Consider the following 144,179-nt stretch of genomic DNA (forward strand, 5'->3'; position numbering starts at 1 on the left):
AGTATTCACAGGCAGCCCCTGCATCTTCTCCTGCTTCTGTTTTATGATCTGTCTACATGTGAGCATCTTCTTTGTGGTTTCTTCAGACTGTTAGACAAAATAAATCCTTCTTCCCTGAAGTTGCTTTTTTTTGAAGGTATTTTATTATAGTGACAAGAACTGTAATTAAAACAGCACATTGGTATCAAGACTAGGAGAATTGTGCAGTAAACTGTATGATTTATAGGCCTTATGGGATGATTTCCTGGAGGAATGTGGAAGAGTTTGGAAATGTTGGCTAAAGAGCCTTAGATTTCCCTAAGCAGAATGTAATGGGCCATTCTGGTGGAACTGTGGAAGACCAGAGTGCCAAGAGAAATTCTGACAGTAGAGGTTTCAAAGGAGAATGAGGACTCTGTTGGGAATTGAAAGAAGGACATTTGTGTTACATTCTGGAAATAATCTGTTCTGTGAAAGTCTTAAAATCTTCAGTAATACTGAATTGACAAGTAATGGACTAAGTTGTTTGGTGGAGGAAATTTCAATATAGTGTAGCATTGAGGAGGTGACTTAGTTACCATTCACTTCTCTTAGCCACGCCTACAGTGAACAAAATCACCAAGCAGAGCAGGAACACAAGTAAACTGTGCATTTATAAAGGAAAAAAGGCATGAATAAGCCTGAAGCTGCAGCCACGGTTATGTAGACAACGTCTGTAGTTCTTACAGCAATTAACCCATTAAAGGGAACTGATGTGCTTGGCACTGGGGCTCTAGGAAAGGTACCCTAAGTGCAACTGGAGGGGAGCCTTGAGCCCTTTGCCTGGCTCTGCTTCTTGCTTCATCTCTGCTCGCATTCATCTTGAAATGCGTGGATGTGAGCAAGACCCTGCCACCATGCCCTCCACCAGGATGGGATGTCTTCTTTAGAGCTGTGAGGCAAACTCATCATTGCTATTTTAAGTGCCTTCTTTCAGGTTTATTGAAAGTACCCACTAAACTCTGAATGACTTTTCTGCTTCCCCTTCCTTTAACCTATCTTAGAACCCCTTTCTTTTCCTATTTTTCTTTAGTTGAAAGGAGATGTTTTCCCCCACACAATATATTCTGAATATGGTTTCCCCTCTCCAAATGCCTACAAGACCCTTCCCACCTGAATCCACACCCTTTCTGTCTCTCGTTGGAATCTAACTAGCATCTAAAGGACAACACTAAAATAAAATAAAATAAGACAAAAAACAAATGAACTGGGATAGGAAAAACAAATAAAAAACAGAGGAAAAAAGAGCCAAAGGAAAAAACACACATAGATACAGAGACACAAAAGAAAAGTAGAAAAACAGAACCAACAAATACTACACTTTTTTCATTTCCTTGTTACTTTCCCTTTCTATTCAGAATATCGTTTCCCCTTTTCACCCAGACTCTTCACATTTTTCAGAGTCACACAGAGTAACATTCTAATCTACACTATGCCAACACTCCTGTTCATTTTTTAAGGTAGTACATATAGATTTCCTAGTGCAGTGGGGTCAGTGACCCTGACATTGTTGTCTGAGTGTCAACTGTACATCCTTTATGCAGACTATAACCTCTGACCAATCAACTCCTGGAGCCCTCCCTTCCTCTGAAAGCTTTCCAGTCCTAGGATGCTTTGAGTCCTCTGCCAACTGCAGGGGACCATGGCTAACATCCTTGGTACATCACGCTTGAAACAATCTTTAGCCTCTGGGACATTTGGATCTGGACCCTTCTCCTTACAGGAAAATTCTTTTTCCTTAGATTCTGTAATTACTTCTGTGCCCATCTTTCTAAGTGGTGTAAGTTGAACAAGAATGATATTAGTCAGACTTTTATTGCTATAACAAATACCTGAAACATTTTAAAACATGGAAGGATTTGTAAAGGTAAGACAGAGGAACATGGCAGAGGGAGGCATCATGGTGCAGAATTTCTCACCCAATGGCAGCTGGGAAGGAGAAAGGAATAGTAGAAAGGCTCTAGAGATAAAATAAGCCCTTCAGAGATATGCCTCATTGACTTCCATCTAAGAGCCATCTTTCCAAGTTCCACTATTTCAAATTTTGAATTCACCAATGACTCAAAACATTGATTAGCTCATCACTAAATGAATAGAAATTATATATATGTACAATAGATCCTATACATATATGGATTTATTAGATTGTCTTACATGATAGGGGCTGGATAGTCCAACAACAGCTGTATGTTTTCAGAGAGGCTGATACCTAATAGATGCTTAGCCCAAGAGGTTAGATGCCTCATGAGTCCTAACTTAAAGCTTGGGGGAATCCTGCAGAGTCACTGCTATTGAGTCCATGTTAGAAGACCATATTGAAAACACTGTCTTGAAACAGAAGTCTTGGTCCTTTGGCTCTTACAGCGGTTCTTCCTCATTCCTGTGATGTTCCCAGAACCTTAGGATCTTTCCTCCTTAAACTTTGACCTTGAACATTCTCAGGAATGCATTTGTGCTGCCTAATTTTATATCAACTTGACACAAGCTACAGTCATTTGGGAAGAGGGACCTCAATTGAGAAAATGTCTCTGTAAGATTTGCCTGTTTAAAAAAAAAAGATTTGCCTGTAAGCAAGTCTGTAGAGGATTTACTTAGTGATTGAGGTTAGAAGGTCTGACCTATAGTGGGTGATGCCATACCTGTTCATGTGGTCCTGGTGATATAAAAACACTCTGAGCAAGCCAGTAAGTGGTACTCCTCCATGGCCTCTGCCTCAGTTTCTACCTTCAGGTCCAGTCCTAAATTCCTGCTCTGGCCTTGCTCAGTTATGGACTTGTATAAGGTAAAATACACCCTTTCCTCTGTAAGTTGCTTTTAGTGATGGTGTTTTATCATAGGTTTTTAACAGAGAAATGCTAAGACACACTCCCATGTGGGCATACTCAGCAATGTGCTTGCCCCTACTTTTCTATATGTGTATGTTTAGACACCCCAAATGAAACCCCCAAGCTTCCTTTGTTTGGAGAGGACATTTTTTAAAAAAGATTTATTTATTTAGTATGTATACAGTGTTCTTCCCTGCATGTACTCCTGCACACCAGAAGAGGAAACCAGATCTCAATATAGATAGTTGTGAGCCACCATGTGGTTGCTGGGAATTGAACTCAGGACGTCTGGAAGAGCTCTTAACCTCTGAGCCATCTCTCAAGCCCAAGGACATGCTTTTAAAATAACTCCTATGTGGAGGCATACACAGGCAGATTGCTGTGAATTCAAGGCCAGCCTGGTCTACAAAGTGAGTCCAGGACAGCCACTGCTACACAGAGAAACCCTGTTTTGAAAAAAAAAAAACAAAACAAAAGAAATCTCCTGTGCTCTTATTCCCTGGTGCAGATAATAAGCCATCCTCCACTCTCTAATGTCTAGGTTGTGCTGGTTTTGGCTTTATACTCACCAAGATGCAAACCACCAGTCTGTTACAGGATCGTCCTATCTTAGAGGAAATTGCAAGCGTGCTACCACGAAGAAGGTTCTCATATTTCTGGTGTACTCTTAACACCCAAGGCAGATTCACTGAGTTACTATTACCCAACGTGGTGGCCAACCCGGTCCATTCCTGTGCCCCCAGCTCTTTCTCCTTACTTTGAATACTATCACCTCACCCAAATATTTCTCTAGTGAACATGCCACAAAGGTTGTAGGTACTGCAAGTGGCCCACCAATTTTTTTTTCTATCTTGTGGCCTGAGCCCTTAGCTGTAAAACAGGTCTATGATGCTGACCTGTTGTCATCCTTGAATGAATTCTGGCAAACCAGAACTCAGGGCAGAAAACAGAATTTATTATAGAATAATAGGAGATGCTTTCAAGGGTGGGATGCAGGTGAAGAGGCTCAACTCTGTCTCAAGACAACAACTGATGCTGGCTCAGTCCTGTCTCCCTTCTAACCTTGTGATCCCTGGTGCAGCCCAATGACAGTGCTGAGTGGGACACACACTCCTCAGCCAGCCAGCTTACCTTTGAGAGCTTGTGAGCCTGTCTCCTCACATTCTGCCTAGCAGTGTCACATCTGTTAACCTGTCACTGCTGTTCCATCAAAGAAAGAAGCCTTTGGATTACCACCTTAGTAGTAGGTGTTGCTCCATTACATTCACTGGGGGAAAAGGTGGGGAAGGTGGCAATCTTTAATTATAGGAATAGATGGGGGTTGGGTATCATTTTGGGTGATGTTAATTTGTTAGTTGTTGTAAGGAACAACAACTTGTGAATTCTATACAGCATAAACTTGCAGGTCACCAGGCAGGATATGCTATGCCTCATTTCAGGCTTGCTAGGATGCATCTCTGGAGATTTGGAGCACTAACCAAAGCTGCACTAGTCAGAGGTGAGTACTTAATTTAGGTGGCCGGTGGGTGGTACTCTATGACACCTGCAGATATTTCCGAGTACACAACTCCTAAAATGCGAGGAATTTCCGAAGTGCTAGGTATCTTTTTGTTATGCTAGTAAGTCAGTTGATCTAGCAGTCTCAGCACACCTTGAGGGTGGAGTCTGATACAAGCCAGGATGAGAATCTGACATCAGCCTCTCAGCCTCCAGGCAGAGCGGGAGGCTGGAGGTTGAGCCAATGACCAATGGCTATTGATTTATTCTATCACACCTGCATGGTAATGCCTCTGTAGGAAGGGAGCATCATTAAGGATTGGGTTCAGGGAGCATCTTGATGGTAGAACATCTGAGAGTTCTTGGACTCTCACACTCCTCCCGAGGGCAAAGAGCTCTGCTCTCCCCAAATTCCTGGGCATCTCTTCCATCTGGTATTCACCAGAATCCTCTGCCATGTCCTTTAAATAAACCAATAGGCATGTTTCCCCCAGTTCTTGGAGCCATCATTCCAAATCAATTCAAGCCAGGAGGAGGAGGTGCACGCAAGGACAGGAAGCCGGGCTCTACCAGGTGGCAGTGAAGTGACCGGCAAGGTGTTTTGACTGGAAGTGGAGCGGTGTGAGCCTGGGTGATCTCTAGGGTGACAGTGTCAAAATGAACTAGATTTGAGGACACCCAGGTGGTATCCACTGTACAACTGTTCCCCTACAGTTCTTGGTGACTAGAAGTAAAAACAGAACAAAACAAACAAGCCAACCATCTGTAGAGATTGTTAAATAGAGAAGAGACAAAGAAAGGACCGCTCTGGTTCCTCCATATTGTTAGAATATCACTCTGGAAAACTCTGGAAGCAAGAGTGTTTCTCACGTCTGCTTGTTCCCACTCTGTAGTGAGCTGCACTCACCTGTCACAAAGACTGGAGCCAGAAGAGGCACCATACAAATCGAGGGCCATGCTCTTCAGAAGGTCATATGCCTGTCAGCTTTACAAGGTTGTGGTTTCGACTAAACTCCTGAGGGAGCCCCAGAGGCCAGTAGAGGCATCTTGAGCCCTAGCTTTGAGTAGGAAGATAGGAAGAGTCTGCCAGTTCCCTCTTAGTAAATCCCTGACACTTTCCAAAGGATATTTGGTACCAGGTGGTGTCAAATATATAATCATGCAAATCACAGTGAAAGTGCTTGTCACGGTAAAGACAAGCTGGTTTTGCACTAAGTCGGTATTGGTGGGAAACGTTTAAAGACACAGTTGAGTTTATATCCAGTTCCACAATGTAATAAAACAAGAGCCTACAGAGGTAAGATATGCTAGTACTAAGCCCCAAGAGTGATTTCAACACCTCCAGGTACATTGTGTCCAACTTGCACCGTCTCTGGCCTTAAGTATGTTTTACTTAATGCCTATTTTCGGGGTGGACTGAAGCATTTACTTGCCCCCAAGCTACAGTCCTTACATTTGCTAAAAACCTGCTTTCTTTTGTGTTTCTCCATTAGAACATGCCAACTTCCACACCATGTGACAAACATACACATGTGACAGAGCTGTCATCACCAAAGAACTTATGCTACCTTTTATCAAGAGCTACCCTACCTTGGCCACCTGAACCAAAGATTCCCATAAATTAAAAGACAACTGGATGTAAGGTTCCTTCTTTCTAAAGCAAACCTAAGGCCCCAACATGCTGGTACTAAGACTGAGGCCCAGCATGTTATTAAGCAAGTAAAACCTGGTGGGAGCGTCACACTTCTAGGTCTGATCTATTATTACCTCCTTTCTTCAAGACACCAAGAAGACCAGAAGAGGAGTTCACTTCCAATTTCTACCTAAGGGTCCCTTGAGAGTGTTTTTTTTCTTTCAGGAGAAAAATGTCCATCCCCATATCCAGGGTCCCATTTCTCCTGCACCTCTTAATCTTAGAAGGTGACCCTGGCTTTCTCCTGCTGCCAGATGGCTCCTTCTAGTTCTCTCCTTTATTTGAAGATGGAGACAAGAAGGACAAGATACAATCTGACTGATCATACCTGCTTTTTGATGCATTGCAGAGATGACTGACTGGGGACAAGTCCCCAGGGGACAAGCTGGAGGCTACCAGGAGCAGTGTACAACAGGCTCAGTTTGCCACACACAGCAGTGGCGGGGCAGCAGATGTGAGGCACATTTAGGACGTGTGCATTGAGAATTGAGTGTGGGAGAGGGTAGTACATGGCCTGTGGTGTTGGACCTTTCAGAGGAGTGGAATGGGTCCCACTGCTACAGGGGAGCTGGAGTTCCTCTCTCTCCCCTCCCCCTTTTTTCTTTTCCTTTTTTGAGATAAGGTTGGTTTTGACTTGTAATCCTCCTACCTTAGCTTTTCTGGTCCTGGGATTGTAGATCTGTCCCATTAAACCTGGTACGGTAAGGACTTGAAGTTAAAATAATGAGGCTTGTAGTTGAGTTCAGCAGAGGAAGAACATGCCAAGAAATGAAAAGTATGGATTTCCAATCTCTAGTGCAGACACTGGCACAGGAGGTAGGCAGTGAATATGTGTTGAGTGATGAAGAACAGGCAGACTCCGTGAGCACTGGCATTCACCACAAAAGAGTGTCCCGGGCTTTAGGAAGAGAGTTCCCATAGTGGTTACAGATGAAGAATGGGTCCAAGAATAGGAAGACTAAAGTCACTTGGATTCAACCCCTGGGAAATCAGTGGGGACCAAGTTTCTGCAGTGTAGCGGCATTGAGGAGGCAACGGATGAGGTTGAGGAGTCAAGGGCAGGTGAAGGGAGGGGACAGAGACGTCAAGAAATGGGAAGAAATGAGATGAGACATTTGTGAGTATCTCAGTTTGCAGGAAGGGCGGCTGGAAGGCTGTGGTCAACTTTTCATTTCACCCACAGATTCTCTAGGGAGGTGGACAGGAGCACCATGTTCACTTGCTGCTGTAACAGCACGATCGGACCAAGTTACGGCAAATGGGATGGGGTGGCTCTATCTCTATGACGACCTGTGGCCATGTAGGAAATAAAAGCAGATATGGTTCAGTGTCATCGGCCCAACATTGGACACACTTAAAAACGGACGTGGCCACTTACTGAGTAGAGGAGAACGGAAGGCAGAGTGAAAATGGTGCAGCTGAGGCAGGAGGAGAAGGGTTTCAGACAGGGCAGAGCAAACATGGTGCACACCACCTGGGTAGAATCTAGACCTGAGGTGATGGTGGTTGATGGGAGCCTACATCTTGGTTTAGTTTAATGGACGGATACATGACCTTCTGTGGAAAGGGAGAGTGGATGAGGGTAGGAGTCATCAGAATGCAAAATCTAGGAGACAGGCCTGTAAAAGGACTGCAAAGCATTTTAAAAGGTGTTTCTATTTGCCCTCTCCAAAACTTCCTGCTGAGCCTCGGGCTGTATCTACAGCAGACAGGCTTTCTGTAAGGAGGGGCTTGGTGTCTCCATGGATGGAGACTCAGAAAACACTGTGAAAGCTCCTTCTCCATGAACAACCCAATTTGAGAAATATTCTATTATTATGCAAATACATGCAATTAACCCTCATCTCACACAATGTAGTATGGGATGTATAACTTTAAAGTGAAAACTCTCAAAAGGTGTGACACAAATTTTCTTAAGAAGAATTGATGAGTCAGGAGATCCTATCCTGTTGGCTCACCAAGATATGTCAATCACAAGAACACTGGTCCAAGTTACTAGAGTTTAAGCCCTATCCTCCAATGGCAAGACAGTATCCTCAGAGCTGGCTTCTTATTGGTTTGTAGTTATGGGCGGGGCTACCCACTTGGCTGCCACTGGCTCCACCCCCATTCCATGCAAAAGAAGTCAGAGCTTGGTGGGGCAATGTGATTGGTCACGTGGGAGGTGACGGACTCGCCCCACCCTTCCAATGACATCACCACCAACTCAAACTCTCACGAGAGCTTGCCCAGAGGTGGCAGGCAGTCCACTAGACCCAGAGGGTCCAGGGGAGGGGGTTGCGGCAGGCCCCACCCCCTCCAGAGCCTCGAGGCCCGCGGGGTCCAGGGGCCTGGAGGGGCCCGTGCAAAGAGCCCAGGGGGTCCCCAGGCACACTCTACACCCATTGGCTGGCCTCGCCGGCATGCAAATAAGGCAACGTCACTTCCTGAGGCAGCTGAGCGCCATCTTCTCTTTCTGGAGCGCGGGAGGAGGGACGGGCGCGGGGCGGGGGTCCCGCCGCGTAGGCGGAGGACGCGGCGGTGTTGCGACGGCGGCGGGACGCGGCGCTCCTCGCGCCCCGCGGTAGGTACGGCCACAGCCCGGCCTGCACCACCCTCGGCCCTCCCCGTGGCCCACCCGCCGTCCACTCCTGGGTCCGCCCCGACGTCCCCACCGCTGTCCGCTGCGCTGTCCCCTCCGTGGCCTGTCGCGCCGTCGCTACCTCGGTGCCTTCGGAATCCCGGACATTGTAGTGCGCGACTCGGGTCCCCGACGCGCCCGCTCTCGGGTCACGTGGGAGCGGGGCCGTTCTGGGGAGGGGGAGGGGCGGGAACAGGGGACGGGGAGGACGGCGGAGTGGACTGGGCAGGGAAGGGGACCTGCGGAGCCGCGGCACCGGGGACAGAGGCCGGGCATGGATGGGGAGAGGGGGCGGGGCAGGGACGGGCCGCCGGGCGTGGCAAGTGAGAGTGGTTGGGAGGGAAGGGAAGGTGGGAGAGGACGCCGCGGGGAGGCGCGGGGGGTAAGGGGTGGGGGGTGGAGACACGGCGCGGTAGCCGGCAGGGCGCCCCTCTGCGGCGACCCGGGAATCGAGCTGAAGCCTGAGGATCGGCCGGGTTGGCGAGGATGGCGGGATGCAGGGCACGATTGTGGCCACATCTGAAGCGCCGAAGGAGAGGCCGGCTTAAGGCGCTGCGGAGGGCAAATCTCTGTCTCTTCCTCCAAGATACTGCCGCATTGGTGACTGACAGGCAGATGACGGTGTAAAATTTCACGTCTGCCATTTTAGAATGATTGAGATAGATTTTGTTAGCACAATTTTTACAAAGATTTTCCTCAAAAATATAAACAAGGAAAGTGTAGGTTGAAAGTAAAACAACACATACTTTTTGTAAATATGCGTGAATTTGAGTGTAGTGCTTAAAGTTCACGCGACTAGGATGGGTGATCACTCCCATACAGGTAGCCTACAGTATAAACTGGTACCGATGGAACCTTTGCCTGTAGGTTTTTATTTGTTGGGGGCTTGGACTGGTCTAGTCTCATGTGGGAGTAGGGGACAACATGTGTACAAAGTAGTTAAGAAAAGTGCAATGTTAAGCTCTGGTTGGAAATTACCCATATTGTCCAGAGATACCACAGGTAGTGGTGGTGTTGGCCACATACCAATGCTTTGGCCCTGCTCAGAAGACAGCATTGATCCATGGGGTCCTTAGGTAGAGGTCCTTAAGCATAGAACTGTGCTTAGAAAGGATAGGCAGGAAGTGAAGTCATTTCAGGCTATTTTAGGCATCTGGTTGAGAAATGGGAGGAAGAGAGGTCTGGATCATTGGCTTTAGGGGATAACAGTTAAGGCAGTTTTTAGCTAGAAGTTCTCTTGGGATTTTGAGGATACTTAATTTGAAATCAAGTTTGCAATGTCCTGTGGCTGCGTTGTTGGTTCCCTATATTCTGGGAGAACAGAGCTTAGCTTTTCCACACTGCACCCAAATCTTTTGGCTCTTGCTGACCTGCTATTTAGAGAAAGCAGATTGATGAAGGTCAGGTGGCTAGAAAAGGTTTTTCTGCGGGTTGAGGCGGACTTTCTGAATTAATGTTTGGAAGTTCCTAGAAGAAAGTCCTGTGTCCTGATAGTTGGGGCATTTCACTTAGTTTTTGATTATCGTAGACTCCTGATGATTATGTGTAAAGTGCTTTTCCGGTGACCTCATCTTGACAGCTGCTCATGAAATAAATTCCTGGCGTAGTTTCACAGGTGCAGGCAACTGAGGCCCAGACAGATTGGGTGATTGCCTGGGTTCACCCAGATATAAGGTGCTTGAGCTGGGTTCACCCAGGAATGAGCTCCAGAACCTGTGCTGTGACCAACCCTTCCTGTGTTGCCATTCTAGCTAAACCATTTTAAAAACCAGATGCCATAGGAACTGAGATGTTCTGTGTCTTGAAAGGACCAGTTAAATTTTTTTAAAAAAATTATGTGTGTGCTGTGTGTTGGTTTGTGCACATGAGTGTAGTTGTTTGTAGAGGGGTGAAGGCAGCGTTGGAAGCCCTGGAGACAGTGGTTGTGAACCAACAGACATGGGTGCTTGGGTTCTCCTAGAGCAGAACATGCATGGAAGCCTGGAGCCACCACTGCAGCCCGGTACGTTTCTTTTGGGCTGCCTGAACACAGACTGAACAAGGACAGCCATAGACATAGTAAAACGTGTGGGGGAGTGAGGCATCTGCACAGAGAACTACAGTACTAAGGAATGCTGAGAGTGAGAGAGTCTTTCCCAGGAAGGAGCACACTGACTGAGTACCAGGTACCAGATGGTCAGTCCTGAAAATGTTCATCAACTAACAGACACACTGAGCAAGTTGTATTTAGGAATGTATATTACATATACATATGTATGTAACAACAATTTATGAAAAAAAACAATTTATGGAAAAAACTTTGACTTTGGAAGGGCAAGGAGTGCAATATGGGAAGGCTTGGGAGAGGAAAGGGAAAGGGGAACTATGTAATTATAATATTAAAAATAAAAGGACTAATAAAGTACATGTTTTTCAGAATTACCCTTCATGGGCATGTTTCCAAAAGCAGTAAAAGAATCTCCTTAGGAGATGTTCTTCTATGTAGGAGTTGGGTATCTTGAAGTATTTCAGTTCCTGTGAACAGTGGATAGGGAAAAGCAGTTAACTGCCCAGGAGGGGGATATGCAGATGTGAAATGGCACCGTTCCTCCCTTGATAACCCAGTGGGTATTCTGTGTGGAGTCTTGTGTCTTAGAGTGGATAGGACCTGTGGAGAGAGGCGCCCTCCCTAAAGTCATTGTCCACAGTAGACCAGGGATGTTGGAAGGGCTGTTTGCTTCTGTAATGGCCTACTTTGTTTCTTGTTCCCTCAGTTTGTTTTCCTAAAGCAGCTGGTTATCAAAATAAAACAAAACCCTTTTAAAATAGGGTATCAGTGTGCCTATTTATTTATTTATTTATTTTGGGAAGGCACAGTAACAAGGGATGGGGGCCACTTATAGTTGAGAATGAAAAGTTCTTGAAAATTAAAGAAGAAAACCTGACAGTTCTTGGCCCTGTTCCCAAGCTGTGAACAAGTATCTGCAGAACCTGCTTAGAACTTGCTGGGTCACGCACAGACTCACTCTGCGCCCCTGTGTGTGCTTCAGAGAGCCACCTAGTCTCCAAATGCTTTCCTTCTGAAAGTATGTCAGGACCTGGGTCCTTGCTTCCCATATCCCAAATGAAGACTTAGGTCTTGCTGTGTGACTTGACACTGTTGCTTGCAAACTGTCAAGTTAGCATTTTTGTTTGGGCTGAGTGGATGGCGGTAGAACCATCAGCACTTGGAAAATGAAAAGCCCTCAAAGATAGTAATGGAGCTTGAAAGAGGAAATAGGCACTCACTTGAGAGAGCAGGTGAACATAATTGACCAAAGTTTTCTTCTGTCTTGCTTTGATTGCTGTGGCCAGTCTGTTCTGCATAGTGATTGTGGGGATGTTTTGAAATGCATCATTGAGGTCCCCAACAAATCTTCTGATAGTGTAATTTTTGAAATTGCATTTTATTTAAAATTTTTATTTTTATTTTTACTTTTTAGGGTCCTGTGTTTTGCCCTGCTAATGGTCCGTAGAGCTCTGAGACAGTCTTTCCTAGGTAAATGGTCTGACAAGAAATTTACTTTAAATTGGCCTACTCCAAAAACAGTTTTTCCTTGTTATCTCTAAAAATTATCTTCCTGTTAACCATCTGCCTCCTCCTTCCCTGATTTGATTCTTTCAGCTTTCAGTTTTAATTTAACAGTTGTTAAGTAGATTGGGGCATTCTCCTTTACTTGACTGGTGGTGTTGATGCGATCTGTTTGTCTGGAATGTGTTTGACCACAGTCTGTATCCAGCCACAGCCTTTTCCTCTTTAACACAAAGGCCTGTGTGGTACTTTGGGTCTGTATGTAGTTATGACGCTTTTAAAAGTTTGTGGTTTTTGTTTACTTAGCATTTGTGGTGTACTGTGACATCCCTTCCTTGTAGGAAGTTCAGTCCCTTAGGGAAACAGGCAACATAGTGTGGGGAGCTGCTGCAGGAGGTGTCCCTGTACTCCTGCTGAGACTCGTCTGATAACTTGTCCTTGGATAGGGGTTACAAAGGCTGCAGGAGGATTGATGACCCAGAAGCTACTGTGAGTCTTTTAAGATAGTACCAGATTGCTTTTAAATAGACAAATATTTACCACTCTAGTAAAATTATCAGTCTTAAAAATATGTGAGGAAAAAAGTTAGCTATTTTATATGGCCTTTCTTTAGTTGTGAAGTTAATAACGAAAACATTTCACCACTTGAATTTGACTAATACTTTCTAGAGTTTTTATAGTGTGCACAATTAAAAATAGCTAAAAGTTATGTTTATTTGTGTGTGTCACTTGCATAGTAGAGGTTAGAGAGTGACTTAGGGAAGTCCATTCCTCCTTATGTGGCCCTGGGTCTGTCTGGTGTGACAGCAAGCGCCTTTACTCACGGAGATGCTCACTGGCCCTAAAGATACCTCTTGAAATAGTTAACAGATTTACAGAAGAGTCACATACACAGTACAAGGAGCTTCCCCTAGTCATTTGAGAGGAAGTTGTAAAACAAGATATGATAACCATCTCCAAAAATGTTCATACAAACAGGAGCATCCTATGCACCTGTAAGTAACAAAGTCATGAAAACCAAGAAGGCAGTATAGTATACTGTTTAACCTCAGATTCCTTTGAAAACTTGTGAGTCGATCTGGTATGTCATCTGTAGAAAAACGATTTAGGTTAGGTTTGTATTGTTAGTCATCTTTAGGCTCCTTTATTCTGGAATAGTTCCCTTAGTTTTTCCCTTTTCATGATTCTATATTTTTTTCAATCACAATAATTTTGTGTTTGTGTGTTTGTATAATTACACACCTGTGTTAGTGTGGAAGTTAGAGAACAACTTGCAGGAGTTGGTTGTCTTCTACAGGCATGGAACACAGGTGTCTTGCCCTCATTATAAAAGTCGGATGATTACTGCTCTCTGTTTGGACAGCACACTTTATATTTCAACCAAAAGACAGAGATTGCAGTTTCACTCAGAGGTGCAACCATTAAATGCAGAAAGTGATGACATTGCTCAGGGCCTTATTTCTACGCAGAATAAGGGTGCGCACACGTCTCTTTCTGTGTGGTCACAGGGTGTGTCCTGTTCTCCCCCCTCCGCACAAGCCCCAGTTTCAACGTGCTCCCCTGTGCGAGCCTCAAGCTTCTCGTCCTTTTGAGTTTGTTGTGGCAATGGTAGACTGGCCTCATGATAGTTCTTAAGATGCGAAATTTGTTGGTCTGTAAAGAAAATTGACATGTGCAACTCTCTGCAGTCTAATACTAGAACATTTCCAGCATCACTAAAAGTCAGTCTGTTTACTTACTGGCCTCTAACAGCCCTGACTGACCCATTCCCCTCTATAGCCTTGTTTTCTACATACATTTCATGCATAGTGAGACGACAGAAGGACTCTGCACCTAAGGCCTTTCCTCAGAGCATGATGGTTTTGCACCAGCTCCCTTTTATTGTCAGTCAGCCAGTCAGCATTACTTTTTTTGTACGTAGCACATTTGCTTATCTGTGCACCATTTGATGGGCACTGAATTGTGTCTCTGTTTCTGAAGTTAGCTGCTCCTCCTGCTATCTAACCCCCAACCACCATCATCCTGGACTCTGCTTCATTTATTTGTTTATTCTTTTGGACACGGGACCTCACTATATAGTTAAAGTTGGCATTGAACTATGATCTTGTTTTAGCATCCTGGGATTGTGCCTGTACTATGATGCCATACTTACTAAAAATGAAGACTTACTGTTAAAAGGCATCTATGTCCCATTCTTTATTACGTTTTTAGTTTATATTGGTATGGACTTGACTTTATATTCTTTGGGGCTGTATTGTGTTACAACAGACCACCTCAAGAGCACTTGTGAAGCAGATGTTTTATTACAGATTCACTAGTCTTGAATTAGGCATTGATGTGGACTGAGGAGGTAGTTCATCCTCTGCTGCACGAGGAGACTGAGAACCAGTGTTGATTTGGAAGCTGGGACCAGAACTTTCATGTTAAAAAAAACTCAGAAGTGTCTTTACTCTGTGTTGAGGGATGTGAAATTCCCATATGGTCTCTTCCGTTTGTGTGTACAAATGTAGCTGGATTCCACAAGAGTTCTTAAGAAGGAAATGTGCCTTTTAAACCATCCATTTTCCAAGTTCATTTGTATGGCATTGTTCCTGCCTTACTTGATTGGTTTGGCCACAAAGTTCTGATTAGCGTTCTGGTAGGTATTTCAGGTTCTGTCATAAGAGGAACTTCTGTGAGTTCTGTGTCATAAATTTTGTGAAAACTGCTATAGGTTATAGTCTGTTGCTGTCATTTGCTTGATGCCTCAATTGTCTTGGCTTTGGCCTGTGGGACTGAACAACTGTCTTTCTCTGCATCTTGTCTTTACCTTGCTCTAGCTGTAGAATTACTGTATTTTTCAGACTATAAGACGCACCTGGCTGTAAGACGTACCCAGTTTTTAGAGCAGTAAAACAAGAAAAAGAGTAAAAACAGCAATTGGACCATAAAGTGCACCCTCATTCCCCATCCTCCCCCCTTTTTGCGGGGGGAATGCGTTTTATGATCTAAAAAATACGGTAATTCTTTCTCCAAGGCATTCTGTTTCTTTTTCTCTTTTCTTTCCATTCCTTACTTTTGTCCTCTTTTTGAGACAGGGTCTCACAAAGTACAGCTTGCCCTTGAGTTTGCTATGTAGATGAAATGATCGTGAACTCTTTTTTTTTTTTTTTTTTTTTTTTGGTTTTTCGAGACAGGGTTTCTCTGTGTAGCCTTGGCTGTCCTGGACTCTCTTTGTAGACCAGGCTGGCTTCGAACTCACAGCAATCCACCTGCTTCTGCCTCCTGAGTGCTGGGATTAAAGGCGTGCGCCACCACGCCCGGCTGATCGTGAACTCTTGATTCTTGCCTCTACTACCAAAGTGCTGGGATGCTAGGCATTTGCTTGGTTTTATGCTATGCTATGCAGGGTGCCAGGCATGTTGGGGTGGGCACTCAAGCAGCTGAAGTATACCCCTAGACCCTGTTCCCTCTTTTTTGTTGGGTTTTGTTTTGTTTTGAGGTACGGTTTCTCTGTAGCCTTGGCTATCCTGGAACTGATTGTGTAGATCAGGCTGGCCTCTAACTCAGAGATTGGCCTGCCTCTTACCCCCCCAGTGCTGGGATTAAAGACCTTTGCCAGCACTGTACAACTCTTTTTATTCTTAGTAGAAGGTGGTAGTTAGAAATTAAGATTAGGGGCTCGTGTATGTCTGCTGCTGGCTAAGTGTGTGACTGCTACCAAGCTTTCATGGGCAGAGAGATGAGGGCTGTAAACATATATGCATTTTTTGTTTCTTTGTTTTGCTTTTTTGAGACAAGGTTTCTCTATGTAGCTTTGGTTGTCCTAGAACTTAGTCTGTAGACCAGGCTGGCCTCAGAGATCCACATGTCTCTGCCTCCCAAAGTGTAGGACTTAAAAGGTGTATGCCACCACCATCTGCCTAGATGAATATTTTTGTCCATGATACATCAGCATATATGTTGAAAACAGTAATGTTACATTAGTGCCTCCTAGTTAGTTAAGAGCTACAGGGCTTATCTTAATTTATATCTTTTCCAGATATTTTAAAATTGGTTTTATTGAGATGCAGTGCATGTACTGTGAAGTTTACCATTGAAAAGATGAACTTTAGTGGCTGTTGGCATGTTCACAGAGTTGAGAATACTTCTCTAAGTTAGATTTTGTTTTTTCTATTTTTGAGGCAGAGTTTTGTTAAATAATTTAAACTACCTTCCAATTTGTGACCCTCCTGCCTCATCCTCCCAAGTTTTGAGATTACAGACATGCATCATTACCCTATTTCTAGATGATAGTTGAAGGTTGTCATTATCTCTTTCACCAAAGCAAAAACAAACCCAAACCCCTTAACTGTCATCAACCAGCTCTCTCTGGCTGAAGGCAACCACTGTTATCTCTAGATAGGTCTGTTATGTCACTTTATGTATAGGTGGAAGCATAATCATGTATATATTTGGTCCATTGTGTCTGGCCTCTCAGCAGAATGATTCCAAGGCTATAGCATGGATTGGTACTTCTCTCTATGGTCCAAGATACGGCTGTAGACAACATTTCTTAATGTGGTGGACATCTGTGAAGTCCTCTCCCAACTTCTTCTCTTGGGAGGAGTTGCTACACCCTTGAGGATTCAGGCTTCCTTGAGAATCGGTGACCTGTGTACTTTGCGGTTCGTTGGCAGTGCATGTGAGCTCCGGTTTCCCTAAGCCCTGCTTTTTAAAGTAAGATTTGCAGCATCCTTTCCTCTGCTTTGCAAAATATGTTTAGATGTTACTTAAATTGAGTTGTATTTTGGTTTTAAAGATTCATTTTACTTTATGTGTGTGAGTGTTTTGTCCACATGTGTTTGTGTACTACATATGTGCAGAGCAGACAGCTGCCATGAGTTCTGAGAACTGACCCTGGGTCCTCTGCAGGAGCAACAAGTGAACCATCTCTTCAGTACTATTGAGTGAATTCTTTATTCTAGATATATCAGAACTGTGATTGAAAAATATTCCCCTTCTTTCTTCGGGACATTTCCCCTTTTTTTGACAGTGCCCTGGAAACATTATTTTGTTAAAGTCTGGCTAATACATTTTTTTCTTTTGTTGTGAGTGCTTTTGGTGCCATATGCGAGACTCTTGCCAAATTCGAAGCCATCAATTTATGCCTAGGTTTTCATCTAAGAGTCTGTAGTTTAGCATGTGTTTTTATTTATTTTTTTAGCTTATGTTTTAATGCTAGGGTTATGATGCTGTAAGGGCAGGTCAGTGTCATTCTTTGGTATGGTTGTTGTATAGTTCCCACAGCACCCCTTGCTGCGAATAGTACTGCTAGTGTGTGTTACTAGCCCTGTTAAAGTTATATTTGTGTGTGTACATGTTAGTGACAGTTCTTTCTTCTTTTAAAAGGAGAATATCAAAAATGTTTCAAATTCCTGTGCAGAATCTTGACAACATTAGAAAGGTGCGGAAGAGGGTGAAAGGCATCCTTGTGGATATTGGACTTGACAGTTGCAAGGAGCTGTTGAAGGTAAGTGCGCACAAGTAATGATGACGTCAGTGATGTTGGAGACTTGAGAATGGATAAAATTCCATAAAAACCAGGATTTCCTAATGCTTCAGATACCTGCATGAAGCCTCCTTTGGTACTTACCTGTGTCTTTGTAAGTTAGGTCTGTAAGCTATTGAAGCTATCCCCTAGCTCAGCCTCCTGAATGATGCCTCCTAATTTAGGAAGGGAATTTTATACTGTTTAGTTATTCTTTTGGTTTTTTGAGACAGGGTTTCTCTGTGTAGTGTTGGCTGTCCTAGAACTCCCTCTGTGGACCAGGCTGGCCTTAAAAACTCAGTTTTCTTGCTCCAGTTTGTCTTTTAGATTTTTCTTGAATATAAATCTTTTTAGTAAACTGTTTTCTTTTTGTGTGTGTGTGTGTGTGTTTTTTATTTTTTTATTACTTTATTCATATTACATCTCAATGGTTATCCCATCCCTTGTATCCTCCCATTCCTCCCTCCCTCCCATTTTCCCCTTACTCCCCTCCCCTATGACTGTTCCTGAGGGGAACTTCCTCCCCCTTTATATGCTTATAGGGTATCAAGTCTCTTCTTGATTGTTTTTGGTTTTTTGAGACAGGTTTCTCTGTATCCTTGGCTATCCTAGATTCACTTTGTAGACCCTGCTAGCCTCAAACTCACAGTGATCCGCCTTCCTCTTCCTCCCGTGTGCTGAGATTAAAGGCGTGCGCCATCATGCCTAGCTTGTTTTTTAGGTTTTTAAGTTATACTTTGTGTTGGAGTTTTTGCCTTTGTGTATATATGTATACTGTGTGTGTGTGCCTGATGCCTGCAGAGATCAGAAGGGGGCATTGGATTCCCTGGAACTGAGGCTATCATATGAATGCTGGGAATCAAACTCTGGCCCTTTGTAAGAGCAACAACTGTTCTTAGCCACTGAGCCATTTCTTTTGCACCCCCTCTTTTTTTAATTTAAATTTTATCTTACATGTATGAGTATTTTGCATGTCTGTCTGTCTACCATTTGTGTGCCTGACGTCCGTGGAGGTCAGAAGCGTGTGTTGGGTATGTTGGTCCTGGAGTTCTAGGCAGTTGTTAGCTGTCTTTGCTGAGAGCTGAAGCTGGGCTCTTTGGAAGAGCAGCAAGAGCTCTTAGGCATGGGACCATCTCTCCAGCCTCTCTCCTTCCGCCTTGATCTGCTGAGCCATCTTCCTGGCCCATATGTTTGTGTTACCTGTCATTGCTTGTGCTCCTGGTTTGGGGTAGGAGTCACTCCTGCTGGGTAGCTGAAAGGTTTGGGTTGGACACTGAACATGATGAGTTTTAGGATTGCTGGATTTTATGTTCTCCTGTCGTCCTGGCTAGGTGTATGTCAGCTTGACATAAGCTAGAATCCTCTGAAAGGAGGGAACCTCAGTTGAGAGTGCCTCCATAAAATCCAGCAGTAAGGTATTTTCTTAATTAGTGATTGGTAGGGAGGGCGGTGCCATCCCTGGGCTGGTGGTCCTGGCTACTATAAGACAGCAGGCTGAGCAAGCCACAGGCAGGGTACTAGCATTGGTGTAGGTGACGGCAGTGTATCCATTATCATTGGTCTGACTTAGCTAATTCCTTCTTGGTTTTTAAAGGCAAGCCTTACAAGGACAGCACTGTAAACTGTAAATGTTTGCGCCGGGTGGTAACTTCTTGTTGACTTTTTGTTTCTCTTTGTCTGGCCCTGAGTATGTACTGTACTAACTGGCCCACATTCAGGGGTTGGGAGTGTTGCTGATGACAGGCTCATTTCGTGCTGTCATTTACCTAGCCGTGCCTTCCTCAGTGACCACAGAGTCCCTTCATCCTTTTGAAGTGTCACCTTTGTCAGTAGTCAGTACTCTTTCCAGATGGTGAGTCACAATGCTGTTTTTCTTTAGGCCTTTCTGAGCCCTACATTGGCCTTGCATTTGTAGTATATTTATGTTCTCTGTTTTGATGCCAAAAGGTTACAGCATGCATATGGTTCTGTTGGTGCTGTTGTGAACCCTGCTAGGCCCAGGGTACTGTGATGACGGCCTGTCCTTGAAATGTTTCCTATGGGCCTTGTTCTGGCTTCTGTGGATTGACTCTGAGGGCAGTGCATACCTTGAAGTTCTATCTGCTTCATGACACACTCTGAAGTGTTTTGTGAATGAGCTATGCTGCCAAGGTGGAAAGCGTGTCACTTTGCATGTACAGATTATAGATAATATTTTCTTTTGGGAGATCTCCATTTATTTTTTATAAAATTGTAGTTTGAGACAGGGTTTCTCTGTGTAACAGCCCTGACTGTCCTGGAACTATCTTTGTAGACCAGACAGACTTCAAACTCAAAGAGATTTCCTTGCCTCTGCCTCTAGAGTGCTGGGATTAAAGGCGTGTACCACCATGCCTAGCCTATAAATTTGTAGTTTTAATGTGGATCACTCATACTTTAAATGTCAAAATTTGTTAATGACTGTACTTCTATTTTTCTTCGCATATATAGATTTATTAGGTGCCAGATTGTTCGATCATGGATTTAGTTTTGGTAGGAGGAGATTATATTTTGGGCACAGACACAGGCAAATGCTCTACCATGGAGCCTCATTGTTAAAACCCTTTTTAACCTTTTTATTTTTAAGCAAGGTGTTGTTAAGTTGCCCAGGCTGGCTTTGAACTTGGGGCTCCTCCTGCTTCAGCCTCCTGAGTAGCTGGAATTAAAGGCATGCACCATCACTTCTAGCTTTAAATACTTCTGCAACTCATAAATTGTCACATAATGTTTGTTTTTCTTCTAATTCTTTTTTTCTTTTTCCCCTTTTCTTTTCATAAGGATCTTAAAGGCTTTGATCCAGGAGAGAAGTACTTCTATAACACGTCATGGGGAGATGTTGCTCTTTGGGAACCTTCTGGAAAGAAAGCAGTATGTATCTTCATAATTTGTTTTCATTAGGGGCGAGTGAACTAAGGATGAGGCACATCATGACTACCAGGGCTGCTAATTGGGAAGATCTGTTCATGAGGAAGCAGAGCTCAGAGTTACTGTTCATTGAAAGACTGTTGGTGCTGACAGATTTCCACATGCACAGTGTGAGGATGTAGCCAGACTTTGTGATTAGAAGTGACCGTATAAGAAGAACCTTTGTCCAGTAATTCTTGAATACGTTTTGTAATATTAAATGCCTTGCTCACGTATCATTAGTGACATCCTAGTCAGTGGGAGACCGCATGCACAAAGGTGATTGTTTGCGATTATAATGAAACTGAAAATAGCTGATGTAGGACAGTGTGATATATTGCAATTTTTTGTGGTAATGCTATTTTTAAAAAATGCTATTTTTAAAAAAAATTATTATTTTTTTTTGTTTTTTCGAGACTTGATAATTAAAACTGTTACTGTTTTAGGGAGGCATGCATTGCTACAGGATGGGGATGTGTTCTTAGAAATGTGTCCTCAGGTGATACTGTTGTTGTTCAGATAAGCCACCTACCCAGATGTACACAGCACAGCCTACATATATCCCATCTATAGATGTATAGAGCATGCTGCTCTAGGGAGCACTGGGGCAGCTGGTGACATAGTGGTCATTATTTGAACACATCTGCTGAGAGAAGTGGCCCTGTGAAAACACTATGTATATAAAGGTTTTAAAAGCTCATGTTTCTGCAGGCACTGAGCTTGCAGCTCTCTTCCAAGTTGTTCTGGGTGAGGCAGTAGAGTTAGTTCTTGACTGCTGCCAGCTTTCTGAATATTGTACATTTAGGCTATACTACATTAAAAATCCTTAACAATTAAATTGAATAATTTCACTTTATAAATTTGACTTTTTAAACTTTTTGACTTTTGTAAAAAAAAAAAAGAATTAGCTTCATATACAAATATTACACATTTATATGAAAATATTCTCTCCTTATACCTTTATTTCATATGCTTTACCTACTTTTAATTTTCTATGTATGCATGTGTGCATGCAGACTCTCTCCCTTTCTCTCTCTCTCCTTCTCTCACTCTCATACTCTTCAACCTAGGCCTGTTAAGATTGGGATCAGGATTGACACTTCTATTTCACATCCCAGTGTCCCAGAGGAGCTGTCATCCTTCCTGATATGGCAGAGTGACCGTCTGGCTTAGCAGTTTCTTTTATTATACATAGAACATAGATCTTTGTGGGGTTTTTTTTTTGTTTTTTGTTTTTGTTTTTTAAAGCTAAAATACTAACTTAACAGGGCAGCAGCAGAACCAGGTTCTTAGAGAACTGTACAGGATCTCATTGATTAGGACTAAAGCCGCCCAGAGAGAGCAGTGTTCTCTGGCTGCCTGAAGGGCATGCAGGTTAATATGATCTGGAGGTGGCCTCCACAAAGAAGGAAAGTGTGGAGTGTTGTGTACAATCACATATCTGAGGACTGTAGCACCCTGGGCTGTGGATTTGGTTTGCAAATCTGATCTACATGGGCTTTTGCTGATAAAGCACGGGGCTCGTTTTGCAGGGCGATCACATCTTAGGAACAGTGTTTGTTGAAACCAGAGCTTTGTGTGTCCAAGAGAGTGTGCATCTCGTACTCCATCTTTGGGCAGCCTAGACAGATAGAAGTACTGTGGTGCCTTCCAGAAAGTGATCAGCGCTTGACCACAGAAAACCAGCAAGGGTTTGACTAGATCAGAAAATAGATTTCTGAAAATTAAAAAGTATTTCCTAAGACTTAACTCTTGAGAGTTGTGTTCTTGCTTTTAACCTGTATTTGTCTGTATGTGTGGGGCACACATTTGATGTGGAGGTCGGGGACAGCTTGTGGAGATCAGCTCTCTCCTTTGACCATGTGATTCCAAGGAATGAACTGTGGTTGCCAGGCCTAGCAGGCCAGCATCTCTGCCCACCGGGCAGTCTGGCGGGCCTGAGAGTTGTCTGTGTGAAACGGCCTCTCGCAGGTGTTGGCTGAAGAGCTGCAAGTTAGTACTGTTAGAGGACTAGAAATGATTGGGTTCCAGTGCGCACTTTAAAGGTTAGTACAGTAGTGCTTCACTTCAATGGGGTTCTTTAAACACTGTTTAAACACTGTTCTCATAGTGAACAGTGAAACCCTGTCTCAGAAAATTCATCAAGCAGCAACAGCAGCAGCAGCAACAACAACAAAGGAAAGAAAGATTTCTCTTATGGAAACATGTCTGAATGGACTTTCAGTGGTAGTTGGCCAAGTGCCAAGCTCAAAGTGTTTGCGGACTCAGGCTAGGGAGATGGCTTAGTGGTCGAGTGTTTGCTATGAAAGCAAGAAGACCCAAGTTTGCATCCTTCCTCCTGACATAGTATTCAGGCTGTGTACAGGTTTATAACCCCAGTGCTATGGAAGGACAGTGACAAGACAAAAGGGTCGCTGGACTTGCTGACTTCCAGTCTGGCTTCAAGTTCACCGAGACAGAGAAGGACAGGACAGGACACCTGTACATAGAGCACCTACATACAGAGTTTGAGGGCAAAGCTGTCTTGGGAGCAACAGTACAGAGTACAACTTAGGTACACTTGATCCGGCGCTGAGAGACCCAGGGCTTTCCAGTGTATGAGAACCACAGTGCCAGAAGACTACAGGTACAGTGAGAAGGAAGGTCAGCCCAACTCCTTTTCTAAGATACAGTGCCTTCTTAAATTGCTGGGCCAGCAAATGGAGTAGTACATTTTGAAAAAGAACATACTTTTTTCCAATTTAGCTTACTTACAATGCTTGCTGACATCCTTATTTTAATAATCTTCATCCCAATATTTTTCCATCTCCCTGTCTTTCCGCTTTTCTCTCACATATGTACACAGAAACAAACGCGCGCGCGCGCGCACACACACAAACAAATAATGAAAATCTTAAAAAAAAAAAAAAAAGAAACATTTCTAGAAGTTTGAAACCTTGCTAGTTATATAAACAAGATCCTTGAGACTACTCTGATTTATTTCGCACAGACTAGCTTGTGGCTTCCAGTATGTTATTTTTAGGGGTGAGGTCCTGGAGTTTGGAGTTTCAAAGCCCCACTAAATTTTCTAACTCAAAAAAAAGTTGAATATCCTCTTATTTGTAGCATGCATTGTATGTTGCAGAAAATTAAAAGATCAAGGCTCGTGATGTTATTATTAAAAGCCTATAAGTATTATGGTGGCATTATTTAACACACTATCAAATCAATAAAAGACACAGACACCTGGTAGATTTTAGAATAAACCTTATTTTACCTGGAGCTGGGCAGATGCTTTCACCTACACTATCTCCTTCTCTCTCAGCCCCCATTCCATAGCATCTGCTTTAATCGTTTCTATCTGGGTGAGATCCACGCATAGTCCATAAACACGTGCACACGTTCCTCATCTGGGCTGTTTACTTCCATCTGTGCCAATCCAGCCATGTGCTTGTCTACACACTACCCCATGCTGGCTCTCTTCCTTCCCCTCTTCCATCCCTTCCTCTCCCCTCCTCCCCTCCCCTCTTCTTCCTGTGATCTTTCTATCCCCAAAGCCTATGAACCTTAGCTCTGTCCCTCACTACTGCCCTGCCCAAGTGTAGTAGGTCTTTTATTCAGCCAGTCAGGGAGGCAAGGTTACATAGCAATACTTGGGGCATGAGTGTCTACTTGTAAAGACAGAAGCAGACCTCAGGGAGTAACATAGTTAATAATCAAATACAAAGCACCAGACCATGCTGTTATAATTCCCCTTTTCTGTCTATGTAAAAAGGCTATTTTTTAGTATAAGCTATACACAGTAAGAACAATTATAAAAAGCAATAGATAAGACATAAATATATATATATATACACACACACATATACTGTTACAGGACAGAGAAACCCTATCTTGAAAAAGATAACAACAACAACAACAATAATAATAACAACAACAACAACAACAAAATAATAAAATTAATTTATCCCAGACAGGGTTTTACCACGTTGCCGAGGCTGGCCTTGTGCATTCTACCCTGTGGCTTCTTGAGTAGCTGTGATAACAGACCTGCCTTCCAGTGCATCGTGTAGTCTAGCTTTTGATTGTCTCAGGGAATGGGGAAATAAAGGTGGTTAAGAAGGTCTAAGAAGTTGGAAGCCAGGTCATTTGTAGTTATATTCCTAGTTTTACAATTTGGAGTGAAAACCTAACGGAATAGTGAAGGGGAGAGGAGGAGGAAAATAATTTAGTTGTAGAAAATTAACTGAGTTTATTTCTGTTGATGTATTTTATTAAAGGATAGTATGGAGTACAAGATGGAGTACTGAGATTTGTGGCTTTAAGTGACAGCTTAGAGTCAGCAAACCAGGAGTTTAGGATTAAATCCAATATTTGTTTAGTCCATAGGTTAATAATAGTTGACAGTTTTCCAAATGTTAAGAAACAAATGCCTAAGAGAATGCTTTTTGGGGCATGTGAAAAGTATGTGGGATTGGACTAAGTACCATAAACAGAGTTTTGCTAGGGCACCCTTTGTCTACACAAGAGCCTTCTGGTGGAGGCCAGCGGAGGCCGAGAGTGCTGCACAGGTGGCCTCCCAGTCAGAAGCATCCACAGAGAGTGCACTGCCCTTGGAGTTACGTGGTTAGCAGTGAAGCACACAGACAGGCAGAGTGTAGAAGGGAAATCTAGTGACTTGTTGCTCTGCCTAAGACTCTTTTCTCTTTTGACAGAGATACCGAACAAAGCCATACTGCTGTAGTCTCTGTAGGTACTCAACAAAGGTGCTCACTTCCCTAAAAAATCACCTGCATCGTTATCATGAAGATGAGGCAGACCAGGAATTGATGATCCCTTGCCCCAACTGCCCATTTGCCTCACAGCCCAGGGTGGTGGGCAAGCACTTCCGGATGTTCCATGCACCTGCTCGGAAAGTGCAGAGCTACACAGTCAACATTCTGGGTGAGGCGAAGACATCGAGGAGTGATGTGATAAGCTTCACATGTTTAAAATGTAACTTCTCCAACACTTTGTACTACAGCATGAAGAAGCATGTGCTGGTGGCCCATTTCCATTACTTAATTAACTCCTACTTTGGTTTTCGAACTGAGGAAACAGGAGAGCAGCCAAAAGCAGCAAGTGAACCTGTTTCTGCGGATAAAATCCTGCCATTTGACAAATACTACTGTAAAAAATGCAACGCCATTGCCAGTAGTCAGGATGCCCTGATGTATCACATTTTGACATCAGATGCACATAGGGACTTGGAGAATAAGCTGAGGTCTGTGATTTCAGAGCATATCAAGAGGACTGGGTTTCTGAAGCAAATGCATATTGCTCCCAAACCAGTGACCCACTTGGCCTTACCACCAAACAGCAGTGCTTCGAGCATTACAGTCCCTCCACCCTGCTTCCACCTTGCTTTGTCACAGAAGAGTCAAAGCCCTGGCACTGCGCAGCCAGTGACTGCGGCCCCAGGCACTTCTGGGAGCCTTACACACTCCCCACCCACCACTGCCCAGTCTCATGTAGCTCTGGTCTCCAGCTCTTTGCCTGTGTGCCAGAGTAGCCTCACCCTGCAGCCGTCAGCTCCCCCACCTGTCTTCCTCTCACACAGTGTTCCGCTTAATCAGCCTGTGAGTACTTCTGTGCTGCCTCTGTCTCAGCCAGGTGGGCCTGTGAATAAGTCTGTTGGAGCAAGCATCCTTCCTGCGAATCAAGCCATGTGCCCCATGAATCAAACTGTCCGCCCTCGAGTTTTGCCCCTCACTCAGCCCTTGGGGCCCACAAATAGACCTGTGGGTCCCATAAATAGACCTGTTGGGCCTGGTGTCTTGCCTGTGGGTCCCTCTGTCAACTCGGGGGTTCTGCAGGCTGCATCTCCAGGGGTGATTTCTGTGGGTCGTGCAGTTCCATCGGGAGTCCTTCCTGCAGGCCAGGTGACCCCTGCTGCTGTGATCCCTGGGCAGACAGCCACTTCTGGTGTCCTGCCCGCTGGCCAAGTGGTCCAGTCATCAGTTCTTCCTGTTGGCCAGACAGCTCCATCTCGAGTTCTCCCTCCTGGCCAGACAGTGCCCTTGAGGGTTCTCCCTGCAGGCCAGGTGGTACCACCTGGGCTGCTTTCCCCAAACCAGACTGTCCCCTCAGGTGTTGTCCCTGTGAATCAGGGTGTGAGCTCTGGTGTTCTTCAGCTCAGTCAGCCCGTAACATCAGGAGTCCTTCCTGTGGGCCCACCAGCGAGGCCTGGTGTACTGCAGCTCAGTCCATCTGTCGGCACCAGCATTCTGCCTGTGGGTCAGCCAGTGAGAGCTGGAACGTCACAAAACACTACTTTCCTTACTTCAGGCTCTATTCTCAGACAGCTCATTCCAACTGGGAAACAGGTGAATGGAATTCCCACCTATACACTGGCCCCAGTGTCTGTCACTCTGCCTGTGCCCTCTGGTGGAGGCCTTGCAGCTGTTGGACCAGCACCTCAGGTGCCTGTGCAGTTCTTGCCCTCAAGCTCGGGCACACAGATGGCCAGCTCCTTGCCCAGCCTGCCTTCTCCACAGGTGCTAGTGAGCCCTGCCCCTAGTGTGTTTGTTCAGGCTACCTCACCTGTGGCAGATGCAAATCAGGCACTCAAACAGGCCAAGCAGTGGAAAACATGCCCCGTTTGCAATGAGCTCTTCCCTTCCAATGTCTACCAGGTTCACATGGAAGTGGCTCACAAGCAGAATGAGTCGCAGCTCTGCCCCGTTTGCAATGAGCTCTTCCCTGTCAATGTCTACCAGGTTCACATGGAAGTGGCTCACAAGCAGAGCGAGTCTAAGTCTGGTGAGAAACTTGAACCTGAAAAGCTTGCTGCATGTGCCCCGTTTCTGAAGTGGATGAGAGAGAAGACCGTGCGCTGCCTCTCGTGTAAGTGCCTGGTCTCACAGGAGGAGCTGATGCACCATCTGCTCATGCATGGCTTGGGGTGCCTGTTTTGCCCCTGTACTTTTCATGATGTCCGGGGCCTTGTGGAGCACAGCAGGACTAAGCACCTGGGCAAGAAGAGACTGTCCATGGATTATAGTAACAGAGGCTTCCAGCTGGACCTGGATGCTGATGGGAACCTGCTGTTCCCCCATCTCGACTTTATCACCATACTTCCACGAGAGAAACTTGGCGAGCGGGAAGTCTACCTGGCTATCCTTGCTGGGATACACTCCAAGTCACTGGTCCCTGTGTATGTTAAGGTGAGGCCCCAGCCGGAGGTTGCACCAAAGATAGCAAGCAAACAGAAGCTGACTTGCCCATTTTGCTTTGGCGCATTTCTGACTGCTGATGCCTATGAGCTGCATCTGAAGGAGAGGCACCATGTCATGCCCACAGTCCATACAATGCTCAGGTCTCCAGCCTTTAAGTGCATCTACTGCTGTGGGGTCTACACTGGAAACATGACCTCAGGAGCTATCGCTGTCCACTTGCTCCGTTGTAGAAGTGCTCCCAAGGACAGCAGCTCAGACCTGCAAGTGCAGCCAGGTTTCATTGAGAGCAGTGAACTGCTGTTGGTCAATGGGGAAGTGATCCCTGATTCCACCTTTCCTGTAAAGAGAAAGCTGCCAGAAGGCCAGCTAGGGGTGGAAGACCAGAGAGGTGGTGAAGAGCCCCAGCTCACCCTAGATACTGACGCAAGTCCAGGGCCAGAGCAAGGGCTGAGCACTGTGCCTTTGAAGAGACAGAAAAATGAGAGCAGGACAGAGGGCTCAGGGGCCAGTGATGACTCGCTGCACGTGTTAGCATTAGATCCCGCTCAGTATGGAAGTCGCTCCTATGAGGACAAAAAACAGTTTCTTAGAGATTATTTTCACAAGCGACCATACCCTAGTAGAAAAGAAGTGGAGCTGCTGTCTTCACTGCTGTGGGTGTGGAAAATTGACGTCCCTTCATTTTTTTTGAAAAGAAGGTATATTTGCATGAAAGCAATAAAAACTCAAAAGCCCTCTGTACTTCTAGGTTTTGATATGTCTGAACTTAAAAATGTCAAACACAGACTGAACTTTGAGTGTGAATCACAAAACCTGTAGGAGAGTAAGTCTGAAGTCTGGCTGACTTTGGACCGAGCCCCACCCCACCCTCTTTCGTTCTAAGTGTCTGTGGCCCTTCCAGGTGTTCCAGGTGCTCAGCAGCCTGAGACGGAAGCACACACTTCCACAGATGTACTGTTTTCTGCAGTTAGGTTTGCAGCTGTTCAAGTTTCTCCTTCTGTCATGTAAATTGAATCTTTGGTATTCCATGCACGCCTGCTTTGTTATCCCAAGAGTGTCAGTGCTGATAGTAGTAACAACCTGAAATCTACAGATACTTGTTTTTCTTTTAGGAAATTTCTGCTTGTTTGAGAATACTTGATTAATAGGAAATTAAAGCATTGCTTCCCCTCAGTTTACAGACAGCAGCTAATGACAGTATATGTTGAGAGGAGTATGTGGCTCCCTAAGGACACTCTTTTAAGCATTAACTTCTGACTGTGAATGCTGTCTGCTTAAAAGTACAAATTTGATTTACATCTTTTTAGGTTTCCCCCGACAGCTATTTTTTAAATATCATAATTCATAAAAAACCAAGTGTTTCCATTTATTAAAAATATTCTGAGCCTGAGGTTTGGTGTGTAGTGATAATCAAGTGTTACTTTATAAATAAAGTCTCTGTAGGAACAGAAATACTTTATGGTGCAAACTGTCTCTTGCTGTGATGACAAGTCATTTTTCCATTCAAAGGTAAGACAAATCTTTAGTGCCTTTAGAATAAACTGAGAACAGTGAGAATGCTTCCTTCCTAGGAAGGAAGGACCATGACACACCCACAGGGTCCCTGCTGTTGCGTGTAGACACAGCTTGAGGTGGAGTGTGGGTTTCAGGCAGAAGATGACGGGCAGACCAGGAGCTCTGTGGGTCAGATAGCTTGGGGTAGATGTATTAGAGTTGCAGAAATGGACTTTCCTCTGGCCTCGGTAGGTGTTCAGGTGAAGGGGATGTTGGACTGATGAATCTTCACAGTCTTCTGGATGCCAAATCATGTTTTTTCCCCATGATAGGAAATAATGTAAAGCACTAGAACTGGTAATGGGGACCAGCCAGCTCTGGTCAGAATCATCCCTCGGGTGATGCGCAGCAAGCAATGGGGATGGCGCACTTTCAGAGTATGAGGGTGTGACAGTCTCTGGGAAGCACTGCAGTGTTGCTGTATAACATTTTAAAATGCAGTACTTGCATGCGATTGCTCTAATGTGCATTTTATAGGCAGCTGTCTCTGATTATTGGTGTACTCTTGTAAACTCAGAGCTTGTTCGACTTATCTTTTTAATTATTTTCAGAGTGTCTATTTTTAATTAAAAGTTGTTAAACCACTGAAAACAGAACTGTTCAATTCTTGTAACATTAAAGCACTGCTGAGTCAAGCAGGGTGGCGAATACTTGTAGTCCAAGCTACTCCAGAAGGAGAGAGGCTTTGTGTGCCTGACTGATGTGTTACTGCACTATGTGTTCCCTCCCCTGTAAGCCTCACTGTATCCTTTCATGCAGATATTACTCTGCAACTTGTGTTTTACAGAGAAGAAGCCAAGGTTCATGTAAGCAATCAGTAGTCCAGTCTGTTCAGGATTTGAGTTACTTCCTGGATTTGTGCTAAAACTCGAACATCAAATGGGGACAAGTTTGTCATTCTCTTAAGCTTGGGTTAATTTGCCCAAGGTTGGACATGAAGCCACAGAAGTCTTCAGGCTTCTGTGTAGCTCCTTAAATATCAAGTATACAGAACATCCTGAGGTGAGACATCTTTCTGGGGATACGAACCATCTGGAGATCATTCTAGAATACTTACTGTGTGCTAGGCACCACTCTAAATCTAGGTACCCATAATTAATGAGCAATGAAAGGATGGCCAGTCATCACGAAGGCAGTCCCAGGCCAACTTTACTACTTAAAAGTAGAGCTCCCAGCAGTGAAATGCTGGAAATGCCCCATTGCTCCCAGCCCATGCCCACTTGACCTTCTTATTACTGGTCACTATACCTGTGATTCTCTGGCAGGACATGACTGTTGGCCTGTGCTACTCATGTTAATGCCTACCTTCACGACCAGCCTCAGAACTATTTAGTTCCTGAAAACTGCCAGTATTATTCTGTCTTTAATATTACTTAAACTACAAGATTAAACATCTACAGGTGCTAAAGGATCTAGTTTGAAAAATGAAGTGTTTTTTTAAAAAGATTTTTTATTATGTATACAGTGTGCATCAGATCAGTATAGATGGTTGTTGAGCCACCATGTAGTTGCTGGGAGTTGAACTCGGGACCTCTGGAAGGGCAGCCAGTACTCTTAATGGCTGAGCCATCTCTCCAGCTTCTTGTTTTGTTTTTCTTTTTTTAGAGAGAGTTTTTCTGTGTGTAGCTCTGACTGATCTGGAACTTACTCTATAGATCAGGCTAGCTGTGAATTCACAGAGATCTTCCTGCCTCTTGGCCCTGAGTGTTGGGATTAAAGGCATGCATCACTATTGCCCAGAGATTTTTTTTTTTTAAAAAACAAGGTCTTTCTGAATAGCCAGGCTAGCCTTAGACTCAGAGATTCTGGTGATTGCTGGAATTGTGGACTTGGACCACCACAACAGCTTATAAGAGGTCATTTTTAAAAGAAGACATTTTGCTCTGAAGATAATTTTTACCTATTTTTAAAAGCTTAAATTTATACGTTACGTTATATGTGTCTTCTCCCTCCAAGTCGTCTCCCAGTATCTGTTGTTTTGTTATTTTAACCACTCTGACTGGGGTGAGATGAGATTTTAGAGTTCTTTTAGTTTGCATCTCCCCAGTTGCTAAGGATGGTGAACACATTTTGAGGTGTTTTCCTAGCCATTTTAATTTCTTCTGTTTAGAATTCTGTTTGGATCCATGGCCCCCCCTCTTTTTTTTTTTTTTTTTTTTTTTTGGTTCAAGACAGGGTTTCTCTGTGTAGCCCTGGCTTTCTTGGAGCTCAGCTCTGTAGACCACGTTGGCTTTCAACTCACAGATCTGCCTGCTTCTGCTTCCCAAGTTCTGGGATTAAAGGTGTGTGCCACTGTCACCTGGTCCATAAACCATTTGTTAATTGGGTTATTTGTTTTATTGACTCTGTGTGTGTGTGTGTGTGTGTGTGTATTCTGGGTATTAATCATCTGGCAGATGTACAGCTGCCAAAGACTTCTTTCCTACTCTGTGGGTTTCTTCTTCAATAAATAGATAATTTCCTTAGCTGTACAGAAACCCACTTGTCAATTGCTGGTTGTAATTCCTGGGCATAATGGAGCCGTATTAAAAAATCCTCTTCTATACCTATATTTTGTAGTTGCTGCCTTTGTTTTCTAGCAGTTTAGCATCTCAGGTTTAAAGTTGAAGCCTTTGATCCACTTGGAGTTAATTTTTGTGCAAGATGACATGGATCTAATCACATATATATGAATATATGTATGTGTAGATATATAAATAAATGTAATATAATTATATGGATATATATGTGGATATATACATATATATGAATGTGTGTATAAATGTGCATTATTGACAAATACCAGATGAGTACATATACTCATGTTTTGGCATTTTATTTTATCTCATTGGTGTCATGTCTGTTCTTGTGCCATTATCATACTGTTTTTATTACTACAGCTCTAATATATGTTGAAATCTGGAATGGGAATCTCTCCAGCATTGTTTTTGCTCAGGATTGCTTTGGCTGTCTGGGCTCTTTCCTGGTTTCATATGAAGTTTAGGATTCTTTTCCTATTTTTGTGAAGAAGGCTGGTGAGTATTTTGACTGGGATTTCATTAAGCCTGTTAATATAAAAATATGCCCAAAAAATCTTATCAAATTTAGAAAAACTGAAATAATTCCATGTATTTTATCAAATTGTCATGAATAAAACTTAACATTGAGAGCAAAATGTTTCTAGTAAGCACCGAAACTCAGGGAGGTTAAACAACCCATTACTAAATGATGAATGAGCCAAAGAAGAAATCAAGAAAGAAGTGAAAACTTCTAGTACTAAATGAAAATAGACACACAACAAAACCTTTGGGACAGATTAAAAGGAGTTCTAAGAGGGAGAGTTGTAGCTTGACGTGCCTATGTTAAAAGAGCAGAAAGAGCACAAATAATGTTGCAACTAAAGAAATTGGAAAACTAGGTGGATGTGGTGCCACATGTCTTTAATCCCACCACTTAAGAGGCAGAAGCAGGTGAATCCTGTTACAGAGACCAGCCAGTTATACATAGTGAGTTCCAGGAGAGCCAGGACTACATAGATCGTATCTCAAACAAAGATACAAAATTAGGAAAAACAAGAACAAACCTAAATTGAGTAGATGGAAAGAAAGAAAAGTCAGAGCAGAAATTAATGAAATAGAAGTACCAAACAAACAAAAACAAAATCATTGAATGAAAGTGCTGTTTCTTTGAGAAAATAAGTTATATAGACAGACTCTTGGCCCAGTTAGCCAAAACAAAGGCACAGTCCAAAGTAACTGACTCAGGAACAAACAAGGAAGCAGTACAGTAGACACCAAAGAAACTCAAAATATTGGAAGATAATACTTTTTTAAAATCTCCATTATATTAGAAAAATCTAAAAGAAATGGACGAATTTCTTGGTTCAAACTACCAAAGTTAAGCCAAGAAGATCAAAAAGCTAAACACACCAAAACAAAGGGATTGGAGTAGCAATTAAAAAAAAGCCTTGTAAGTAAAAGAAGCTCAGGACCAGATGGATTTACAGTAGAGTCCTGACATTTAAAGCCGGTCTATATCAAATCTTTTATTTATTTATTTATTTTGGTTTTTCGAGACAGGGTTTGTCTGTGTAGCCTTGGCTGTCCTGGCCTCACTTTGTAGACCAGGCTGGCCTCAAACTCACAGCGATCCGCCCGCCTCTGCCTCCTGAGTGCTGGGATTAAAGGCGTGCGCCACCACGCCCGGCTATATCAAATTTTTATATCACTAAGAAAGGAAGGAAGGAAGAAGCAGAACCGTCCCAAAATCATCCATAAAACCAGTGTTATTGTACTGTCAAAACCACGTAAAGACAACAAAAGAACAAAGTTACAGACTGATATCTCTGGTATACACAGATGCAAAAATTCTCAATTAAATGCTAGCAAGCTGAAATTGACATATCAGAAAGATCTTCTGTGATCAAGTTGGCATTATTAGCCCAGAAATGCAGGGATAATTAAACATGCTAAAGTCAATAAATATAATAAACCATATAAATAAACCATAAAAGACAAAAGTCATCTCAGCTAAAGTAAGACTTTAACAAGGTCCAAAATGCTCTCATGATAAAAGTCCTAGAAGAGTAGGCCTGGAGGGGCTGCACCTCAACATAATACAAGCTGTCAGGCCCACAGCTAGCATTATCCTAAATACAGAAAACATTAAGGCAATCCCATTAAAGACAGGGATGAGACAGGGCTGTCCACTATTGCCACAGTGCTCAAAAGCCTGGCTGGAGCAATATGGCCGTTAAAAAGAGGCAGATAGGGAAAGAAGGGACATGATTCCTATGTGCAGATACACATAAGAGATTTCAAAATTCTACCGGAAAACTTCCACAGAGTCCTAGCAAAGTGGCAGGATACAAAATCACCTTAGAAAAATATGTAGAAATAGCATTTTTGTGTACTAAACAAGAAATCTGCTGAGAAAGAGCCCATGAGGATACTTCAATTTTGGTTTTGACAGTAGAATAACACTGGTTTTATGGATGATTTTGGGACGGTTCTGCTTCTTCCTTCCTTCCTTTCTTAGTGATGTAAAAATTTGTGCCCCAAACAAATGGGCACACTTGCATTCACAGCATTTTCCAACACAGTAAAATGTCTTGGAATAAACCTAATGTAGGAGAGGGGAAGACCTTTACAATAGAAATACCAAGTTTCTGAAGATACAAAAAATTGAAAGCCCATGTTCACAAAACAGAATTAATGTGAAAACCATTCTCTCTCTTTTTTTTTTTTTCTTGAGACAGGGTTTCTCTGTGTAACAGCCAAGTCTCTCCTAGACTCACTCTGTAGGCCAGGCTGGCCTCAAAGTCAGAGATCTGCTTGCTGCTTGCCTCTGCCTCCCTAGTGCTGGGATTAAAGGTGCACGCCACACCCAGCATAACAGTAAATCTTAAATAGCAAACTCTACGAATGATGTCTGTGAATGGAGTGGAGATAATTGTGAGCAAGTGGTCAGGACTGTACAGTAGTCCTTAGAAGAAAGTAACTGGGCAGGGGGGCAGGCTCTATCCATTCTGATAATTGAAGTTGCAAAACTCAACAACTTCAGAGACTATCAAGTGCTGCATGGGCCTGGCAACCCATTGAGGTAGACTGCTAGCATGAGCTGCAGATGCCTGAGTGTTCCCAGGTCTGCGTTGGAAAGGTCATAGTCCGGGGTCACCATGAAGATAATTCCTGTGAAAAATACCCCTATCATTCAGAGCATATGTGTGCTTCCTCTGGGATTACTGGTGCTTGGGGCAGCATCATACTTGGGACTTGAGTAAACCATGAGCACAGAATTACAGTTTTAGTAATGTTAGGACGATGTTGGTGAAAACTGCAAATGAGGGTAAATGCTGGGCAAGTTGTGTAAGGACTAAGGAAAACTTTCCCCCAAAGACTTCATAGGAATATTCTGAATTATCTTTCAATCTGAATGTGGGTCCATTTTTTTTTCATCTGTGAAATAGTAATAGCAATACAGAGAAGTGAAACAATTCTGGCCCATGCTAGGCCTTGACAAATGCCACTTAGTCTTTCCTATGTGGTCAGGTCATTTTGTAACTGCCACCAAAACTCTGCCCTTATTCTGGACACAACTAAACTATCTGTGGAGGGATGAATGAGCCCCACAGGTTCATATATCTGAATGCTTGGTCTCAGTGGAAAAGTATGCAAAGGACTGGGAGGTGTGGCCTTGCTGGTAGTGTGTCACTGGAGGGGAGCTTTGTGCTTTCAAAAGCTCCCACCATTTCTGCCTTTGCTTGTGAGTCAGCTTTAAGTTCTCAGTTGCTGCTCCAGTGCCATGTCTGCCTGCCTGCTGCAGTGCTTTTGGCCTTGATGGTCACAGACTCACCGTCTCAAACTAGAAAAGCCCCACTTTGGTCACAGTGTCTTTTCACAGAAATAGAGTGGTAACTGAGAGGTGTATCAGTAGCACACGCTAACTCAAAAGAAAAAAAGTTTTTATTCTGATATAAAACCAAAAAATTAATATATGACAGATTTTTTTTGAAAGAAGAAATAAAACGGTAGGAGTAGAGTTCTGTTTAGAAAAATACACTCAGACGTCTGTTAAGTGCGTGTAATTCCTCACAGGCAACAGCTCACAGAGGTCAGAGGAAGCCTCTGTGTGTGTTGTGTGTGTGTGTGTTTCCCCTTGAAAAAACTGATTCACATCTGCCAACCAACTTAAGCATGGTAAGAAACGTAGCTTTCCTTCTTGGTAGCACAAACAGTGTGTTCAACACAAGACACCAGGCAGTAGAGTGGCCAAGCATCAGGCCTTTGGTTGTGTCACACACATCCCAGGCTGCTGCAGCAGCGCAGAGGCTGAGGCCCTGGGTGTCTGGATCCTCACTGAGACGTGGTGCAGCTTGCCCTTCTGGTGCCGATTGTGCTCAGCACACAACTGAGAAATGGACACAGGCCGAGGAAACCATCCTCAGCAAAAGCCACTAATGGCCAGCACACAGTTACCCAAGGGAAAAGAACTCTCTTGCTCACGCTCAGTGAATTCTGGACAAAGGACAATGCTGAGATGTGGTTTCCATTTGGCGTTCATGAAGTCAGGACAGTTTTGCCTCTGACCAGCAGGTGGCACTAGACTATAAGGGCAGCAGCTGGAACTCTCCTGGAAGGCTGGGAAGACACTAAGCCTGTTATTTACATCACTTGGTGAGTTTGTTCTCAATGTGATTGATATTCTTTCCCCATCACTGTATCCAATCAGAAAACACAATTCATGTAAAATTCAATTAGGTTAGACATCAATAAGCTTCTAAGAAGGCCAACAAAAAGTGATCTGTCAAAACTATTAAGTTCCACGTGACTTCTTGTAGCTAAAGAGAATTCCTGCACTGACTACTATTCTAGGAACGGGCACTGACATGCTCTAAACTCTTATAAATACCCAGCTGTTTTAAAGACAAAGCTGACATACAACCATCCCTGTTCTGTGGGGCTTCAGAGGGGTGGGACGCCTCTCAGTTTTACTGAAGACATCTTAAAATTGCCCTAGTCAGTCAACCCAAAGACAACACTGGCTTTCAATCCCATATGGCATCCCTGGGCCTCACCTTCTACCCAACAGAGTTGCTGGCCTCCTAAGTCCACTTTAAGAAGCTGGTAGCAGTGACTGCCTGGCCAGCAAGGCAGGGCAGCCCAGGAGTTCTTGCATATAGGCCAGTGGGCTTTCTGAGCTGGTTGTAAACAATGTGAGAACAGATTCTGTGATGGAACCCATCCTTAGAGCCCACTGTCCTGTCACAGCCATACTGGGTCAGTAGAACGCTCAGGCAGCACACAAGATACTTTTACATGAATTAGTCAAAAAAATGCAAATTTTACTACTTTAAAAAAGTTATCTATAAAGCTTCATTTTAAAAACAGGTCTTTAAATTTTTTTGTAAAATACTCTCTGTACTTTAGTGTTTTGTTTCACTTTGCAAAGGCTCTGGATATGCACTGAGGCCTGACCCAGAGTGTGTGCAGTTGTGTATAATTTTAAGTTCTGTGAAAAGTCCTATAAAAATAGTACTCTTGTTCAAAAAGATTAAATAAAGAATCAGGTTGTAGGAATGATGATGAAAAGAAAGAAAAAGATGAAGTACATGATTGTTTTTCTTATTTTAAAATTGACATAAAAGTTTAAAGTATTTCCCTTTAGAGTCACTATGCATCTACATGCTGTTCAGTATTTGCTGCTGCAGTCTGCAGTCTCAGCCTGCCTGAGTGGCTCGCGCCCTAGAGCGTGATGGCTGGCCCATGCTCTTCCACCCCTCCTTGGGGGAGGACCAGGCTGTGTCGGGGGTCTGGTTTCAGGGAGCTGAGAAATCTGTGGATACTGCCATTGCTCTCCCGTCCAGAATTGTGCAGGACCAGGTCCCTGTGCAGCTTGTGGGCAAGGCTGCTGCCATTGGCCCGCGAGAGGCTGCCTGGAAGAACAGCTTGCGTCTTGGGAATGTGTTGAGGTTCTAGAGCCCCCTCAATGACGATGTCAGCTTCCTCATCACTCTCCATCTCTTCAAGGTGGAAATTCGGCAGGACATGAGCCGACAGGCTGTGGTGACTGGTGGTGCTGTCTGTGGAGTGGACAGAGCTGCCGGATGTGCGGCTGCTGCGGACCACATTGTTCCTCTGGTTGGCAGGCTTGACGGTGACAATGAGGTTGTGGCTGTTGGCGATCATCATGTCTGTGACTTGATCCAGTGTCTTTCCAGCTACCTCAATCCCATTCACCTCCAGGACCTCGTCGTTCACAGCCAGGAGCCCTGTGCTCTCTGCAAGACCGCCCGGCACCATGCGGGAAATGAAGATGCCCGGCACTTTCTCTAGCCCATGGGGGGTCACACGCACACTGGTGCCATCTCGAATGTAGAAGCCCAGTGGCTTCTCACAGCCATGTCTGTAGAGCCTTACTCGGCGGTGTGTCTCAGGGAGGATGTCCACGTCAATGATGGATGACACTGGGCGGAAGTCATGCGGCATGCCGATGTTGAGGTGGGTACGCCGACGCAGACCCTCATCCCTCAGGGTCACCAGCACCTTTTTCTTCCTTGACAGAGTGCCTGCTCCAAAGCTGTAATGGTCTGCCTCTTCTGAAACAGTCCAGAGAGAGTAAAGTGAGAGGTGTACATCACACACAGGCAGACAAGAGCACTGGTATCTTTGCAGGGTCAGGAAGTCTGCGTCTGCCGTCCTCAATAAAGGCCAGCTCTTTCTGCTACCTGCCTGGCAACTGCCTCCCCAAGTCTGAATCCTGAAAGAGCTACCATACCTGGGCCTCAATGTACAGAAAACACTGGGGTGACTTGGAATTACCTCACTTCCCAGGGGGCTATCTCCAAACTGACCCACAGGTAATGGAACAAAAGGACTTAGAGCCTTAGCAAAAGAAAGAAGGGTGAAGCATCTGCGAGGCTGGCAAAATAGAAAACATTGGTTAACCCACAGCAGGGCCTGGCTATAGGAAACATCCACAGAGACAGAAGACTGGACTGGGGGACTTCTTAAGCATATGCAACCCAGTCCCTAGCTGATCCCTGCTGTCTCCTCTCCCAGCTGTTAGGGCAGAGGACTGGGTCTGTCTTGGATTAATTCCTAAAAAGACAGACTCTCCGCTCTTCTCTGTATAAGCACCATGGTGTAAGCAGCGCTCAGATCCACCAAAGCGTTTCTCAGGGAATCATTTTTGGCCAGTTTCTGGTCAGTGGCTGATGAGGTGTGACACAACACCGTGCACCAGTAGGGTGACAGGCCGCTGCTCGATCTAGCTAGACAGGCATATGCTGAGTAGCCTGGTCTAAAGCTGTTTGTAGATGATGAAAGGGAGTGGACTGCTGTTTGGGACACTAAAGAGAGCATGTTCTCAGCTTAGAAAAACAGACTGCATTTATTTTTATAATAAGCTTTAAATACGACACGCGAGGCTATACAAAAAAGCACATCTGGACTCAGGTCATAGGCCCATGGCTCGCCTCCCAATAAATAAAGTCTTGTGTTCTGCACACTGATCCTGTGGAGTCTGCACCTCATGGTTGCCTCTGCATGGACCTGCGGTGGTGTGGTGCCTTCCTTTGCCAACAAAAACCCAAGCAGAATACTTTCTCTTCCCAATCCCTGTCTGTTGAAAGGCTGACCATTGCTTAGGCCCATGCCCTTGCAAGCAGGACACTAAGAAGTGGCTCATGCTCTGCCCCTCCATGGCCTTTCAACAGCCCTTGATGCTAATGTTGGCTTCCTTCACTTGCATGACTGTAGAAGACAAAAAACTGATGGAGTAAGAAGAACCAGGCCACAGGGAGGGAAGGCTGGATAAGAGAAAAGAAAAAGAGAACCAGCTGGAAACAGTCCTGAGAGTTGGCAAGACAATTCTCTCAACACCTAGGGAAACGTCTTTCTTCCTGGAACAAGGCTGTGGGGAAGTCCAAAAGCTAAACATGAATTAGAAATGTGAAGCCAGGAAGGCTAGAGCTGAGGGCAGGGACAACGTGTAGGTTGCAAAGCTCAACAAAGAGAAGCCCCACTGCAGCTGCCTCCTTTCTGAGCCAGATAATCTACATCTGGTAGTGTGTTGATGGCCACATGCAAGAAAAAGCAGTTGCCTACTCAGTACAGGGCTGGGAGGAAAAGGCTCCTCAGCCCCACAGCGCCACCTGGCCAGGCTTTGCTCTCACACATGGAATGTGCTTTAAATGTCTCACCGGAAACCTAATTAAATGGATACGTTTTATCTGTCTTTTGAAAAAGCATTATGTGTTTGAAGGTGGGATTTTTGCCTCTCCTGTAATGTGGGGCCTGGGGCACCAATGCACCGTCCCTCTTCCATTAGAGAGCCTGTAATTATAAGAGGTAAGACGCAGTAAGCCAGGTTGCCTACCTTTTGGCTTTTATGGTGTTGGCTAGCCCCTAATGTCCAGTCCTTGCTTCTCTAGCCCTGACCCTGTATTTCCAGCTCCAATGTTTATTTAATTATGCACCAGGAGACGTGTCAGTAGAGCTAGAGGTTCTGTCTGACAAGGCAGCTTTTCCCTCATGTTGACCCACAGAATCATCTCACTTTTCAAGGTAAGACACTGGTCCACAGAAACAGTGAAAGGGAACGTATGGGGCCATGCTCCGCTGCACGACCTCTGTTGCAGTTCCTAAGACTGTGATAGCACATGTGAGGTATGTGCACCCAACGCATGTGAAGGGCTTGGGGTAGGGAGCAGCTCTGAACATAGCATCTGACGAGCTTAGGCACATCCACGGTGGTACGGCTGTAGATCATACATCTGAGGGTAGCTAGCCTGGAGCTGGTGCTCCTGACAATGTTTATGGAGTGGGCAGATGCTGTGTGGAACCCCAAGAAGGGCAATGTTTAGCTGGGTAGCAGAATGCCTCACTGCTGTCTCTAACGTCCAGGAGTCCTTGGAAGAGGCTCTGCCAAGGATAGAGCAGGTGCCACTATGGCTGCCCAGCTTGTCCACACTGACCTCCCTCAGGTCAGTTCTGGGAACAACTCCCACGGTGGATGGTGGCCTGTTTCAGATGCCCTCCTGCTGCCGCCTGTGGGGTCTGTGACTGCCGAGGATGTGTGCCTCAGCAGAACAATCACTTGTACTCCATGTGGTCCTTCCTCAGACTGCCCGGTGCACAGACCAGCCAGCAGGCCCAGAGCGCCAATCCAGGCCTAGAGCCAATGAGCGAGGAAGGGCAATGCGCCAGGTTACAGCTTCGCGCTGAGAACCAGGGATTTGGAAAGTCAGAGACTGTCACTGGCACATAGCTGTGTACGGAAAGGGCATGCTGCCTTCCAGACAGGAAGTAAAAGAGTGCAGTGTTCTGGGGGAAACAGGCAGATGCTACATGAGAGGGTATGAGTGTGTGACTCCGGCACTCTGTGAACTCTCGGGGAGATGCGTCCACTGTAGACTTAACCTGGACGGCCTTCCCCAGCGACTGCAGTGGAGGCATCCCATCCCTGCCTGCTCTAGGACACCAACTGCGGGAGCACAGTGAGCTGCAGCCCACAGACTTGCACACAGGATTTTCAGACAGCAACGTGTTTCTATCTCTTTTTAAATATAAACCACCACACATGGACTTTATTTGTAAAAAATCCCAAACTCTCCTAAAAACAAAATTTGTTCTAAAGGAATGCCCCATTCCTAAAATTCCAACCTTGCTTTCTGAAATAAATACCTTTCAAAAGAGCAAAATTGTCATAGTTTGTTCACTAAACAACATGCTAAACTTTCATTTTCTACACCCAAACAACGAAAAGATTTTTCATTTTTTGAGTAGAATATAATGTTGTCTTATTTTCCCTCATGTTTTGTTTCTTTCTTCCTTTTTTTTTTTTTTTAAAACTCCTGTTTCAAGATGTCTTCAATTAGAGGACATAAAAGGAAATGGAAGTTCGACCTTGTAAAACTCTGGCCACTACAGCTCTTCAAAAAAGTTTTTTAAAGAGACATTTTGTTACAGACAATCCCTTATAGCATACATGTATTTGGCAAAGTTAAACTGTTCCTCACCCTGAGCCAAGCCTTTTCCTGGTGAGGAGGAATCTGCCTAAATCCTTCAGAGGCCTCTGGTGCTGTGCTCCTGGGCTCTGGCAAAGGATGGAAGCAGGAAGATGCCCTATCCTCATGTGCTCTTTTCCTTTAGGGATGCAGGGGCTTGCTCTGGGACCAGGGAACCCACAGCTTGGTGTCAGGCTGGGCCTGCTGAGCTCTCTGCATAAAGACCCCTTTTAATTTTTCATTAGGCATTTTGGATGAGGATTGGAATGGGCATCGAAGTCTAATTCAAATTACTGATGTGTATCATGGCTACAGACAAAGCTCAAGGAAAGGTGACTCGCGGATGCCACGTCGAACATCGGGTGGTAGTGAGGTCCCAGCTCTGGCAGCAGGCCACCCACAACCTGCACTACGAAAGCCATTCAGCCAGTCTGTGGCAGCTTGGCAGCCCCAGGCAGCACTCTTCTGTGTGCAGCTGCTGAGGACTACAGAGCCTGGCTCCCAGGGAGACTCACCTGACCACTTCAGCCTCCACTGCCCTGGGACTCTTGGCTACAGCAGACAGAACTCTCTGGAATCACCAACCATCCTGGCCTAGGCCCTGGAGCACCTGCATGTTTGAACAGGCTGTTCCTAAGCAATGCGGAGCTTCAGGCCAGGACCCAGGCTCTGGGCCTGCTGTCTTGGCCTCACCGTGGCTGAGCAGGACCATCTGCCCCACGACCTCAGCTCTCGGCAGAGCTCCATGCTCATGGGGTCACACACTTCTGGGATGCTTTCCAGTGCTTCCTTGCTGTGGACAGTTGTATCTCTGGTATTCCCATTCCCAGAGAAAACAGAAATACAAGGAAACAGTTTCTCATCATCCACCAGAAACAACAGGCAGGCCAGGCAGGTACACTGTGATCTCTACACCCAGCCCGGGGACCTGGCCCCTGAACAGTGGATGACATCAGTTCTGCCTTGTTTATTCTAAGTCTCCCAGAGAGCAGCAGCCTGAACGTGTGTCTGCATGTCCCCTGGACTGGGAATACCAACTATCCACACAGAAGAACAAGCAAGCAAGGGGCTTTGTGTCCCTAGCTATGAGCTCTGAGCATTGATACTCATTCAAGATGACACTGCAGGTGGGGCAGAGAGAGCTACAGCCATGACATGGCTCGCACAAGTTGAGTACCTGTGAGCAGGCTAGGAGGTCCGGCTTGACACAGACTTGGATAGGGGCTTTTGCCATATGTTTGCATATAGAACTCACTCACTGACACTTTAACCAGGAGGCACCAAGGAGCAGGTGTGGGGACATCTTGGGGAATAGGGTGAGGAAACCTGTCTCACCTGTCTTGCCTGAGGTGCTTGGCCCATTCAGGCTAGCCCTATTTTGGAAGGGCTTGTATCTCCCACAACTGCTTGTCCTGTGGCAGTTGTTTTAGATGATATAATTAATTTTGGTTTAAATAAATAAATAAATAAAAACCTTGGAGGAAGGGTCTTGCTGTGTAGCCCTGGGTAGCCTTGAACTCACAGAGATTTGCCAATCTCGCCTCTGAGTGCTAAAATTAAAGGTGTGCGCCCCAAGCACTGTCAGATAAGCGAGTCACACACAAGGTCACATCACAGCACCTGACTCTTAACAATTTGGGACAAAGGCACTGATTTATGTTGGTGTTTGTGTGCATGTGGCTCACACAGTGTAGTGCTATCTCATTAACGCTTAGATGGGGGGCTATCTGTTCAGTGAATATTTCACCTGGAAACACTTTTAAGATTCCAATATATGGGAATTCCTCATTTTTTGAAGCAGGATTTCTCTGTGTAACAGCCCTGGCTGTCTTGGACTCGCTTTGTAGACCAGGCTGCCCTCGAACTCACAGTGATCCGCCTGCCTCTGCCTCTCAGAGTGCTGGGATTACAGGTGTGCACCACGGCACCTGGCTATTCTTTAACCCACCCTGTTGTCAGACACTTGGTTAAATTTCAGTTTGCCCTAACAGTGATGATGAAGCAGGGGCCACTGTCTGTGTATGTTACTGAGTGTGGCCTGAAGACCAGTCCCTGTTACAAGTCTCCTTGTGGATAGTATAAGTAACACATCTTAGCTATTTGAGGTTATGCTGGGCCCTATACAGCCTAATTCAACCATAGAAGCAAATTCAAGAGAACGTCACCAATACTAAGGGCAATCTGGAGTTATGAGTCAACCTGGTATGTGCTTGTAGCATAGCAAATGGCCTCAGCACAGCAGAGGTAGCTGGCCTGGCTCCTAAGAGGGCTGCTAGCTTAAAAGCGAATGGTTTTGAGAAATGAGAAGAAAGGAAAGCAGAATGGAGGAAACAGAAAGACAGGGCATGCCTTTTGTTCCCATAAGGACGTCAGAAGGATGAGACTTGCAAGACTTGAGTTGCTTGGCCAACATGCCTACACACGCGCGTCCCCCAGCCTCAACTTGTCTGTGGGCAGCCCGAGACCAGCCGGCTTCTCTCCCCACATAACTCAAATGTAGACATCCGGGAAACATCTAAAGGGGACACACCACCACACGCAAAACAAGCTGCTGCAAGATCTTATTTCTAGCAACAAAATGAGACATCAATGTTTTTAAAGCCTGTCACAGAAGTTGAAAAGCAAAATGTGCGCTATGTTAAGAAGGAACCGCCCAGATTTCCCGGCAGCTTTTATTTCCCCACAACTTTGCCTTCCTTCTACTTTCCATTCAATCCCTAACCCCTCAGGCATCTGAGGATAGGGGTGCAGAAAGGCACATTATGGAATTCCCTTGTGCGGGCAGCCTTGAACACCAGTCACAGGGCAGGGCTAGTGAGCACCAGCACACAGACCCTGCCATTTCAGAGCTGCATGCAGTACAATGCTCAGGCCAAGGGTTGCTTTCACATGCGTTCTGGAGTACGAAAAACAAACAGTGATGCAGGTTCACTGTTGTGGGCCAGGATGTGGACTACCCCTAGTGTCATAGACAGACAACCACCTCCAGCCCTGCTGGACTCTGCCACCAAGCTCGGGATTGTGGGAAGACATGAGTGATCTACTGCTGTGGCTGCTTTTCCAGGGCAGTGTCCAGTCAAACAGTAAGGGTTTCAAGGAGTGGCCTGCTGTGTACAGTGGTTCATACCAGTAGCCTGAACCACACCAAGAGGCTGAGACAGGATCAAGCGGTAGAGCACTTGCCTAGCAAGCTCAAGGCACTGGGTTCAGTCCTCAGCTCTGGGTTGGGGGTGACAAGCATCCAAGGCCACCTGCCTTTAAAAAGAAAACAAAACAACACAGACCAAAAAAGTGACTCAAAGCCAGGGCAGACTGGGAGGAAATGGTGGCTCTGTGGTAGAAGGTTGGTGGCTCACCAAGCTGAAAACATTGAACCAGCTGACTCAGCACCACAGGTGCCCGCTCATCCTGAGAACTGCTCTTCTGAGGAGCCTCTGGAGTAGGGCTGTCTCTCCAGGAAGACATGCCTGGGTTTTTCCTGAAGCTGGCTGGTTTTGTTCAGTGCTCCTCCACAGGATAGTGAAAACAGGAGGTCATACTCAGGGTACATGCATTTCGGTCCTCCTGTCTCCTTGGGAAGGAGGCTCATCCATGCTATACAGTGTGTGATGCTAAGTACCAGAAGACAGGCTATGGCAAGAAAGGTCTTGCCCACCTTGTGTCCTGTCACAGCAGTATGTGCTGACAAGGGTCCTTGCAGGGTTCTTTAGGGTCTGTGATGACCCCATAGTGGGGACAACACCATACTCCCTTGCACATTATACTCTGCCACTGAGCTGCAGATTAATGTTTTAAGAAGCGGGTAGACTGTTCCCCACTGTGGCTGCAACATTCTTCAAGGGGAGGGAGGGTATGCCATGGCTTCTCCGTCTTCTTGATAGTACTGGTTTTGGTCTGCCTGCTGATAGCACAGTGGGTGTGGAGTGCTTCTGGTTTGCATCTCCCTCATGACCAGTGATGCTCATCTTTCAGGAGCGTGGTGGCAATGTGTATGCTCTGTGGGCAGATGCCTGCTCACTTTCCATTGTTGTTCCTTTTTATCAGTGATATGAATAGTTTTTACATATCCTAGATACAAGTCCCCAGTGGTGGTGCACGACTTTGATCGCAGCACTCGAGGTGGAGGATTTACAAATATTTTCTTTCATTTTCTAACATGTCTTCTCTTTTTCTCAATAGTGTCCTTTGGCATATATCATGTTTTACATTCTGATGTTCAATTTAGATTTCGTGTGTGTGTGTGTGTGTGTTGTATTAAAGAAATCATCTCTAGTGAACTAGCATTCATCATTTTGCTGCCTATCTGTGGATAAAACATACCCGACCACTTCATATACCTGCTACCACAGTTAAAGCAACTGCTGTCACCATGCCTTTCCCAGCACAATGAACCACCTTCAAATCATGAACCAAGATAAACCCTTCCTCCCTTAGAAATGTAAGGGACCACCCAGACTCAAAGCTATGCTTCATCCATTGCTATGTACCAAACACGCAATTGTTGTCCTGGATTATGGAAACAAACATGCAAGCATCACTCTGTGCTTCCCCATCTGCCTTAGGGACCTGGCTCCACTCTGCCAAGTGCTAAGAGAAGTGGCGTGATGTAAAAAATGAATGGATCAGTTTCAGAGATCCAGGGCCACCATGTACACCCATCGGTGCCTCCAACTTCATAGAGACACACTGCACATCAGGAATGGTGCTGCTTTGGGCTGCTGAAAAACCATCTCCCAGGCAGGTAGGAAGATGGAAATGTGCAGAACTCCTGGGGTGGGAAGCACGGCTATGAATGTCACTAAACAACCTGTTTGGAATGGGACACAGCCATGGGGAAGGGCAGCGACATCCCAGAGATGCTCATGTGCAGAAGGGGAAGAAAGCAGAAATAGGTGGGTTATCTGCCCCCATTAAATAAGTTTCTTCAAACGACTCTTTCTTGAAAGTTGCAAAGTAAAAAGAGTACCAAGTGCTGATGATACTTTCTCTGCACAAAGGAAGCATGCCTTGGCGTGAGGGCTCTGGTGGGCTCCTGAAGCTCATGCCACTTGTAACCAGAAGTCAGTGTGCTGTCACACATCTTGAGTCTAGCCCCCACGTTCTCTGCAGATTCAAAAGTCCCAGGTGGTGAGTAAGGCCAATGCTGCATGCTCCTGCTCCTAGGCCCCAGGGGCACAAAGGCCCTCTTGCTTGGTCAAGCCAAGAGCCACTTTCTAGTGTGCTGGAGTCTGCTGGCCTTTAGGAACTGTTTGCTGTGTCCAAGCCCAGTTATCACAAGGATGACTTGAGACCAGGCTACCTATGCTGCCTCTAGCACTTCTCTCTGTACCTGGTACTTTGTGTTTTGTATGGAAGCAAGGTCATGGCCAAACCCTTCCCGGCAGAGCTCCTGACTCTTACACAGGGCGATGCAATGCTAACAGACTAGGAGAAGCTGAACAGGGCCGTGAGCACAAACTTATCTCACCCTCACTAGCCGGGTGAAGTAGGGCACACCCATACAGACGTGTGTGCACATGCCAGATAAGCAACTGCCTATAAGGAAAAGTTAGTTATTTCTTCTTCTTTTTGTTTGTTTTTTGGTTCAGTTTGACCAGACAGTCATGATTTGTCCCTTAAAAAATAATCACGTGATGGCAAGTTGAGTGAGTCTGGTCATCTGTGGAGACATGAACTGTATCTGTGTGAATCCTGGTGGTAACTCCTTTCAGGGGAAATGGGATTATTCCTCACAGCTGCATTTATTGCCATAAAAAAATCTTCCCTGGCTAGCAGTTCCAAGTTACTGGGTAGATAGGACCTGTTTGCTCAGTAATATGTCAGAGCATGGGTTCCTCTGAAGAAAGGAAAAGTTCTCCAGTGTTCTGTCCTTTGGGGGCCTGAACTTCCACAAGGAAGGTGTGAGACGTGTGTCCCTGTAGAGCCCAGGGAGCTGCAGCTGCAACCCTGCCCCCACAAACGCCCAACCCAACCTTATGGTTGTCTTTACCATGGCAATTTGTTAAGACACCTTCTATGGCCCCGGGCCTTCCTCCAGATTGCCCAAGATGAGTCAGCACATGGCCTGTGGTTCTCACAAGGATTGCGAGGGGTGGAGCCTGCCAGATGGCAGATGTTCCCTTTAGGACAGTGCCTGGAGACCTAAGGGTGTCTCCCCATGTGACACACAGTGGTCAGCTGCGTGGTGGAGACAGGTGAGGAGAGAAGGGCAAAGTTGGAACAACAAAAGGAAGTAGGTTTGGGTCTGCTTCAATCTCCTCAAATGTGTGCTCCTTTTCGTGTCCCCTTGAAGGTTGTGCCAGAGGGCCACTGCTCACTCCTCCCAGGAAGGAGGGGTGCAGGTGGCAGGGAAGCAGCATCCTATGAAGCCGTGCTAAGATAATGTGCAGGGCCAGCAGCTGAGGGCCAACCCCAAGGATGCGAGAGAGCCTTGCTGTCCTTCCCAGTCCTTCAGGAGAGCCAGCACAGCACAGCCAGACACTCAAGTGGCAGGGTTCTGAGGTAGCTGTGACAGTCGGAGCACTATTGGGACCTCCCTGGGAGAGGCCAGGAGAGCAGATAAGCTGTGCAAAAGCAAAGGCTGTTTTATAATGCCCGACAACAAAGAGGGCCCTTCAAAAGCCAAAATCTTACAGGGTCAGTCTGTGTGACAGGAAATAGCTGAGAATTAGCCTCTGCAGGTAGGAGGGGAATGCAGACACCAGAGGCTCAATCCTCAGCCAGGAGTCTGCTGGGGATACTGTTCGCACAGGGGCCCACCAGAGCTCGCTCTTCCTTGCATGTTTTCCAGTGGCCAAACTGCTCTCCTGTTCCCTCCTGCCAGAAGGTCTGAAGGCCCGGGAGGGGTCGGCTTGAGTGCCTCTGTTTTCACAGCTGGGGAAGGTGCAGGGCTGCGTGCACATGAGGAGCATCTCTTGTGCAAACTGGAAGAGCTGCCCCACAGGCACTCCACGCTGCGTCCACAGCTGCTTCTGCACAGCTGCCTGCTTCCTGCTAGGCACGAAACTGAGGTTTTGACAGCCCAGCTCCAAGGGCTGAGTGGGCTGAACGTGTCTTCCCTGTTCCCAGCCCTCGCCACTGCAGAGCCATCTGCCTTGGACCCTCTGTTCCCACCCACTGTCCCTGAGAAGCACCTAGCCCTCCTGCTGGCTCCCACTGCCTCTTCCCTTGTTCATTGACAACAGTCCCAACTCACTGATACATGGAGAGGCAGGTTCCCGAACCCTGGAATCATTTTGGGAAGTAGGTGCACTCTCATTTGCAAAAAAAAAAGACAAGAGGTTCCCCCCCTCCCCCAAGACAAGGTTTCTCTGTGTAGCCCTGGCTGTCCCGGAACTCGCTCTGTAGACCAGGCTGGCCTTGAATTCAGAGATCCACCTGCCTCTGCCTCTCAAGTGCTGGGATTAAAGGTGTGTGCCACTCCCCAGGCAAAAGAAGTTTTTAAAACAGTCTTTGCTAGTTAATGCCTGAGGAGCCAGTCTTCCCGTGTCCTGACGCCACCTGAACTCTCAGTGTGGGGCATGACAAGGGTCAGGTTTTTGCAAATAAGTGACAAGTGAGCACAGGGCAGGAAATGCCACACAGGCAGAGGAGGACCACATGTCTGTCTTTCCAACTGCTCTAAAACTGAACATCAGTCCCCTGAAAATTCCCACTGGCAGAGAAGTTTTCCTGAGGGTTCAGGCCAGCAAGGGAGGGAAGAGTGGGAGGTAAGGTGCACACGAGCCTCGGCTCACTGCAACCCACAGCAGCTTTCTCTCCAGATGCCAAGCAGGCCGGGGGTCGCTTTGTCTGCTGTCAGGTTTTCTGCGCGGGGGAATGGCCAGCTGTTTCTGCAGAGGCATTCCTTTGGCTTCAGTGCTCACTGCCTTCCAGACCACAGTTCAGCAAAACCAGTCACAATAGGCCCTTTGTTTCAAAGTGGCTGTAACAGTTTCTATAAAATTCTAATTACTAAAGAAGGGGAAATAGAAATAAGTGAAATGTTCAAGTGAAGTTTAGTCTTTTAGCTGGAGAGTAGATGTAGACAGCCCCCCACCCCCACCCTGGGCACAGAGCCTGGCACACAGGGCAAAACGCGCACACGCGTACTTGCAGATGGTGGTGCAATTATGACTTCAATGGCCACACGTGGAGGTGGGGGAGCTGAAAAGCTCCTAACTTGTGTTTCTTGTGAACTTTATAAATGTTAGTGATCAAATGCCTTCATTTTCCTTAGCCTTTTCTGTTTTTTAAACAAAATGAAGTCAGTATACCTGACATGGATGACATGGGGTGCCAGGCCTCTAACCAGAGGTGGGAGTATCTCGCCTTACCCTTCTAGTCTTAGCGTCCAAGCAAGGAAAGGAAAGAAGATGGATGCAGCGAGCAGTGAATCTCTCTGGGAGTGGGTTGTGGGCTCTACTGTGACTGACTGCCACCAAGCTTACCGGAGTGAGTGGCACAGAGCCACACAAACACTTGTGAATGCTCACAGACCGAATGCGTGCCGACCAAAGAGAACGAGCAAAGACGGCGCTCCACCCACAGCAGTGTTGCCTCAACAGAACCCTGGTGCATGCTGCAATGCGGACAAACCTTGACAAGGACGTGCTGAGTGAAGGAAGACCACGGACTGTAGGGTTCTGTTTATACACAATGTCCAGCACAGGAAAGCCTATACATCTGAAGGTAGACTAGTGGTTTTCAGGAGCCGAGGAAGAGTTAGGGTGACTGTTGATGTGGACTGTCTTTTTGTGGAGGGTGATGAAGATGTTCTAAATTTTACTGCGGCCATGGTGCGTGGCGCTGAGAAGGCACTGACAACCAGCCAGTGGGATACTCTGGACAGGCCAGTGACATGGTGTATGAACTGTGTCTCCAGAAAGCTCTTGCTGGCATGGTGTGCTCTGACCTGTTGCAGTGTCAGATGCCTTTCAGAGATTGAGAGAGCCCAACCTTCGCTTTGCTTTTAGTTCACATGCCTTCCTTTAAACACTAACAAACCGAACCTGAAAGCATCAGCTCTACCCTTCTACCTGCGAGCAGGAGTTGCACATACGCCACTTAGCCTAGGATAGCTGCCTTCCATCCAAGCAGGTCTGTGTCTGCTGTCCCCCAGCATGAGGGAGTTAGAGCGTGGCTCGTGAGCTGGCCTGAGTCCCCAAGGGGACTGCTGCCCAGGGCCTGGCTATCCTCGCTGGGAATTCTAGTCAAACTGAGTGTGGCTGTGCCTTCCTGCTGGGGGCTCTTTATTCTTTCAACTCCCAGTTGCTTCTATTTTGGTTACAATGGCCTTTTAGCAATTTGAGACTGCTGGGCCCAGCTGCACACAGTGCTGCCCAGTCAGGAGGGTGAACCCCAGGCCCTTGCCTGCCTCTGCAGTCGGAACACATGGTTAAGAGAAACAAAAGGAGCTGCTAGCCATTGTCGTGCCAATGACACCTGTGCACACAGGCGCGTTCTTGTCTGGCGCTCTCAGGAATCTGCTAACATTATTTCATTGTGCCAATCACACTCTTATCAGATATTGATGAATATAATCATATCATCTTTGTACAAGGCTTGTAAGCTACACTCTGTTAAGGTAATGCTGAAAGAGTTGGAATTCAGGGCTGGAGAGATGGCTCAGGGGTTAAGAGCACTGGCTGCTCTTCCAGGGGTCCTAAGTCCAATTCCCAGCAACCACATGATGGCTTACAACCATCTGTAATAGGATCCATTGCCTTCTTCTGGTGCACATGAAGACTGTGTACTCATATGCATAATAAATAAATTAATTTTAAAAAAGAGTTGGAATTTAAAATATCCATCCAAGATGGAAGAGATCAGCGCTTCACTCATTCTGGACCTAGCACTTCAGTGACGCCCTGGCAGCTTGGGGACCCGAAGAGTGGTGTCCACTTACCTGCTACCTACAAGGCTTCACTTCACCACATGGCCACCCTCCTCCCATGTAGGGTTTGACATGAGACCATGACACTGGCTCAAAGACTCTCGGCCCCCAATCAGCATTATGCTTAGAACTAATCAGGTGACACAGTGCAGAGGGGCTCAAGCCAAAGGGGTTTGTAGTGACAGCTGGGAAGCTGAAGCCAATGGCTGCAAGGCATGTCTCCTGAGCCATTCTCTCACGCTGTCTGGCTGGATCTGGCAGCAAGGGCCTTCAAGTGGAAGCCAGATGCACACCAAGAACAGAGGTCAGTTCAGCCCTGTGCACAGACATGTGTGAGCGAAGTTCACACCTGCTGTCAGCCTCCTGGCCCAAGTGTGATGTTCATACACGCATTCTTCCTAGCACATATGCAGAAGGGCTGAGTTTGCAGCTCACACTGCGAGTGGGTGACACTGTGCAGAGTCTAGGTTCATAGCCTGGGCATCTCCCAGTCCAAAACTGACTGTTGAGCCCTGACTGATGAGAACGGGCGAGGGCTGGAGTGCAAATGTGTGGCCTTGCTCTTAAGGATTCACCCTCAACAGCCAATTGATCTTCAGAAGTAACAGATTTTAGAGTATTGTAAAGTGATTAAAACTCACAGCACACTGGGTTCCATTGGCCTCCTCATGCAAACCTGGAGTTAAAGGTACCTGAACATCATAGCACCTTGAGGTGCAGTTATTCCAGGTACATAAGCAAACACTCCTTGGTATACACAGTGAGACATGCACGTGCACACACCTAATTCTCACACAACCTCACGCGCATTCACCGTCGGTGTGCACACACAAACCTTTACATATGTGTCTAAACAGCTGCATCTGTGCTCTTTCAGCACAGAAATGTGAGCCTATATTCTTGCATACTTGGTCAGTGTGCATACTTGGACACTAACTCTTGCTGCTGCTCTCAGTCCAGTCACCAGTCACGTGCTGGGAGGATTCTGGCTGCCCTTTGCTTCTATTCCTCCTACTGTAGAAAAAGTAGAACACAATGGTTTGTGACTGTAAGCCCAGCTCTCAGAAGATGGAGGCAGGAGGATTGTTAATTGGAGACCCTATCTTAAAACATCAGAATTAACATTTAAAAACTTACTTTTGGTCCTTGAACCTCCTCAACCAACATCTTTATCCTTCCCGCCTGTGTTGGTTAGCTTTCTGTCAGTTTGATACAAGCTACAGTCACCTGGGACGAGAGGATGCTCAACTGGAGAAATGCCTCCACCAGACTCTCCTCCAGGCCAGTCTGTGGGCCACTTTCTTGATGAATAACTGATGCAGGAGGGCCCAGCCCACTATGGGCAGTGCCACCACTGGCAAGTGGTCCTGGGTTGAATAAATGAGCAAGCTAGGTGAGGCGGTACGCAGTGCTCTCCTGCAGCATCGGCTTCAGCGCCAGCCTCTAGGCTTATACTTGAGCTCCTGCCTCAACTCCCCTTCATGGTGGGCTGTGACTGGGATGGGTCAGCCACAAAACCCCCTTTTACCCCCAAGTTGCTTTTGGTCATGGCCTTATCACAGCAATAGAAAGCAAACGAAGACCTTGGTGGTAGATGCAATCCAAGACATCAACAAGCTTCTTTGCAGAATCCCTCTACTGTCCTTGGGGCAAGTGGGCTTCTCCACAAAGACAGCAGATGGGTCACGCTCAACAATGTGTGGCCCTGCAAGGTCTACATCCTGTTCCTACTCCAGTAAGGTGAGCAGCAGCACCAGGCTCTTGCTTGTGAGGACCAGTCTGGGAGACAAGAGGCTTCACTGGCTTTTAGATTTTTGCTTCAAAATGAATGGAGCTTATGCTTTTCATGACAGAAGGCGTGAGGATGCTACATGTTGTGCAGTGAAATCCACAGGGAGTGAGTGTGAGGAAAACATAAAAATTACTTCAAAGCAGCCTTGGCCCTCCACTCTGGCAGGCTGACTGCAGTGCCAGGGGAGTGTGGAAAGCAGTATAGGCTACCCTAGTCCTTTCCAGCTCGGTGCTGAGAACCAGGTATGCCTACACCCAGCATCTCGGTGGCTGGAAGGTGCCTTCCTGTACCCACACACCTGAGTGACAGTAGCTGACACTCACGAGACCCTTGAGAGACTTCAGTCAATCTTCCCAGACCTGTAGCTAACAAATGAGGAAACTCAGGCACAAGGGAGCCGAGATGACCTGTTTAAGGCCTCGTGGCTACTGAGTGATGCCAGCACCTTTGTAGCTCTGAGGGTGTGAGTCTGGGAAACCCGAGTTGGGTGCTGTTATCAGGTAATCTGCTTAACTAACAGCATGGGGCACCAAGGCTGCAGTTTAATTAGATGTCTAATTACATGACAGGACTTGGTGGGACTGGGGAGGGCAGGGCACACACCCTTGTGCTCCCATCCTGCGGCCTGGCACCTAAGGGTCCTTACTGTGTCGAGTACTCGGGTTTGCACACTGCACCCACATGATGTCTGGGGAATGGGGAGGTGGATGCCAGATTTTGTGCTTCTTCCAACCAGAACGCTCCCAGCTCCTCTTCCTAACAGAGAGGTCAACCGGAAACACGTTACTGAGAGCGAGGTACCTCCTCATGCCAACCTGCCTCCCCAAGTTGCTCTCCTAGGAACTGAGCTACAGCAGCCCATTCTCCACCCCGCCTTTCCATGTGCAGGAAGCACTGGAGGGGTCTTCACCTTTTGACTCTCACTCTGCCTAAGAGTGGTGGCCTCCCACGGTTCCTCAAATATTTGCCACGGAGGAGAGATAAAGGAGACATGGGTCTCGCATTTCTTGTACAGATCCAAGGGAGAGGCAGGCAGGGACTTGGCTAACAGCCCTCCTAAGTTTGCTGGACCCAGCACAGCAGGTAATAGGCCCAGGAGGGGGAGGATAGAATGTATCCCGGCAGTCTGGGATGCTAGGCCATTGCATCCCCTGCAACTCTAAGTAGGAACAGGAAGTGCATGAGAAATAATTCTGTGGCCACTGTATGGCTGCTGGGACCACGCAGCCCTGGCCTGCTCGGTGGGCTGCCTGACCTGATGCTCCCGGGCTGTGGGCAGAAGACAGTCTCCAGGCCATCCACATGTCGTCTCCACCCCAGGGCTGGCTCTGCTGCTCAGCTGTGATTCAGTCTGTATTTATGAGATACTGCAGTGGTTACCAGAGAGCACAACCATAATTGAAAAAACTGAAAATAACTGTTGGCAGAAAAGCCCATATTTAGGGCAAACCTCTTTCAGTAATTCCCAGGGCTTTGTGAAGTCACCAGTCCAGACAGATTTGCAGAAGTCCCACAAAGGAATGAGGAGGATAAGGCCACCAGGCCCCGCCCATCCTCAGCCGTGAGCCTGGATCTCCTCTGATAAGGTGAGACCAAGACAGGCAGGACAGCAGGCGACACCAGCAGACTGCCCACTGTTCTTTCTGGATCCATGGGGCATAGAGGGAAGAATGTCCCTCTTTTTTTTCTCTCCTTCAGGAAGCTTGCTAACTTTTAAGGCCTTCAATCAGAAACCCCTACTGGCTGTCAATTCAGGCCACTCTTGGCTTCACAGCACTCAGGTGGTACTTTGCAACAACTCCCTGTTGGCTCATAGCCCCCTCCCACGAGAGACACTCTAGTGTGTCCTCGAAGAAGACCCTTCACTCTCAGACTCTTCTCTAATCTCTCATCAGACCAGATGTCTCCAAGGATAAGGAGAGTGAAGGAAACCTCAGTGGCCGAAAACTCAGAAATGCTGCTGACAGAGCATGTGGAAAGCGGCAGATTGTGCTATCACACAGTTACAGAACATGGCTTCGCTACCACCCTCACTTGTTAAGTTGTACAGTTCTGTGGCTTGCAGCAATTCGGAGTAGCTCAGTTACCACCACAGTCTAATTCCAGAGGGTTTTCATCACCCCTAAAAGAAACCCAGAACTAAGGGCACCCTCCCTATCCTCGGCTAACCACCCCAGGCGGGGATTTTTCCTGGTTGACAGGCTGTTGCAGAGGGTTTGTTTCTTTGTTTACACAAGTTAGAGCCGGTTTGGTTGTAGACCCAGGGTCTCCCTCCTGTCAGCAGGTAGTGTGCCTTGTGCTTGCCACTTACTATTGTAAAGACCCCAGGCTTCACTTCCTAACTAAGCCTCTTCCTGCTGTTCAAGGAGGTCTTCAGTGCAGGATGACAATCCAGGTCCAGGTGTAGGGATCCATGGGGACAGGTCCTGAGCGGCAGCCTTCAGGGAGGGGCAGCTGCGGCAGGGTTGGGCATAATTGTACGTCTATGTCTTGTGTAGACTGTCATCCAAAGGGCACTGTACAACCCACAGACATTTGGTCCAGTGAAGTTAGGTGGCCTCATTTGCACACATGTCTAGTAGTCTACAATTTGTCAGCCCAGCATCGAGAGGATGTGGAAGGAATGAAGACCCCAGAGCCAGACTCGGGAACGATCCTGGCTAATCACCTGATGCTGTGTGTCTCTAGAAAGTCCCATGGCCTCTCTGGAACTCAGTTTTGTCCTGTGTAAAAGGAGCAACTCCGCTTCTAAGAAAGACTACTTTCTTAGTGGGGGAACCCTGTACTCAAGGAGAATGTAGGTGGGGCTGGCATTGCCAGGAATGTGTCTGAGCCTGCAGGGAGGGGTCCTGGCACCTCTTGAGGAAAGGAGCCCTTGGTACTCTTCGAGTCTGACTCCAACAGAACTCGTCCATGTGCAAGAGGCAGAGCTCATTCCCATCCCTCGGCCCTTGTGCCCAGGACAACAGTCGGTAGCCGTGTGCCCGTTCGCATGAGACAGGATCGCTGAAGCACCGCCACCTATGGGCCTCCCGTGTGTCCAGAGGTTTTATCCCCCCTGTCTTATGCTGGAAAACAACCACACACTATGGGGGTGAGAAATGGCCTTGAAGCATTGCCTGGATAGACATCGAACAACTAAACAGAGTAAAGCCCATGTAGTTTTAGTGTGAGACCTGCCTTGCTGCAGGAAAGAAGGTCTATGAAAGCTTATTCCAAGGATTTCTTTGGCAAACTCAGAGGACCGAGAATAGTAACAAATCTGTTCCCTCCTTGTGCTGCACTGGCCTCCTCCCTAGGACTTACAAAGAAGCTGCGGGGCATGGGACCCTAGCTGGAGCCTGTCAGAGGAAACAGCATCCTCCTGGAAGTGCTGGGGACAGGCACAGGGAGAGCTTCCTTTGTAACCAGCCTGGATGACAGAATGACTCTTTTGCCTAGTGCTCCTGCTGCATGCATCCCTGCAAGTGGGCGACGGACTAAGACCCCTGTCACCACCATGTCTCTTTTTCTCACCTTAGCATAGTCCAAGAGGTGGCCCTGTTGAGCACTTTACGCTTGAACTTGCTTCCATGATGGTATTTCATGTTTGCTTTCCCTCCCTTGTATATGGTTCTTTGAGCTTCACAGACAGAAAAACCTTGCCCAGCTGGGAAGAGGTGAGAACAAACCATTACTTCAAAGACCCAGATGCCTCCTGCACCTCACGGACAGCAGCCTCCACGAGTGTTTCTGAGGTGGTGTGAATGTGAGCATCTGCCACAGGATGAGGGTGCAGGGAGCTCCGGGGCAGGAGTCCTACTGGGTCTGTGCTCAAATAATATGCCTTAAAGATACTTAAAGCATTTCGACTCTGGTCTTTGAGAAAGCCAAATCTACAAATGCCAGTGTACAGTGTGACCACATTTGCCAGGGGACAGAAGACCATTACATAGCCTCACTAGGTCTCAGCTGCCTCCTGGAAACAAGAAAGCTGTCTTAGATAGCCTCTAGCCTCCTAGAAACCTCACAATGCTATGATTCTGACTGGCAGGAGGCTCAGTGCTTATGTGAGATCATAAGTGCAGATGTGCACAGGTATAGACACTGGACACTGAGGATAGAAGAGCCACTTGCTGTGGAAATCAATATCAGAAAGACTTGCTTTAAGTTTAGGTTTGTTTACCAGCATGTGCATCCCAGCTGTCTAAGCCTTGAGCCTAAACACTGTCATTTTTGTGTAAATGTGTGTGCCAGTGGCTATCCTGAACACCAAAGACATGTGCTTCATACCATTTTGTGCAAAGTCAGAGTAACCACACAAATGTTTCCATCTGATCTTTAAGGGATCACTGACAATCCTGACAGCTGGGGATTTGGATCAGTGGTGGAGCACCTCCTTTTATGGAGGAGCACTCCCTTTCACCGTGGAGCACTTCCTTGCATGGTAGAGCACTCCCTTGCATGATGAGGCACACCCTTACATGGGGACATACTCTCTTGCATGGTGGACCAGTCCCTTGCATGGTGGAGCACTACCTTGCATGCACCACTTGAGTTCTATCCCTATTATTGGGGGAAAACATCTGGCAAATGGAGAGATCACAATTGAGGCAGTGTGTCTTAGAGGGGCCGTGTACCACAAAGGGATCCTCTACCCATTTTCACAACTAAGGGCATTTTTGGGGGTAGTTTCCGAGCCTGCCCTCCCCACTGAAGTCATCTGGCAAGGTCCCAGCCCCAGCTACAGGAACTGGCAAGCCTGAATACAGGACACAGCTGGAGCCCTTGACCTGTGATCTGGCTGTGGTCTTCCCCTCACTCCCATCTGGGAGGGAGGAGGATGATGTAGATGATGGATTCTACAGATCTTTCTGGAACAGGGATGTTAATGCTGTCACTTCTGGACCCTGATCCTTGCAAACTCAGTGTGGAATACTCCAGAACTCATTTCCTGCTAGAGAGGATACTGTTCTGGTTCAGAAAGGCCCAGGGACATGATAGTGAGAGCGGCTAGTGCTCTGCGTGTTCTCACACGACTTTTGACTGTGAACCTTGTCAAATCACAGAGGTACTAGCACCATACTTCCTATGCCTTCCCCATGCCGTGTCTGTGCACAGGACCTGGGGATGAGACACGGTGGCCACAGTCAGTGGGCGACGGCGGGGTCTTGAGGAATTCTTTAGCATGAGACAATCATCTCTCAAATGATTTGCTTTTGAAAGATGTAATTCTAGGAGGTTTGGGTAGCTCAATTGAAAAATGCAATTCCTGTCTTTGATCCGGAGTTTCCAATAAATTATAAATGTTCTCCACTGATATATTTTTAGGGATCTGTACCTTGAGGTACAAAGCCAAGATAGTTGAGGTGGATGGTAGAGATGCCCACCTAACATCGTGGGCACACTAAATACCACTGAGACACTATCTAAATGGCCAACATGATAAATTCATAGTACATATTTTATAAAAGCAAACCAATACGTGCTAGCATTACCACTACCCTTTATAATTTCGTGATCTCCCTTTGGTCCTTCCTCACTTACATCCTTGTAGCCGGCTCCATGTGGGAATACTGAAGTGCGGCTGGACGAAGCCAGGGTGAGCACATCCCAGATCACTGCCACATAAAAACAACACTGAAGTCAACAGGTCCGAGCTCTCCAGGGGTCCCCCACCCCCAACCCCCACGCTGACTGCAGCAGCAGGGCGGGACGATGAGCGTGCACAGGTGGTGACCCCTGTGCTGAACCACTTTCCCACAGGGAGGTGGGAAGCACAGATAAGGAAAACAGGAAGAGAAAAGTGCTGCCTAAGAGGAAATCTAACTTTCCCTTATGTTTCTGGAAAAAAAGAGTTCATGGTGGAAAGTTTTATGTCCCTGGACTCTACACCAGGAGAAGGAAATCATGCCTGCTGTGAAATCCTTACCGTAATGCACAGAAATAAGGGTTCTGAAGGCTCTCAGCTTACAACCCTAAGTGTGCTGAGTCACAGAGAAGGCCTTTGCTCAGCCAGGGTGACTGAGCAACTTCTAGGGCCTTGCTGGGTCAGTGACCACAGGTGTTGGCTGGGGTCATTTGTTTCAGCACAGAGATTTTAGTAACAGGATATCTCAAAAGTCACCTTCTTGTTTTGTCCCCTTTGATCCTTCTGGGGGTGGAGGGAGGGATGCTGAATTGTCACTTATTCCTGTCAGGGTAAAGAGTTTCTGCCAAACCTCACCAACTGGAGCTCACACATTGGCCTTCTAAATGTGAAGGAGGAAGGGCCTTTCAGAGTGGGGTCTGTGGCAGGTATACTTGGGTCCCCTGAGCTGTCAGATCACGTGGTTAGCTCTGGAGCCCCAATGGACACCTCTGGACAGCACAGTCTGCATGCCCTTGTGGGGAGGTTCACTCCCAGCATGCAGGCCTGCTCCTGCCTAACGTCTCTGCTGGCCTCATGGAGGCCTAACTCAAGTATCCGTTTTGCAGGTGGCCTCCAGAGATGAGTGGCAGTATGCTTGATTTTCTTCACAACCCCCACAAGTACTGAACTCACACAGCCCATTTTAATCTAGCGTGTGGCCCCATCAGCAGGGACCTGTGCTGCAAGAGCTGACACCGTACTTGACCTGCTCACCACAGTACCCAGGAGAGACTCCCAAGCTTTTGGGGAAATGGATAAACGCTCCACTTTACACATCTGAGATAACTCACCATCAGATGAGACCCCACTGGCCTCTGAGCCCAGACGAGGTACAGGTTTACCCAGCAGCCGCTGTAGCTGGCTGAAGAATTCCTCAGATCTAAAATAGCCAATAGCTCATGTGACTGGACCCTAGCATGCTCTGAAGCTGAGGAGCACAGCCCTCTTAGATTACCTATGACATTATTTTTGTTCACAGAGATTTATGTCATAGACATCTTATCTTTGAAATAGGTCTGAAAACCAATCACTTTGGCTCCAGGTTATCACCAGCCTAAGTTTGTATTTACTGCCACCCAGTGAGCGATTCTAATGTCAGAGAGGAGAACAAGATGACAGTTTTCAGCTTTCTAATACTCTGGTCAAGTGACAGCAAATTAATTACTCCATCATGTGACTTGTTCACATGAGATGTATCCACACTGCCAGATGACATGTGACAAAAGGTCAGACTCTACAGACTGACCGAGGTGAGCCCAAGAGGAACATCTGTGGAAATAAACATCAGGAGCCAGGGGAGGCAGGATCCCAGGGTTCATGGAAGCCGAGGGACAGCCACCATCTGCGTAGTTTCAGTCATTCTGACAGGAAGGTTGGTCTTTGTCATCGTGTCTGAGAAGACAAATTTAAAGACCACAAGTTTCCATAGGACATAACTGTGTTCAAAGACGCTTCAAATTTCACACTGAGCACAGGGGCACTGGAGTCACATGCCTTGGCTAATATAATCCAATCTATTCCAGCAAGAATATTTTTAATTCTTTTATGCCAAGAGAGAAACTGACAGTTCTGTAAGTTTGCTCAACATAGCTTAGAATGAAGAGAACCCAAGAAAATCAGTTATGAAGGTGGCACCTATGTTCATCATGACATGGCGACGGTCATCTACACACAGCTGCAAAGAGACGAAAATGCAATGCCAGGCCAGAGCCATCTCCATGCCGTGGATACAATGCCTGCTTATATGATACCATATCTAAGGTCTAGGACAATTTTGCCAAATGCTAATGTTGTCTTGGAGCATGGGGATTACTCCATGTCATGTTACAATCAGAAAACGCTTTTAAAAAAAATTTTTTTTATAAAGCATTTCACGATCTGGTGTATTTTTGATGTATCACATTTAGAAAGCAAGAAACCAAATTATAAACAAACTAGGGCTGGCCATGTAAAAGCACCAGTTCAGTGAGTGCGAAATGTCACCATTTGCGCATCTGGTCCCTGCTGGGGCTGCCAGAGAACATGCTAAGCACAGACAGGCTGGATGAGGAGGACAAAAGGGCACAGGTTGAGCCTACGGGGTGGCTGTGTGTGGGCTCCCAGACAGCCACGCTCCTCTGGGTGGTGGGCGCCTCTGCTGTGTGCTTTTCACATGCTGCCTCAGCACTTTCTCTCCACGCCTACTCTGAGCCAGGGCTGCAGGCCTGATGTTCTCTCCTTGTTCCCACGGAGAGACCTTCTAGGCCTTTTTAAAAAGCAAAACAAAACAGAAACCAGCATTAAAAAAAGAAAAGAAAAGACAGAGAAAGGCAATCTCCCGACCAGGCAAGCTTCTGAGAATCCATGGAGTACAATGGTCACATGCTGTGTGGAGGGGTCCTTCCACCGGAGAGGCAAGAGCCAGCTCCTCACCTGTCCCAGCACTGGGATAAAGTGATACAGTGCGGCCAGCAGCTAAGTGTCCCCCAGAAGTAGCACTAGGTGGCCTCTGGGGAGTTAGGCCGCTCACTGAGGTGTCCTGCTAAGCGACCCTCCTACCAAGAGCCAATACATAAGCACCCAAGGGAATCACTGTGAGCAGAGTCCTCAGGCTTTGTGCTTCAGAACCCTGGGAGGGTTTGTAACCAGAGTCACGGCTGTGCCACTGACTTTGAAGGGCATTCTCTATTATTTTTAACAGCAACTCAATTAAATGAAATACAAACAAACGTAACCTCACACAATTTCTGATAAACCCAAGCATTTGCCAGTGTGCTTTGTTTATTCTGAGGACCCAAAATGCCCAGAACGGCTGAGAACCGCATGCACAGGTGTGACGTGTATGCTTATTTTAGGAACCCCTGACACCCCATCACCACCCTAATCCACCTTGCCCTGGGCACGGCCTGGAGGTAGACAAGATCATGGGCATCACTGGGGTTTGAAGGACTTATTTGATGCATTAGTGGTGATAATGTTAGTGTTTGTACTTCCTGTTTATTCTGCCAAAAATAGGAGGAGACACTATGACTATCTCTACTGGCCTCAGTCCCCTGTTCTCTCACTACCAGCAGCAGCTTCCCAAGTGCTCCCCCACCCACTAGGGAGGGCAAGAGGGAAAAGGCAGGTGAACAGAAAAACAAGCCATAGACTCACTAGGGCCGCAAGCCAGGCATGTACACATGCGCTCTGCCCTCTTTGTTCTGGGCCTGCCACTGTCCTCGATCACATGGTCAGAGCGTTAACGTGAAGAGCAGAACCCAACAGTTGCCAAAGGGGAAGGCTAGGGTTTGAAGAGTTGCCGAGGACAGAGGACAGCAGAAGCCGACAAATGTAGAAGGAAGTAGTGGGAAAGAAGCTGGTGGGTCTGGAGCCAAAGGCCTGCCATATGTCCTCCCCAACCATCCATGGACAAAAAGGCTATCGCATAGTCTTCAAGAAAACATCCCCTGACCAGAACCCAGGAAGACAAAAGGCAGGCTGTTCTTGGCTCATTGTTGGCCCCAGATGGACTGTACAAGTGGGGACCCTGGATTTGTATGTACCATATGCCCCGCCATAAAAATGCTTAAGAACACTTTCTCAGAATAATGTCAAATCTTCTACCTGGACAAGGCTCCACTTGGGACCCACCCCTTCCTACCTGGGCCTAGACCACACCAGGGTATGGCTGACACTCACCAGACAAGGCTTACACCTGTTCACACCCAGGTGTAGCTCATATCTGGGACAAGGGTCACAGCTGGGCTCGGCACACATTTGGGGTATGGCTCACACCTGGGCATGGCTCACACCCGAAGAAACACCCAGGTAATGTCTGACTATCGGGGGAAGAGATGATTTTTTAAAACTTTCAAGAAAATATGTTAATTGAAGAGTCAAATTATTCTGAGTTTTTGAATGTCTCCGTGACGCCCCACCTTGAAAAAAAAGTCAAAGTATTCACACATAGTAAAAATGGCTGAATTTTGGAAATAACGGCTGGAGAGAAACCTGGTCCCTTGCTAAAGGCTGTATCTCAGAGCAGAGAGCGCCATGACTAGCGCCATGTTAGCAGCAAATCCTGGTACCCAGCTTTGCTGGGATGTAGTGCACGAAACTGACTTATTAAAGTGCATCATTTCATATTCACAGAGATCTCTAATTATGAAACATTTTTACCACACGTAATGATGCGCATGTGTGGCTTATGTTCTTGTTAGTGTGGGTGTGTGCAGGTGCACAGGCATGTTTATGCACAGGTCAGCAGCTGACATTGTATGTCTTTCCTTGATGACTCTGGTCTTTCACAGAATCCGGCGTGCATCAGTTCTGCTAGGCTGGCTGCCATCCAGGGATCCACCTTGATATGGCTTGTTGTTTTGTTTATTTGTTTTGTCAAATTGACAAACTAGAGTTGTTTGGGATAAGGGAATCTTTGTGAGACTGGCCTGTAGGCATGCCTTGGGTTGACTAATGATTGACATGGAGGGCCCAGCCCATGGTGGGTGGTGCCATTGTTGGGCAGTGGTCTTGGGGTATATAATGAAGCAGACTGAGCAAGCCACGAGGAGCAAGGCAGTAAGCAGCACTCTCCCATGGTCTCTGCATCAGCTCCTGCCTCCCAGTTCCTGTCTGTTTGGGTTCCTGTCCTGGACTGTGCTGTGGAAGTGTAAGCTGAAAGGCCCTCCCCAGATTGCTGCTGGTCATAGTGTTTCATCACCTCAGCTGTGGCGTCATGGGCACATTGCCATACTTGGCATCTTTCATGGGTGCCAGGGCTCCAAACTGAAGACCCAATGCTTGTGCGGTAGGCGCTCCACTGGCTGACATGTCTCCCTAGGCTGAATCAACTTTCTGTCTCTATGAATGTGATCATCTTGGACTTTTCACACACAGGAGACTCTCGTTACTAAGAGTTCTTACTTTCTTTAAAGTCACTAAGGACAACGAATTAGTAAAGCCAGGGCAAGAACCACCTTGCTTCTGCGTAAAGGCACCATGTTTAGCATTTACTGAACTCTTGGCCAGTGGGCCTGAATTAAGCTTCTGCAACATAACATCTCCAGGAGGAGGCACACCGCAACCCCCTGAGCCAAGAACATTAGACAGAGCACTTCAGCCCCAGGCTCGAGGCCACTCTACAGAGTGAAGTCACCACCACCACCACCACCAACAACAACAAAAACAAGTGACAGTGGTGGCACTGGACAGAGTGCGTGGGAGGTGGATGCTGGAAGGAGCTCAGACAGCATGAAGTGCCTTGCTAGGATGTATACATCGAGTGACTCGGTTTTCCTCCACCGTACATGTTCTCCAGTGACCAAAAAACCACCGTGAGCATTGATTTAGGGTTACAAATAAATATTAGCAAACAGACAAGTTCTCAACTACAGATCCCTTGAATAATGGGACCATAAGTGGCCTCAGCATCCCGTTTTGATCTCCACTGCCACGAGGTGGTACTTAGCAGGGTAGCACTCCCTTGCATGGGTATGCACACTTGGTCATTTGTTCACTGGCAAGTGCATTCTTGGGTTTATCAGTTCTTGCACTCTTGCGTGTACAAGTCCTCATGTGGACATGTACCTACACACTTGAGCTGGGCTGGGAGTTGAAAGGGACACTCATTTGTCATTTTATTGTTATGTACTTGTGTGGCTTGAGGGAAGAAATTATCATTAAGTGACAGATTAAATGTTTAAAGCATAGTTATGGATTTACTTAAACTTTTATGAAGAATGCTTACTTTTCATTGGTGATGGTAATATAGTTTTTTTACTTAAAAAAATCTGTCAGTCAGGGATGGGAAGATGGCTCCCATTTAAGAGCATCTACTGCCTTGTAGTAGATTTGAAGTTGATCCCCAGCACCCATATCGGGCTGCTCACAACTACCTGTAACTCCAGCTCCAGGGGACTTGACACTGTCTTCTGGCATCCATGGGCAGTGCACTCACATGTACCAACCTACAAGTACACACGAGTACACACACATACACACACTTTTTAAAAAGTTGTGTCAATATGGGAATTGGCCTTGGGTGGGGCTGTGGTAGCACCCTAAGGATGGCACAATAATAACTGGCCTCTCCAGCCCAACGCCATGAACACTTGATACTCATGGTTATAGACCAGCAAGTCTGTCCTGCAGACAGAGGTGCCCAGCTGTCCACAGACACACAGTCACTCCAGTCAGAACCCCATGAGGAGGTGACAAGGAGGCGCTGAGCTATCAAAGGTGTGATAAGGGGCCAGGCTGGTACACACAGCCCAGCCAAGAGTTCGTAGATACAGGAATCCAACAAAAGTCCAGGAAGAAAATGTTACTTTCCCACCTCACAAAGGATGGTGGAGCCCTTGAGAAGTACCTGAGCTCATATTGCAGATGTGCTCACACTGGAAAAGCCAGCTTTGCAAACGCCATGTTGCTGCTCACGGCAGAGGAAAAATAATAAATAATACTGAAAGGGTGCCAGACCTTCGCAGGCTGGAGGGGGAAGCCACCACCTGAGCTGAGGTGGGTGTTGATGCAGCCCCACTGCAGGCTTAGTAGCTCCATGGTGAGGGAAGTACCTCACTCAAGCCGGCCTCTGCTGTGACTTCAGAGCTCCCACTCCACTGCCAGGAAGGATAAAAACACTAGCTTCCTTCATGATGGGTAGCAAGGCCTATCGCCTGTGTGCCAACTCCCCAGAACCTTGTGAGTGAAGCCACGAGCTGGGGTCACTGTGGTGTAGCCAAGAACTTGTAATAGGCAACATCCAGAGAAAAGAAGAGGACAGATGGGCTGAGGAAAGCACGAGCTAATTAGAGCAGACTGAAACTGGCCTTCCTGAGAAGGCAGTGTCAATAGATGGATGTTCCAGTGGTGATGGGGGGCGGTGTAGGGTTCTAGGAAGGGCTAACAGGATGCAGGTGTTTACACCAGGACCAGCTGTAGGCCACAAAGGGCTGTAGGGAAAATGAGAGTCCTGATAGTGTCTGCTGATCACTAGGAGGAAGGGACAGCTCTGCTGCTCTCTGAGCATCGTCATGCACATTCTCCTGTTACGCAGATCTTACTGTAACACACATGTCAGCGCGTTCTGATTTTGTACCAGAGAACAGGACTCTGCTGCCCCCATCACTACAAGTAAGAAGAAAGCAAATGAATGTTTACCGGCCACAGCCTGTCCTCTGGCATGTAATGTGTTACTTCATACTAACACTTGAGTAGTGCCACCATCACCCCCACTTTGCAAACGACACTAAGAGACACTCTGCAGGACACAGAAGGCCTGGCCAGCCATTATGAGCCCCAGAGCCAGCTCCACGCCTCGGCTCTTCCATTTCCTCACTAAGCACACTGCAGTGGCTTCCTCTGGTTCTTCCCACGAAGCTCGGAAAGGACTGTGCAGCTCATGAGATGGGTCTGAGCTCCGATGACGGATGTGCTCGCACTAGGAAAGCCAGCCTTGTAAGGGCCATGCCGCTACTCAGAAAAAGAAATGATACTGAGAGAGTGCTGGGGTAAAGACACCTATGGCGTGGCCCTTATCACCTGCCACGGTTTGCTACTGTGTGGCTGTACAGGGGTCTTCGCTGGTGCCTGAGTCTGCGCACACTGTACACAGTGATCCACTCCAGGAGGAAAGAGACCCTCCTCCCAACCAGTGCTCACAGCGTTCAAAGTAGGTCTGCCCAAGGAAGAAGAGGGTAATAAATTGATTACTTTTTTTTTTTTTTTTTTTGCCCTGCTTCTAAGCTTTCCCTGCATCTGGCTCTTGCCTTTAGCATAACAGCTTTGAATGACAAGGTTCTGCCAAGCTTAGATGTGAGGAAAGAAATTCTGAAATGCACTTCTGAGAGGCAGGCAGGATGGGTTCACAGGAGAGCACAACTCCCCCTGCCCCCCACCCCTTGCCCCCCACCCCTTGCCCCCCACCCCTGCCTTCAACATCTACCTACCTGTGTCAGCAACTTATTTCAGTACAAAATGGTGTTTGCTTACAACAATGCTAGGATTTTAGAGGTTAAAGTTAACCAAAGTTACTATTTAAAGCTATTATTTCCCTTGGTCTTACAAAGATGTGAAAAATGCACACTAACTAGGGCCTTCAAGTTCAATTCTTAAGATCCTGACAAAAGCCTCTTTGTTACTATTGAATTTACTTGCCTCTAGTTAAAGTACCAAAAATATCAGCATTATTTATTCTTCATAAAAGACTGACAGTATTTGTATTACTTTTTTTTTTTTTTTTTTTTTTACATTTTTAAAAGGCAGAGGTCGATGCTATTTAAGATGGAAAAGGCGGTGTGGCTACTTTTAAGACCCTTAAACAATTAATATTGATCCGACAATTAATTTGAAAGTCCACTACTACAGGCCAGAAAACTGAATATCAGAGTCCCATACCAACAGACTGTTCCCTCTTACCTCGCTTCTGGATGAAGACTCTAAGCAAGGGGTTTGCACTTGAGACCGCCTTGCAGAAGTTGTCGTCATTGTTGATAGGCAGCAGGTCCCCGTGTACATCAGCATAGCCAATGGTCACTTCGGTGTTAGCGATGTGGTGTGTGTGCACGACCAGCTGGTAGAAATCTTCAAACTTCCCAGGCTTATGACGGTCCAAGGAGAACCTTCGGAATTCGGCCCCAAACTACAAGACAAGAGACAGGTAAGTGAGTGCAGGGGAGAGTCAGAGAGAAGGTACAGTGTGCTTATGGAACAACGTGATAACTGAGTCCCCATGAGGCCATGAGCAGCCCCATGCTGTGGTCTCATGACTGAGCAACTCTAATTCTATTTAAAATATAAAGTATGTTTTAAACTTTGGTTTTAAGGTAGTAGGTTTTTAGATGGCTTAAAAAAGAAAAAAACTCCCTTTGTTTTGATTAATCCTTCCCATGTTTTCTATCCCTCCCTGGACTCACAGAATTGATTTTCAAATTACTTACGTTCGACTCTCTTCCTTTAAGTAACCCCCCCCCCAACCCCCACACAGGCCTCTTATTAGTTTCCTGGCTTCCAAGTAAACACAACAAATTAGAGATCTGAAGCTATGATCCACACATGGGGGACAAAATAAAGATGCCATGGAGGGTGCTGGGAGGAAAAGGCATTAACTGTGAATCTTACAAACTCCGACACCAACCTGCCAGACAAAATGTGCCTACTTGTGCAACAGTGGCATCTTTGCCTTCAGTTGTGTCCCCAATGGTGACCCCACCAGGCTTCAATGGACACTTCTAATCTAATGGTAGCACAGATGGTTTAAACTAAAAGGGTCACAAAACAAACCCAAAAGTCGTCAGTCAGGGAGGAGGACAGTCAAGACAGGAATGGGAGAGAGAGGTGGGGGAGGAGTTGTCAGGGTGCATGGTATACTGTATGAAACTGCAAAAACAACGCAGAAAGGAATAATAGGGGGGAAATAAAAAAGAACCGGTTTCCTTTCAAAAGAGTATAACCCTCTACTCTTGGACATCAACTGGTGGCTCCAAAAACACAAAGGCCTAGGGCCAACTTCTTTTCTGCAGAGCTAGTTGTCCATGAAGGTCACCTCTGGAGGACAACATGTGGCCCTTTTCCTGAGGGCTACAAGACTGACGGCCACAGTCAGTCTGGCCTTGAGAGTCTTAGCTCAGAACAGTCTTCAGTATAACTCAGAGGTAAACAAATGGGCTCTAAAGTACACAAGGGTTAAATGTTGACGGCTATCATATCTGGACCAATGGGCAGATCATTTCAAGGCACTGAGGCTTGTGTCAACAATCACCTACCAGTTCTCAGATTTGGGGATGTGTGCCAGGAATTCATGATTTTACTAAGTTCCCAGAAGTAACCAGTGCTAGTGTCTGGGGCCACAGAGAGCGGACCAGTGGCTTAAGGGAATCAACTTCCAGAGATCTGTGTGAAAGACCCACTTGCCTGAAAAGCAATTGCTGTTCCCACTTCATGCAGGTCACATAAAACAAAGCCAACCTCTTACCTACCCACACTGCCCAGGATACACAACAAAGGAACAATTCAAAATGCTGGCCAAACGCTGCATTCAGTGGCAGTCAGAAGTCCGATGTCCCCTCCCGCACACTGAGTAGAGAAGAAGTATAGCCCAGCATTACTGCCTGGCTAGTCACATTAACAAATGACCAACACCCTGGAAACAGCCGATGAAAGGGCTCTGTTTGTCTCTGCTGGTGTCAGAGGTGCAGATTAAACTCTTTCACCCCAGTTCCCCTTCCTCAGACAAGTCTGTCCTTTCTTCTCAGCAGCTGACAAAGGATGCCCATCAGCAGATGACAGCCAGGGTAGAGCACTCTGGCCTTCATTCATAGGGCTTGAAAAACTCTAAGATACAAGAGATAAAGCCTACAACCCAAGTTCTATATGATTTCATCCCACTTATTTACCCAATCAAACCATAAGACACTGATTTTATAAGCAGGCAGCCTTCATGTTTTCCGTCTGTGCGAGCACGCCCCTCGCTTCCCACTGAAGACATGAAAGGCTGCCATGATGAGTAATGAAACCCCGGGAGCAGTTCCCTCACGTCCAGTCCTTGTTTGGGTATCCTCAGCAGCTGGGTGACTGTACACTCACCTGGGGAACACCCTTCCTCCTTGCACACAACACCCCTCACTGCAGACTCAGCATGCAGAAGCTCACACACCGAACACCCGAGTTCCCCAACAAGGTTCCCATCTCAGTTTCACTTGGCAACCATTCTGCATGCAGCTCAATGTATTTTTCACTATTTAATGTATATTTCACTATTTTCCTAAAATGTGTACCTTCCCATAGCAATTTGGAAAGACAAAAGAATTCAGACCTTTCATGAGGTGAAGAAAGTTCGGTTTGTGTTTGACCATGTGACTGGTTGCCACTCAATCAGAGAGCCTGTTATATGTGTTTAATTGTATGTGTTTCACATCTCCAGCAGAGATGTGAAAAGGTATCTAAAAATTAAAAATTTTATTAAAAAAACATTTTATTTTCCACTTACCATCAGAGTAAACAAGGGCCCTCTGAACAAAGGTTTAGTAGGTGCAAGTCAAGGCCATAGAGTTCTTGGTAATGCAAAGAATTTTTCTACCTTCCAAAAACAAAACAAAACAAAACAAAACAACAACAACAACAACAAACCCACATGGCTCTAATGACCAGATAATAAATCTTGCATGCCAAGGGCTTTCCTGTTATTTACTTTATCATTAGAAATTGCTCACACTGAACTTGCAGCAGATAGACTAACTGGTTCTAATGGTTGACTGGCCTTTGGCATGTGACCTCAGGAGAGGTCAAAGAACCCTTTGCTCAGTGCTCACTGAGGAGCCTCTACTCTCCCTGGCTTGACTTTCACTTCCATAGCATTTGTGCTGTTTATGAAAACAAAGCTTATGCTGGTGTGTTGACATCTATAGCAGTAAACAAGACATTTTTCCTGGTCACTGAGCAATAAATACCTTTTGTTAAATAAGGATTTGTAAGATACTTATTCTGGATGACCTACAGCTATTTGTCAACATAATTTGATAAACATTATAATAACTCAATCTAGAACTTTTAAAAGGTAAATTCTATCACTCATATTTTTGTTTGAATTTTAAATTTTTAATTCTTTTATAACTTCATCCTTATATATAATTTTATTTGTACGTGTATATAATACATCTTGATCACATGCAGCCTAAATCTTCCCTCCCACCCCTCCAGCCTCCCTCCTAATACCATGCCCCTTTATGTCCTCCTCCTTTGCCACATGCACATGTGTGTGACTATTCACTGAGCACAGACAACCCATCAGCGGCCACTCTTCACATCTGCCACTGTTTTGTTTTGTTCCTATTTGTTTGGTTTTGAGACAGGGTCTTGCTAGGTAGATCAATTTGGACTCAGTTCTGAAGGAGAGATAAACATGTTTTTTGTTTAGATCACAAGTGGGGAATGAGAAAAGACTTGTGAGAGAGCAGGCACAGAAGTCGAACCACCACGTGGGAGAGATTGGTTATTAAGCAGCTGAAAAACATCCTTGAACAAATGCTGAGGGGAGGTATAAATGTGAGCCAAAAACAAGAGGCGGGGCCTTTTGGAAACTTGGGATAGTTTTGGCTGTTCATCACTCCACTTCGAGACTCTCCTAAAGAGAACTGCTTGAGGGAAGGCTTCAGGGCTCTGGCTCCTGCTGAGTTTCCTGGTTCTGGATGTTCCAGGTTCCAGCAGAAGAAATCCTGCTGATTGCGTCAGGAGAATTGTTCCTCAGAACTGATATCCTTACGGCTTCATTATTGTGTTCTTTAATCTTCTTTTCCTATTGTTTAAGTTAGTTGAGTTATAAGTGGGGTACTCTCGGTAAATAAGTTCGTAATAAAATATATTTATTAAGAAAATTGAGCCTACAGAGTTCACTTCTTTTTTTTTTTAATACATTTTTATTAATTTATACATATTACATCTCAGTTGTTAGCCCATCCCATGTATCCTCCCATTCCTCCCTTCTTCCCACTTCCCCCCTACTACTCCCCTCCCCTCCCCTAAGTCTGTGTCTGAGGGGGACCTCCTCCCCCTGAATATGCTCATACGGTATCAAGTCTCTCCTTGGTGACCTATTATCTTTCCTCTGAGTGCCACCAGGCATCTCCGTCCAAGGGACATGTTCAAATATGGGGCACCAGAGTTTGTGTGAAAGTTAGATCTCCTTCTCCACTCAACAGTGGAGAATGTCCATCGGCTAGTCCGTGTAGGGGTTCAAGGTTTTTACTGCCTATTTTTTCCTTGGCTGTCGCCACAGTTTGCAGAGGACCCCAGGGCCCAGACTCGCCTATAGTTTTCCAGGACCCACTGGATCCTTCCATTTCCTCTTTGTCCCAGGCTTCTCACACCTAAAGTTTCAATAGGATGTCCTCCCCTCTTACCCACTATTCTGGTAGGTACAGTTTTTCATGGGGACGTACACCTTGGACTAGTGTCTCGATATAAGTGAGTATATACCATTTAGCTCTTTTTGCTTCTGTGTGAACTCACTCATTATGACAATTTCTAGTTCAATCCATTTGTCCACAAATTTTGGAAATTCCTTGTTTTTAATAGCTGAGTAGTATTCCATAGTGTAAATGTACCACAGTTTCTTTATCCATTCTTCTATTGAGGGACACGTAGGTTGTTTCCAAGTTCTGGCTATTATGGAAAGCTATCTGGTGCTTTCTCAGAAAAATGGGAATAGGGCTTCCTCAAGACCCAGCTATTCCACTCCTTGGAATATACCCAGAGGATGTACTACCACACAACAGGGACATATGCTCAACCATGTTCATAGCTGCCTTATTCATAATAGCCAGAGTTCACTTCTTGATTTCCCTGCCTCAGCCTGGTGAGAGATAATTACAGAAGTATGACACCATAGCTGGCTCATTTCAGTCACATATACTATTCAGGGTGATCATTACAATGCATCTAAAATATGCCCATGTCCCTCCCCCTTACAGTGGAGTGTGTGTGTGTGTGTGTGTGTGTGTGTGTGTGTGTGTGTGTTGCCTAAGGGGGTCTTGAACTCATGGACTTAAGAAATTTTCCTACCTCAGCCTCCTGAGTGATGGGATTAAAAGTGTGTCCCAGTGGTCCTATCTCTGGAGCATGTCCCACTTTGCAAACTGAAAATAACATTAACACACACACACACACACACACACACACACACACACACACACACACGTGCATGCGTGCACAGACACACAACTCCCTCCCAAAACTGCTTTGCTGGGTCTAGCTAGGCCAGCAAGCAAGTTAGTATACACTGAAATACTGCAAGCCCCTCCTCCCAGCAGCACTCAACTCAGGCAGTGTCCTTTCCCCTGGAGGAATCCATTCTAGGCACATGGAAAGACAGTAATGAGCTGAAGGTCACCTTTCCGGAAGCGTCACTGTCAAAGAAAGGAGCAAATGGCCTGAGTAATCTCCCAGCAGCCACGGCTCATTTGTATCTTGAGCCATCTATCTACCCATGGGGGATGGGACCTTTTCTAATGTGTGTAAACTCAAGTGCTTAGAAAAACACAGATTGTTACTTTCTTTTGGAGAGTACTAGGGAATCTATTCATTATTATGAAAACTGTTAACTAAGAGAAAGAATCATGTATTACTTAAAGGAAGAGGACTTGTCACTGGGAAACACAGTGTGTAACTTCTTAGTTGTGGTTCCACCATTTTGATAGAACTAACTTCATTGGTGGCCTTTGTCTTTATTTCTGCAATAGGACAGTAAGCACTGAGAGAAGAGGACAGAGGAAGTTCTTAGACCAGAAAAGAAAAGTACACTATCCTTAGCTGGCCATGGTGGCTCATTTTCTGACCCTAGTACTCGGGAGTCTGAGGCAGGAGGATCACCACAAGATCCAGGGCAGCTTGTGCTACCCAGCAAAAACCTGTCTCAAAAAAGGTGTATTCTCCTAAAAGTGAAATGCATTTCAATTCCCTTTAACAGATATTCAACAATAACAACAACAACTTGATGATTATATAGTTAGGAAAGGAGATATACATATTAGTTGAGATACATACACTATATATATTATTTCAACTAACCTACCATCTGCCATTTATCTCGCCCATCTGATCTCTCCTCCCTCCATCTCTTGAAATGAAGAGCTTCCAGCTCAGGGAGAGGTCCTGTCTTAAGGCAATAAGCCAGAGAGTGATAAAGGTAGACATCCTCCTGCCCCAGCTCCCTCTCAACCACGCCTACACACAAACATACCACACACACATGAGTTACAAGAGAAATCCAAACACATATAGAGGTTAATGAAAATATATTAAACCAAAACTTGCAGAATGTAACTAAAGCAGGGTGCACAGGGAAACTTATAGCTCTAAAAACCTAAAAGGGAAGCCCATCAACTTAAATAAACATCTGTCACTAGAAACCAAAAACCTGCAAACCTAACCCGAGCAAGCAGAAATAAATGGACCAGAGTTTAGGGAGAAAAAAAAATAGAGAAAATAACAAAACAAAAAGTTGGGTCTTTGAAAAGATGAACAAAACCTTTAGGTAGAGGGAGAAAAGAAGACCCAAACCACTCAGGTCATGAATGAGAGGATGCTGCTGTCATTGGTTCTTAGGAATGACCCAACAGCAATGGCCACTGTAATAAGGAACCTGGATCCCCGGGAGAGCTAGGACATGGCTCAGGGAACATGGGAGATGAGCCTGGCCATTTCACAGCAACGGAAAGCCAGGAAGCAAAACAAACCCCACAAAAACAGAGCATGTTGAAGGAGACAGGAACCAACTGGGAAATGTGCCAGTGGCCAAAGCCAGGACAATCTGAGCAAGAAAATAAAATAGCACAAAATAAACACCCACGAGCCCACACTGATACAAACAGATGCCAGAGTAAACAAGTGGGCAGACAGAGCTTCCATGCAGAAGAATACCAAATACATTATCTGGGTACATCATCCTGAAGGCGGGGCAGCATGGTTCACCATCGTTTACATACAGGCAATAGGCTCCCAAGAGTACAGTATAGAAGAGGAGGGGAGTGATTTCCCAGTGGGGCATCTGGACGCACTTCTCTGTGTGCGCATGATGATTCTCATCAACAGTGGCAAGTCCCGTGGCCAGCGAGGACTCTTGGTATGAGGGGTAGAAATGGTACACTGCCATTGTGGTTTTCTGTTATTCAGTCACAATCCTAGCCTAATGATGAAAAGTACAACAAACAACAAATCGCCATCAAGGGACATCCTGTAAAACACTGCCCAGTGGTCCTCAAAAGGGAAAAAAAAAAAAGGTCATCAAAACCAAGGAAAGCCTTAGGAATTATCACAATCAAAAGGAATGCAAGGAGGCATCACAAGTAAGTGGCATGGTTTTTCCTGGATGAGATCTTGGAACATTAGGTTAGAACGAACGCTAGGGAAAAACTAAATCTGAATAAAGTACGGGGCTCAGCTAATTATGCTGTATCAGCATTGGCTTGTTCATCGCAAAAACGAACCACAATAACATTAGATGTCCCACACTGAGCGAAGGAGTCTGCTGAGAGTCCTCGGCATCCTCTCTGCGACTTTCCTGTAAATTTAAAATGGTTCTAAAACGATTTGAAGCATTCTGATGTTAGTCTACAGAGTAGCAGTCTCCTTGTGGCAGTTTCACCTTTACCTTGTGTCGGCTGATGCTCTTGCTCTTCACACCACGTCCCTTCCCCTTGCTCACACCCTTCCGCTCTCGGTGCTCAGCTTTTCATTTCCAGGCTCTATGTGTTTCGTTAACTTCCCTCCTCCCCTCCTTACACCTTACCCCTGTTTGATTTCATGGTTCCTTTTCTAAGGTCTTATGGATGGTATTGAAAATACTATATTGAGCACTCCTGGGTCAGAAGGGGAAATCCCGCATGTTCTCTCTCCTATGCAAACCTTAGCTTCTAATCTTTATATGGGTGTGAATGTGGGTATAGTTCATCATTCTAAAACAGATTTAAGAAAAGATTTTTAAAAAGAAACCCAGAGTAATTTATAACAAGGGTATTGAATTAATTTCTAAAACGCCTACCAAGATAATTTCAGGCCTAAATGCCTTCCCTCATGAATTCTACCAAATGACCACAAAATTTATAACAAGCTTTCCCAAACTCTTCAAAAAAGTATGAGGAAACACGTCCTAACTTATTTGATCAGGCCAATTTTGTCCTGATGACCTCCTCCCCCACCACACAAAAAAAGCATCAGAATAAATTTCAGCATGAAGAGGACAAAAATCTATTAAAAACAGCAGCAATCCATAGCCATTAATGTACAAAAAGAACTATACAACCAGGGCCAGCAAGGTGAACTATAAGCATGAAAAGTGGTGTTAACAGCTGAAAATAAGCTATTGTAATATACACTATTAAAGACCAAAAGCAACAAGATCATCACAGCGTGAGAAACAATCCGAACTAAACGCAACAAACCAGGACAATCCTAGCTCACCGTGTAGTTAATGGCTTAATTGCCCAGCAGTCAGAAGAAATCATGAGTATTCACTTTCACATTTGAGAACAGACAAGAAGGCGAGAAGGAGGATGTTCTAACATTCTATTCATAGACAGATTTTATCTAAAATTTCCTAGAGCTGATGAACAAGTTCAGTACAGTTTAAAGACACTCTGTCACTACCCAAAACAAATTTTATTTTTATAGGATAGCAATGAACAGTCAATCTGGAAATAAAGTTAAAAAAACAATTCCACTAATAGCATAGTAAAGGGATGCAATATTCAGAAATAAAGTACATAAAAGATGTGAAAGCTCAGAATATTGTTGACTAATTTAAGAAGATACAAATTCATGTTCATGGCTTATTGAACTTGGTTTCCTTAAAATGGAAGTGCTGTCTGAGCTGCTCCACAGAATCAAACAATCCCTATCAAAATCGGCAGCTTGAGAATGGTAAGTGGCAAGTCAGGTCCTAAAAGTGTTTGGACATGTGAAAGACACAAACTATGCAAAGGAATCAATCTTGAAAAATGGATCTGGAGGACACACACTTCCTCACTTCAGAATTTCTGGAGTGGTACTAATCCTGCGATGACTTTCAGTCAATTGTATTGGATCAAGAACCAAGGACAGTGGTTCTCAGCCCCACTAATGTTGCGACCCTTTAATACAGTTCCTCATGTTGTGGTGACCCCCCCAACCATAAAATTATTTTAATTGCTATTTCATAGCTATAATTTCTCTACTGTTATGACTTGCAATGTAAATATCTGATATGCAGGCCATCTGGTATGTGACCCCATGAAAGGGTCATTTGACCCCCCCCAAAGGGGTTGTGACCCACAAGTTGAGAACCACTGACTTAGGAGGTTACTAAAACACACTCTGGACACGTAACTAAATGGGGAAAGACCCGCCTTAGTGTGGGCGGCCCCATGCCACGAGCTGTGCTCACATTTACTGGGAGGGAAGAACCCTCTAGAACAGGCATGCACGCTCTTGTTTCTGGCCACTGTGATGTGAGCTGCCCTGCCTGCCACGTACTCTGTACTGGGGGTGGACTGAAGTGCTGCACTGAAGTAAATCTTCCTTCCTTTAGTTGCTCACGCAGGTATTTTGTCACAGAGACCCAAAGTCTGACAGGACAGAATCAAGACAAACACGTGGAACAAAACACTTGACTTGCGACCAGTTGATCTCTATTAAGAACAATCTCTTCAACAACTCGTGTTGGGACAACTGAATATCCACGTGAGAGCAATGGAGTTGGACTCCTAGTGTGTGTGGCTGATGATGGTGGCGGCAAACGCCTTTAATCCCAGAACTCAGGACACAGAAGCAAGCAGATCTTCATGAGTTTGAGGCCATCCTGGTCTATAGAGCAGTTCTAGACAACCAGGGCTATGCAGAGAAACCCTGTCTCAAAAAACCAAGAAGAAAATAGAGAAAAAGAAAAAACAAAGAAAATTGATTCAGACCATAGCACAGAGTAAACGTCAGAGGTGGTATTTTTAAAATTGTTAGAACACATAGGATCAAATGTTTATTACATGGGTTAGGCAATTATTACTTAGATATCATACCCATGGCATAAACAACGAAAGAAAAAATTAGACAAACTGGATTTCATTTAAATTTAAAACTTTCGTGCATCAAAAGAGACTATCAAGGAAATAGAAAGGTTATTCACAGAATGGGGAAAATATTTGCAAATTAGATACCTGATTAAGAGATTGCATCAAGATTATATAAAGAATGTTAAACACTCAACAACATGCTGCCAGGTATGGTGGCTTATGTCCTTGGCAGGACAGTGCATGGCAGACAGATCTCTGTGAGTTTAAGGCATCCTGGTCTACAGCGAGAGCTCCAGGCCAGGGCAACATAGAAAGACCCTGTCTCAAATAAAACAAAACAACATAACTCAGCAGCAGAAAGACGACGACAACAACAACAACAACAACAACAAAAAGGTCAACAAACTGGAATAGTTGTTTCTCCAAAGAAGGTCTACAGATGGCCAGTTACCACATGAGCAGATGGTGCTTGGCATTGCCAGTCACTGGGGAGATGTGGATGAAAAAGCCTGGGGCCGCTTTCTCAAGCCCGAGTCCTCCGGAGAGCACACGGCTGTCCTTTCTTCAACATCTCTCCCAGCTGTCTGCATTTTCACCTAGGCATGCACTGCCTCTTTACTAGTGAACTTCAACCTTGAAAAAGACTATAGGAGTCACTCCTATGGTTCCGAAGGGGGTCCTCCACAGGGCCACTGAACGGAAGGAGGTGAGGGCTGGTGAGGGCTCCTTAGTTCATTGGGGGGAGGGGGGGGGAGCGGGCGGGATCCCTTCAGGAGACCCCAGATGTTTCTTTTTGTTTTCTGGCTCATCGGGTAAGAGGTTTACCCTGACAGGTGCTCCTGCCATCAGTGCTGCTTTGCTACAGGCTCAGAGCACTATTTTGGATCAGAACTTCCAGGATCACAAGCCAAAGTGAACCCTCCTCTGAGTGATTTGCCTCAGGTATATTGTGGCGGTAGTAGAAATCCAGCTAATAAGTGACCGCTTCGAATCTATTTGGATGCTATGATTAAGAAAAAATGGTCACACCATCCTAGTGCAAACGTGGAGGAGTATGAAGCCTCATACAGTGTTGGAAGAGTTTCGTGGTTGGCAAGCAGTTTGGCAGTTCCTCAAAGTGTTGAACAGATTTGCTACATGAACGGCCATTTCCCTCCCAGGTGTATAATCAAAGAGATAAATACATGTGTCTATGCAAAAACAAAAAACAAGCTGGGCGTGGTGGCGCACGCCTTTAATCCCAGCACTCCGGAGGCAGAGGCAGGCGGATTGCTGTGAGTTCGAGGCCAGCCTGGTCTACAAAGTGAGTCCAGGACAGTCAAGGCTACACAGAGCGACCCTGTCTCGAAAAACAATAACAACAACAACAACAACAAAACAACAAAACAAAACAAACAAACAAGACAAAGCAACTTGTACACAAATGTTTATAGCAACATTGTTTTCAAAGTGAAAGCAGCATGTGTCCAGTTGTCTGACAGGGCATACATACAACGCATGTTATATGCTTATATCTAGACTTGTTCAGTGATGAACGAATGAAGCATCAATGTATGCTACAACAATCAAGGAACTTGAAAATATTAAGAAGAAAAAGCAGGAACGAAAGGCCATTTATTGCACATTGTACTTAGACATTATGTCTAGGACAGGCAAATCAGTACAGATAAAAAGTGTATTATGGAAATGATGTGGGCTGAAGGGCAAAAAAAATTAAGAGTAGGGCTCTGTCTGGGTGAAGAACGTGTTCTAAAAATAGATAGTGGTAATGACTGTACGACTCTGAGACTATATTAAAAACCACTGAATTTTACAATTTATAGGTGTGAATTTCATTCCATATTAATTATAGTGTCTATGGCTGTTATTTAGAAGAGTTCACCTTAAAGATTATGTCTGTAAAACAGCCAATTGGAAAGGCTCATTGGAAGCTATGATTAGGAACATGGGAGTCTGTAGGGAGGCGCTGGACAGGCACCCCACACAGAGGCTCTGGTTCTGATTCAGTAAACAGGAGGCCCCATGAGACTGGGGGTCTAGCACCTGTCAGCCTGTGATTAAGAAAACTTGTATTGCTGGGCGTAGTGGCACATGCCTTTAATCCCAGCACTTGGGAGGCAGAGACAGGCGGATCACTGTGAGTTCGAATCCAGCGTGGTCTACAAAGTGAGTCCAGGACAGCCAGGGGTACACAGAGAAACCCTGTCTGGAAAAAAACAAACAAAACAAAACACACACACACAAAAAAAAAAAGAAAAAAGAAAAAAGAAAAAAAGAAAAAGAAAAAGAAAAAGAAAAGAAAAGAAAGAAAGAAAAAGAAAACTTGTGCTGTTAAAAGATCAGGGAAGGCCAGGCCCTGTGACTGCTGGGCTTTGGAAGGAGGTATGGCCTGTGAGGCTTGGGCCAGCTCAGCTGGCAAGGCCAGCTTTTCCAGTCTGAATGGGTCCTAAGGTGTTGAACGGAAAGGAGGTCAGAGGACAGGTGCTCTGACAGGGTGGGGCTTGCCTTTTCCCTCACACTCCTGTCTCCACCCTGACCCCACACTGCAAATGTTCCTCTGGTCTTCTCTAATTCAGAAACTAAGTTTATACAAACGGTGTTTCTGGAGTCATAGGGCTCCGGTCATTTACGTTTATTTTCATTATTTAAGACATATCACCATTGCCACTGCAATTCCCTACTTTCCGAGTTAAAAGACACTATTGTGATTTTATTTTTCTTGATACTTCGAAGGATATGTAAATTTACTATATAGTCAAACGCAGAGTCATCTTCATATGGGTCTTACCGTCAGCAATGTGGTGTGTTCATTCTTCAAGTCTGCTCAGCTAGCTTTATTGCCTCAATTAAATTGTAAGCTTCCTGCCTCTCAGGGGAAGCCTCCAAGCCACTACAGTGATGGCTCAGAGAGCGTGAGAGACTCTACCAAGGCCACCAAGTGACTTGATTCCAGGCTGACTGGCTGGAAGTGGGGCCCTTAATTCTTGGCTCTCACTTTGTGGTTCTTTCTGAGGCATTAGCTGCGGCCACTGGTCACCGACAACGCATGTATTTCTCTCACTATAGAAAACAGTGGTTTAGAAAACAATCTAAACATGGCCCCTTAGGTTCATGAGTTAGAGGCTGAGTTGCCAATTGACAGGGTTTTTAAAGATGACTGATATAACCAGACATGAGCCTGCTTGGGGGACAGACCATTGAGAGCGTGCCTTATAACCAGACATGAGCCTGCTTGGGGGACAGACCATTGAGAGCGTGCCTTATAACCAGACATGAGCCTGCTTGGGGGACAGACCATTGAGAGCGTGCCTTATAACCAGACATGAGCCTGCTTGGGGGACAGACTATAGAGAGCATGCCTTATAACCAGACATGAGCCTGCTTGGGGGACAGACCATCGAGAGCGTGCCTTATAACCAGACATGAGCCTGCTTGGGGGACAGACCATCGAGAGCGTGCCTTATAACCAGACATGGTTTTGGGCAAACTCACAGAAACCAGTTTCATTGAAGAAACCTTCTGAAGAAGGGCACTCTGGTATCTGGTGCTGCCCCCAGGCACATCCTGGAGACCACAGGATTCATGTGTGTCTGAGCCCAGGGTGTCCCTGCTGGAGCAAAACCTCAGTCTAGGCTGGCTCTCAAGGGTTCCATTGATGCATGACTGATGGAGACCTCATATGCCATACAGAAATGCCCAATGGATATGGCCAAGGAATGCCTCTCCCAGGTGTGTCTAACAAGCACACCTCTTTAAAATTAAGATCACGTAGTATGTGGTTTGCTTTTCTTTATGGTTTCAGTAGGGACACAGGCACATAATTCTAAACTCAAAAGGGATTCAGGAGCCCCTGCCACTCATGTCCTCTTCCTCAGGCAATCAATGATTGCAGCTTTGATGTGGTCTTCAAAAGAGTGTATGCAAAGAAGGGTAAACACATGTGAACTGCATGACTTCCTTCCCTCTCCTCCCCCTAAACACTGTCTTGGTGTACAGTACTGGCTGGTCTTGAACTTGTGACTCTCTTGCACCCACCTCTGGAATCCTGGGCTTAAGGCACCAGCCATCTCACCCAGTCTTCTTTTCTAAACAATAGAGGCAAACTATCTATCCATAAGGCTGCAGCATGTGAAAACGTTTCTTTGCCCGGGGTTATGGTGTATGGAGGAGATACCCCATTACAGATGCTCTTCAACCTGAAGAGGGTTACTTTTACTTGGTTGCTGGCTTCCTACGGTGGCCACTGGGCAGGATGCCATCTGTCTCATATTGGCTGGTGAAAGTTTGCTGAAGATGTGGGTGTCAATGAACAGTCTATACCAGCCAGAACTGGCTCTGAGACAGGTGGACCTGCCAAACCCAAGCAGTCACATGTTTTAAAAAGCTAATCTATATTAGGAAGTAGCAGGAACTGCCCTAACTCACCATTGACGAGAAGCCTTTACTGAACTAATGAATTAAGTCTACTAATGAGCTTTAATCCAAAAAGTCAATATAAGCCTGTAAGCTGGCTCTGGCTTAGGAGGTCATAAAGTTGTGAAAGTTGTGAAGCAGGTCCACGTTTCTCACAGGCAATGGGTTCCACTAGCCCTGGTGGGTGCACATGAATTTCCCAAATTCTCTACCCTTCCAAAGCCACATGCCAACCAACATGCTGGCAAAACCAAAGAGGCAATGTTTCAAAGAATAACTGTAAATTCAAGAATAAGAAACGAAGCCAAGTGACTACAGCTGTACCTCCTAGCTGCCAGAAGGCACTGGGTACTCACCTGAATAAAATAAAATTTAAAAAAAAAAAAAAGGCTTTGCTTCCAAGAATTACCCAAGAAGGAAACGGTGTGAATTAATCACCGTGGCATATTCATTTGCTTTTGGCCAACTCGGGTGGCAGCCCCAGTTCACCAAGACCTGTGGCCTGTATCATACACAGGGACTCTCTCGAGAACTCTGAGGCTCTGCCACAGTTCTGGCCTTCTGAGCAGACATTAGGAAGAGAGCACCTGAGGATGCATCATCAAAGGGCAGCTCAGGAAGTACTGGGCCATAGGGCTGAAGGGAAGCCAGGACACCATCACAGAATGTCTTTTTTGGGGGGTGTGGGGACTACATTTTTCTTTATTTGAACTTCAAACAAATGTAGGAGCTTACTCACTGGACCAATTTCTTCTTGTGTTGTGCTTCAGCATCCCACAAGAAAACAGTCTCCATTTTAACCACTAAAGGATACAACAGCATCCAAAAAAGATTTACTGGATGATCAAATAAGAAATGATGCACCGCATAGCCCTGCTTTCATTCATCCAGTGAATATTCTTTGTTTTTCGAGACAGGGTTTCTCTGTGTAGATTTGACTGTCCTGGACTAACTTGGTAGACCAGGCTGGCCTCAAACTCACATCGATCCGCCTGCCTCTGCCTCCCAAGTGCTGGGATTAAAGGTGTGCGCCACCACACTCGGCTTCCAATGACTATTCTTCAGGTATATTTGTGCACAGATTCCAGCCAACACATGCAGAACATGAGAGGGCCCAGGAAATGCCTGCCCTCAGGACACCTGTACCCTACAGAAGGTGGGAGAAAATAGCCAACTCTGCAGTGAGTTAGGAGCCAGTAAGAATCATGGGAAAAACAGAAGTGGGGGAACTCTGGTTGTCAGAGTCACATGTGATAGAGCACTGTGTCAGCCCACCCCCCCCCCCTAAAGCTGGTTCTGCCTGGGATGGCTCAGGCTCCGAGTTCTCCACAGCTGCTTCTCCAGGAAGGAGTCTATACTCCCAACCTGTGGCCTGCTCTTTGGCCCTGTTTTTCCGGTAGCCTTAGCTTTGGTCTCAGCAGACTGTTCCTGTAAACCATGGCCTCATCTGTCTCTCACATCTGCGACAGGGTGTTGCTCACAATGTCCGGATTGCCCAAGACGGCTGAAATGCTGCCTGCTTGTGAACACCCTCTCTGGCTCCCTGTAGCCTGGAGTGCCACTTTCACTACCCTCCTTCCTTTCTACCTCTGAGAGTCCTAGATAGGTTTTCTCTGAATGAGATTATTCTCCTTGTATTTTTGTTCGCAGCCATGGAGCAGAAGGGATGTTGGGCTAGCTGGAATGGCTCTTGCTCACTTGGATACCCAACAGAGCATCAGACGAATAAGATGGCGGAGGTCAGCTGGTCAAGGAGGGCTCTACAGTAGACAGGTGTGGAAATGCCCATGTGTAACCTCGGCCTGGATACGTTGGGGTCGGGCCTCTTTCCTCTCCAGCATGCAGGGCCTAGAAACTAAACTCTGATTCAACCACCTAAGATCCAGAGACTTCTAGCACCTCACAGAGGGACTCCCAGCAGCCCAGCGCCTCTCAGAGGTACAGGGGCGTGCAAGGTAATTGAGAGAGGGGAAAGGGCCTGACTGTGCCACCAACTACTCTGGACTGGGTGGGAAGGGGTGGGGGAGCACCTTGAAGACCCCCCCACACCTGGAGGGACCCCTGTGGTTCTCATTCTGTCCCCCCCCTTCCCCCTCCCCCCCCCTAAGGCCAGAGCAGAGGCTGGACTCACCATCTTGAACTAGGTTTATTATAAATGAAAAGCTCTTCCATCTTTCTACACAAGAATAACCCCGTAACCAAGCAAAATCCGTCCTGCACCTCGGCAGGCTGCTCCCGCCCCAACCCTACAAGGCCTTGTCCTGCGAGGCCCCACCCTGTAGGGCTGAGCTGTACCAAGGCCCTGCTCTACAGCCCCTTCTCCCTCAGGCCTCTCTTGGCGAGACCTGCCCTCATGGGCTCCGCCTTGCACAGGTACTCTCCTACAGGGCCTGCAAATGAGCCCTGGAAATCCCCACAAAGAACACTCACCCAAAATATTCACAGCAACGAGAAATGGCATCCGTGAGTGAGCAAACACACACAGCAGACCAAAACAGCCACAGCCACAGACGGAAAGACCAGGTAAAGCCAAAGAGAAGTGATGTTTTAAAAAGGCTTTAAGAATTCAGGAACTTCTTTACAATATGTGAGAACAACGGAACTCGGTGCTGAATCTGCCCTGTGGTTCCGATTGGGTCAAAAATATTTTGACACAAAACAACAAAGGAGCGAATCTTGGCCTAAGGATCTCTGGGAGAGAAGTCCAGCACACCAGGCAAGTTGGCCTGCTGGTCCCAGGCATGGTTTTAGGGTACACTGGCTCCTGCATGGACATGACCTTGAGCACACAGCATTAGCACCCTGGTCTAAGGGGACAATGCAGCTTCACAGAGTCAAAATGAAGGTACATCTTCCTTCTTCATTCAGGATAAACGTCAGGATCGCAGGCTGGTCTTGAGTTTGCTACATAACCAAAGATGACCTTGGAGAACTAATCCTCCCTCCTCCACAGGCCAATGCTAGCACTGCAGCCGTGTGCCATGCCTGCGTTAGGTGGTGCTAAGAATCAGACCCAGGTTTCCCAGCAATGCTGTGCAATCATTCTGTCACTCCAGCTGTCCCTAGCCCTCAGCTGTCCTCTCGAGACTGACGACCAGGACCGTCAACAGTTACGGTCTACTTTTCAGTGTTTGTTCATTCGGGAATATTCCACACAATGCCTGCTAGGGCTGGGCCTGAGCTGGGGTGAGTCTACGGTGCTGAAAAGACTCACCTGCCTTCATGTGGCTGCAGGTTTGCTGACCAGCAGGAAATCAGGCAGCAGTCACACGTGCAGCGCGTAATTACACACTGAGAAATGCTAGGGGAGTGACTGAGAACCCAGGCCTTAATTTAAATTGGGTGTGGAGTAACGAAATCATCAGGTAAGGAGATAGGAGAATACACATTTCATCTGCGGTGCAAGTAGAAGGGCAGCTCGGGTCAGACACAGGGGCCCCTGCCCTGTGCAAGGTGCTGAAGGGCAAGGATAGACTAGGAAGGCAGGCACTAGCACAAGCTGAGGGCCTCTGCTGTCTCTGATGGCCCCACTATTTATGGAAATGGGTCCCATCTTCACAACACCTAAGGGCAGAGGAAGGAGCTAGGCACGGCCAATGATGCCTCCACCCAGGTTATGGCAGAGATTTGCCTTGGACTGTTAGAGACATGGTCAGAACAGGATTTGTAAAGCGAGATAGAAAACCTGGGCCAACTTGAATGGGGGTGAGATGCTGGGTGGATAGATGACAGACAGACAGACAGACAGATGCACACACACATACAGATAGAGATAGAGGCATAGATAGATAGATAGATAGATAGATAGATAGGTAGATAGATATTGATACATACAGACAGACAGACAGACAGACAGACAGACAGACAGACAGATGGGAGATAATAGATAGTATAATATAGATGATGCTCTGGATGACATCCTGGGATACAACTTAGAATCAGGCCATAAGTCTGTGAGTCAGGCAGGGTGGTGCTTGGTCTTTTCCTGTGCTCTGTCCTCCCACTGCCATCCAGGGTGATGATGGCACAACCGTCACACCTGCTTTACTGCCTGGACCAGCACCACAGGGTGCATGAGACTACCCAGGGTGACTTCTCACTGGTGTGGGCTCTGTCTGGAAGGCCATGCATCTCTGAGGCTCACACAGGTACTGTATATTGGGGACGCGGCGCAGGCAGGACTGTAGGCCAGAGACAAACGAGCATGACAGAGATGGCAAAGTGACTGCCAGGCAGCCTATGTGTACTCTTCAATCCTGACAGCCAGTCTACTCAGTTAGGTATCACTGCCCAGGCCAGTTTTGCAAGCCAGGAGGTCTCGACCCATGTCAGCTAGCCTGCATAGCAGATACTGACATTACGATCCACAACAGTGGCAAAATCACAGTTATGAAGTAACAATGAAAATAACTTTATGAATGGGAATCACCACACGTGAGAGACTGTATCAAAGGGTCGTGGCATTAGGAAGGTTGAGGACCGCTGACCTAGAGGGATTCAATGACCCGCTCAGTAATAAGCCTAGGAATGAAGAAGCCGAGGCCAAATTACAGGAAGGACTGAGACGATTGCAATGGGACCGTCTGAGACAAGGTAGACAAGGTGAGAAGAGAGCTCTGAAGCAATGGGTAGAAAGGGTCCCAGCGAGGAGGTAGGCTGCTTGGTGGCTGGGTAGATGGAGTATAAATGTAGCTGCTCATCTGTTTTCACCTCCTCGGGACTTTCCTGAACTGTAAATCTACAGGGAGAACCCTGGCTATAGAGGAAACAGTCTGGCCTACGCTTATAAAATGTGGAAGAGTCAGGCCTTTGGCGGCTGGGAGCTGCACAGGGGGAGCTGGCTGGTCCTAGTGACTCACGACACAGGTTCAGACAATAGAGTCGAGTTGGAAAGCACCACACTCAAGAGTCCATCAGCTCTCAGGCCTGCTCCCCATGCTGGCTTCATAGCCCTGGGCAGTATACTGCCATGTCTCTGTGTCTGAGGCTCCTTGATAAGCAGGCGTGAAGAACTGCTCTTTGCAGGAGCTGTGTGAGGACCCAAAAGGCTCGTGCTGTGCTCACAGTGTGGGAGGAGAGGCCAGACACCTGGAGCAGCTCAGCTCGCACTCTGCAGGCCTGAGAAGCTGAACAGCATCTCGGGGCTCTCACAGGGTTGTCACTCAGCCATCCTCGTGAGCCAAACCTGCGAACTTTGGCAGCATTCAGGACAGACCGTCTGGGGATGCTTATGCTATGGGCCGGGCAATGCTCTCCATCAGCTGAACTGAATCTCCTAACGTCTGAGGAATACCCTGGCTTATTAGGCCTGTTCCTCTGTTGCTGTAAAGTGGCTATTCTTCAGGGCCATTTTTCAAAACCAAACAACTTTTTGTTGTTGTTGTTGTTGTTAGTTTTTAAATAATACCACAAGAGACAGGAGCTTGCAGCCTTGGGTGGGTACTAGCCTTTCCTCCCAGCTGTGTGACTCAATGGGCCTCTGCTACATGACCTGACTCTGTCAGGGTCAGAGGGCCCAGTAGTACTCGCAGTAGCACTTCTGCACAGAGTCCACTGAAGTACTGCTGAAGGAAAAGGGTGATGCTCCGAGCCTGTGTTCCTGGTCTGTGCTCCCTGCATCCGCCAGACACACTGCACACAGGCCTGAAGCACCCATGCTGTGCTAACAGGCAGGATCAAAGGCTCAGGCTACCGAGGGATGGGGATCTCACAGGATACAGGAGGCCATTTAGGAAGCAGCCCAGCCCTGAGCACATGTCCGGGAGACAGCAGGGTGGGAGGTGGGTGGATACCGACCTCAGCAGGCAGGTGCTGTGTGTTTCCCAGGAAGGAGAGCCATGGCTCAGGGAACTGGCTGGTTCAGGATGATGTTGCAACTCCAATTCTGGACTTGAACACACAGGGCTTAATGGTTTTGTCATGAGTTCATGTCCTCCTTGATGAGCCTCGGGGTCCACATTGCCACAGTGGAAACACAGTACTGTGGAAGGTGTTTCGAGCGTCAACAAAACCCTGTGTGCCAAGTGCCCAGAATGAGGCCTGACACAGATGTTACCCAAGGCTAAACCACCAGACTCACTCACGCCAGTGCGAAGGTGCTACCGTACTACACTTTGCACATGCTGGTGTGTCTGTGTGACAGCTTCTCCCACAGGCTTGCTTGTGCTTCTGGAGCAGAATTTATCCACCTAAGCAACAGGTGCTCATCTTGGGCCCGGCTGTGCCTACCACCTGGACTGAGAAAGGCACCTCTGTGTCCTGCCCAGCTCCATCCAGCAGGCTCGCAAGCCTACGAAACAGCGGTAGGTCAGGCAACTGCCTGCTCAGACTCAACAGGGTCACTTTCTAGCGAACACTCCTATCTCTAACAAAGGAGCATGTATACACAGCGGTTACACAGACTGGGCACATAAGGTGGCTCCACACAGGCTCTGAGGTCCAACATCAACTTCTCAGGCTCAGCCTCAGGGAGAAACTGCATCTGCCCCTCTCTTTTCTCATCTCTGTCAGCAATGGTGCTGACAGGCCTCGGGGGTTGTCATGAGCAGGTGTACCTCCTCTGCCCTGCAGGCAAAGAGGCTTATTTGCCCCATAGCAACACCCTGCTATTTCAGAACACTGAGGGAGTCAGGCCACATTGGCTATCGGGGGTGGGGGCAGCTAGTAGCTTAGGCCCTTGAGGCATAGAGAGCAGGATACTAATATTAACTTTCGTTGCTAAATTCCTCTACAACAGCTGACCACCTAGAAAACGACAGCACACATGGCCCTCAAAGTTCTCTTTCATAATAGCACCTCTGAGCATCTTTCTATAGTGTCATATGCGCCTCTCAAAAAGGTACCTGAAGGGAGGCTTCTGGGCCTGGGTACCTTTTTTTATTAATTTTTAAATTTTTTTACATATACATTTATATTATTATACATATATACAACAAACTACCTACAGCAAGAAGAACCATGAATCAGTCAGGAATTATGTAAATGTTACATTCTTAGTGTTTTGGCTATTTATACTTGGCAGTCTTGAAGGAAACATCTTTCCTATCTTGGTGCATCTAAAATTCTGAGTGTAAATCAATATCTATCATATCTCATCATTATCAACTTAAAACATCTCTCTAGACCTAAAAACATCTTAACCCCTAAACAACTAAGCTTCATTGTAAAACTAAACTATCTGGCCTTCAACTCCATCAGAGACTTGAGAAAGAATAAAATTGATTACCTGAATATACAGGCAGTGCAGGTTAGAAGCTTCCGAAATGAGAGGATGACAGACAGTTTGCTACCTAAACAGTCACCCAGAACTCTCTATAACGTTGGAGCATCATCTTCAGCCTTCTGGCCCAATATATCTGACAGACATATTTGTGAGGACTTGCTTACCCTGTCTTGGCAGAGTTTGGGGCCTGGGTACCTTTGTCTCATTTGTTTGGTCTGAGAGGCATAGGCAGTGGCAGAGGCAAAGAGGGAGGTCTGCCATTGTGGAATGTTAAACCTAGCTTTGACAAGCATATCCATATGACAAACTGAAAAAAACAGATGTATTTACTCAACAGCCAGGACTCTGAAGAGGAGCAGAGAAATCCCATGATGCTCTGTGGACTCACAAGACATGGAGTCTCAACCCCCTCACGTGCGATTAAATGAGAAAACGCTCCACCCTGTGGTGAGGTGAAAGTGGAGTGCAAGATTTTGGCTCTATAGGTTCTGTGGCAAAGCAAGCATGAGGCTGCTATGGCGTCTTCATTCCAAACACACTACTTCCCCATACGTGACGAACAAATACCTCAGCGGTGGCCTATGATCTGCTGTGTGTGGCCCAGTCTAATCCTCAGTCATCTCAGTCACACTCAGCCACAATACCCAGCCCACCACAGGGGTCTCTGAATGACCTGGAGCCGTAAACTAATGGGAAACCAAGAAATGCAAGCGCAGGAACAACCATTCAGCCACAGCGAGGCTTTACACAGCCGCTTCACTCATACATGCGCAGTGGGTACCCCAAACTCTGAAGAAAGAGAAAGGGAGAGGGAGAGAGAGAGAGAGAGAGAAAGAGAGAGAGAGAGAGAGAGAGAGAGAGAGAGAGAGAGAGAGACTTTTCTTGATTGACTTTGATTAACCCACAAATACCTAATGAGCCCTGGTTCAGTTCTTCAGAGCAGCAGAACTGTGGCGCTTCAGACAGACAAAATCCTGAAGAGAAGTAAAACCCGCCAGCACACACACAGCACGGCCGTCTTACACATCTGGAGGACCCTAGCCTTAACCCGTGCCACACTACCTGGCACTGCCTTGGTTTGCTGGAAGATCACAGAATGGGTCAGGGTAGCAGACAAGCTACAAACTGGATGTAGGTGGTCCACACAGGAAGTCCTGCAGTCACAGTGAGACGTTACACAGTGGGTACTTTCAGATTTTGTAAGTAAATAAAGCAAGCTTTCGCCTCACCCAAGTAAAACACTATACTCCACCCTATCTCCTGACAGGGCGTTGAGGTAGGGGTGGGGTGGGACCCAACCTAACTTTCAGAGCCAAAGGCCTAAGGAGAAGTCAGGAGGAGGCAGCCACAAATCACTGCCAACACACCAGCCACAGGGAGAAGCAAGGCCCCTCTTATCTCTGAGGGGTGGGCCTGACGCAGTGGGTGGATCTGCTGGGGGCACATGGGTCTGGCTGAATCTTGGAGACCCAGTTCTACCCAAATGGAAACCTGGAGATGCCAACATCAGCAATAGCAAAGATGATTTTTTAATTTTTCAAGTTTCTTTGTTTTGTTTAGCTTCTCTTCTCGTCTTGTCCTGTCTCACTAGCATTAGTTATCTTTCCGGGTGCAGGAGAGCTGCTTTGGGCAGAAAGCTTGCTGTCAAGCACACATTTGCCACCTTCAGAAAGTGGAGAGTTTCTAACAAGCCATTGCTGAAGTCGGAGCTGTAAGGAAAATCTGTTTGTTTTCCATCGGAGTCAGTGAGCCTTTATCGCATAGTCCTATAATGCTGAATTATGATTGAGAAATGTCGTGATTTTCCGGACTGGTCTTCTAGAATGCTCAATGTGATGGGGGGTACTAAAGAACTCCAAACACGGAAAAGACCAGAGCCTAACAGCCCAGCTAGTGGATCTTCTAGAAGATACACTATTGTTTTTAAAATTATCAATATGACCTAATAATTGTTTGTTATCAGCACCACTTGTTTTTATTTTATCAATAGGGGGCTAGTTATTGTTTATTATTGTTTCTAAATTATCTGTATTATCAGTATGCCCAGCTAGCAGTCAATCAAGACACAGACATCTGTTATATTTTAAAATAGCCTTAGTTAACTTGGGGCAGGGCAGACATTAATCCTCTAAACTACTTCCTATACTGGGGCAGGTATCATATACCTAATGCCCTGCCATCTGCTTCTAATAATGTCTATCAAGATACCTCCCACCCATAATCCCAAATACTTGCTAATGTTCTTCATCTGAGCGGAATCTCCCATCCATGCCAGCCATGTGCTTTTCTTCCATCTAATCCATGGCAGCCTTCCTTCTCCTCTCTCTCCTTGGTCCTTTTTCTCAGGATCCCCTCTGTCTCTCTAAGCCAAGCCCAGGAACCTTAGCCACACCTATCTTATCTGCCCTGCCCAGGTGGGATGGCTTTTTATTAATTAACATCAAAATACACTAGACCATCCCCCAACAATACACCCTTGGTACAGGGAACCCCCACAGTTGCAAAGAACAGATAAAGGCATTTGGGGGGTGCTGACATGGTGACTGATCCTGCAGATGATAAGACAGCTGGGCTGCTGACCTCCGGCTTCACATAAATGTGACATTGTGGACTGGTGGCACGTCAAATAATAGGACGAAGGACACACACACACACACACACACACACACACACACACACACACACACACACACCACAAGACACACCATGCCCCTTCATCCAAATATTCCCTCATCTGAAAACAACAGACACATGTCTGCTTCCTTGCCTTTGTACCTCAACATGGACTCCACACCTGACACACAGTAGTTGCCCGTAAAAGAGCAAAAACCCCACAAACAAATGAATAGGTGGAGGGCAGGACCGGCATTTTATAACTAGCTACTGAACAGAGGGTTTCCCTTGACAACATGCACCAAGAACCTTCTTCCACAATGCAAGGAAAAAGGAATCTGAAAATCAAAAGACCCATTCTCAGCTGTGCCCACGAGCTCCAGACCTGGAGAACCAGGATTCTCATCCCATATTGGAAACCATAACACCATGCCAGTATCCAGGGGCTCAGGGTCTCTCGTACTAAAGGGGGAAGCTGGCATGTGGTGTCTGTGTCCTGGTCTCGGTTTCATGACTTGACAGTCCCTACGAAGAGCCATGAGCCTTCCCTACTAGTAGCCATAAGTTGCTGTGGCACTGACTGGGTTTCAGAAGCTCTGTTAGAGCCTGGGCAGGGCAAAGATGTCCCTAGGGGTTCAGTGTCCCCTTGTGTATCATTGCAGTGATAGGAGAGCCCATTTTATAGCTTATAAAGGGGATGGATGGATCCTTTCTTGCAATTTCAATGTATTTGGTACCGGGTCTGGCACATATTTCACACATGTATTGGGGATGTTAAATAACTGTTATCTGCTTTAGAATGAGAGCCTTTACATAGAGGGCAGTACCTTATCTGTTCCATGTTTACATCCCCAGTGTGTCCAGTATAGCCTCCCAACAGGGTTTGGAAGTGCGCTGGGAAGAAGTTGAGGGACTGTTAAGGAGTATAGCACCTCCACTTTGGGTCCCTGATTTAAGCCCAAAGGGAGGTGAGGAGCCAGTAGGTGTGTGGGTTTGTCTTATGAGCACAGCTGGGCAAATCCAACTGCGTGCTCTGCTGCCGTCAATTCACGCTCCCTTTGTGTTGGCCCTAAAGGACCAGGAGACCCTTGTAAGCAGGGATGCATCTCCCTTCTGTCAATCCTGATACACGTCACGGATGCTCGAGTGTCTGGGGCCTTTAGAGGTTCCATCTCGCAATTTCTGACACCATTCCCTTCTCTGAATTTAGGAAAACCCAGCCGAGTTTCTGGAATGCCCCAGTTTCCAGGCAATCTTTTGACTACTTAGCAAGATATAGTAGCCTCTGGCCACATACTCAGAAAAAAATGGAAAGCCTTCTGGAGGCAGTGACACCATCCATACTCCCCAAACTAACATGCCACCTGGGTCCCTGTCAAGTGCCTCTTCTGAACGCAACTCCTCAGATTGAGTCCCAGAACCTGTTGAAACACATACGTGCACAAATACAACAAACCAGAATCTCAAAAGGGTGTAGCTGACACACAGGTGAGTCAAACCGTGTCCAGGCAGTTCTCAACTGGCCCACAGGAGGCAAGTCCTCAGTCATCCAACAGGGAGGCCTGGCCCAGCTTCCATCCCACCCGCTGCCTCATGCCAGGTGGAAGGGTGGGTCCCCGCAGGGCTATGGCAGCCAACTCGATCAGCCAGAGATAAGATCCTGGGGATCGGAGGAGACAGGCTGACAGAAGACACTGTGTGCCCAGCTGTCCACAGCGGAGCTTTGCCAGCCAGCACATGATCAGCCAAGCCACCTAGGTGCTCCTCACACACAAGCCCTCCCAGGGGGCCCAGGTTAATGTCTGAGCTAGGCTCTACTAGTGAAAGGACACCAACTCGCCTCAGAACCTGAAAGGTCAGTCTCACCTGCCCTGCTGGGACTCTCATAGTCAACACTTCCCAAAAGTCAGCACAAAGAGAGAGGGAAGAGGATACAGGATAAAGCTAAAAAGCTAAAAAGAGATGGACACCGAGCGTGCTAGCGCAGTTCATCGGCAGCTCCAGAAATATACAAAGTAGAACAAGAGGATATTGCCCTGCTTACATAATCAGAGAAGAATGAGAAAGGGCCCAGAACTTGAAGGAGGGTGGAAAAAAGGAAAAGGGGAGGAAAATGGATGGATATCAAATAGCATGTATAAAATAGCAGAAGGATTTCACAGAACATTTCGAAAAGGTTTGGGTATGAATGACATGTGTGTGTGAGTGCATGCCATGGTGTGCATGCCATGGTGTGTGTGTGTGGCGGTCAGAGAACAACTTTGTGGACTCAGCTTTCTCCTTCCACCTTTATGTGGATTCCAAGGATTGAACTCCGGAGGTCAGGCTTGCTTGGCAAGTCCCTTCACCACAGAGCCACCTCACCTGCCTAAGCACTTACTAATTATGGATTCAAAGCCTTTAAAATGTGCACATCTTCATCTCAAGTAATTTTGACTACAGAAGTCTGTCCTGACTTAATATAACCAATAACTTTCATTTCCCTTATGTTGTATATTCTACATAAGCTTTATATAAATACTTCAGTATGGCTCACAGCACAATTTAGTATAGGAAGGGCAGGAACTCAAACAAAATATTGATTAAATTAAGTATTATTTTGACATGACATGTAATACTATATAGTCATTTTTTTAAAAGTCCTCTAAAATATTAATGGCATGAAGAAACATTTGTAACATACTGCCATATTGGAAGTAGACTACATAATAGGTCTTTGTGATTCTTATTCTAGAAACTATAATGTAATATATGCACATATGCACATGCCATCAGAAGACCAAGAGGCAGCGTTAAGAGAAGCTCATCTGCAGACAGAATCACCAGTGACATTTACCCATCCTCCGGCCCCAAGTTTTTTTTAGGGAGTCACAAACAAAAAAGAAACCTTCAGTCCCAAATAATACAGAGCAGGCCTCGTGGTTGATGCCTTAAAAATGAGTAGAAAAGGGGCCAGACAGAGTGAGCCTGCTTTGGTGTGAGAACCTTCGGGACGGCTTTGCAGAAGGGGCAACAGCCTAGAAAAAGCTCTCCAGTGGGGAAAACCACAGACTCTTGTTGAGGGGCACAGGCCAGAGCAGGTGTGGATTGACACCGCACGGTGTAGAAAAGGCCCTGGAACCATAGCTTAGTTAATTCTGGCATTGGAATGCTACTGAGGTGGGAGGACCTGTTATTCCTTTCAGGTGCTTCAAGCGGAAGATATGGCTGGGGATGTGGAAGAGGCAAGGAGGCTTCACTAGAAGCCTTGCTGAGGGAAAACTGTATCCTTTGAGATGCCCCCAGCGCACCCCCCCCCCCCCGAGAGCAGTGGCCTCTTCCTTGCTATCCTTCAAAGCGGCCTAGGCATCTGCCCTTCTTCCTTTAGTCTGAAACACCCTTTCCTACACACCTCTAGTCTCTCCCTCCTGGCTGCAGGTCGGAGAGCCAAAAAGTCAAAGTGGAATAGGAAGAGCTGGACATCATCGGAAGTGTACTTGGCTCTGGAGAGGAAGAGACCATGAGCTAGAACTAAAGATTTGAGGGACACGTAGGGGCATATGAAATGGGTGGAGCCACCAGGCCAAGAACCTGCACCCTCTACACAGGGACCTGGCCGACCAGGACGATGCCAGCTGTGGCAGCTGATTACTGATAGCAGTTCTGAGAGGATGTGTGGTACTTTTCAGGCAAGGCATCTTACAGTGCTATGAGACCCTGAATGCTGGTGCTGGATGCTTCCAACATGCCCTCACATCCGCTGCATCGTTTCTTCTCAGGAAGTGAGCGCCTCGGCTATAGACCCATGCTGCAGATGAAAAGGCTGAGATAGGGAGACAAAATGATTTGCCTCAAATCCCCCAAACGCAGAGAGGTGGCAAAACTTGGGTGCACTGAGCTCCCTAGACACCGCTTTCCCAAGCAAAACTGTAGTTATACATTCAAGTTGCATGAAGCCCTCGCTGACAGGAGGTTCTGCCTCCAGCACTGTGACGAAAGCCTTTCCCTGAAGAGATGGACTCCACAGGGACACGTATCAACTACAAAGAGGGAGGAGGGTGGGCGGGGCGTGGAAGGAAGAGCCACACGGGACACTCTGGACAAGCCAATGAGTGTGCCAAGTGCTGGGGTGGGGAGTGGAGGACAGCCGGGGCAGTGGGTCAGTGTGGGCCCTCCAAAGTCTCCCTAGCTTGAACAAACTTCAGCTTTAGCATTTACTCCACTCAAGGCAGCAGCATCTGAGCTTGAAACCTAAGGGACACGGAGGGGCATTTCTTCACTGAGCAGAGTTGGAGGAGGCAGTTGGGCTCACAGTCCAGGAAACGGAGGCAGGTGGCCCACTCTCCCCTAAGCCTGCGTGGACCACAGCCCAGAACTGCAGGATGAGGCCCGGTGAGGGCACTTCCTCCAGATCTGTCCCATGGCCTCGCTGTGAGTTTGATAATGGGCCACACACAAGGTACTGAGCACCAGAACCCAGTGTCTGGTGCTTATCAAGCTATACTCGGCCAGGAAGCATCTTTGTGACGCATGGCTGTGCCTTGACTGCGTTGGTGGTCACACACGTGAGCGTGCCTGTATGCTCACACACCCTACTACGGTCCCTTCTAGTCACACAAGAGGTCAACATGGTAGTTGGGCATGGGAAGGTGACCTCAGGTTTCTGTAATTCTCTCTCACATCTGTTTGTGGATGTACAACCATCCAAAAACAGTTTAAAGAAGTGAAGGGGCTGCCACATTACAGCGCTGAGGAAATGGGCAATTATTTCAATCTCCCACTGTAACCGAGGGCCCTGGCTTCACGGCTCCACGAGCCTGGGGATTTGGTTGCACTCCTGAACAACCGAGGGGATGGGTGTGGGGCAAGGGTCACAGTATTATTATTATTTGGAAAGAGAGTATGGTCTCATTATAAGTGAGAGATTCCCTAATGAGGAGGCTCTGCAATTCACCACAGTGGGTCTGCAACAATACCCACTGTTACTGAGGGGCAGCCTCGTCACCAAGACTCTACAGACACCCTGAAAACTCTTACACCAAAGGACTCTTTGGAGCTGGTCAGTAGTCTATCGAGGGCATCATCCACCCATCCTACCCCAGAGACCAGGCAAGTGGATCCCAGGTCTTAGGCCCATAAGAAGCGCTGGGGAGAACTCACCTTCGGTGACCTGGACCATTCAAGCGCCTCTGCCTTCTTCACCCAGAACACCCCAGAAACAAGGCTACTTATCTCTAGTTAGGAAAAGGCTGGAGGGACTTCTCCCACCCGACCCGAGGCAAGAGTAGCTCCTTCTTCATCCACATCATAGACCCTCCTAGACTAAAGCGTCTGCAGTGAAGAAGCCACCGCCCCCGCAGAGGGGAGAAGCGCCAGATCCTATCAGCCAATTATCCAGACACAAGGCTACCCGCAAGTTCGGGCACGCTCTGCCTAGGCACAAGCAGCGGGAGGGGCCTGGGCGCGCCCAGGGGGTCTGAGTCTGCGCCGGGGTCGCGCCCCGTAGCGGATTGTAGACTGGTCTGGGGGGCCGCTCGCCCAGATGAGAGTTTGTGGATCCCTGCACACTAGAGACCCGGAGGATCTAAGCTGGGGGAGCGTCTGGGAAAGATGTCTGGGTAGGAAGGGTGCTCAGGGCTGGGTCGAGGAGGACTGGACCTGGGCCAGGTGTATGATCAAGGGGTCTGGGCCTTGGGGGTAGGAGGGCGCCTAGGTCTCCGGGTCTGGTACCCAACGCCAAACTGGAGGCTGGGCCAGGGCCCTGATTTAGGAGCCGACCGCCAGTCTGCTCCTTTCAGCAAATAGGTGGCGCAGCCAGGCCCCCACTCCTGGTTCTGGCCCCCAAAGACCCCTTCACGCCCCGGATCCCAGCAGTCCTCAGCTTCAAGATCGCCCCGGAAACACAGCCCTCCCCTCCAACGTGTGGCGCGCCCGGGTCGTCTCTAGTTCGTGGAACAAAAGAGCAGCTCTCGTGGAGCGGGTTCAGAGCCTGCACTGACTGTCCCATGGCCCTCGGCAGCGGGGCTTTGTGTTCGCATAGGGAGCAGGGAGGACTGCCGGGCCCCGGAGCACATCCCACAGACATGCACAGAGGCATGCAGAGCCCAAGCTCCAAAGTTGTCGACACCGGCCGCCTCCCACACCGCTCCACTTTCCCTCCGCTGGGTGCCCCATTCATTTGCCACGGGAACCAGCTCAGTCCGCCACGGTGGGCCTCGGGCACTTACCTTGCTCTTGACTTCCACTGCGCTACAGTCATAGAAGCGTAGGGTCTGAGACTTGTGAAAACTCCGGTTCATGATTTCGGCCCCACTCAGCTTCGCTTTCGTCCTCGCCGCTCTGGGGCCACAGAAAGAGTCTCGGCGGAGACGCCCCCCGCCGTCTGCCCGGGCCCGGCGCCGGGCCCGCGCTTGCTAGGGCGCCGGGCTGCACCGTGTGAGGCGGGTCGGAGCTGGGCTGGCCGCGCGCCTCGGGGACTCCAGGGGCCGCGCGCGGGAGGAGCTACAGGACGCCTCCCCGCGCCCCGCCCACAGGGCCCCGCCTCCTGGGCCCCGCCCCAGAGCCCCGCCCCCAGAGCGCCATCAGGACCCGCCCGCGCCACGCCCCCACCTGGTGCCTTTCCAAAGGAAGCCCTGGGCCATTTTCTGAGCTCGAGGGTTTGCTTTCCCCACAGCTGTAGGCCTGGGAAAGGGGTTCTCGGTTGATTCTCTGGAAGCATGCTAATGAGAATCACCTCAGGCCTGACCGGATTGGGCTCCACCTGCCTGCCTTAGTTGCCTGGTTGCAGGTCGTTCTGCCCTTGAGGTGGTGAACTCTTAACTCCCAGTCTAGCACAGGCAGGACAAAGGCGACAGGGTAGTAAAACAATGCCAAACTGTGACAAAGTAGTTAATATTAAAATTAATATGTAGTATTAATAACAAGAACTAAAATCGTTCTTTAAAAAAGCGAGAAAAACACTTAAGGCGGGTTTGAGGAGCCGCGAGGGTTTTTCTAAGACAGCTAGTAGAAAACAGGATAGTTTTGGAGAAAGACCGAACTGATTATTAGTTATATCATAGAAACTTTGTTGATTAAGACCACTTAAAAAGAGGGGAAAAGAAAACCCAAGATAGAGCCTGACTCTTCAAGAGTTTGTAAAGAAGTTGTTAGGGCGAGACAGACAGGCTTTAAAAACTACCTTAGAACGTCTTAAGCATCTTTGTTGTTGCTGCTGTTATTGTTTGTTTGTTTGTTTGTTTGTTTTTGTAATTTGCAAGTTAACAAAGAATTCAAACTTTATCATAAGTCATCGAAAAGGAGTGGAAAATTGAGGCGAAATCATCTGAAGTGGTGCTACTCCAAGATCAGGGAACTAACCTTCGGTACCTTTCATTTCTGTTTACTTTTTGTGTACATTGTAATATTCTTTATAGAATTGTAACCGTACACTTCATCCTGTTTTGCAAGGTGTTGACGTCACCACCTGGCTTATAATGGATGCTTTCATCAGCTGTTTTTAGAGAATGTTCTGAAAGCTGCTTACTGTGTAACAGCTCAGAGCTGCTTGTGTGAATAGAGGTGTCACTTCTAACAGCTCGATTTTATTGGCTACCTTTGCATTTTATACATACTAATATAAGTGCTGAATCCCAGGCTTCCCTTATTTCTGAGGCTTTTTAAGAAATAGTGACTATTAAAATGGAACTATTAGGCCATAAAATGCACATACATCTAAAGCTTTCAATACAGATCGCCACATTGCACTCCTCAAATTTTAGTTTTTATTCTGCTGTGCATTTGTTCTGTTACAGGCAGGCTTTAATGTCAGTGCCTATGGTCACAGAGGCTTTGAGTTTTAATCGTTCTCTTAGAAGAAAGTCCAGATTGTTCAGAAGCCCCTCAGACAGGCAGCTGTGAGGTAAGCCCCCAAGACACCAAGAGATGCTCACCAGAAAGCAGCGCAGACCAGACCGAGCAAGTGCTGCCTCCTCTCAGCCCTCTTCTCTCCCAACCCCTCCCAGTCTCAGAGCGCCTCCTTTCCCCTTCTCTTTTCCTCTTTCACAGGTCTTTACATAACCCCAGCAAGTTTCAAATTAGCTACACAACTGAAGCCGACCTTAAACTTCTCATGTCCTGCCTCTACCTCCACAGTGCCGGGACGACAGGCGTGTGTACGTCCATGCCCAGTTTCATTCAGGCTGGGTATAGAACTCAGGATCTCACGATGGCTTTGTTTGAAGGGATGATTAGTCCAGTCCTATGGGCTTGTGGAGGGTCTGCAGCTTACTGTTCCCTCCCAGAGGGCTGTTCTGTGGGTGGGGGAGGCTCGGGAGCATGCTGAGGGTTGAGTAACCTGAAGGTTAATCCTGGTTGTCAACTTGACTCCATCTGGAATCAACTAAAACACAAGCCTCTTGGCACTCCTATGAGGGATATTGTAAATGTTAAACTTATTCCAAAGTGCTAAATCCACCTATGTTTTGAGGCCTTTAAAAAAAACATTGACTCTTGATTGATTATCTGAGGCAGAAAGACCCACCCTAAATGTGGACAGCAGCTTCTGGTGGGAGCATAGGTAAAAGGACAATGGAAAAAGAAACCTTTGCTCTTTGCCTGCTCGCCCTCACCCTCACTGGCATGTTCATCTATCCTGTTGCTGCAGCATACTTTGCGGGTATTAGAGCCAAGTTCTTTATGCTTCTAACGTAGACTGAAGACCAGCAGCTCTCTAGGGATCCTCCAGGCCTTCAGTGCCAGATGGGACTACTGAGAAATCCAGCCTTACTGACAGAGCAACTGCTGGTTTCTTTGCCTCTCTGGGAGACAGCCGTTGTGTGACTACCCAGACCCCATCCTATAAACCAGTCTCATAATTTTTTTGTGTGCATGCAAAGTGCATGTATGCATTCATGCATGTGTGTTTATTCATATTCACCAATTCTACCGCTTCTGGTCTTTTAGATGAGGTAGGACTAACACAACCTGTAAGCCAGACATTTCAAAAATGGATGAGTAAGATCCTGTGGAGGGGAGGGGTGAAGGGCCAAGAGCAGGTTCAGCTGGGCCGTGGTGCACACCTTACATCCCAGCACTTGGGAGACAGAGACAGGCAGATTTCTGTGAGTTCAAGGCCAGGCTGGTATAAAGAGTGGGTTCCAGGACAGCCAGGGCTACACAGAGAGACCCTGTTGGGGGTGGAGGGGTAGGTTCAGGATTCTGGGAAGAAAAGCTGAAGAAGAACCAAGCTTCAAGCAGTCCTTGGTTGGCAACTGGCCAGCCAGATGGGAGTGAGACAGTTTTGTGAATCTTTGTGTTTCACAGGGAGGGACTAAGGCCTGCGTGCTCATCTGTTCCTTCTGTAACAACCTGCCCAATCAAAACTGCATCTGAATGAGATGGCCAGGCCACTGGCGAGCACGGCGGCTTTGCAGAGGGGCTGCACTCAGGTCTTAATCACCTGTTGCCCATGGAGTGTGGCTTAAGGAGCAGGCAGTCTCAGGAGGAAGCTGCTGGTGCCTGTTTTCCCTGTGCATAGCGAGGGCATGCCTGGGAATGGTGTTTTAAGCCTTAGAATCTCAAGCCACTCTCTATAGGTCCTGGCCTGGCAGTCTGGCTTTCCGCATATCGATGGGGTCACAGGAACCTTTGAACCCTTACTGGTAGACTGGTTTTAGTTGAAGATTGATAAAGAAAATAAGGGTAGATGGGCCTAATCTTTCTCAAGCCATGGCTTCAAATAATCCATCAAATCATGCCTCGTAGGCCCAGTTTTTCAGGGGTCAAATTAGGAGGATAGCGAGCTCAAAGCCAGCCTAAGCAACACAGTGAAATGGTCACAAGCCATCCAAACAGCTTATCCACCCCTTGTAGATTCCAAATATAGACTCTAGGCTCTAGGTCAGTGTTTCTCAACTTGCGGGTCGTGACCCCTTTTGGGGAGAGGTTGAATGACCTTTTCACAGGGGTCACCTAAGGCCATCAGAAAACATAAATATTTACATTGTGATTCATAACAGGAGCAAAATGACATTGATGAGGTAGCAATGAAAATAGTTTTACAGTTGGGGGGTCCCCCACAACGTGAGTTACTCTATTAAAGGGTTGCAGCGTTAGGAAGGTTGAGAGCCACTCTCTAAGTTGTCAGTCATTGAAAGTGAAACGGCATAGAGCTTCAAAATCCCAGATTGCTAGATAGGTGGCAGCTCAGAACATTCTAGCATAAAGAAAGGAGATGGCAGCCTCGATTGCCTTTTCAGCTTTTAAAATAAACATCACCCCTAAAAGGAGCTGTTTTTAGGATCACTGATAATAGGCAGAAGCAGTGTTGAGAATCAGTTGATTATCCAGGCCGTGGGGCTCATGTTACTGCCTATACTGAAAAAGTTGATGCCAGCCAAGAGGCCTGGGTAGGAGATAGCTAAACTCTGCCTGTCGTGGAGCGGCCCACCAGAGATCTCAGGAATGCTGGTGCTGGGTACGCTCAGTGGTTCTTAAGCAAACCACCTTGCCCTGCCCATCCCCTCTGCCCTGAGAAACTTGGCAACGTCTGGAGGCATCCACTTTGAGGAAAGCAGGCTGTGCCACTGACTGCAGAGGCTAGAGGTGCCAAGAGGGGCAGCCCTTATTATAAAGGGAGATTCAACCCAACCACGATTTCAGCCAAGAACTGTTGTTTCCCCCCCCCCCCCCCCCCGTCCCTTCCCTGACACTTTTCCTTCACCTTTACCTCAGGCCCCTGTAGGAACTTTAGTTTGCAGAACTCTGCACAGCTTGAAGTGTGCACACATGTGCTGCTCTTGTTTTTGGTCTCTGAGTCTGGTGATAAAGACGGGAAAGTCAGCCTGCTGTGAAACCAATAAAAATAAATATCAGACTCTGCTCTGCTCTGGGCTCCTCGGCACTTCAAAGAAAAGCAAACGATGCAAGTCACATCTGTGTACAAAAGATGAGACACTGAAAGTCTCAGTCTAGAATTGTTCCTTTCAAATGGGTACTTTGGTGTAAGAATTCCTGAGAAAGTAAAATTATAAATACAAGGCATCCACTCAGTGGCTTAAGTCTCATTTCCTCTTAAGGCAAAGGACCCATAGTGCTCCACTCAGACCTCCACTGAGTCCAATCAGGCATCAGCATATGTAGGGAGGGCCCGGGAGGTCACAACTGAGAGGACACTGGACATCCTGGGTGCTCTGGGTTCTGGCCAAGGCTTGAGATCAGTCAAGGCCCTGGGGGTGGGGCATGGCATTTGGGTAAATCCAAGTATGCCCCGCCCCCAGCTTTGCCCAGAGCCTATTGCACTGTTATTCCAGGGAGAATGTTTCATGGGAGCGACCCGGAACAGTGGGTGCTGCTGAGCCTCCCGTTGTCTCATCATCCGGTCACTGACTCTCCTCTGGTTGTTCTCTGAGCTCATCTCCTGCCTGAGGTGTTTCCTGTCCCCCACCCTAGTCTTGATTGTCTACTTTATCTTGCTCTGTGCCTGTTGTATTTCCATGCGCTTTCATTTGTACTTAATAGAGTTTTCAAAGAAGTGATCTCTTCTGCTTTTTGTTGTTGTTGTTGTTGTTGTTGTTGTTGTTGTTGTTGTGTGTGTGTTTTAAGAAAACACCAGGAACAGCATGTTGGAGACCTGCCCTCCATTCTCCTGTTGCCTTAGCTCTATCTCCAGTGTTTCCCCAGTGTCTCTAATGTCCCCTGTGCCAACACTTGTCACACTGTATTCATTCTCCACCTATTGTGCTTCACACTAGACTGACATGCTAAGGACTGACCAGTGGCCTGGCAGGTAACTAAATACATCCTGGGCCTGTTGAACAGGGTTCTAAGATACCATGAATGGTCATCAAAGAAAGTACAGGAGACAAAGTGGATCTAGGGAGGAGGGGTCTTTCCTTGATGGGGGGCATGTTCTGTGCAAGTGGATACTGTCCAATCTCCCCACCTAAGCAGGTGATGTGTCATAGGCATCAGAGTAAGCGGCTGATTTCAAATGAAGATTCATTCTTTCTTTTCTTTTCACCTGTAACAGGTTCTAATGGTGATTTACGATGTCGCATGGCAAAGGGAAGATGCAGCAGGATTGTCCCCCAAAAGAAGCCGTTCAGAGCACAGACCCACAGATCGTACTTCTGAAGCCCATCAAGAGAAGGAGGTGGCAGAGAGAGGCAGTGAAGACTGCCGCTCGGGAGTAGACCTCTCTCCAGCTCCTGCTGCAGGCCTGAGGGGCAGAAGAAGGCCTTCCAAAGCCACTGTAGGAAACCCGTAGGTGCGCACCCCAGATCTCACTGAACTTCCCCCCACCCCCAAATGTGAAGTGTCTGTATGTGATGATTGGATCTTGAGCAATACAATTATTTAATAGCTCCATTTCTATTAATCGCTCATAGAATCTATTGTCATTGACAATTAACAAAGCGGCGGTGGCGGAGGAGGGGGGTAAGGGGGGGTCTTTTATGTTCAGGTTGTTGAGATACAGTTTCCCAGGAAATCATTCTCTAAGATACGATTTTTTTTAATTCTTCAAAAGCATTTCACAGTGCTTGAATCATGTGCGGTTGTGTACCTTGGGCATGGTGTGTGTTCCTTGGATGAGACAAGAAAATAAAAGATAACTATTGTAGTTGAAATAAGCCGGTATCATAGCAACACCATCCTTGTTTAAAGGTGCACATCTTCCCAGGTGTTGCTCTTTTTCTGCTCACAGAGGCCATTTCTGCCTTTGTGATGAAGATGATGCTTTGGCTGTGTGGACGATCTAGAGCAGCTCCTCCTGCAGACATCGCTCTCAGCCACAAAAGAATAAATTCCCTGCATTCCAGAGCCATGTGGAAATTGTTGTTCACATCTGTTCCCAACCTCCGAAGTGGCTCTGCTGGGAGCCCCCAGATCAGCGCGCACTCCACAGACCCGGAATCAGCATGCAACCCCCAGCCCCACCCCACCCCCAATCAGTGTGCACTCCCACCTCAGTTTGGAAGGTCCTTACTGATCCATGTGGGGCTGTTTGCATGTGAAAGTGAAAGGCAGGGAGGGAATCACCCTCATCGCTGTGGCTTTGCACTGAAGCTCTGAAGCAAGTATTCAAAAATGTAAACAAAAGTACCTAGGGCGTGAAATGACGTCCTTATCCCAAGGATCACATTACCATGCATTAAAATCTCCAGGTTTTGTGTGTGTGTGTGTGTGTGTGTGTGTGTGTGTGTGTGTGTGTGTGTGTGTGTGTAGGGGAGGTTGATTCTTGAAGCTTTATTCTGCTGAGTTAGAAATTCAACCGAGTATAGTAACCTGGCAGAGGGAAGTGGCCAGCTCAGTGGTGGAGCTTTTGATTAACTCTTGGCACCCCTACCAGTAGTTTGGAGGGTTGAACTCCTTGCAGGCCTTGTAGGAGATGCTTTCCCTCTTGTCTACATCAACACAGCTCTGGGGTGGGTCAGTTGAGTTATCAGATTTTGCTATGGCACTATCTGTTGGTTACACAAATGCCATGGGATCCTTCGTGCCCTCTGGCAGTGGGCTCTTGGCTGAATAGTAACCCTGTGCCCAGGCATGCAGGGGCCACTCACTCTAGAACCAACTCATCACCTCATCACTTTCAGAAACCTCCTGGAATTTACCAAATCACTTGCTGTAAGGTTAGTATTCTGCACCCAGAAGACATGACCAAGAACATTTTTCTGTACCCATTCTTGTTTGCTTGTTTGTTTGCTTTAGGGAAGGAGGTTGGTTTTCTGACACATGGTTTCCCTGTGTTGCCATGGCTCTACTGGAACTAGCTCTGTAGACCAGGTTGGCCTTGAACCCACAGAGATCGGCCTGCCTCTGCACGCTGGGATTAAGAGCATGTGCCATCTCGCCTGATGTTCGGTAGCCATTCTTTTTTTTTTTTTTTTTTTGATTTATTTATTTATGTTCTGTCTTCCTGTACATCTGCATTACAGAAGAGGGCATCAGATCCCATTATAGATGGTTGTGAGCCACCATGTGGTTGCTGGGAATTGAACTCAGGACCTCTGGAAGAGCAACCAGTGCTCTTAACTACTGAGCCATCTCTGCAGCCCCTCAATGGCCATTCTTAACCCAAGGGAAGTGAAGTAATAACTAGTTTTCAGTCCAGTCCTCTAGCCAAGAGGGCCTTTTGTCCTTCATATACATGCATCAGAATCGATATGTACAGAGCCCATCTGGGGCAGTGCTGGGATATCTTTCCAGCATGAAGTAAAACAGAAATAGGAAATGAGCAAATGTACGACTGCTGTGACAGGGACAATAAAGGGCAATGGTAACACCGAGGACACAGCAAAGCCAGCAGGACAGTGAGGACCATGAACACCAAGGGTGTTGTGCAGTCTCAGGACAAGTTGAGAATTTTCGGTGCCCTGACTCATTTTCCTGCTATGCTTTCTGTTGTCTCCACATTTTGCATCCTCTTCTGGTGTCTGTGAGTTATTTAGCTGCAGAGAATAACTGCAAACCAAGTGTTAAGAAAGGGCCGGAAGCCTGGCTCTTCTCTCTCTTCAACACACACGTATGTAACAGATGCTAAGTTATAATCTCAGGCGGTCTTTCTAGACATTTATCAGCCGAGGCTGCAAATAAGTGAAGGGGATCTTGTCGTTTCTGCTCTTGTCACGCTGTCCCGGATGGGTCGTTAGTGTCAGCATGTCATCCTGGACACTTCCCATGTAGAGGCCTCTCAACTGCTCCTGTCTGGATGCAGGTTCCCAGCATGCATTAGGCTCACACTTCTCGAGGACTGCAGAGCCCATTGCTGTCTGTTCCCTTAGAAGCTGCCTCCATCAGCTGCTGGGCCTTTTTGTCGCTGCTGCTCTGAAGCCTATGTTGATGCAGGCAGCCTTTGATAGCATACACTTCCTTCCCTGCCCAACTTACCCAGGCTGCTTTCCGCCAGGGCTCTTCACCTCATTTCTACTCTCCAGAGAACAAAGCTTTCTCCAGCCAAGCAATGGGAAAACCCAGACCACTCTGCCCTGAACTAACTCACACAGATTCCACCCAAATCTCTAAGGACCTAAGATGAGAAATAACAACAACAACAACAATAGTTACTACTACTACTACTACTACTACTACTACTACTACTACTACGTTTTTTTTTTTTTTTGAGGCAGGATTTTTCTGTGTAGCCTTGACTGTCCTGGACTCACTTTGTAGAACAGACTGGCCTTGAACTCACAGAGATGCCTCTCTGAGTGCTGGGATTACAGGTGTGTGCCACTGCGCCCAGCTAGAAATTATTTTGAAAAATGAAAATTCTTCTTTTAATTTTTACTTATGCTTTGAAAATTTCATGCACGTGTCCAATGTGTCTTGGTCATATTTACCTCTTACCCTCTAACTCTCCCCAGACCCAGTATCACGTTTCCCCCCAACTTCAGGGTCTTTTTATTTGTTTTTAGTGGCAAGTATATGAAAGGCAAATCTACTTGTAAACTTTTTATGTTGTAATTTTCATGTTTGTTGCTTACTATTGAAAAATTAGAGCTGGACGTGGTGGTGCACGCCTTTCATCCCAGCACTCGGGAGGCAGAGGCAGGCGGGTCGCTCTAAGTTCAAGGCCAGCCTGGTCTACAAAGCGAGTCCAGGACTGCCAAGGCTAACAGAGAGACCCTGTCTCAAAAACAAACAAACAAACAAACAAACAAACAAAGCAAAAAAAAACACAAAAAAAGAAAAATTAGAAAATATTGTAAACAAAAAGAGACACTAGAAAGCATTCATCCTTCAGACACCTGAATCCAACAGTTTACTATTCTGATCTCTCTCTCTCTCTCTCTCTCTCTCTCTCTCTCTCTCTCTCTCTCAACACACACGCACGCACGCACGCACGCACGCACGCACACACACTACCAAGTCCACTTATTATCGCTCATACGTATATGTGCCCTGGGCTGACCACGTGAGATTGGGAAACTTACATGGGACCTCATCCCTGGAAAAAATCATTCTCCTCCCTTTAGCCACTATTGAGCACCTGCAGTTCTTCATCTAGGCTCAGGGCGTTGGGGGACTGAACCCATCCATGTTGGTTTGCCAATTGATATTGAGATTGTATTTGACTTATTCAGTCAAACACATTGCTGAACGGTCATAGGTTCATTTTCCCTGCCACACTTGTCTAGCAGCAATCTGGACCTCTGGCTCGTACCATCCTTCTATCCCCACCTCCACGATGTGCCCTGAGCCTGAGTGTAGGGACTGTACTGCAGATGTATCAGTTGGTGGTGAACACCCCTGGGACATTGTAATCTGCATTTTGACCAGTTCTGGATCTCTGTGATAGCCTCAACACAAACCGGCTGCAGGGAAGAAACTGGTTCTGTGTAGTCAGACCCCCGTGGAGTAAAATCTGAGGAAGAAAGTGCATAGGTGAATCTGGATGCAAGGTGAAAGGTGAAAGGGCAGGGAAGGGCAAGTCTAGGGTCAGGATGGGCAGACAGATGCACAGCAGGTCCAGATGTGTGAATGGGAGGATAAGCAGACAGCTGTTTGGTCGGCCACATTAACAGGTGGGAATGGGCTGAGCAGAAGCCTGAAAGTCGTGGCTGGGGGAAGAGCTAGTGTTAAGATTGTCTTATGATTTAGGGAAAAATAGAGCTTAATACAAAATCCCCAAATCCATAAAATGCTGCATAAAGGAAGAAGCAGAAAGCAAGAATGTTGAATAACCATAAAACTGGAATATACCTTTTATCAAAGGTGGTCTTTTAAACAATCATAAAGAAAGAATCCTCATTTTTTAAATACAGTCAAACATATAATTCAACACACACACACACACACACACACACACACACACACGTAAACAGTAACTAGTCCTTGAAGAAGAGGACTTGGCAACCCTGCCATCATACAGTTTACCCCAGTTGTCATGGTAACCATGCTGACCAGCCACATAAATACATTCCCTTAGTAAAGGACTCCTGTAAGCTGAATCCAGGAGCCCAGAGAACTGACTTTCTACCATTCCACTGAAGCTGGAGTTAGGAGCAGGAAGCCATCTTGATTACACATCAAGATGTTCCCAGAGTGCTTGACGAACCTTCTGCCAAGATGCTTCTTCAACTTCCAGAAGATCTGCGTGCCCTTTCAGCAGGCAGCTACACACTCACAATCACAAGGTTACTAAGGTGACTGCTGTGAGAAAAGGGATGATGTCAGCCAGGAGAATTAAGGCTGGTTTTAAATACATAACATTTTAAAATTAGTTTTGAAAGGTCTATACCTTTATACAATGTATATTGATCATATCCACCCACTCTCCCTGGTGTTTCCACTCTATCTCTCTCCTGGTTCATATCCTTCTTTTATTTACTTAACAGTTGTTATTAATAAAGCCCGGAATCCAATGAATCCTGCCCATATGCACATGAGTGTATGGCCATCCATTGGGGTATGAGCAAAATACCCAAACTGCTGCTGAATTACACTTTCACATGACAAAATCGTAATGGCTGCTCATCCCCTGTGAACTCTTTTCCTGGCCCATAGCTCAACCTCCATTCTCAGAAGCCCGCTGCCACCCAGGACATACAGACAGGAGGCTAGCATAGCAGTCATCTGAGAGGACTCACCCAGCAGCTGATGGAAACAGATGCAGAGACACACAGCCAAACAATAGGCGGAGCTCAGGCAATCTTATGGAAGAGGGGAGGAAGGACTGAAAGAGCCAGAGAGGTCAAGGGTAGCACAAGAAGACTTATAAAATCAACTCACCTGGGCACGTAGTGGCTCACAGAGACTGAACCAACCAGAGGGCATCTATAGGATGGTTGTAGCTCCCCCGCCCCAAACCCACATATGTAGCTTGGGTCTCATGTGGGGCCTCTAACAGCAGAAGCAGGGGCTGCCTCTGACACTGTTGCCTGCCCTTAGATCCCTTTCCTCTAAGTGGACAGCCCTGCCTAGCCTCGACAGAAGAAGAGGCACACAATCCTACTTGATATGCCAAGGTGGATTGATACTTATGGGAGGTGTCCCCTTCTCTGAGAAGGAAGGGGGGCATAGGAGGAAGAGAGAGGAGGAGAGAGGGAGGGGCTGAGAAGAGAGGAAGGGAGGGGAGAGCAAGGGACACAGGAAGAGAGGAGGGAGGGGAACTTCCTGCAGGGAAGTAAACAAAGTAAATAAATAAATTCATTAATAAAATAAATAAATAAAAATATAATTGGGTCTTGCTTTTTGTCCTGTTTGACAATCTCTGTATTTTCATTAGAGTGTTGAGATTATATTAGTTTAATATAGTTTTAGATATGCTTAGATTTAAATCTATTATATTACTCTTTCTCTTATATTTGTTGATTCTGAGTTCTGTTCTCTTGCTCTTCTTTCTCTGTCTTTGCTGGAATGTTCCGTGTATCTTAGTTCATTTTGTGTTCTCTTTTGCATTATTGATTATAACTGTTTTATTATCGTAATTGTTGTGGTCCCCCAAACATCAAAATACAATAAATAAATGCTAAAGGGAAAAAATATCTTAAAGGCTATCATCTAAATGCAAGTCAAAAGAAGAAGAAGAAGGGGGCGAGGCCCTGCGTGGCACCCCAAACCTTTCTGCAGAGCTAAAGTGCTCTGTCAGTTTCATTTGTACGTAGAGCCAATGAGGTCAAGTGGAGTACCCCATGCCTCCCAGTCCATCACTTAGCCTTGTTTGTTAATTCATTTAAGGTCCTTCCAACTCTAACTATCTGTATATCTTGATTTTAGTTGCTGAATTCTCAAGCTTCCTCTGCAAAAACAGATAAATATTTAAAGGGCCTAATAAACTGAGTTTAGTATGCCTAGTAAGATCAATTTTTAAATAGTCAAAGACAAAACGCTCAGGACACACCAAACCAAAATAACTGGGACACTTCTTAGCAGCTTCTGCCCAGGCATGCACTTCAGAAGGACGTCATGACATGTCACCAATAGCCCTGAAGGAATTATATCTAGACCTTCAGGCTCCTGAGATCTGCTAATGTGTTCAATGGGCCCAAAGTGCTCAATTTCTATTTCTGGGTTCTCAAACTCTGGGGAATTTGCAGCTGTGCTCCTGAACTGCATCCTGCAAATTGTTGAACAAAATCTTCTCTATAGGCAAACACTATCTGCTTTCATTTGTTCTTTCAGTCAACACTTCTGTGTGAGTCAGGGCTCTCTAGAGATACAGAACTGATAAAATGCACACACATGCACACACACATGCACATGCATGTGCGCACAAACATACACACACTCATGCATGCACATACACACACACTCATGCATGCACACACACACATATAAACACACACTCATGCATACACACACACACACACACACACACACACACACACACACACACACAGGATTTATTAGAGTAGTTTACAGGCTGTGGGTCCAGCTAATCCAACCATGGCTGTCTACAGTGGCTGTCTACAATGGCTGTCTACAATGGCTGTCTATAGTGGCTGTCTACAATGGCTGTCTACAGTGGCTGTCTACAGTGGCTGTCTACAGTGGCTGTCTACAGTGGCTGTTTACCAATGGCTGTCTACAGTGGCTGTTTACCAATGGCTGTCTACAGTGGCTGTCTACTGTGGCTGTCTACAATGGCTGTCTACAGTGGCTGTCTACAGTGGCTGTCTACAATGGCTGTCTACAGTGGCTGTCTACCAATGGAAAGAAGCCCATAGTTGTCCAGTCTGCAAGGCTGAGTGTCTCAGCTGCTCTTCAGTGAGAGTGAGGGCAGCCAGGCAAAGGCAGAGAGAGTGTGCTTCCTTCCCCTATGTCCTTCATATAGGCTGCCACCAGAAGTTTAAAGTTGGACCTTTCCACCTTAAATGATCAGGATTAAAGGTGGGTCGCCCCAACTCAAAAGATTTAATTAAGAAAAACAAAAGCAAAGCCTTCTCACAGGAATACCCAGCCACTTGGGGGTTTTAGTTAATTCTAGATGGAGTCAAATTGACAGCCAGGAACAGCCATTGCAATTCCTGAAGCTACGGCTGTGTGCTAAGAAATGCGTCCTCCAACCTGGAGACAAAGAAATGGTGAAATAGCCTTAGCCTTCTAGGAACTGAGGGTATTCTTAGGGTTAGGACTTACTTCTCATGTGTGTGTCTTAGTTTGTTCCAAGCGTTATCATCCAAATATCTTACCAGTTTGATCAAAATAGTTAAAGGCAAAAATATCAATTTTTAGATATTCATACAAAAATCATGGACAGTAAGATCTTCTCGTAAGAGTGAGGACAAGAATGACAAAGGTGAGTCAACATACACGAGAAACTTCTTGTATTCTTGAAGCATTGAAAGTACTTTTCGCCAGGCGGTGGTGGCGCATGCCTTTAATCCCAGTACTTGGGAGGCTGAGGCAGGTGGATCTCCGTGAGTTCAAGGCCAGCCTGGACTACAGAGCAAGTTCCAGGACGGCCAAGGCTACACAGAGAAACCCTATCTCGAAAAACCAAAAAAAAAAAAAAAAAAAAAAAAAAAGTATTTTTCATACATTAACTTGTTCAATCCTTGTAGCCAATGTGAAATTATTAGTGTCTTCAGATTAAAATAGCATGCCCAAGACTCTTCTAGGGGTGGTTGCTACACTACTTGGAGCCATACAGTCTAGTGGTGCTCACGCATGCACAGTTGGAATCTGGTGTCTGGATCCCATGGAGATGAACACACAGCAATGCTTAGACTCCGTTTGTTCATGTCACAGGCCTGACCCTGTGGCTCAGTGACTGCCCACACCTAGCTGCTTACTGATGGCTATGGCTCTTTAACCAGTTCCATGGACTGAAATCCTCTTGAAAAAGAAAGAAGAATAAAGAGTAAACACAAGCTCTGAATAAGTAAAGTTGATAAAACAAAATTTAACTGAAATTTAAATTTGGGGAGCTGGGTTTTGTTTCTCAGATGGCAAATAAAAACTACCTTAATACTCAATTTGAGAATGTTTGGGTTCAATCTCAGTCTCAGACCAGTATCCATAGAAATGACTTGACATCTTGATAACAGTTCTGGAGTTCTAATGTCTGTATTATTTTGAGAAACAATTGGCCAGGTGTCATGAACAAGTTTCACAAGGTTTGTAAAACAAACTTTATCCTGAGTCTCTGGCTCTAGACTCCCAAATGTACTGGTGCGGTGATAGTCTCACAGCAGAGGCCTGTTGGCTAGAGTGACATCGCTGTTTGCTGGACTTCTCAGCAACGCAGCTGTTCCAGGAAGTCACAGCCATCTCACTGATCAGAGGCGCTGGCTCGGGCTCATCCTCCACAATTTAATAATTCATCCAGCAGGTGCAGAACAGACGGATCTTAGAAAAAACATAGGTTCCTGGAAGAGGCTGGAGTAAGTCACTGCCACTTTCAACTTCTTTCAGATCCTGGCAACAATTTGAATACTGGATGATTCAGAAGTTCTGGGATAGTCAGGCACCTGACCATCTTATTCTTACGAGCTTCCTGCCCTTCTTCCGTGATGATCCTGAGCCTTATGTGTAAGGGCTGAGTTGTAGATACATCTGCCTGAGCTGGACACCGCACGGCCAGTTCTCTGCCTTTTGACCAGTTGTGCCTTTACATAATGGTCTCCATTTGCAGCGAAAAGAAAGCCCTTTGATAAGGGATGAAAGTTTTGCCGATCTGTGGGTATAAAGATATAGTTTAGGAGGCAGTTATGAGGTTTGCTGGTTTAAGAAAGAAACAATGGGCTGGGTGTGGTGGTACATGCCTTTAATCCCAGCACTCAGGAAGGCAGAGGGGTGAGTTTGAGGGCCAGGCTGGTCTGCAAAGGGAGTCCAGGAAGGCCAAGGCTACACAGAGAAACCCTGTCTTGAAAAAACCAAAAAAGAAAGAAGGAAGGAAGGAAGGAAGGAAAGAAAGAAAGAAAGAAAGAAAAGCAATAGGTCTCTTTTGAGATTGATGACGTCACTAGTCACAGTTAGGTGACTATGCAGTTTCCAGTATCAAGCATGATTGCATGATTGTCCTCCTTTAAGCAGCCCTTAAATTCAAGTAGACAACTATTGGTCACCACAAAGACATGAGTGCCACTACTGCACCTTCATGGATATCTTGTTCACTGTGTGGCTCCAGGTGCCCCAGCTGGATTATGAACTATTTCCTCCACTGGCAGCTCACACAGCACCTTCTGGTATTAGGAAAGTTAGTCCTCAGGTAGGAGGCTTTTGGGTCAGATCCAGTTTGATTCCTCTGGGTCTCGTGTCCAAAGTACACGGAGTTTTCAGCAATAGGGGCTGACATTCAATTTTTGGGAGACAACTAAGGGCAACAGCAAGATCCTACATTATTTTGATGTATCTTATTTAAGCACCAACTGCTCCCAATTGTCCTCTAAACCTAGCCACATGCATTGTTCAAGTAGGTTATTCAGAAACAGTGACGACTCTGAGGGCAAGGGAATGTTGAAGTGACAGTAACTGAGTTTCTCACGTGAGCTCTATCTGCAAGGGGCCAATGAGTGTTCAGTGCACCTGTGGTCCTCGAGGATATTTCCCTGTCATGAGCATGGCCTGAAGGAGAGATCCTGGCAGGACTGCATCTTCTGTGGATTCCACTTTACTAACTCGCCTGGAGCAGTCACTCAACTCTACAGGGTAGCGGGGGAGGAAAAAGAGGAAAAAGAAAGAAAAGAAAAACCAAAGAAACAAAGTATGAAGGAGGCGGAAGAAGAGGAGGAAGAGGAGGAAGAAGAGGAGGAGGAGGAGGAGGAGGAGAGCAAGATCAACTCAGGGTTAGGGAACAGTTCACTAAGGAACACCTCTGTGGAGTTAACTGAGCACTACTCTACCTAGGGAATGAATGATTCCTAAATAGGAATTCTTCTTAACTCTCAAGCCATGTCTTTTGTGAATTTATTTGTAAAAAAAAAAAAAAAAAAAAGGTAGCCTGTAGTGCTCATTTCCTCTTTTCCTCAAGAATTTTATAATGATTGTTTTGTTTGTGAGTGGTGTGCAACCTCCACAGTTCAGAATGGGCATATACTTGTAGAGATGAAAATATCCGCCGTGAGGTCAATTTTAAGATTATAAACTGTGCGTACATTCACGAAATCTGGAAGGAAAGTGACACTCCCTTATCAGAGAAGAAGCACAGTTTCACTTCCAGACCATAATATCTGAAAATAAAATGTAATCTGCACAGAACTAGTTTCAACTAGATTGAAGGTTTTCATACAATAAAATCCCTACACAACCTGAATGCGGACAGCACACCTGAGACTGAGGCAGGAGTACAGTGGATTTAAGTCTCGCCTGAGATAAGGATCCAGATTCTGTCTCAAATATATAAACAAAACAGGACAAAGTAAAACAAATTCATTTGTATTTCCCCAAATACATAGTCCTCATAGTCCAGGTAGGAAAGCATTTTGACATTTACAGAATAACTAATGTAACAGTAGCTACAAAAGAAATGAACACACTGGTCTACGGAAACCACAGCTGACAAGAGGGGTGCTATAAAGGTTGATGAACGTAAAGTGTGTTTAATTGATAGCAATTAATTTATAACCTTGAATGATAGGAGGGGTATAGAACAATTGCTGTTAGAACAAAGTAAACAGCCGTGCGTGGCTGCGTCCCTGGCCCCGCCCTAGCTGGCACTTCCTTCACTTGTGCTGCCTCAGCAGATTAGAGTCCTAAAAAAGTATCATTAGTGAGAGTTTTATAACCTATTTATAGTGTTATGGACGTACCATTTATTGATTGCCATAAGTCTGAGGTAGATATAGCCAGCTTAAACCCATCACGTTTGACTTCTGAATTAGTCTCTAACTAGCTCATTGCTCTAAAACTTTCAGGAACTGTCTGGGCTAAATTTACTCCAAGAGTTAAAACTGTGTTTGTAGACTCTAAAAACAAATTAGAAGCTGGTGAGATGGCTCAGCAGGTACAAGTGCTTGCTGACCAAGCCCGAAGACCTGAGCTCAATGCCCGGAACTCACATAAAAGTGGAGGGAGGAAAATGACTCCTCAAAGATTCCCTCCGACTTACACACCCATCCCATGGCATGAGCATTCTTCCACTCACGCATACCATACACACAGTGTTTACAGTACATACCACACACACTCATACATATTTTATATACACACATACACTTCCACATGATAATAATAATGTTAAAAATAAATAAGTTTCTCTAAACCCACGACTGTATGCCATATTCACACACATTTTACACATACACACACACACACACACACACACACACTCATTCATACACACCTATACACCCACTCACGTACATCTACACAGAATAATAATAATGTTAGAAATAGTCTCTCTAAACCACTGCTGTGTGCCCATAGACCAGTTGATATATTTCCTTGTCATTGTTACACCAACGGCAACAAAAGCTTTCTGTGGAGCTGAAGTTAAGTTCAGGATGCCTGAGAGAAACCCACCACAGGGCAGATTGAGCAGACTGAGGATCACTTCTAGGAAAACACAGTGGCCCAAGTCTTAAAGCACCCACAGATGGTGAGCTAAGACAGCATGCCAACGCAGGGAAGTGAACTAGTGGCTTATACACATCTGGGAGGCAATTCAGATGCATAAGGAAATAGTAACCATAAAACCAAGGGAATTAGGCAACGACTGGAACTCAAATGAAGCTCCACAAAAGATGGAAGGCAGAAATCTGAGAGTGATTAATTGGTAATTAAAAACAAAACAAGGGAACCCTGATTTCTGGCATGGGGAACCCATGAAAAATCTAAAGATAGGGCTTTGGAATTTATTTTTTAAACCGGGCAGGCCCAGACAGGCCTGGTGGGCAGGCCTGGATCATTCCTGGGAGGCTGAGGAAGACTGATTTTAATTCATGGCTAGCCTGTGCTACAGGCTAAGTTCAAGGAAAGCATGTGACATTTAGTGAGACTGTCTCAAAACAAGTAAAACAGAAGCTGGTGATGCAGCTCAACAGTAGGAAGCTTGCTAGCATGTGTGACACCTGCACGCATTCACACACAGAAAACTTTGGTAAAGCTAGACTCTGCATCAAAACAGTTTTGCTATACCAAGGAACAAGTCCAGACTGAAAGATAATGGAGTTAGCTAGAGTATTTACTGGGAGTGCACTGCTAGCTTCAGCAAGCAGCATATACCACGTATAAAAATTGTATGAACCTACAAAAGTGCTGTGTATTATTCTGGGATGCACATAATAGAACAAAGGTGCAAAATAGACCTTGGAATGGCAATGGCCAGTTTAAAAATAAAGGGCGCATTAGTGCAGGCCTTTAATCCCAGAATTCCTCTGCACAGATGCTAGGTAAGCAATGGCTCTGTAACCTTGACATTTGCTCTGCCTCGGATGCTGATGCACTCTTCTCGTGGCGTTCTCCTGAGGCCCCAGTGTGATCGTGTTTGTCAGTGTCGGAATGCAGCATACCTGGGCACACGAGTGGAAATCCGATGGGAGTTTGATCCAGTTCACATGAAAGCATCATGGGTAAGCTGTTTATTCACTTGACTTTCTACAAATCCCCATTGCCATATCCCATAGCACTCTGTGCCACGATCCCAGTGAGAAGGCTATAATTCTGCACTTGAGTAAAATAGTGTTTTGGCTTGCTTTGTAGATGATGCAGATAAATGACCTGTGCCAGCTCGCCTGGTCATTAGAGCACACAACAGCTACTGTGCATAGATGCAGAGATAACCCCACATGAAGCATGCCTCTTGATGCTCCTCCTGTTGTGCTGGGCCCTCCTAAAATAAGATGTTGACCACCAGACCCTTCGACTTAAAGTATACAGCAGCAATGAATAGTTCTTACAAAGTCCAGTAGCTTCCATGTTTATGATCATGTGACCCTTGTATTAACATTCAGTGAGTCTGTGTGAAAAATATTGAGATGCAGAGAGCCTGTCAGGAGACATGCCTCGAACTTCATGGTATAACACAGGCATGGCCATCTCAATCTCCCATCTAAGCCCGGCTGGCTTTCATCCCTCCAAAGCACTAGAGTTTCCAGTGGACTTTCCTGCTATGGCTACTGGGTGACCATGAGGAAACGCTGAAGTCATGGCATACTTCCAGCTCCTCCTCCTCCTCTTCTTCCTTCTCCTCCTTCTTCTTCCTCATCCTCCTTTTTCTCTTCTTCTTTTTAAAAAAGATTTATTTATTTATTATGTATACCATGTTCTGCCTGCATGTTTGCTTGCACACCAGAAGAGGGCACCAGATCTCATTATAGGCAGTTGTGAGCCATCATGTGGTTTTTGGGAGTTGAACTCAGGACCTCCGGAAGAACTGTCAAGTACTCTTAACCTTTGAGCCATCTCCCCAGCCCATGGCTCAGCTATTAAAAGCTAGGTTATAACCAAAAGCCTATTTCCAGCTTCTTAACTTCACCCAAGACAAAGACTTGGTGGACTTCCCTTCTCCCCAGGGGCCCTTCCATCTGACCTGCCTGGACTTGTCACAGGAAGGCTCTGGACATGAGCTGTGAGTCAGTCAGTCAGTCAGGTCACTCTTCTGTTTCTAAGCTGAGCAATGTGTCCCAGATCCCAAACTAAAACACTCAAAAAATCCAGCCCTCCAGGGGAAAATGGACTAAGATTTCCAAGTCCTCTCCCCACTTGTGGGCAGTCTTTCTCATGTGAGTGAGTGTGTGTGTGTGTGTGTATGCACGCACATGTGCCTGTGAATGTGTGCTCTTGTGCTTTTGAGAAACCTTGTGTACTGTGATTGTAATCTCTCGAGGGCCTTTTCACTTTTTAATCAACAGAGAAAAGTAACCCAATCCAAGACCCCTAGACAGTAGCATTCTTGGAGGCCTGTCCTCTAGGATTTCCTCTGAGAATTACTGACTTATTAAGGTCAGTATATACCAAATCAAACCGTGAAAGGCAGGGAGAAAATCGCCATTTAATTGACCAGGGCTTCTTCTCCTTTGATCCTAAAATAGAAAAACCCTCCAAGCCAAGATTAGTGTGGTAGGACTCCCTGGCTAGTAATTTTCTTTCTCCCTTTTCTTTGATAGGGAGAATCCCCTGTGGAAGGTTTTACCCATAATGCTTTGTGTCAGAGACCAAAGGGCTCTGTGTGTGTGTGTGTGTGTGTGTGTGTGTGTGTGTGTGTGTACGTGCGCGCGTGAGCACGCGCATGTGTGCTTTAAATAACAAATAATTCTGGCCAAAACTCCCTGCTGGCAACCACCCCTAGGAATGGAGAAGAAGATCTCTTATTTGTCGCCAGGAAGACTTCATGAACTTTCCTCTTGGTGAGATGTAAATCTTCACCTTTATTCTGTTAATTACAGTCTTCTCTAACTAGCAGCAGGATTCTGTCAGTATCTTATCTTCGCTCTCAGGGCTTATCCCGCTTATCTCAATCACAATGGGGCCATTAGCAAAGCAGTTTAAAGTATACAAGAGCTCTTTAAGCAGATTCAGCTGCTTGGGAGCCTCAAAGCTTTGTGCTGCCCCTACCCGAGGCTTGCCAGTAAAGATTAGCTACCTCCCCCTACTGGCCTGACTTGAGAAGAATGCCGGGGAAACGCCTTGTGGGACCTAAGTGGCTCATCTACAGACTATCTTCCCAAGAAGTGTCTTTGTGGTGCCCTCTACTGGTTTTCTTTCTTTCTTTCTAAAGACATTATTTATTTTTTTTACATATACATTTTATATTATTACACATATATAAAATAAAATACACACAGCAAGAAGAAGCATGAAACAATCAGGAATTATATAAATGTCACATTTATAGTGTTTTGGCTATTTGTATTTGGCAGCCTTGAAGAAAACATATTTCCTATCTTGGTGAGTCTAAAATTCTGAATGTAAATCAATATCTGTCATATCTCATCTCTATCAACTTAAAACATCTATCTAGACCTAAAAACATCTTAACTCCTAAACAACTAAACTTAATTGTAAAACTAAGCTATCTGGTCTTCAACCCCATCAGAGACTTGAGAAGGAATAAGATTAATTACCCGAGTAAACAGGAAGTGCATAACAAGGAGAGTTCTCCCTGAAAAACAAACCCGTCTTTATTGCCTGAGACTGAAACAGCCAACTTGCTTTAGCTACGTTTCGATGGCCAGCAATAGCTTGGAAGCAGACAGGGACCATTGGGCCATTGGTTTCTCTTTGTGTGCCTATATTCTGCCCTTTCCCTGTGGTACTCCCACCACTGAAGAGAGAGAGAGAGAGAGAGAGAGAGAGAGAGAGAGAGAGAGAGAGAGAGAGAGAGAGAGAGAAGCTGGGCGTGTAAGTAGGGAGACCCATTGTCAGAGGGGCTTCTCCCTGGGTTGTTTGCCGTGGGTGCCTTCCCCATTTGTCTTGGCTAGCTGGGAACTTTGAGAACAGGCCGGGAAGCCATCACCTCAATTTTGCCTAATTATTGTTCAGGCTATTGTTTGAGATGCACTGGGTCCCACTTCCCTCTGCATGAGATGAAAGATCACTTTAGCATATATTGCCCAAACAAGAGAACCTTATGCCATTACACAACTTCCTGGAAAAGAGAGAACATCCTCGCTCAGATAACAGACTATTCTCAGTTTGACCGTTTGGTCGGCCTGTTGTGGATAAAGCTAGCAGAGAGGGCCTGGAGTGGTGGCGCACGCCTTTAATCCCAGCACTTGGGAGGCAGAGGCAGGTGGATCTTTGTGAGTTTGAGGCTAGCCTGGTCTACAAAGTAAGGCCAGGACACCCAAGGCTACACAAAGAAACCCTGTCTCAAGAAAAACAAAACAAAACAAAACAAAAAACAAAAAAGAAAACAAACAAACAAAACCCAGCAGAGAACTGATGTATTTTCAGGAATGGAGGCATCAAAAACCTCTACTGCATAAGCAAAAAAACCCAACCAACCAAACAATCAAAACAAACAAACAACAACAACAACAACAACAACAAAAACAGGGTGGTGACCCCCACCAGACAATTATTTTTGTTGTTACTCCATCACTGTAATTTTGCTACTGTTATAGATCATAATGTATCTGTGTTTTCTATTGGTCTCTTAGGAGACCCCTGTGAAGGGATTGTTCGACCCCCAAAGGGGTTGTCACCCACAGGTTGAGAACTGCTGATCTAGACCAACATGTTCAATCATTTGAACCACCAACTGAGCCAGGCACATGCATTAGCCTGGAGAGAAGTTAGAGCAAACTTTAGCCTCTTTAGCAAAGAGTAGAACACTACATCGAGCTATCTGAGGGCTAACGACTTTCTCATTTTTTCAGAAAGCAAAGACTTCCCCATGAGGATAAGGCCAACACCCTCCCCAAATCCCCACTGGGACCCAATCAAGAAGAATGAGAAGGGAAGGAGACACATGTCCCTCAGTGTGTCATTAGGGTCTCAGGAAGGCTGAGGTAGAAGTCCTTACCTAGTCTCAGTTATCCCATATGCTCCAGCGGGAGGAGGAGGCGCTCATATGCTTTGTCCAGGATGAACTGGTGTTTTATAACCAGGACCAGGAAAGAGATTTAAAAAGGACAAGTAGAATTAGTGGCCACTGAGGGGTTTCCCTGTAAGGAACACAGCCTAAGCTTGGGAGTTGATTGCTCTGTGGATGGAAGGATAATTTCTATTGGAATTGCCCTCAGAAACTGGTTCCTCCCTTGGGACCCTGCTGTGTTTCCAAGGGACTCATTAGAAGAATTGATGACCCCAGAGCCAATCCGGTCCCAGGTCATCACATTCTCTACAATGATAAGTCTCGTATTGACTCGCAATTTGCCTATTAATCTAGAGAGTTCTGGGCAATTTTGACTGTAGCGGACTACAAGGGGAACTTTGTGATTGATTTGGGGTCACGGTTCCGGGCATTGTCCTCTTGTCCCAGATTCTGAATAACCACAGCCACTCAGGGCATATTGGGGGGCAGTCCCTAAAATGTTACTTTACCCACTTTAAAATGCACTTGCTTGTTCCTGGAGGAACTTCCTATTGTATTTTTCCCTTTAAATAGTTCCCAGACCCCTTTGTTGATAAAAGACCTCTTATCAAGCTCAGAGTCAAAACGTTTCTCTCTTGGTGGCAGCGCCATTGCTTACCTCTAATAAAAAGCATTGTCAAAGCCTCCATATGGACAAATGCCAATGGGATAGGGAGGCCTCAAACAACCAGCCCAGAGGTCATACACCTAGAGGATCCTATCCATTTTCCCCATCAAAAACTATATGACCTGGAGCTCTAGTCAGACTGGGACTAAGGACTAAAGAAACAAGAATTATTGACTCAATGATCTAGTGCATACAACAGTCCCATCCTTGGTGTTAGCAAAGACCCCCAACAAAGGAAGGTTAGTCTAAGACCTCAATGGCGTGGTGACCCAACTCCATCCAGTTGTTCCTCGTCTTTGCGCTCCCCTCACTCAGATCCCCCCAATGCTGGCTTCAAGATGCTTCTTTTGTACTTGGCTCCATCCAAATGCGCAGAGTCTCTGCTTTCTAAGAGGCTTCCTGTAGTGGAGTAGGACAGGTCACCTGGATTAGCCTCTCACAAGGATTTAGGAGATGTTCCTATTTGTTTGGCTGAACTCTTTGTCAAGATTTGATGGCATGGACTTACCCAGCAGCCGTCCCTATTCAATATGTAGATGATGTCCTCCTATGTGTGCCAAGAAATGATTTCTTGAATTCCTTCTTAATATCCTGGCTGACAGGTGCTGCAGGGTGTCTTAAGAAAAAGCCCAGATATGTGAAACCAAGGTTACCTACTTGGGGCTATCTTGCTAAGGGACCAGAGCCTTAGGGATGGAAGAGTCCTACCCATTTTGTCCCTGTGGCTCCCCCAAACCCTTCAACAGATGAGGGCATTTATAGGAGTTACAGGGTATTGTAACATTTGGGCCTCTGGTTAGGGCAGAGTTAGCTACAGTCTCTGTGTCAAGTGCTTATGGAAGTTCAGGCTCAGGGACTCACTAAGAAGAAAAGAACCCGGAATACAAACAAGCCTTTCCAAAAATTAAAAAAGGTGGGAAGAGCCATGCTTTGGGCCTGCCCACACAGTCTAAGTTCCACATGTCTGTATGTTAATGAAAGATGGGGCAATGAGTTATTACCCAATTCACAGTGTTTCCTACAGCAGGAAGGAAGGCCAAGGAAGGAATTAGACTAGGCAGCAAAAGGATGGTGCGGATGTCGCTGCGGCTAGATGCCTATCCCTGAGGCTTGAAAGTTTACCCTTGGGCGCCCTCTCATGGCCCGTACGCTCCATGACATAGAGGCTATTCTAAATTCAAAGGAAAATCCAGGGCTGCCTAAGTATCAGGGGTTTCTCTCAAGATCTTAATCTAGCTACGCATCAGACAGAACAAAAGGGAAGGGCCCCTCTTCACTCTCCTGGAGAGGTCTTCATGGGAAGCTTTGCATCTCATCCTGACCCCCCAGATCATCACTCAGAAAACCCTATTCTGGTCCTTTATACAGATAGAGATTGTTTGTAAAAGAAGGAATCCGATGTGTGGGATATGGAGCAGTCATTAACTTTTATGTTCTCACATCAGGACCAATACCTGGAAACTCAAGTGCCTAGCTAGCAGAGCTGATGGCTCCCAACACAAGTCCCGGAACGATAGCCAAGAAACAAAAGAGTCAGATCTATACAGACCCCATCTATACCGGCCCCATCCTCCACATCCATCTGCCAATATGAGAAGAAAGAGACCTCTTCACTGCAGCTGGGACTCCATAAAGCACTTCTAAGAAACTCTGAGGCTCCCAGATGCAGTCTCTTTGCTCCCTCAAATGCCTGTCCTGGATGCCAGCTAGGGAAGACCCAGTGGCAGAGGGGGAAATGATAGTTAACTTTGAAACCAAGAAGATCTCTCATCCTCTGGGAGGAATCTTTGCTGTGTCCCAAGAAAATCAAATCTTCTTTAGAGCAGAGGTTCTCAATCTGTGGGTCATGACCTCTTTGAGGTCTAATGACCCTCTCACAGGGGTTGCATATCAGACATTAACATTATGTCCACAAACTCTCTAGAACCAGCCCACCTTGCGGGCTGGACAAATCTAGGATCCCCTCTGGCACACCTGATTTTGCTTACCTGGGAATAGTTTCTTTAACTCTGACCCTTTGCTGGGATGTTCCCTGCTTCTGGATTCATCACTTCTCTCACTGTGCCCAAGCCTTAGTCCTCCAACAAACCCAGTTCTTCCAGCAGATATGCAAAAACTCAACCTGAGAAACCATAGACTGTGGCCCCCCCTCAATACTTGTGGCCCCTTCTCATGACCGAAGGGACCTGCTTGGGGGAAATTGGTTCAGACCTACAGATTGTAGGACATTAGAATGGGAGGTCTTGGAAGAGATACACTCATTAGAAAAGGCTTCTCCATCTAAGACAGGAGATAAAGTTGGCTCATTACCTCAAGGGTAAGGGAGGGGCTAAATATCCTGACTAATGAAAATGTAAGATTAAGAGAATGGATAGGGCCCACAGAAAATGTCTTCCAGGAATATGCCTCTGTACAACCTGGAAAGACGTGTGTCCAGGCTCAGCAAGGTAAGCTTAGTATCCTAATTCAAATGGGATCTGAGTTGGCCCACCTTCCTAAATCCTGAAGCTAAGTCTAGCAACGTTCTTACCACCACTGGTCTTGCAATACTGTCATGAGGTATCTTGTGGCCTGATCTCTAGTGTTGTATGATTGGATGAGCCAACAAACAAACTCACAGGGTTAGGAGAAATTATTCAAAGTACCTATGTTGCAGCCAGGAGTGGTGGTGCACGCCTGTAATCCCAGCACTTGGGAGGCAGAGGCAGGTGGATCACTGTGACTTTGAGGCCAGCCTGGTCTACAAAGCAAGTCCAGGATAGTGCTACATGGAGAAACCCAGTCTTGACACACCCTCAAAAAAAACAAAAACAAAAACAAACAAAAAACCAAAAAAAAAAAAAACCCACAAAAAAACCCCAAAAACCTCCAAACCAACCAAACAACCAAACAAAAACCAACCCCCCAAAACAACAACAAACACCCCAAAGTGCCTCCATTGCATCCATTGGACATTGCTGGGCAATCATGTAGAATAAAGCCCAGTGGCACCATAACTCCTTCCAGAAAATCAATTAGAAATTGTAACTGGCTCTACCCTAAAGAAGAATGGGATTCAGATTTTACATAGTATGGTCCTTGGTGTCCCATCAAGAATTATGTTTGGCGTATGGGAAGAAGCATATTTTATTGCAATGTATAGGCTAATGATACTGTCGCTCTCACTGACTTGTCATGGGAGGTTTCTCAATGTTCCATCTCCTCTGCAGCACTCTGGTGCACAGGTCAGCCAATTAGCCAAAGACGTTTCACACTATTAAACAAGACATGTCAACCACGATGTTGACGAACTCTCCCCGCTAACCTTATCTCTGGATGTTTGCCACAGGATTGAGATCCTGTGCTGCCTGCTGAGCTGAGACCGGCTGACGAGAGGCTCTTCCAGCTCCTGAGACAAACCACTGGCCTTCTTCACAGTGCACAGGTTGCAGCGGGCGATGGTGGCAGATACTGTCAGCCTCATTGATTCCTGAAAGAAAACAGGAAAGGGCTCTTAGGGTGGTTTTCTTGCTTACTCTCTTCTAATAAAGGAAAAACTGCCCCAACTGTCCTCTCTCTTTCTCCTTCACCCTCCCTCCCTCCCTCCCTCCCTCTCTCCCTCCCTCCCCCTTCCTTCATTCCTTTTTGTTTTTTTCAGACTATGCTTTTAGTAGTAATGGGTCATAGCACTCTCCCTTTCTGTGTGATTCAGGTGCTCTCTCACTGCTGTGTATACACTAAGGGGACATGACACCACCAGGTGGTTGTCCTTGGCTTTCTTATCTACCAAGTTCGACCCTGGCTCGTTACATAACCCTCTCCTGAGGCATTATGATTTCTGTCCGTTTCCATGTTGCTCGTCTTGTCAGCAGGAAATAGCCAGAAATAGTGTTATGACAATCCCTAAATAGCAGTTAAAGTGACTCGGTGGGATGTATGTGAGCAAATACAGGAGTCAGATAACATCTTCAAGTTGCTGGGCTAGAGATGAGGCCGTAAACACATAAACAAACCACAAAAAGGTCAACTTATTCACTATGGACAAAGGCTTGGTAGGCTTCCTTCTTCCCTGGTGGGCCCTCTTCTGTCCTACTTGGTTGTACATGTCCTAGACAGATCCTGGACATGACTTCTCACAGCCCACTTATGTGTGTGTGTGTGTGTGTGTGTGTGTGTGTGTGTGTGTGTATGCTCACCAATCCAAAACTAAGGTAGGGGGACCTTTCTGAGGGCTACCAAAATTACTTAAAACCCCCATCCCTCAAGGGAAAAATGGATTTCAGTTTTCGAAGCCACTCACAACTTGTGTTGAGTGGTGTGTGTGTGTATGTGTGTGTGTGATTTCCTAAACTTTTAATTATACTTATTTGCATTTTGTGACTACGACTGACTTCCTGCTTTTTAATTCTTTAATGAGCACAGAAAATGAAACTGACCCAAGGTCCTCAGAAAGGGAAACTGATAGGAAAAAACCTAACAAACCACTGTTCAGATAAAAACTTGCAAATTCAAACATGTATAAGTAAAGTAAAAGAGTAGTAATTCTGCCACTGGGCTTAGGAAGGCTCTTCCACAGCAATACTCATTTGAGAGCAAAACACAATTTTGACCTTTGCAGTAAGGCTGGGGCAAGAGAAATACCTCTGTTCCAGGTACATATGAGCTTATCTTTCTTTCTTTCTTTTTTAAAGAGTTATTTATTTATTTATTTATTTATTTATTTATTTATTTATTTATTAAGTATACATGTACACCTGCAGGCCAGAAGAGGGCATCAGATCATATTATAGATGGTTGTGAGCCAGCATGTGGTTGCTGGCATTTGAACTCAGGACCTCTGGAAGAACAGTTAGTGCTCTTAACCTCTGAGCCCCGAGCGGATCTTTCTTTTACTACGTTCAGGTGATGTCATGATGTAGACACTATCTGTGACACAACATTTTGATTGACCACTGGTAGGAGGAATGTCAGTTTTTAGCTCCCACGTGGATTTCTCTATGAAGTGAAGTGAACACTTCATTTCACAGCCCCTTTGTATCCTGGGGTGTCTAAATGCCTCACTTCTGTCCAGTGGGCTGTAATCAGAGGCATCACATGCAGTTTTCACATGGTGTTCCTAGCTGGAGGAGGAACATCATTTTTTTCCCCCTTTCCTCTTCCAGTTGTCATGCATGGAGACAGATGACAGCAGCCTGGGCAGCCAGGGAATGCTGAGGTAAAGATCACATAGTGAAAACAGCAGAGCAAAGCAAACAGAAGGACGTAGCTCTCTGACGATGGTGGACCACTCATCCTCGGACTCCATGAAAGACCATTCAAGCCCTAGTTCCTTTGTTTCAGTGAAGTTCCTCTTCTGTCACTTTCAGTCATGTATAACCTGAACATCCTGTCCGCTTCAGGACGACAGACCTGAGCTTTCTAACTGCTGCCCTCTCACCCTACTCAGATTCATACATCTACACGCCTATTACATACCAACTTGGACACCTAGCTGATATGTTAAGTTAAATGTGTCTAAATTTACATCCCTAATACCAATGACCTTGAATTTACCTTTGTACCTTCTTTCTCACTGTAGTAACTGGAACCTCCACCTTATCAGCTACTTGAGTTAACATCCCACCCCCGTGCCAGGCTTCATGCCACACTCAGCCTTTCTGCTTTGTTATCCTCACCCAGCCGTCTGCAAACCTTGTTGGCTTTATCAAACACTGGCAGTTAAAACTTTTCCACCACCACTAGTTTTAGTGCCTTAGGCCTCATTTTGATGATCCACTCTCCTCATGCCCCTTCCCCATCAGTGGCGAAGGCGAATCTTTTAAAATATGTTAGCTAAAACCCATAATTTCCCCTAAGACTTCTGATGGCTTCTTATCTCAGCTCAGAGTTAATCCTAAATTTGTCCTCTTTCCCGCAGTCCCTTTATAATCTCACGCGACGTGCCGCTGCTGCCCTCTCCGGCTGCTTTGCTGACCTTCATTTTTTTTGTTTTTTTGAATGAGCCACAGGGCCACTTCTTTTCCTTATCCATCTCTGCTCCATCTGGGTTTTTAAATCTGCTGTTGGTGAGGCCTGGAAGACTCTTTGCTCCAGATATGCACATGTCACGTCCCATGCATCTTTTGATTCTCTTATAAATGAGAAACTCTCTCCGGCTGTCATATAGAGAAAAGTCAACCGCTGTTCCTCAGGGGACTCTTCTTCCACCACATTGCAGAGAACAGACATTCCCACCCCCATAGTGCCATGATCCGACACCTGACACATGATGTCGCCATGATTCTTTCTATCCCGCAGCCAGATTGTAAGAACATGCCGGGGGCTGGAGAGAAGGCTCAGGGGTTAAGAGCACTGCTTGCTCTTTCAAAGGTCCTGAGTTCAATTCCCAGCAACCACATGGTGGCTCACAACCATCTATAATGTAACCTCATGCCCTCTTCTGGCCTGCGGGTGTATACACAGACAACACTGTATACATATTAATAAAATTAAAAGAAAAAGGACATGCCAACAATATCTTTGTTTTATTTATTACTTTCATCTCCAGATCCTCAGAGTGTGGACATAATGACCACAGAGCCATTATTTGTGAAGTAGATAAATAAAAGTGTTCACTATGAACCTATATAGAGAATCTTTTTTTTTCTTTTTTAGAATTAAAAAAATTATTCATTTTACATCCCTATTGTAGCCCCCTCCTCCTGGTTCCACCCTCCACCCTCCCCTAGTCCTCAGAAACGGGGAGCCCTTCTCCCCTACCATCTGATCCCAGCCTCATCTGGACTGCCTGAGTACTCTGTGGCCTGACAAGGCCTCCCCCCCAGGGGGAGTGACCAACAAGAGGGCTTCAGAGTCCATTTCAGAGGCAGCCCCTGCTGTGATGAAACACCATGACCAACAGCAACTTGGGAGAGGAAAGGGTTTATTTCATCTTACATTTTAAAAATACATCACCCAGGGAAGCTAGGCAGGAACTCAGGCAGAGCAGGAACCTGGAGACAGGAACTGATGCAGAGGCCATGGGGAACAGTGCTTAGCTTGGCATCTCGTACCACCCAGGACCACCTGCACAGCGGTGGCACCACTCCAACTGAGCTGGGCCCTCCTATATCAATCACCAGTCAAGAAAATGTATCACAAGCTTGTCCACAGACCAATTTGGTGGCACATTTTATCAACAGAAGTTCTCTTTCCCCCAAAATGACTTCAGCTTTGTGTCAAGTTGACATAAAATTAGCCAGCACAGCACTGGTTGGCAATGAAGAAAGAGGCAATAGTCCAAGTCGTATAATTACATTGGAAGAAGATTGCTCTTAGATGCTGCAGAAATGATACATGGAACAGTCACCCTTAAAATCTGTGAATGGAGTCATTAAATGTAACCACGAGATGCAGAAAGGCTCAGGCTGAACTTTTAAGACCCAAAATACTAATTTTTATGTGTGATGAGTCCCTGCTGGTTTTAGGCATCAGAGAACGTAATCAAGTTCCACATTAGGAAAAAGTTAATTGTATCCTGTTTGTGGACCACTTTTATGTTGGCGTTTTGTCAAAGTCAGGGCTTTGGCTTACAAACTCTTTCATTACTGAGCTCATTACTTTGGAACGTTGGCAGAATCCTGCAGTTTCTTCCACACTCTACTGCTGTCTAGGCCATCACTGAAAAGGTGAGGTAAGATATATGAAGCAGATCCCAGGAATGTGCACTCTGTTTATGTGCACTGTGTTATGTGTTATGTTTAGTTTTAGCTACCATGCATCACAGAGTCTCAGTCTATGAGCCCAAACCCATGGGACATTCAGAAGGAGGCACACTGTGGTCTCTGTCCCCAGCAAGCATAAAAAAAATTACCATTTTGTTATCTCATGACAGTGGGGTTACAGTTGTGTTTATTTTTCCATTTATTAAAATTTCCATGAACAATATGAATTATTCTTCAATATAAAGAAGCAACAAGTTATTTTTGAAAATGAGTAATCTTGAACTCATTTGGCCTTTCTTTAAAAAAAAAAAAGGCGGAAACAGCTTCCACCAGCGCCTGTAGCTGGATTGCTGTTGGTAATGGTGTGGTTTACGAGTCCCTGAAAATGTCAAAGATTGAAAACGTAGCTGCAACCTTGAAAGGTTACTAGACATAGACATTTCTCTTTGCAAACAGACCCTGTTCCTGCCTTCAGCCACAATGAGTGTTAACTCATTAACAGCCATTTTCACTTACAGAAATTGTGTGATGAAGAGACTGCTTGATGTAAATGAAAAACCCGTCACAGTTTGCCATAGTTAAAAAAAAAATTCCTATTATCTGTTGAAGTCTATGATCTCAGTTTCCAAGGTTCCTCCCAAAAGGCAAAAACTTGAGAATTTGCACCATACAAGAAGAGAATAGCTTCAGATGAGTTAACAGAACCCACTAAAAATATCTGCCTTTCTCATACCCTTGGGGCCAGCTCACTTGCAACCCCCCAATCAGGGGCAGCTCTACCCTGCTGCCCTTGTGATGCTGTTGCTGGTGAGGGTCATGGCCAGTTCCCCTTTTCTTATGACCCTGGGGCCAGCTCTCCACCTGTGGGTTGACTAGCTCAGATACCTCTCACATGCAGATCCAGGGCTTTGAGCTGGCCCACTCCAATATATATCCCCTGGATGAACTGCTGGAGGGCATGAAGGGGCTGTCCTACAGACCCAAAACCACAGGATATCTATGCCATAGGGCCACAGCAGGGTGTCTGAGAGGGGTCGCAGTGAGAGTCCTATTGGTGTGCATTTATATCTATTTTATTGGGGTTCTTATACCTCTAATTCCCTTCCAGCCCTTATCCACCCTAGGAGGGAAAGAAGGTTAGAGGGGAAAGGGGCAGTGTGTATCTCTCTAGACTACTTCACTGTTTAGGGATGTAGTTCCTTGGTGTAAATCCAGTCTTTGTAGTCAGGATATCCAGCAGTCCAGCAAACGCAGCAGCAGGATGAACCAGCAGCAGCAGTGGGCAGCATCAGGGAGAGCAGCAGCTGCCACAGGTCCTCTCAGAGCTCTCCCATGTATACTTTATCAAGATTCCACAGAATTCCAAATATAAACTATCTGCAGCTGGCAAAAATCACGTGCCAGAGCATGAGATACACTGCAGTCAGCTGCTTTGGATTGTCTGAAACAGGCCCACATCCCACACCTGGAACCAAAACAAAAACATAGTCACATAACATAACATAACTGGTTTGGTTTAAAGAAACCAAAATTCTCACTACAGGATCTGGTATTGATAGAGTAGTAGAAGCCAGAGGCCTCATACCACACCAATGAGTCACTGCAATGAACATTTACAAGCAAAAAAGTGTTGACAAAAAGGTATACTGTGGGACACACTGTGACACACTACGGCTTCCATAACAAGATTTTTTTTTTTTCCTGTTGCAAGTGTGAAGGGCAGGTATGAGGGGAGGGGGAGATGAGTACAATTGGAATACATTGGATATTTACAAAGAACCATGACAAAGCTAAAAAAATATTGGCCTAAAATGATTTTATATTCTATAGATTTTCATTTCTTTTCATCATTATCCTCATAAACAATGAAGAATTTTCTTTTTAATGCTGAAGGAAATGTCAGCAAGGATATTTATCTCTTCATGTCAGAAGTCTAATTTTAGCAATGAAGATAAAATTTAATCAAGAAAAAGTTGCAATATTTTTATAACAACAACAACAACAACAACAACACCACCATAAGTGTTAGATCCCAAGTATAGCACATAAAAGACTATGAGTTCAATCCAAGAACCTGAAAAAAGAAGTAGTAGATACTGTTTGTTCATGAATTGCTGGAGAAACACAGGATCAAAAGGACAAATACCTTCTGTCTAAAAGAAAAATATTTTTTATTGAATTTTGGCTGGTGTATAAAAAATTATAGAGGAAGAAAAGACCTTGCTAACCACAGAGTCACCTAGAGGCTCAACTTAAAGGTCATAAAGAAATAGTCATTCAAGCCAAACCATAATTACTTAAATACGCCTGGTACCTGACAGTTATTTGAGGCTTTTCTTTCTTCTCTAGCAAAGTAAACAGTAAGATTTCATTCTTACTCAGTGAGTGACAAGTCAGTAGGAGAAAGTAATGACCAACAAGGCAAGAGTATCATCCCATGTAGAAGAGCATCCAAACTACTGGCTTTGTCATACTAATGTGACAACAATGCCATCATGGTCCAGTTCAAGTACTCCTTGATTATATACCCAAAGAACTCTAATTCAACACGCTCCAAGACACTTCCTTATCCACATTTGTTGCTGTACTACTATTCACAGCGCTAGGACAGGGATCCATCTTAGATGCCCATTAACAGATGCATGACTAGAGAATATGTGATGCCCATCCATCTATCTGTCCATCTATCCAACACTTGTCTGTGTGAGTGTATGTGTGTGCCATGAAAGCTGAAGGGGACTCATGTGCTTGGGAGAGGGAAAGGGGAACACAAAGTACAGTGATACATATGTATGAAAATGTCACAGTGACATCTGCTTCTTAGCAAACCAAAGTGAAAAAATTAAAAAAAAACAACCCACACAATTGCAAGGAACCGAGTAGCTGGGGACTGAGTGGGAAGGAATAAGTGGCGTAGAGGTTAAGACAACTGAAGCAAACAAGAGATGTGTTGAGCATTTCTGCTGCAGAATTTTGAGCAAGGTGAGTTGCCTTTCCAGTTTCCCTAAGTGGAGCGAAGTAATAAGGGTAATTATCTCATATTCTTACTGGGAAAGAATAAGTATAATATTTTCATTTGGAAAGAAGAATAAAGATACTCAAGAGGCTATAGGGAATAAATAAACAATAGCAGAATGGTTAATTATATTTTTGGTTGTGAGCCTAGCCTTTAACGGCTGAGCCGTCTCTCCAGGCCCAGTATGGTTAATTAAAAGAGTTCAAGAGAGCACCACAAAGCAACAAAACAACAGGGATTAATACTCATTCTCCACAAATAACTCTTTCTTCTTTCTTTCTTTCTTTCTTTCTTTCTTTCTTTCTTTCTTTCTTTCTACAGGGTTTCTCTGTGTAGCCATGGCTGCCCTGGATTCCATTTATAGATCAGATTGGCCTTGGACTCACAGTGATTTACCTGCCTCTGCCTCCTAGAGTGCTGGGATTACAGGCATGTGCCATCATGCCCGCCTCCCACATACTTCTTAATATTAACTGTTTCAGTTCCTCACTAAAAAGACAGACAGATTGGATTAACAGACAGGATCTGCTGTTTTGTTTCTTCCAAGAAACACACCTCACCACCAATGGTAGGTGCCATCTTGGGTAAAAGAATTAAAAAAAAAAGTATTCCAAGCAAATAAGACTAAAAAAAGGGGGGGTAGGAGAATGTAACCATTATAACATCCAATGAAATATTTAATAAAATAAAATTCAAAATCAAAACTAGGCAGAAAAGATAAGAAAGGTACTCCATACTCATTAAAGGAACAATCCACTAAGGGTACATTACAATCCTTCATTAACCATGGAGCCATCTCTTCAGCTCTATGAGTTTATAATTTAAATTTTTTTAAAAAAATAAGATTTTACTGGAGTTTTTTTTCTTCTTAGTAATTTTAGTAGCACATCAATTACTTTCACCTAAGAAAGGTGACTGCATGCGTGTGACACACACACACACATGAAAGTTATTGAATGGTTATGAAGGGTTGAGGGGTTACGGTAGAGTTCATAAGAAGGAGGGAAGCTGACAAGAACACAAACAGAGGCTATATTGACGAGATAATGACCTCAACCTAGACATAGAAACTCAGATAATACAGCCCTGTCTGCTGGCTTTAGCTAGGCAGCAGAATCAGAGGTTGGCTCCTAGAGTTGGAATAGACAATATTTCCACACAGGTGAACAGGATCAACAGACAGTTCAGGTAGGTTGTGTTTACAGTTGGGAAGAAGACGAGTGATGCCTCTGTGACAGCGCAGACTTTTCTGCTGGCCTGGCTCTTGACCACACACCTTGCAGTCAGATGGTAGGTGGATGAGAACCATTGTTACCTGGTGTAATTGTATGTAGTCCAGGTGGAGGAGTTACACTCTTTCCTTGATCGGAAGTGTCCAAGGGCCTGGTTTTCCTGATACGGTTTTAATACTTCCATGTGCCGTTCACAGGTCCACCGAGGCACAAAGTCGTTCTAGATGCCCAGAATGGAATAAGAAGCTGCATGTGAGATGGATTCCCTCAGGGAATGGCACGTTCTAAGAACCTGCTGTTTTGCACAATCTGGAGTAACTTAGGGCAGGGCACAGGCTGGTGTCAGCAACCTCGGCACTGCTAGGAACAATGCTCCCCATATAGCCCCAGCCTGCGTTTGGGCTTCTTACTCACATTATGTAAAAAGACTCATCGGTTCCGAAGTGGTAGTCTGTTATGTTTGAAAACAGAATTATACATTTATCAGGACAAAGTTTATTTTAAAACAGATATTAAAATATAAAATAATTAAAGTAGGTAGCTATTGGTAAGAAGTCAGACTCTTATTTAACTTTTTATTATTAGGTTAATGGTCTGTGTATCTATTTGTGTTAAACACAGAGGAATACTTAACAAGAAAACAAATTAATCTCTTGGTTTGTGACTTTTTATTAAATATCTAACGATAACTGAAGATGCCTGGCTCTCATATATGTTAACAGACAGCTGGATAGGAGAGTTCTTCAAAATGCAAATCCACGTCTTAATTAAGGCACTCGTCAAGAAAGCCTGTCTGAGTTTACATGAGTGCAGCTTTGCCTGGAAGGTACAATTGCCTTTAGTTCTTTGCTAATGAATCAAGGTAATTAAAATGTCATTGGCTTACATGAAGCTCACAGGAAGCCCCAGCTGGTCATAAGTCATCAGGGAGTAGACTCCTTGCGCTGGGCTCCTGTGGTGGGACCAACTGGTGCTCTGAGTCCACAGAAAATGACTGCATTATTTGACTTTGATGTGAGGATATGATTCTACAAACTGAAGAGTCCACACTACACTTCTTCTGCCCTTAAGTGATAATACTATGTGCTCTTAGAACTAATCTATGTTTAGATTTCATAATAAAGTCTGGTGAGAGTTTATGTGCTTTCGGTTACCTTATGAGTCCATGTAGGAGCTGAAAACTGACATCTCAGGATCAACTGCCAGGCAGCTTTTGATAAGCTTACCCACTACGTTGTTCTACAAAGCGCCTTTTGAAAACTAGAGCTAATTTCCAACGCTTTGTATCCATGTATTTCCCGTACTCCGCATCTCTGGCTTCTGTAAGATGAAAGTGGCACCTCCGGCTCTGCTGTTCAAACACGTAGGCAGCTGCCTCTGAGTAACAGCTGTGAGTTTTGGTAGAGGAGGAATTCTCTGGTCGGCCGCACCCTCCTTCACTTCCCAGCTTTTACTCTGAGATCGTTAGCTGCCTTGGTTATTATTAATCCTGTGTTTATGATGGCAGAGTTAAAGGGAAAAAATTTTATAAAAATTGCCTTGTCTGGCCTCAGTGGGAGAGAATGTGCTTAGTGCTACTTTGACTTGCTGTACCAGGGTGGGTTGGTACCCGGCGGAGTGGGGGGTGGGGTGGGGTGGGGGATGGGGGATGGGGTGGGGGGGAGGGGAGCTCCCCTTCCCTGAGAGGAGGAGGAAGGGGTAGTGGAGTAGGGAAGGTATAAGGGTGGGGCTGAGAGGACAGGAGGGAGGGGGCTGTGGTCCGGCTGTAAAGTGATTAAATAAATAAATAAACAGGAAAAAGTTTTCATCAAAGAATCTCAGCAGTAGGAGATACGGTTTTATTTTCTCATCTATTTCACATGTCTTCTCACTGCCTGCTTACCTACACCCCACCCTGAGAACAGGCCAGGAAGCCCTGCTTCACGATTCACAGCTATTTCTTTCTGTCCTGTGCAGTCTTATGGTTCGGATACTCTGGACTGTCTGCAACATGGCTGCTCTTTTATCTGTATAAGTTGTAATCACTGTGCCTAACAGGTCATGAGACAAAATAAATAGATTTATTCATTTTATTTTTATGTGTGTGATTTTATTTTGGCGGGTTAAGTCAAGTGATACTTTAACTTGCGTCTACATAACACTAAATGACAGATCAATTTAAAGGAACAATGACCACATGAATATGGGCAAATACTGTTCATAGTTGTTTGATAGATGGACCTTGTCATATTGTAATATTCCGTTGCAACATCTTAAGGGTCATAGACACAACTTCACAAAACAATGACACACACACACACACACACACACACACACAGAGTACATAGGATGTGAGATTGTACTGTCAAAACTGTAGGATTCTGGGTCAATGAGATGGTTCAGCGGGTACAGGTGCCTGATGACCTTTGATCTCCTGAGCCCACATGATGGAAGGACAGAATAAACTTCTGAGGGTTGTCCTCTGACTTCCACAGAGCATATTATGGCATGGTCCCATCCCCCAAATTATAATAAACAAACAAACAAACAAACAGAAAACTATACAATTTATCTTCTCTATGGCCATACTCACAGTTATATCCTCACCATTAACCTCGGTTAGCTGAGGGCAAGATTGCTCTGTGGGCCTCCCAAACCCTTGGTTCAGATCCTTCGCCCCCCTCCCCCCATAACACCACTCCATTCTTTTGTTGTGTTCTGCATAAACCATGCATGGGACAATACTTCTCAGGAGTCAAAATCCCAAATCTTTTCCAACACTGCTAAAGCCAGCATTGTGAGTATCTGAGTAGATTACTTTTTTAAAAAATCCATTTATCTGTTTGCACATATAAAATAAGTATATTAGTGACCCACATGCCTAGTGCTGTATGTGTTATTCCAGGAGTGCTTAACACAAAGAAGTGTGAACTGAAGTTTTGAGGAAAATGCTACTCTTATGTTGTGGTCTATGTTAATTGCCAGATTGGTGGGATTTAGAATCGTTATAGAAACGATCCCTGGGTGTAGCTGTGAGGGTTTTTCTAGAGTAGGTTAATTGTGAAGACACAACCATCAGTGTAAACTGGAGTCCCAGACTGGAATTCCTTGTAAGGGGTCCTGGCGATGCACAGCTAATTCAAGAAGCTATGAAGATGAAGTCTACAAAGCAATGGAGAATCCAGGGTTTCTGAGGGACTAGATCCTGGGACATTTTCCCAAGAAAGCTTCAGGGTTGGAGTGTAGCCAGACCTGGAGAAGCAGAGTGTTTGCTACAGGCAGGAGAACGGTGGCGCAGGGCTACCAAGTCCTTTGGAGCACAGGTGACAGCACTAGGAGCTCCTGATGCTGGATGTGGGGCTGTAAGATTTGTGTTTGCTCTACCACATTTTTTTTCTGGCTTTGGTCAGATGTGCTACCTTGATGTGCTACCATCCCCCTCTTTGAAGGAAAATGTTTAATTTGTGCTATTCTTACGCTGGAAATATGTAATTTCTTTTTTTGGGGGGGTGTTATAGGAGCTCACTCTTAAGAGATTGCTCAAAGTTTAGAAGACGCACACTTAGGTTTTTGAACATAGTTAGAGTTGCTCAGGACATGGGGACTTTTGGAGTTGGGTAGTTGTACTGTCAGATGACCATGAATTTAGAAACTGTACAGTGATGCATAATCCCACGGAGACACATCTCTGGGCACGCCTTTGAGGGGTTTCTCTTGATTAAGTTAATTGAAGTAGAAAGACTCATCTTAAATACGGATAGCAGCAATCCATGGGATGAGATTCCAGACTGCGTGAAAACTGTCATAAAACAGGAAACACTTCCTGTTTCCTGACTGTGGCCTCACTTTGACCAGCGGCTTAATACTCATGACGCCATCCAGGCTTTCTTATGAATGACAGACTGTATTACTGCAACAATAAGTCAGAATGAAGTCCTCTTCTTTTAGATTGCCTGTTTTGTGGGACATTTTATCACAGCAACATGAAAGCAAGAGACACGGACCATGCTAAGGATTCCACTTGGCTGTTTGACTAATCTGAGCTTTGTGACTGTGTACAGCTGAAATGTTGTAGAGCTAGAGTCCAATTTACTGTGAGCTGTCTTTAGTCTCCTTAATAGACATTTATTGTTACCTCTGTGCCCTACTTAAAAGGAAGCTGTGGTTTGTATAGTAACTGTACTAGCTTGCAGAATGTTGCCAAATGTTGCTATTTTTTTTTTCAGTGCTAAATTAGAAGTCTTAGGCAATAGAACTGAGGGTAATAAACAAGTAGCCCACTTTACTTGAAATTTAGAAACAATTAAGTAAGGTAATGAAAAAGTTAACTTATAGAATTGATGTAGGTTCAGTTTTCTTTTCTTTTTTTTTTTTAAATTTTTTATTAATTTATTCTTGTTACAGCTCAATGGTTATCCCATCCCTTGTATCCTCCCATTCTTCCCTCCCTCCCATTTTCCCCTTACTCCCTTCTCCTATGACTGTTCCTGAGGGGGATTTCCTCCCCCTGTATTTGCTCATAGGGTATCAAGTCTCTTCTTGGTAGCTTGCTATCCTTCTTCTGAGTGCCACCAGGTCTCCCCCTCCAGAGGACATGGTCAAATATGAGGCATCAGAGTTCGTGTGAAAGTTAGTTTTCTTAACTAATGTATTTTATTACAAACTTATTAACTGAGCTTACATGCCTTATAACCCGACTAATCAAAACAATAGGAAAAGAGGATTAAAGAATAACAAAACTGTAAGGATATCAGTTCTGAGGAGCGATTCTCCTGGTGTTGTCAGGAGGATTTCTTCTGCTGGAACCTGGAGCAACCAGAACCCGGAACCTCAGCAGGAGCCGGAGCCTGAAGCCTTCCCTCAAGCGGTTCCCTCTAGGAGCATCTTGAAGTGGATCGATGAACAGCCAAAACTATCCCAAGTCTCCAAAAGCCCCACCTCTTGTTTCTGGCTCATTTATATATCTCCTCCCAGAGTCTGTTCATGGGATCTTTTCAGCTGGCAACAATCAAGCTCTTGCACGAGGTGGTTTGTCTTCCAGTGGATTACCCTCACCTGTTCTCACAAGACCGTTCCAATCCCACACTTGGGATCTTAACAAAAACAGGTTTATTTCTCCTTCAGACTGGAAAGATGGCTTAGAGATTGACAACACTTGTTTTTCCTGTAGAGGACACAATTTGGATGCATGCCATGTTTCACAACTGTAACTCCAGCTCCAGGAGATCTGGTACTCTCTTGTGGCCTCCACAGGCACCAGGCACACACGTGGCATATATATGCACATGCAGCCAAAACACTCAAATATACACATATATTGATAGACATATATTTATAAGCAAATTCTATTTTTAAAAAATTATGCCAAAAATAAAGATGAATTCTGTAGAACCAAAATTTATTTAGTTTAGAACCAAATTATAAATTTAGAACCAAAACCTTGCTCTAATCTATTTTTCTATCTTTGCCTTCAAATAAACAAAATCAAACAAACGAAACAAAACTCCAAGTCCCCCAAAAACCAAAACAAACTAAACCAAAAACAAATGAAAACCTTCAGCTTCTTTGTGTTCTATTCTATTATCGTTCCAAATTGCAAAATTCTCTGCGAAAGGAAAAGATTATTATGGACTATTTAAAAACAATGCCCAGGAACAGATGCAATCCCATGCTATTTAAACTCCTTGGACAAAAACTGGGCTTAAAACTTGATGGCGTTTCTTGAGTTACATCAGGGCTTTCTGGGACTTGGGGATTTGTCAAAAAAAAAAAATTCAATCATTGGTTGATGCTTGTGCAGGTCCCCGTGTGTCCAGATCCACAGGCCTTGATGGTCTCCCTGTGGAGCTCCTGCTCCCTTCCGGACCTTTCATCCCCCAACTCTTCCCTACAACTCTCAAACTCTCAGCGCTCTGCCCAGAGTCCTGCTTCGAGTCCCAGTATCTCTCCCAATTCCCTGCTGGATGGAGTCTCTCAGAGGACATCTATGTTGGGCTAACATCCACTTATAAGTGAGTATGTACCATGTGTGCCTTTCTGGGTCTGGGTTACCTCACTCAGAATGATCGTTTCTAGTTCCATCCATTTGCCTGCAAATTTCAAGATTTCCTTGTTTTTAATAGCTGAGTAGTATTCCACTGTGTAAATGCACCACAGTTTATCTACTCTTTCGTTGAGGGACATCTAGGTTGTTTCCAGATCCTGGCTGTTCCAAAGCTGTTATGAATATAGTTGAGCAAATGCCCTTGTTGTATGGTGGAGCATTTTTCGGGTGTAAGCCCAGGAGTGATATATCTGGGTCTTGAGGTAGCATTATTCCCAATTTCCCGAGAAAGCACCAGATTGATTTCTAAAGTGGCTGTATAAGTCTGTACTCCCACCAGCAATGGAGGAGTGTTCCCTTTTCTCCACATCCTGGCCAGCATGTGCTGTCGCTTGAGTTTTTAATGTTAGCCATTAGGATAGGTGTAAGATGGAATCTCAGAGTTATTTTGATTTGCATTTCCCTTTTGATTTGCATTTCCCTGATGGCTAAGGATGTTGAGCCTCTCTTTAGGTATTTCTTGGCCATTCTGTTTTCCTCTGTTGAGAATTATCTTTTTTAGCTCTGTACCCCATTTTTAATTGGGTTATTTGGTCTGTGTGCAGAGAACCAAGACCCCCTGTTCAGATGCTGCTTCTCACCTAGGGGTGCGGGAGGCGGGACTGCTGCTGAGCCTCTGACGTGCACTCTGGTGCCCACAATTTGGTCACTGCCCCTGGTCAAGATGGCCTTGCAGGCACACAGAGGAAGAGGATGCAGGTTATCTGGATGAGACCTGATAGCCTGTGGCCAGACTGTGGGGTAGGAAGGCCCCTCCCCCATCATAGCTCTAGGGGAATAGGGCAGAAGAGGGAGAGAGGGTGGGAAGGGGAAGATAAGAGCAAGGATAACAATCAGGATGTAACGTGAATAAGGTATAAAAAATTTCAATCATCCTTATGACACACAAACACAGCATTTTCTGATTTACATTACAAACTTTCATTTGTAAAGTACGCGCTCTCTTCTCTTTTCATGTAATTGTTCATGTGCCATTTTTGTCTGTTTGCCTTTTAGACCATGTCTATAATTAATACTTAAGATCACTGTTCAAAGCAGTGGTTCTCAACCTTCCTAATGCTGCAACTCTTTAATATATTTCTTCATGTTGTGGTGACCCACAATCATAAAAGTATTTTCCATTGCTACTTTGTAACTGTAATGCCTCTGTTACATAATGCATAACTGTAATTGCTACTGTTGTGAATTGTAGTGTAAATATCTGTGTTTTTTGCTGGTCTTAGGTGACCCCAGTGAAAGGGTCATTTGACTTTCAAAGGGTGGAGGACTGCTGATGTAAGTTTTTCCATCACCGTTTGAGGCAGAAGCAGAGACAAATTATTATGTTAAACTTGTGACCCAGGATTTCAGCAACAGTAAACTCTCCTGAGACTGGAACCATCCCTTGTGACGACAACTGTCCCTCAATTATCCGTGGTGTGCAATGGTCATCTAGGGGTGGGGCCTTGTGAGATTTCCCTCATTCACTCTGGCGTGTCAACTGGTTTTTGTCACTGTTCTCTTATTTAGGCAACAATAACGTCAAGACTGCACAGCAGCAGCTTCTCTGCTGTATATGTGTGGAAGACACTGTATGGAAGCAGCCGTCCTGCTCCTCTCCTGTGATGCTCATTGAGCCTTAGGTGTAGACATTGCATTGTAGATGTAGCAGCTGGGCTGTATGGATGTGGTCTGCTGTCCTAGGCATTTCACTGGTTGCAGATTTCTGTAGTGGCTTCTGTCTGCCTCAAAAAAAAAATAGCTTCATTGATGAGAGAATGAGGAGACCTACACTTACTGTGGATATAAGGAAAAGTAACAGACTTTTCCTGGAAAGACTCAACACACACACACACACACACACACACACACACACACACACACACACACCCCTACTCACCCCAGAAAAGAAACCCTCAACACACCAATGTGACTACTGCATTGATGTCCAACTCAGTGAGCTGATGAATTTTTTTCCTGGGGTTACTAAAAGTAGTAAGGGAGAGGGGTTCCTCACAAGGAGCAGGAATGACACAAAAGCAGTTCTGTCATCAGCAAGCACACCCCAACATGGGTGAAAACAGCAGTCCAGGAGAGCTTTATGAAGCTTTGCTTGGGGGTGGCTGGTCAGAGTTTCCAGCTCCAGCAACTATTTGCCCCTTCTTATACTGCAATGTGGGGTCCTCAGGAATCTTTCAAGTTTCTGTTCTGGGCACATGGCCTTTTGTTTATGGCCTGGGGCTCATGAGTTTTGCAATTCAGAGGATCATGGCACAACATTTTATTTCCTCCTCCAGCTCTTAGATTCTTTTGGACCCCTTCTTCAATTTCCTGAGTCTTAAAGGGGGTGATGCAGATATCCATCTGTAGCTAAGCATTAGACCACGGTGCCGCCACAATAGTAACTAGCTCACTAGTTCTCGGGAGCATCATTGAAGGTTTTTTTTGTCTTTATTATATAGCGTTCACTGAAAAGAAAATTTTCTTTTGCTATGATGAATTGAGGATGGAGTGACAATGCTCTGGGTCCAAGCACAAATGTTCAGACACCATTTTCCCCTTCAGTCTCCTCCTCCCGGTTCCTCCCCATCTCTCCTCCATCTAGAACCACCCATTTCTGATGATTATTAGAAAAGAACAGGCTTCTAAGAGATAACATTAAAATATAACAAAATAAATATAATAAGATAATTAAAACCAATACCATTACATTGAAGTTGCACAGGACAAACCAACTGAAGGAAAAGAGCCCGAGAGAAGGCACAAGAATCAGATACTCACTGATTTGCACATGCAGGAATCTTATAAAAACACTAAACTGGAAACCATAATATATATGCAGAAGAGCTGTGTAGACCCATGCAGGCCCTGTGCGTGCTGCCTCAGTCTTTCTAAGTTCATATGAGCTTTGTTCATGTTGGTTTATAAGGCCTTGTTCTCTTGGTGTTCTCCATTCCTTTTGGCTCTTACACTTTGTCTCTTCGTCCACAGAGCTGAGGGGAGGGATTTGATGGAGCTATCCCAATTAGGGCGGAGTGTTCTAGGTCTATCACTATCTGTGTGATGTCTGGCTGTTGGTCTCTGTATTTGTTCCTATCTACTGTAGGAGGAAGCTTCTTTGATGATGGCTAAATAAGGCACTGCTGGTCTATAAGTATAGCAGAATGTCAATGGGAGACATTTTATTACTATTTTTTTTCAGACTAGTAGTATTTGGGTTTACCCCAGGTTCCTTGGCTATCTAGTCTCTGGTTCTTGTTCACCTAAGCAGTGTCAGGTATGGGTTCCATCTTGTGGAGTGGTCCTTAAGTCAAGTCAGATATTGGCTGGCTACTTCTACAATCTTTGTGCCATCTTTGCCCTAGCATATCTTGCAGGCAGGACATCATTGTAGATCAAAGGGTTGTGGCTGGCTTGGTGCTTGTGTTTTTCCTTTGGTGGCATGCAGAGAACGTTCCTGTACCAAAGACACTAGAACACAGGGTAGAGGCTCTATCTGGGCACCAGCTTGACTTCTCTATGTTCAATGAGTTGAATAGGTGTTGTCCTCAGCAATGGGGCCTTGCTGTCTGTTTGTGGAGAGCAACTTATTGACTTGGCAACAGCCTGGGTTGTTTGGGGATTCCCATGGGTCCCCTCCCCCCTTTGGTCAATGAATCAGTTAGATGAGATGGCTAGCTGGGACTCTGTCTTCTTCATTATTTGGTGATTTCATTTAGATCACCTTCATTGATAAGCATTGATATGCTTATACTGTATTAGGTTTCCATACTGCCCCTCAAATGTCCCTTAATTTTAGCAGTCTCTCCCTGTATTCCTTCTCAACTCTTTCCCTTCTCTCTTCATCCTCCAATTCTAGCTGCTCCCATCCATCCACCCACCCACCCATCCATCCATCCATCCATCCATCCATCCATCCATTCATAGTTATCTATTCCATTTCCCTTTCCTAAAAAGATCTATCTCTAATCTCTTACTCCATACCCTCTGTGGTTCTATAGATTGTAGCTTGGCTATCATTGACTT

The 144,179-nt window shown here is 45.8% G+C and overlaps 2 protein-coding genes across 7 annotated transcripts; one reads left to right on the forward strand and one right to left on the reverse strand.

Moving 5' to 3' along the window:
* The first annotated feature begins 8,237 nt into the window (after window positions 1-8,237).
* On the forward strand, window positions 8,238-29,298 carry ADNP2 (ADNP homeobox 2). Of its 6 annotated transcripts, none has more exons than XM_084779562.1 (6): window positions 8,238-8,600; window positions 12,115-12,170; window positions 16,663-16,901; window positions 17,574-17,694; window positions 20,509-20,598; window positions 25,329-29,298. In XM_084779562.1, the coding sequence occupies exons 4-6, from the start codon at window positions 17,587-17,589 to the stop codon at window positions 28,647-28,649; spliced, it is 3,519 nt and encodes a 1,172-aa protein (XP_084635688.1). In that variant the 5' UTR covers window positions 8,238-8,600; window positions 12,115-12,170; window positions 16,663-16,901; window positions 17,574-17,586; the 3' UTR covers window positions 28,650-29,298. The 6 variants fall into 6 exon arrangements, with proteins under 6 accessions (XP_084635688.1, XP_084635686.1, XP_084635689.1 ...); XM_084779560.1 differs by having other exon boundaries at window positions 8,238-8,596; XM_084779563.1 differs by lacking the exon at window positions 16,663-16,901.
* A 6,511-nt stretch (window positions 29,299-35,809) lies between these two features.
* On the reverse strand, window positions 35,810-98,630 carry PARD6G (par-6 family cell polarity regulator gamma). The gene is made up of 3 exons (XM_084779564.1): window positions 98,376-98,630; window positions 67,804-68,026; window positions 35,810-38,460 (listed from the first exon to the last, which is right to left on the reverse strand). The coding sequence occupies exons 1-3, from the start codon at window positions 98,445-98,447 to the stop codon at window positions 37,607-37,609; spliced, it is 1,149 nt and encodes a 382-aa protein (XP_084635690.1). The 5' UTR covers window positions 98,448-98,630; the 3' UTR covers window positions 35,810-37,606.
* Between the last annotated feature and the right edge of the window lie 45,549 nt (window positions 98,631-144,179).

This window comes from Acomys minous, assembly GCF_964271855.1.
Source record: "Acomys minous genome assembly, chromosome: 4".
Classification (NCBI taxonomy): domain Eukaryota; kingdom Metazoa; phylum Chordata; class Mammalia; order Rodentia; family Muridae; genus Acomys; species Acomys minous.

What these genes read in the sequence shown, in the direction of transcription:
- PARD6G (XM_084779564.1), bottom strand. Translation starts at nt 98,447, where the DNA reads ATGAACCGGAGTTTTCACAAGTCTCAGACCCTACGCTTCTATGACTGT. An exon ending in CAGTGGAAGTCAAGAGCAAG is followed by an intron (nt 68,027 to 98,375) that starts GTAAGTGCCCGA and finishes CTTGTCTTGTAG; the next exon opens with TTTGGGGCCGAATTCCGAAG. An exon ending in AGTCTTCATCCAGAAGCGAG is followed by an intron (nt 38,461 to 67,803) that starts GTAAGAGGGAAC and finishes GGACTGTTTCAG; the next exon opens with AAGAGGCAGACCATTACAGC.
- ADNP2 (XM_084779558.1), top strand. Translation starts at nt 8,436, where the DNA reads ATGCAAATAAGGCAACGTCACTTCCTGAGGCAGCTGAGCGCCATCTTC. An exon ending in GGCGCTCCTCGCGCCCCGCG is followed by an intron (nt 8,597 to 17,573) that starts GTAGGTACGGCC and finishes TTCTTTTAAAAG; the next exon opens with GAGAATATCAAAAATGTTTC. An exon ending in GTTGCAAGGAGCTGTTGAAG is followed by an intron (nt 17,695 to 20,508) that starts GTAAGTGCGCAC and finishes TCTTTTCATAAG; the next exon opens with GATCTTAAAGGCTTTGATCC.